Below are 127326 nucleotides of genomic sequence, written 5' to 3' on the forward strand. Positions count from 1 at the left end.
CTGACGTCCGGACGGTTGCACATCTTCTGCACAACTTGCTTTATCAAGGATAGCTTCCGGACAGAATAGCCACGTCGTCCGGACGGTTGCAGCTATCTTCTCATATCTGTGTTTTGAAAAGAAATCTTTTAATTTGTCGAACACTAAAAGGTGTCCGGACGTGTTGCTGAGACGCCCGGACGGATGCAACCGAGAGCAGTTAGAAGCTTCTGGACACAGAGGGACATCCGGACGGAAAGATCTCGTCGTCCACACGAATGATGCTTTGACAGATGAGCTTCCGAATAGAAAACCACATCGTCCGGACGAATGCAAGGGAGCTGAACTACACTGTTTAGAATCTTGCACAGAGTCTTCTTAAAGCTCATAACTGAAGTGTAGACTCTGAATAAAACAACATCCCTGTATAAAAAGCATCATTACATAGAAGTGATTTTGTCCAACATAATGTAGCCAATCATAAACTAACAAACTTCTAATTTGGCCATTTTGGGACAAAAATCACTTGACCGATTAGAAATACAATCCCGGTACAAATAAAATATATTCCCCATTTTTGTCTCAAAATGACAAAAGGTAAGACAGAGTATAAGAAAAACCACAAAATAATTACTCCCCTTCAATGTCTCAGTAAGACAAGGGTAAACAGAGTAAAAATAATCCAAGATTTAAAAATTGTTTACAAAATATCCAAAACATTAAGATAAAATGTCTCAAAATAAATAAAAACAAAGCACCACATAAAATCAATCATCCTCAGCCATGGGTGCATCATCCTAATCATCACTGCTAGATGGATGATGATGCTTGAGACACTCATGGATGTCCAACTAGCTCTGCTTCACACGAAGGTTAATAGAGTGAACCTCCTGCTGCATAGAAGAAATAGCCAGTTGCATAGAGCTCATGCCCCCCTGTAGAGACGCCAATGCCGCTAAAATCTGAGCAGAAACGGCATCCTGTTGTGGAGGCGGCAGAGCAGTCTAAGATGAAGAAGCTATGTTCGGCATCTCAACATGAATAAGAGGCGACAGAGGGGCTTTATCCTGATCTTCACGCCTCAACTGTGCATTGAACTTCATCAGGGTCTGTTTGCTGAGGGAATCTTGAATCTTCATTTTGGGGTCTCCAGCAACATCAATGCCAACCGAAAGGGAAGTTGGTATTACTCTCATCTCGGGCCTCCAGCATAATACCAAGGATATGCTTGCATAGGCAAAACGACAATCGCAGGCAGATGGCATACATGATTTGAGCCCTCTTCAGTATCAGATCACTCCTCCGAACAATAGGCCAGAGATTGTGCTGGATGATCTTTGCAAGCATGCGGTGTGGGGGAGACAAAGCACCAATCCTGATGGTAGAAGCTCGCTCCTTACCTTGAGGGACAGCATGAAAGAACTCCCTAAGTTCATCCAAGGAAGGAGCCAACACCACTTCATTGAAGGGACTGGCAGAAATCTGGAGCATGAGCACCCCAATAATCTGGCTGATGACCTGAGGATCAACCATAATAACATGCCCTGCAATAGAAGATTCTAGGACAACCCCATTATCATCATTCTACATCACCTCAAGATGAGCATAAAATTCTCGAACCAGTCTGATGAGCACAATGCAGGCGCAGTTGTGGAGGTAGCCCCAGTGATAGGTCTAGATAATCTGATGGATATCATCCAGGGGAGCGACCATAATATCAGCTCGAACAACATTCCTCTCTGGAATGACTGCCCTATTCATTATATTGGCTCTTGAAGTTGCCACATCTTCCTCTGTCCTTTGACGAACTTCACGCTATGAACTGCTAGCAAACATGGTTCTGCAAATAATAACCAATAAGATATGCCAAAAATATTCTCAAAGAAATTAGGTTCTGGTAGTTTCAAAAAAAATCAGCATTATAACGGCAGAAAAATGAACTTTTCCAAAAATTACAACCAGCAATATAATCCAATAAAGTCCAAATGAATGCCATGATAAATATTCTAATCCCAACAGCAGAGAAAATACTCACAATAGACATCATTTATCTCAAAACACAATCTAGAATAAAATATATATATATATATATATTAAACAGTTAATTACAACTGAAAATAATGCAAAAGAAGAGAAGAAAATACCTGGAAATGAGATAAAGGAGCACAAAAGGACAAAAGAAGTCGAAAATAAACGAGAACCCACGAAAAAAAACTGCAACAAAACAACAAAAAAATAAGAGAAAAACGAGAAAAAGTGAGGAGATGTGGCGGCTAAGGCTGAAACTCGAAAATTTAACCCTGTGGGGTCCCTGTTAGGACAGATCAATAACCTGTTTGGACGCGCGTTGCCACATAAGCATGTGACAAGGCCGCATGCGTCCGAACGTGTCACCTGACTGTCTAAGCCGCACCCGTCTGGATGCAAGAGGAGACCGTCCGGACTATTCACATTGAAAAACGGAGACTGAAGGAAAATTTGCAGAAAAAAATATTTTCCCTAAAATTAGCTTCAGAACACACATGTATAAACAACTGGTATAGCAATCAAACAGCATCTCAAAAATACGCAAAGATATAAAAGAGAGTTAAGAGTTCAATTAGCACAAAAATTCCTTGTAGATAGAAATTTTAAATAGATTACTCAACTCATGCAATACATGTGTGCGAAAACTTTCTCAATAAGGTATGAAGTTCATTGATATGACGTTAAAGCAACTGAATTTTCTAAACAAGAGAGAAAATTAATGAAGATCAGTCAAAAGTTAAACCTTATATTACTAGAGCTTAACAACCCTCATCTGATACACTCCCCCTAAGATGCAGCACCTAATTATTTTACTTGCACCATGAATGACAAGATATGAAGCTGTTTTAGAACAGAAGCAGTGAATTTAAGCATGTAACAATGAACTCAGAAATATAACTTCTTGTTTCTTTTTGATGCTACAACCTAGAGAGAATGTTAAAATTTTTAAGTTCTAGGTTCAAATAGTATGTTGATCAATTTGACCATCTTACAAAAAAAATCTCTCTCATAAGAATCTTCAAAAGCAAAAAAGTCAGAGAAAAGGAAAAAAAATGTACCTTAGGGGAGCCTTGGATAGTGCACATTTTCATCGCATGAGCAAAGTAACTATCTAGCATACATGCACAGAAAAAACTTGGCAGATATTTAGGCAAAAACTCTCAATCGTATATAAGCACATTCAATTAATGCGTAATGAATCGAGATATCAGGCAAAAATACATGTAATTTCTGACATGCTAAGAAAAGGAAAAAATAAAATTTCCTGCATTTTCTCCCCCATTTTTTTTATTTTTATTTTATAATTAAAAACAGTAAAAACATGCTATAAAGATAAATCATCATAAGACTGGCATGTAAGGCAAGATAAAACCTATGAAGGATCAAAATTACCCATACTGAAAAACAGTCGCCCAACATGCTTTTTCTGTCTTCTCCAAATATTACCTGCAAAAAAATGGGCCAGCGGTGGCATGCACCCCCTAACTTCCTATGAGGTGGCGCGCGCCACCCTTGGCTTCATCAGGTGGCCCCCGAGCCACCCAATGGTGGTAGAGGGTGGTGGCGGACCACCCCTAGCCAAGGGGTGGCTGCCAAGCCACTCCTTGGTTTTTTTCTTCTTGTTTTTTTTTTTTTAATTAAAAATTTTCATTCTTTTAAGTTTTTAATTTCTTTAACATTTTAGTTTTATATTATTATTTTTTAATTTTCTTTTTTTTTTTGTTCAAAAATAGCTTTTTTTTTATTAATTTTTAAGAGGATAAGGGTATTATAGGAATATAATAAAAAAAAATGGTCTGTTGTCATTTTATTGATGTTGACATGACAGCACACTAACGGAATCCGTCAAGTGTTTTAACAGAATTTGATTGCAGGCAGTGCTTTAGTTTTATAAATGTATATTTTTAATATATTGATATGATTTTTAGTAAGAATAACACATGTCATCATTTTATTGCTGTTGAAGTTGACACTAACATAATCTGTCAAGTATTTTGACGGAATTTTATTACAATGACTAAATTGTTATATTCTGTCTACCTTGAAGACCTTTGAATTATTTTTTATTCCGCAGTGAACAATTTGTAATTTAGACCAACCATAGGGATTGATTTGGCATTTATCCTCTTTTTTCTTTTCTTTTGGTTTTTTTTTTTCAAAAAAAAAAAAAAAGGTTTAGTTTAGTTTTTGTTTTTTGTTTTTAAGGGAATAGGGGTATTATAGGAATATAATAAAAAGTGGCATTTTTGACACACTTTCGAAGTTTGATAGGTTACTTTAGCACACTTAGAAATTCATGGGCTATTTTAAAATCGGTTGTTAGTTCATGAATTTTTTATTATTTTTTTTTAGTATTTTTTATATATATTTTTCTCTTTCTTCTAATAGAATTTTACCAATTCGTATTGAGTAAAAGTTATTTTTCTATTGAATAGAATCGTCGTTTGATTCTACAAAGACGCTTATTTTATCGGGAATTTTCTCTTCATCTTTTGTTGAAGATGGAACTACAATCTCATAAAATTGAATTATCCCAATAGCCTTTGAAAGATGTGTTTTCATTTAAGTGGCCTTTCAATAGGATCTTCACATGTTCATACGAACAACAACCTTTTGTGTTCTAGTGACTTTTTTTTTTTTATATATACAATTTACTTACTAATTAAATAATTAATTTTTCGAAAGCTCATAAACTAAAGCATGAGACAATATTGATTTTTTCTTTTGTCTTTTTTCCTTTTAAGAAAAGGGCCACATAACTTATGATTCCTATAGTGACTTTTCTTTTAAATAAATGAAAAGTATAATGATCGCATTCTTAATATTCTAATACGCACATCATGCTTTTCAAATCAATATTTTTTTTAAACATTTTGAATAGGTGTCTTAACGTAATATATCATGACTTTGGAATAATCTCTTTCACTACTATACATGTTTTGCTAAAAACCATAAGTTAACACAATATATATATATTTCAAAAAAGGCTTTGAAGTCCTAGCAGAAAGATATTACTTAATTAAAGTTACTTAGCTATAGAATGATCATAGTTCCAAAAGTCACAATTGTTAAACAATACTTATTTGAATCAAATTACTTTAAGAAAAAAATTAATTTTTTAGAATATATAAGGGCCAAGCCTTAATCATCATTTTGATTAGACATAAAAATAAAAAGTTTCTAAATTTGAAGAAAATCCATGGCTTCCAAATGTATTAGAAAACTTACACTAGTGATGATGGAATTTTTTATCCTTGTTCTCCTAAACGTTCAGGCTATTGACCTTTCCCCTACGTCTTTTTCTCCCTCTGGATTGCCCATCTTATATTCTCACTCTGAACTTGATGAAGTTAAAGCAACAATACATACATGCTTTGCAGATGGGATTAAAGATTGTGAAAAAACACGGTCACTTCCCAAATTGTCTATACCTCCCTTGTCGGGTTTTGAATCTTGTCTCATTAAAGTTCATGCGTTATGCTGGGCGAAACAACATGGCGAAGAGGAGATGAGTAGCGAGCATTTCATATGCATATTTAGATGCATAACACATCAAAGCGATATTGGGTCCTGTTTCACAAAATGTTATGAAAAACATGTTGAGAACCACGCAGATGTCATTTATAAGCAGAATCCATAGCGTAAGGTCTAGTAAAAAAGTTCTTAACTACTCTCTACTCTCTCTCTCTCTCTCTCTCTCTCTCTCTCTCTCTCTCTCTCCAGCCATTTTTTGGTCTCCAAATTGACTATCTATAATGCAAAGATGGAAGCTATGTTGCAGCTAGTTTATTAGAATACTTATTAATTTTCATTTATAGGGCAAAGATGAAAGTTTTGTTGAACTTTGTTTCTTCTAATTAAATCGTTGCTTGTACTAAAAGTTGACATTTATACATATTTCTAACTTATGTACCATTTAATAATTAGGGGTAAATACATTTTTGACAAAATATTCCATTTTTAGACCCCAAATCTTGTTAAAGGACATAAATACCCTCAAATAAAAAAAATAAACATTAAAAACTTAGAAAAAAAATACAAAATAAAAACTTAAGAACTAGATAATAACAAAACATAAACTTAATAGATTTTTTTTAAAAAAAAGAAAAGAAAAGAAAAGAAAGTGTGGTTGAACAACCCCCATGAATGGTGGATCAGCCACCCAAATGAAGGAGGAGTGGGTGGCTGAACCACTTCAAAAAATTTCTTGGGGATGGATAGGTCACCCTTCAAGCCAATAGGGGGGTGGTCGAGCCATCCCCAACTATTTCGGCCATGCCAAACCACTTAGGGGTGGTCGATCCACCCCCCATGGGTTGGTTTGGCCACCCATTAGTTTTTTTTTTTTTTTTAATTTTTTTTTGGTATTTTGATAGGTTTTTACTTTTTTACTATCTTAATTTTAAGGTATTTTATGTAAATTTTGTTTTTCAATTTAGGGTATTTTCGTTATTTCAAGTTTTTTAACGAGGTTCATTAACGAAATGGGTTTTGGTAAGTAAATAGTAGTCCAATGCGGCGGAAAGTCAAAAGTGTTAGTTCATTGGGCCATGATGAAAAGGCATGGTAGTTCATGGAAAAAAAATGATAATTACCCCTAATAATTAGCTTCAATGAAAGAAATCTAAAACCTAAAAGAAATAAAAGGCGGAATAATAAAATAAGAGAGACAAGAGATTTTACGTGGTTCGGTCTATCACCTACCTCCACAGAGTAAAGCCCAAAGGGCTACATTGTTGCTCTTATTGCTTGGTTAATTTACAATACAAATGATCTCTATTTATAGGGATATAGAGAAAATACAAAATGGTATGTAGAGAGAATATAATCAAATCAGAATTAAATGTATTCAAATCTGATTTGATTATAATCAATTACAATTAATGAGGATTAAATCAAATCCTCCAATATATGAAGAGTACCGTAATATACGGTATCAATATATTCTCTAACATTCCCATGCAAACTCAAGGTGGAAGATTCTGAAATCTTGAGTCTTTTTTTTTTTTTTTTTTAATTTTTTATGTTGGGTCGAATATAACATAGTTTGGAGAACATCTTGCTTTTTCTTCTTCTTCTTCTTCATCTTCCTTCTTTTGCTTCTTCTTCATCTTCCTCCTTCTTCTTCTTCGAGCCAACTGGGGGCTAAATGGGCATGGGCTTAAAATAAGACCACAAATGCCAAAATATAAATAATGGGCTAATTATGGGCCAAATATAAAAGCCAACAATGAGCTGAAATGGACCTGAGTTTGAAACAATACCACAGGAACCAAAAATATATGGGGCCAACTATGGGCTAAAATAAACATGGTTTTGAAACAATACCACATGCCAAAAGATGGGTCAATGACCAAAATAAGGAGCCAACAAAGGGCCAGAATAATATGGGCAACTTGGCCTCTTTTAATGATTTTTTTTTTCTTTCCTGTAAATCGATTTTTTTTTTTCTTTCTTTCTTTTTCTTTTTCTTTTTCTTTTTTTTTTCAAACATTTTCATCTTCACGAGAGTATACATGAATCCCATGTACCATAAAATAACCAAACCTTCCTCTCTCTAATTTTTTTTTTCCTCATACCTTGCATCTGACCTACACAAACTGTCTCCCTCTCATCATTTTTTTTTTTTTTTTGGCCCTTCAACATAAGAACACCAGACTGCCGCACGGCTCGCACCCCTTTACTGAAAAAAAAAAAAAAAAAATCAATACCAGAGATTGCAAGAGCTTGAGAACTTCCGCCGGACTCACCAAAACCACCCGATCATACCAGACCACCTGGAAATTGCCAACAATCACCAGAATCTCCAAACTCGCACCAGAAAAACAGCCCAAAGTATTTTCAAGGCACCAAACCAGATCAAATCGTACACCACATCTCAACGAACTGCACAGAACACCAGAACCGGATTTGTAGAAGAGGACGGCAGCCGTAGAAATGAATGATAGTAAGAACTCATTTGGATCGTTGATTGAATCCAAATCCGTGCGTGAAAACGCATGAGAAATCCATTTGAAAATTGGTTTGTTTTGTTTCCAAAGGAGACAGGGCAAGCACAGGAATTTTTTTTTTTTTTTTTTTTAACAAACCAAAAGAATAAAAAAGAACAGCAATACAAAAAGAAAAGACATCTGCGGGGAAAGGGGATTTTTTTATTTTTTTTTTTGTCAATAATACGCAAAATCTATGGTGAGGAGATCTGCAAAATAATGACTATCAAGAGAAAAATGAAATACAAGAAAACAAAAAATTCCACAGGACCATTGGATCAAACACTGGCGTTAGCCTATAACTCTGTTACCATGAAAGAAATCTAAAACCTAAAAGAAATAAAATGCAGAATAATAAAATAAGAGAGACAAGAGATTTTACGTGGTTCGGTCTATTACCTACATCCACAGAGTAAAGCCCAAAGGGCTACATTGTTGCTCTTATTGCTTGGTTAATTTACAATACAAATGATCTCTATTTATAGGGATATAGAGAAAATACAAAATGGTATATAGAGAGAATATAATCAAATCAGAATTAAATGTATTCAAATCTAATTTGATTATAATCAATTACAATTAATGAGGATTAAATCAAATCCTCCAATACATGGAGAGTACCGTAATATACGGTATCAATATATTCTCTAACATTTAGTACCTAAAGTTATGTCAAACAATATTTTATCATTACCATAACCATTGATTGTCACTCTTTTTCTTTTTCTTTTTCTTTTTTGTTTCTATTAACCAAAAAAATGGATTAGGAATGAAAAATCATGAAATTATAGATCTACAGTTTAAATGGATGGGTGAGATGATGATTACTTGATTGCTTTGGCTATTCTACTTTATGTTTTTGTCCATTAAGAAGAATTTTTCAAATTTTTCTGTTTTTTCTTCCAACTTATAGCCAAGCCTAGTGGTAACAAGCTTTTATGTTTTCTTTTCTTTTCTTGTCATTTGTGCATTAAGCATAATTTTTATCAAATTGACTATTCTACTTAACTTGGTGCATATTTTTCCATATTCTTAACTACTCACTTTATTTATTAAGATGCATTTCACATATAATGCAAGCTATGCTTACAGATTCATATGGAGGCTTTCTCAGGAAATGTGGGAGAGCAAGACTTGCTAGATAGCATTTCCTAGTTGTCCCTCGTTTCAAATAATATTGTTTTGAGTTGTAAAATAATGATAATTCAGGATGTTGTTGTACTTGATTTAATACCGTTGTGTTTTTAATTTTTAAGTTGGTCTATTTTGGACCCAAAACTATGCCATTTGGGAGTTGAATTTTACATGGAATCTGTTGATCTTGTTTTCTTTTTGGAGATTTAAATTTGTCTGTGGTGTATTGAGACCATAAAAATAATATAATGTTCATATAAGATAATATATAAATACTTGTTATTATTATTAAATCCTATTTTTGTTATATATGAATCAATATTTTTATGTAATACTATTATTTAATTACATGTTTTCTCCATTCCATAATTTCCATATTAAAAATAATATAATTTCAATGAATAAATAGTGTGCCCATTGAGGTTAGGTTCAATAGAACTCAATGTTCAACATCCCTCACTCACAAATAATAGGCAAAGTGTAACCTTGTATCCTCTCATCAAATTAATGAATGGCTCTATTCATATAGGTTATATACCATGCGAGCTACCAATGCACTTATGTAATAATAATAATAATAAGGTTTTCAAGAGAACTATTCCAAATTCCATCTACACCAGCTTAACACAACTTCATTGAAAAAATGTCCCATAATGCCCAATAATCATTGGACGACATTGGGCTAAACATTTTTAACGCCTCATAAGTTTCAACTCAAAGCTATGCTCGATACCAAAATAGTAATGTAGCCATGATTATATCACACATTCCAAGAAGTGACATGTAGTACCGCAAATAATTATCAAATGATAATTAGGTCCTAATTAGGAAATTAGGATTTTTTAACTTTTCTTGAGTTGACCGAATCAAGAATGTTCACAGTTCCCACCAGGAACGTTCGTGGTTTCCACTAAGAACATTCGTAGTTTTCCCACCACGAACGATCGTTGACATGTTGTATGTGTGTCGAAAATAGGGCTGGCAAAACGGGTACCCGACACGACCCGTGAAGACCCGCGACCCGTTTAAGCTAGACCCAAACACGACCCGTTTATCTTAACGGGTCGGAGCTCCAGACACGACACGACACGACAATTTCACGGGTCACCCGACACGACCCGTGAAACCCATTTAGCATAATGGGTCATAACGGGTCGGCACGACCCGTTTGACCCGTTTAGACTTCTAACCCTCAAATGAACTACAAACTTCATCATTCATGGCAAAAAAAGAAAGCTAGACTACCTTTTGCAAAGAACAGGCTGCAAATGAGAGTAATATTGCACTAGAGAGAGAAAAAAGAAAATAAGGAAATACAAAATCTTCCATGAAATGACAAAAAAAATGAAGTATTCTTCACAAAAAACTACTAAATTAAAAACAAAAATATCAAATCTGCAATAACGAAAATTAATAAGAAAATATTGTCATTGTAAAAGAAAAAATTAAAAAAATAAAATAGATTTACATAGACTGGCTATCGGAGACAAGAGGGCTTTAACCAGCTTTGACCTCTTCTTTCTTGATCTCTGCTGAAAACCCATACTCTTCTCTTCTTCTTCTAATTTTTGCATCTCACACAGAGTCACGAATCAGCTCTCTCTCTCTCTCACAGATCTGTTCTCTTCTCTCTCACTCAATCTGCTGTGCGACAGGAGAACGAAGGACAGAAGGAGATAAGAAGAAGAAACAAAAAAAAAGGAAAAAAGAAAAAAGAAATAAAAGGAAAAGGGGACAGAAGGAGAACGGAGAAGCTAAAACAATTTTGGCCAAAAAAATCCACAGCCACGTGTGTGGCTGTGGATAAGAGTCATAAGACCAAGTAAGTCTTATTTTATTATTAACTCTACTCTCTTGTAAATTACAATTTTGCCATATTTTATTTTATCTTAATACAATTTTATATTTATTCTCTTTTCTTTTTCTTTTTTTTTTTAAAAACAAAAAATGTTAATCGTGTCTGCGGGTGACCCACCACCCGACCCGCCAGACATAGTTAAACGGGTCATAAACGGGTAGACCCGTTTATGACCCAAACCCATTTAAGGTAGACCCAAACCCGCTAATTTTGTGTCGTGTTCATGTCGGATTGTCGGGTCGTGTCAAAATTGCCAGCCCTAGTCGAAAAGTACATCCCACGCCTTCAACGTGTGTGCTAGATCGTACCATGAACAATCGCGGTCGTACGTCAAATGATCATCTAACCCTAGGTTTTCACAAACGATTGCAATATGTTTGCTAAACGTTCGCAAAAAGCCAAATCATTTGATTCTCATCCACTTAGACCTCCTCACCTATAAATACCCCCTACCCTTGCCCTCTTCACCTCATTTTCGCCCATTTCTATTAGTAAACCCTTGAGTGAGAGTGAGAGGGTGCTTTTGTGAAATTTTGGAGAGAGAGAAGAAGCTCTCTTGGTTTTCATCTTCAAGAGAGGTAACCTCTTTAACCTAACTCGTTTCTTAAGTAATTCTTGCTTTGTTTAGTTAATTTCCGTAGCCTAGTTTACTGTTTTGGTAATATCTTTAGCTGGTTTTACATCTTTGCTTAGTTTTGGTTTTAATTCTAGATTATTGTTTGATTAGTAGATTTTACGTACCTAGTATTGCATGGAGATGTTATTAAGGTTAGGACTCTGCTAGAGATCATGTTAAGACCTTAGGACTTGCTTAGAACCAGTTGTATGGCTTTATGTTGGAATTTGGGATTTTGCCCAAGCGCCAAACGTTTGCCACTCATTGGACAAACGAACGGCGTTTGAGACTAACGTTCGCCATTCCTTAGATGAACAGTCTTTAGACGGACAAAAAGCCTAATTTGAGTTGTTCAAGGTTTAAGGCTTGTTTTAGCTCGAGTTTAAGGCTAATGTTAGGTTTTTCTCAGATTTCGAGGTTGTAGAGCCTGGAGGACATTTGTTGGAGGATCTGTGCGATACAAGTGAGTAAAACTCACATGGATACTTGTTATTGTTATTTTTCTGCATAGCATGAATGTCAACTCACATGAAATGCCATTTCATTACTGTGAATTCTATTTTGGCGAAAATATGTGATTAATAGGAAGATAACGAAATGATGAATTTATGAAAGCATGCATGTAAAATATGGTGAAGATTAAATTGCATCGTATGACATGGTACACCGTTTCATGCGAAAAAACAGCAATAGGCTTATTGTAACAACAATGTATTAAATTCTATCTAGCTAGTAATTAGAAATTATACCACGAAAGCTTCACTTATGACCTATTCGAACTTTTAGATAAAGAAAACAATTCCACCTCACTCCGACCCTCAAAAGCTCTTACTTATGCACTCAAGAATCTTTACAATAGATTTAGAGAGAGAGAGAGAGAGAGCTAGTTGCTAGAGTAATAAAAATTGAATTTGAGGTGGGCCTATTTATAGGAATTCCACTCTCCGTCGATCGAGCCTACATTGAAGTCAATCAATCCGAGCCTGCCTCGTATCCCATGTCAGCCCTATCCATTTTCTAGTTGCCCAACCGTTGCCCACATGTCCTTCCATGTGTCCCGTCCACTCACATTGGTATTTTTAATTGCCACATCAACAATTAGCTGCCCATGTGCAACACTCTACACCTTGGTCGACCTAGCGTGCTTTGGCAGAATACCAATTTCTGTACTCGGTCCGATCTCGACCTATTTTCATGTCCTGTTCACTTTCATTTTTCTAGGGTATTGTCATACCTTATATTTATGTATTTTCATGAGTTACTTTATGTGTTTTGATAACTTTTTTCTATTCTTTTATGTTACTCAATTTTCAGGCATTATAAATAGTTCCCTAGCATATCTACATCTCTCTTTATCAGTCTCCTTGCAACAGGGATAAAGATGCCTCTCCCTCGCTCTAATATGAGTTATCTAATTCTTTGCAAGTGTGACAAAGCTGAGGTAGAACTCATTTTTGAAAATCGATTTGTAAGGAAAGAGAGCCCAAGAGCTTATATGCATATGATTAAGATTACACTTAATCAATGTCGGGTACTTAGGATCGTAACATACCACCACGTTTTGTAGCGATGTTTCGAGAGAGCCCATAAGCTTATATACACATTTAATCAATGTAGGGCACTTAGGATGGTAACATTCCACCACGTTCCGTAGCTGGTGTCCCAACAGCCCATTATTCCTTGTTGGGTGACTTAGCAAATCTTGTGTTCTACAATTAGCAGCCCCATTCATTATACAATCATCAAGGAATATGCATTTGATAATAGAATGTTGTAACGTATCGAGAAATTAATTAATTGGTAATTAACTTCACGATACGCCTCCCTGTCTCACTTACCAAAAATAGGTAAATAAATAAGACTAGAGAATCTTAAAGCCCTCACTAGAGAGTCTACAATGGAAGAATATATCACCCCCGAAGAAATCCCAAAAACCAATTATGAAGTGGATTATCGAAATCAAGCCACAAATCTCCACTCAGGAGAGGGTCAAACTCCTCCAAAATCAATCTAAAGAGGCTCTCCAAAGCTAGCCTCCTACCTTGAGTCCAAAACATCAATCCTTTAAAGAATCAACAACTATAAAAAACGAACGTTTTAAAATTAGAAAAGATATAAGTGTAAATCCACGACTTAGAAAGTAAGCATACACAAGGCAATCATGTTATCATAAGGTAAACTCAATTATTTAGCAAAAATGTTTATAAATCACAGACATTAATATAGAATGAAGTCCTCTGTTAAATGACAAGAATATCAAGATGATGCATTATAGATGTAATGTATTATATGCCTTCCACATGCACGCATTGTTTATTCGGATGAACACTTCACTTGTTTGGAAGGTATATTTCATTCTCTAACATTTTCTTCTAAGCATGCATACTCGTCAGTAATTTGGACATAACTTTTGCTACGAATGTGGAAATTGTGTAAAAGACCCCAATTTAGAAAGCTTTTCCCGGGGCGCACACCATGGTCACTCAAGTAAAGTTTTGTGAAGTTTTTGAGCTCAAAATCCATCATTTTCACGGCAAAACCCCCATTTTAAATTATCCTCTACCATTTTTTGGAAATATTTATTTCTTTTAGGAACAAGAGGGATTTCTCCTTCCCCAATTCATGGTTGCTTTTTCACTTCTCCTAAGTCTCTTTTTACCATAACTTCTAAGCTCTGACATTCTAACCTATGTTTTTTCAGAATGCTTTCAGCGTTACTTAGAGTTTATATGTACTTTTTCCAATTCCTTATTTTCCTTTTAGTCTATATTTTTTGGGGCGCTACACACATGATTAGATTATCAAAATTGCGAGTATGTTGATTCATATGGTAATTCCTTGTATTTTTGTTATTTTATATCATAAGCAATTAAGCATGTCACTCCTCATAAAATTGTTTGAAAACTTTTCTTTTGATGCAAGCATATTATTTGTAGTCAAAAATAGAATTTCATCTATATGTCATGAACAATGTTTTTTTTGTTCGTCCGATGTTATATTTCATAATGATATTGTTCAACTACAGTTTTATTCTAGGGTAAAAACATTAAAAAAAAAAAAAAAAAAAAAAAGAAAAGAAAAGAAAAGAAATGAAAAAAAAAAAAAGCCCCCTAGTTGATTTTAAAATAGCCCCCTGAATTTTCAAGTGTGCTATTGTGATCTATCAAACTCCCAAAGTGTGCCAAAAATACAACTTTTTTATTATATTCCTATAATACCCTTATCTTGTTAAAACTAATAAAAAACAATTTTTTAAACAAAAAAGAATAAACAAATTTAAAAAATAATATAAAACTAAAATGTTAAAGAAATTTAAAACTCAAAAGAATTAAATTTTTTATTACAAAAAGAAAAAAGAAAAAACAACAACAAAAAAAACCAAGGAGTGGCTCGATAGCCACCCTTTGGCTGGGGCTGGTCCGCCGCCACCCCCGGCCACCTTTGGGGTGGCTTACGGCCACTTCGGCTTCCTTTGGTTTGGCTTTTGGGCCACCCCAAATCCACCATTGGGGTGGCTCAAAGGCCACCCCCGCCTCGGGTGGCTGGCGAGGTACCCCAAAGGTGGCCGAGGTTGGCACGCATCACCCCTTGGTTTTTTCTTCTTCTTCTTCTTTTCAATTAAATAGTTTTAATATCTTTAGCTTTTTAGTTTTATGTTATATTATATATATATTATATTTATTTTATTAATAGTGATACGTGTCGTCATTTTATTAATGCTGATGTGCCGGCACACTAAAGGAATCTGTCAAGTGTTTTGACGGAATTTGATTACAAGCAGTGCTTGAGTTTTATAAATGTATATTTTTAACATATATTGATACGTTTTTTAGTAAGAGTGATGCATGTCATTATTTTATTGGTATTAACGTTGACACTAACATAATCTGTCAAGTATTTTGACGAAATTTGACTACAATGATTAAATTGTTATTTTTTGCCTACCTTGAAGACCTTTGAATTATTTTTTATTCCACAGTGAGCGATTTGTATTTTAGACCAATCATAGGGATTAATTTTGCATTTATCCTCTTTTTTCTTTTTTTCTTTTTTTTTTTTTTTTTTTTTTTTTTTTGTTTTAAAAAAAATAGCTTAGTTTAGTTTTTTCTTCAACAAAAGGTGAAGAGAAAATTCTCAATAAAAGAAGCATCTCTGTAGAATCAAAAGGCGATTGTATTCAATTTAAAATAACTTTTAGTCAATACGAATTGGTAAAAATTCTATTAGAATAAAGAGAAATATATATATATATATATATAACAAGCCTCCTCAACTAACAACTTTTAAAATAGTCCATGAATTTCTAAGTGTGCTAACGTGACCCATCAAACTACCAAAATGTGTCAAAAATGCCACTTTTTATTATATTCCTATAATACCCATATTCTTTTAAAAACAAAAAACAAAAAACAAAAACTAAACTAAACTAAAGTATTTTTTTAAAAAAAAAAAAAAGAAAAAAAAGGATAAATGCAAAATTAATTCCTATGATTGGTCTAAAATACAAATCACTCACTGTAGAATAAAAAATAATTCAAATGTCTTCAAGGTATGCAAAAAATAACAATTTAATCATTGTAGTTAAATTTCGTCAAAATACTTGACGGATTATGTTAGTGTCAACGTTAATACTAATATATATATATATATATATATATATATATATATATATATTCTTTTTATTCTAATATAATTTTACCATTTTGTATTGAGTAAAAGTTATTTTCTATTGAATACAATCGCCTTTTGATTCTACAGAGATATTTCTTTTATCAGGAATTTTCTCTTCACTTTTTGTTGAAGATGGAACTACAATATCATAAAATGGAATTATCCCTACATCCTTTGGAAGATGTATTTTCATTTAAGAGGCCTTTCAATAGGATCTTCACATGTTCATACGAACAACAACTGTTGGTTTTTATTTATTGGCTAAATTCTGTCGATAAACACGTTACCATATCAGGGACTCCATATTTCTAGAATACTTTCAGAATAATATTGCAAGAATATTAATCAAGAAAGGAAATGACCGAACAAGGGAAGATTTGCAATATATTTCTTAAGAAAGGAAAGAATTTGTTGAAGAAGATTTTCTGAATGCTTTAAAGACTTCGAAAATTCGGTTTCCCTACAGAGCGTCCGGATGGCCAAGATCATTGTCCAAACGGAAGCCACAGATAGTTCATGTTCGCTACATGTTTGGACGACCCATCAGATGCAAGCACAAAGAGTTCATGTTCGCTACATGTTTGGATGGCCCAGCAAATGCGAGCCACAGAGACTCCCTGTCTGCAAGGATGTTCAGACACAAAAGTGAAGACTGCAGACAGAGAAGCTTTTCCATGCAGATGTCCGGACGCTAGGTCAACCTGTTCGAACGTGCTTTTACAAAATATGAAATTGCTAATACTTGTTCGGATGCCGTAGACTAGAAATTCGTTCCTGACTTGTTTTAGGGTTTCTAGAGCCTATTTAAAAGGGCTTGTAGTCAGTGTTATTGTAAGAATTCCTGTAGAGAATTTCATTGTGCTAAGAGAAGGTTTATTAGGCAAAAACGTTATATGTATCTCTCTTAGAGTTTATTTTGTGTTGTAACCGCTCAACCGTTGAAGTCTATCCGGAGAGGAGTTACAGTGAAGGAAGTCAATTGAAGAACTCTCAAGACGGGTGTGGGAGAGAAGTAGACAAGTAGCCACTTGTTAGAGTTCAAGAAAGTGACTACTGCAAAGGGTTGTAAGTACGAACTTCTTATAACTAGTTATTTCTTCTGTTAATTGATTTCCTGGGTTTTGTTGCCTTGGAGTGGTTTTTCTCTTTGGTCCAAAGAGTGTCCACTTCGTAACTAAATATCTATGTTATTTCTCTTTACTACTTTTTATATTTGGTTATCTATTTGGTTGGGGTAATTTAGAAGTCTAAATATACTTTCATTTGGTATTAGAGCAAGTTCACTCATTTTGGATTAATTTCCTGAGTGTAATCCTAGACTCCTCTTTTTTATGTCTCTTCCCCTTAATTCTATTACTTCCTTTGATGGATCAAATTATGGCTATTGGAAAACACGAATGAGATTTTTTCTAAAATCAATAGATGTTTGGTCTATTGTCGAAACTGGATGGACTCCACTAGTGACCAATAGCTGAATGGGCTTTTCCTAAAAAATATACTCGTGTTGTGAATAACAAAGCCATAAATGCTATATGCCAAGCGTTTTCACCATCAAAATTCTCACAAATTTCTCATTGTGAAACTGCTAATGGTGTGTTTGGCAAATGAATTTTGGAAACAAAACATGATTTTGATTATACTTTTTTCCAAAATAAATCATATTTTGTTCAACTTTTTTCAAAAACAAATTATATTTTATTCAACTTTTTCTAAAAAGTCAAACCTCAAAATTCGCAAACAGAATAAAATTCAATTCTGATTTCAAAAATTCAACACCCAAACACATCATAAGGAAGCATAGGTGGTCCTAGAAACCACATATGAAGGTACTCAACTTATAAAATCTGCAAAACTTCAAATGTTGGTTTCTCAATTTCAGGGAATTAAGATGTTGGAAGAAGAGTCTTTTAATGAGTTTTATACCAAGATAAGTGATTTGCAAAATTCTATGATAAATCTTGGAAAGAAAATTTCTGATGCTAAAATCATTAAGAAAATTTTGAGATCTTTGCCTGAAAGATTTAAAATTAAAGTTACCACTATTAAGGAAAGCAAAAATCTTGATGATATGAAAATTGAAGAACTTGTTGGATCTCTTCAAACTTATGAATTCTCCTTGCCTCCCCTTAAGAAAATTAAGTCCATTGCTCTTAAAGCTGCTAAAGAAAAAGCAAATAATTCTTCTGATGAGGAATTTGATAATGAGGATAGATTAGCTATGTTTGCTAGAAATTTTAGAAAGTTGTTGAATTCTAAAAAATTTAGGAACAAAAATGCTAAATTTTCTAAAAATTCTAAAAGGGGACTCCAAAGGAGCTGATCAAGAAAAATTTGAATCTGACAAAAAGGATCCACGTGGTCCTAAGTATTTTAATGTTCAGGTTTTGGCCTATTCGTGCTAATTGTGAAAATTTGAAGCAGTCCAAAGGTAAGGCTTACAATACCACTTTGAGTGATGATTTTGACAATGATGAGACTCCAGATAAGGACTAATTATTTAGTTTTTACTGCTTCATATGATAGTCCTCATGAGTCTAATGATTACTACTTTGAAAAATAGTGGTTTAGAAGATGAGCAAAATGAGCTTTAAAGGGTTTACAATAAGTTGTATGTAAAATTTATTGAGTTAAGAGAAGATGAGTAATGAACATTTCATATGCATATTTAGATGCATTACACATCAAAGCAATATTGGGTCCTGTTTCAAAAAATGTTATGAAAAACATGTTGAGAACCACGTAGATGTCATTTATAAGCAGAATCCGCAGCGTTAGGTCTGGTAAAAAATTCTTAACTATTCTCTCTCTCTCTCTCTCTCTCTCTCCAGCCATTTTTTGGTCTCCAAATTAACTGTCTATAATGCAAAGATGGAAGCTATGTTGCAGCTAGTTTATTAGAATCCTTCTTAATTTTCATATCTACGGTAAAGATGGAATTTATGATGAAAATTGTTTCTTCTACTTGAATCATTGCTCGTACTAAAAGTTGACATTTATACATATTTCTAACTTATGGACCATTTAATAATTAGGGGTAATTACATTTTTGGCAACATATTCCATTTTTAGACCCTAAATCATGTTAAAAGATATAAATACCCACAAATAAAATAAATATAAACATTAAAAACTAAGGGAAAAAAAAAATGCAAAATTAAAACTTAAGAACTAAATAAAAACAAAACATAAACTTAATAGTTTTTTTAAAAAAAGAAAAGAAAAGTGTGGTTGAACAACCCCCATGAATGGTGGATCAACCACCCAAATGAAGGAGGAGTGGGTGGCTGGACCACCCCAAAAAATTTCTTGGGGATGGATAGGTTACTCTTCAAGCTGATAGGGGGTGGTCGAGCTATCCTCAAGTGTTTCGGCCATGACAAACCACTTAGGGGTGGCCGATCCACCCCTCATGGGGTGGTTCGGCTACCCATTAGTTTTTTTTTAATTTTTTTTTTTTTTTGGTATTCTGATAGGTTTTTACTTTTTAATTTTAAATTTAGGGTATTTTTTTTCATTATTTTAAGTTTTCTAACGAGCTTGATTAACAAAATGGGTTTTGGTAAGTAAATGGTAGTTCAATGCGGTGAAAAGTCAAAAGTGTCAGTTTAATGGGCCATGATGAAAATGCATGGTTGTTCATGGGGAGATAAATGATAATTACCCCTAGTCATTAGCTTCAGTACCTAAAGTTATGTCAAACAAAATTTTATCATTACGATAACCATTGATTGTCACTCTTTTTTTTCTTTTCTTTTTTCAATTCTATTAACCAAAAAAAATGGATTAGGAATGAAAAATCATGAAATTATAGATCTAACGGTTTAAATGGATGGGTGAGATGATGATTGATGGCTTTGGCTATTCTACTTTATGTTTTTGTCCATTACGAATAATTTTTCATATTTTAATGTTTTGTCATCCAACTCCTAGCCAAGCTTAGTGATAACGAGCTTTTATGTTTTTCTTTTCTTTTCTTGTCATTTGTGCATCAAGCATAATTTTTTTTCGAATTGACTATTCTACTTAACTTGATGCATGTTTTTCCATGTTCTTAACTACTCACTTTATTTATTAAGATGCATTTCACATATAAAGCACGCTATGATTACAGATTCATATGGAGGCTTCTCAGGAAATATGCGAGAGCAAGAGTTGCTAGATAGCAGATCCTAGTAGTCCCTCGTTTCAAATAATATTGTTTTGAGTTGTAAAGTAATGTTAATTCAAGATGTTGTAGTACTTGATCTAATATCGTTGTGTTTTTTAACTTTTAAGTTGGTCTATTCTGAACCCAAAACTATGCCATTTGGGAGTTGAATTTTACATGGGATTTGTTGATCTTGTTTTCTTTTTGGAGATTTTAGAGTTGTCTATGGTGTATTGAGACCTTAAAAATAATATAATATTCATATAAGCTAAATATAAATACTCGTTATTAGTATTAAATCACATGTTGTTATATATGAATTAATATGTTTATGTAATATTATATTTAATTTCATATTTTCTCCATCCCATAATTTTCATTTTAAAAATAGGGTAAATGTCTAATAAATCCCTGAGTCAGAATGCCATTTGAATTCAATCCCTCACTTTTTGAAAGTAAGTATTTGGTGCTTAACTTTTTCGCGAATTTGAAAATGATCCTTTCGTCATTTTTCCCATTTTTCTAACTTTCGTCTGGGTGAGTCAGCATTTGTCCACGTAGGTGCATACAACTCATAGTAAAAACGATGCCGTTTTGATTTTCGACTTTACACGTCATACCTAATACGTGCGACAAGATAATGGGCGGCATTTTGAAATTTTTCATGAATACCGAGGGAGGAAATAGAGAAGACAGTGAAAACGTAGGGACCTGTCACTTCTATTCATCCAAAAACAAAGACCGCGCCAGTCGTCTCCGTCTATCGTCCCTAGCGTTGCTGTGGAAAATCTCTTCGTAGCCATTCCTTTCGTGGTCATTGTCTCCGTCATCCTTGTGTTGAAGGTAACATCTCGAGCTTTCTATAAATTTAAATTTTAGGGTTTCCCCAATTTAGGGTTTTGGGTTATTTTGTCCAGATTTTAAGAAATGATATTGTTATCACCGATGTGGATATGATTTTATATAAATTTTAGTTTGGAATTTGTTATTGTTGAGTTGTCGGCTTCAATGTCGATATTTGTCTAGATGTTGCAAACTTTGGGACATGTGGGTTAGATGTTGATGTTGTGATGGCTTGTGAAACAGGTGGTAGGAACAATAAATTAGGATTATGTGTTTATTGGTAAGGGTCGTTGAGAATAAATTAAGCATTTCACATGTGGGGCAGTGGGGTCATTATCGTCCCTAAGTATGTGTTTCAGAATAAAGTAAGCAGTGAGTATGTGTTTGACATTATGGTCCCTGAGTTTCTCGTTTTCAAACCATTTCTTAAATTCTTACCATTAGACGTGCAGTTGACATGTGGTCCCTGGGTTTGTCGACTAAAATCATTTCTTACATAGTTTATCCACTTTATGTTGCTGCATGTTAGTAATAGTTAGACAAACTTTATTCTGAAACGTTGGCAACGTACTCTAAACCTTGCATGCAAACTTTTCATCTAAACCATACATCATATTTTATATTCAGCAATTAGAATTCTAGCAACAAAAAATTCTTTGACTCTCATTCATTTACAACTCCATCTGCAGATATGTTACTGGATATGACCATTCACCATGGTGGAGTAGTGCAACACAATCCTGGCTTTCAGTATGTTGGGGGGCTGACGGATGAAATCAAAAACTATGATGTTGATTTCCTTTCAGCATGGGAAATTGAGGACGTTGTTAGGGATCTTGGGTATGTGACTGACCTAAGATACAGGTTTCAATATGGATGATAATGATGTGGAGGAATTGGGAAAGTCGTTGACAAATGATGAACAGGTAGTGGATTTTCTCAACATTGTAGAAGTATATGAATTGAAGAGTGTTCACATATATGTCGAACATTAGGTTGATGAACCAGATATTGTTGGGGAAGTACTGTTTTTGCCACTGCCAGAGAGTGATGATGAGGGGGATGCTGGCTTGGTGAATGCTGAGGGGGATGTTGGCTTGGGGAATGCCAAAGGGGATTCTGGTTTGGGGAATGTTGAGGGGGATGCTAAGGGGAATAATGGACATATGGCTGATGCATAAAATATTGAGGGGAATGTCGATGGTGATGCTGCAGCAAAGCCTTCAAAAAAGAAAAAATGGGTTTCACAGAAAAATGGAAACAAACCTAAGGGTGGGAGGAAAAAAATGGGTGGCGCCACTGGTAGAAAGGGTGCCCGAGTGTCTGCTAGAAGGAAAAAACCACTCCGGGGCAGTCAAACCCAGGATATCCACTATTCAGAAGACAAGACTAGATACAAATCAGTAACACTCACATACCCCTGATGCAGTGGTCGTACCTTGCTCTCTAACGTGTAACCCAACACGAATGCCTCCCAACCAGGTCTCCTACCTAAAGGGGTCTTCAATGGAATCCTTTACCTTAGGGCCAACCCCTAAGATAGACTTCAAGTTAAGCGCAGCAACAGCACACACAACAACGACTTCAGAGAGATCAACTTAGCTCAATAAACTCACAATATAGCTCTCTAAGCACTAGTGGAATTCAATACCGAATTTTATTGTTCTCAAGCCTAGGGGCCTCTATTTATAGGCTGACAGTTCAAATGAGCGTCTGGCTTGATAAAACTGGACGCCGTCCGGACGGTGGTCATAAGTCGTACGTACGGACAACTGTACGACCGAAATTTTGAAAATTTCGCTGAAGATTTTTCCTATTTGAGAGCCGCGTCCGAATGGTGATGCCATGTCGTCCGGACAATTGCACGTCCGTTGCAAGTAATTTCCATATAGAGGCTTCGCGCGTTCGGACGGCTGATCTGATGCACGCAATTTTCATATTTGATATACACACGTTCGGACCATGCTGACTGGCGTCCGGACATCTGGATTTGAATTGCGATACTTGCCTTATGGATGAGCGTGTCCGGACGGGAATCCACGTCGTCTGGATGGTTGCAGCAATCTTCCCATATCTATGTTTTGGAAAGAAATCCTGAGGCTTGATCGAACACTGGGGATCGCACGGACGAGCTACTGAATCTTCAGGACAGATGGAAGCTAGAGCAGTTCGAAGTTTCTCGACATAGAGGAAGGTTCGGACGGGAATCCACGTCGTCCGGAAGGATGATGCTTTAGTCTGATGTGCGTCCGAACGGTTTGACAAGTTGTCGGAACGGCTGATGCATTGGACAGCTGGGCGTCCGAACGGGATGAAACGTCGTCCGGACGGCTGGAAGGGAACCGAAATTTCTGACTTGCAAACTGTGCAAAATCTTCAGGAGACACTTCTAAATAGCGGAATCCCTGATAAAAAGCATCTTTACAAAAAAGTGATTTTGTCCAACAGAATGTGGCCAATTACAAACTAACAAACTCCCCATTTGGCCATAATGGGACAAAAATTACTTAACCGGTTAAAAATACAATCCCGGTCCAAAACTAAAAATTACTCCACATTTTTGTCACAAAGGGACAAAGGGTAAAACAGAGTAATAAAAATCAGCTACAATAAAAATTACTCCCCCTAAAGGTCTCAGAAGGACCAAGGTAAACAGAGTAATAGAATCCAGGAGTTTAACAAAAGTAGAAAAATATAACACAAATGTCTCAAAAGAAAATAAGACAACTACAAAACAAAAAGAAACTCAAGCATCCTTGGCCATCGGCGCATCATCCTCGTCATCACTGCTAGATGGGTGGTGGAACTTGAGGCACTCTTGAAGGTCCAGCTAGTTTTGCTATACCCGGAGGTTGATGGAGTGAACCTCTTGCTGCATGGTAGAGATGGACTGCTGCATGGATGACATAGATAGCTGCATGGAACTCATGCCCCCTTGGATAGCTGCTAGAGCCTCCATAATCTGAGAATAGCTGACATCCGGCTGTGTTGGTGGGGCAGTCTGGGAAAAGGAAGCTACACTTGGTATGCCGATAGGAATTGGAGGAGGCGGGGGCAGATCATCATCATCCGGATCATCTCTCCGCAGCTGAGCATTTGACTTCATCAACTTCTGCTTGCAAGAAGCCGAAAGGAAGACCGGTATTGCTCTCATCACGGGCCCCCAGAATAACGTCCAAAATGTGCTTGTACAGGCAGAAGGGCAAGCGAAGATGAATGGCGTAGACAAACTGAGCCCTTTTTAAAATCAGGTCACTACGCCTGACAACTGGCCATAGATTGTGCTGAACAATCTTGGCCAACATGTGGTGAGGGGCGGATAAGGCACCGATCCTGATGGTGATGGCTTGCTCCTTTCCCTGTGGAACTACGTGGAAGAACTCAGAGATCTTCCATAGATGGAGGCAGTACCACCTCATTGTAAGGGGTCGCAGACAATTGGAGAACATGAACTCCAATGAACTGACTGATGATCTAGGGATCAATAGTGATAGTATGCCCAAGAACAATGGACTAAAGCACCAGCCCGCGGTCATCGTCTTGTACCACCTTGAGGTTGGCATAGAAAAGTCTAACCAGCCTGGTGTACACCACACAGGCGCAACTGTAAAGATACCCCCAATGATAGGTCTGGATAGTGTCATGGATACTATCTAGAGGAGCCATCATAATATTAGAACGGACCACATTCCGCTCGGCAATGACTAGGCGGTCCATAATTTTAGCTCTGAGAGTTGCCCTATCTCCCTCTGTCCTCTGGCGAACTCTCCGTTGTGGGCTGCCTGCGGACCTGATTCTGCAAAAGAGACCAACAAGATTTGCCAAATAATCCAAAAGAAATGATCTTGTTAGTGCACAAAGAAAATTCGGCATTATAACGGCAGAAAATACGGCCCACAAGAAAAATACCAAACGAAGGATCCCAACACAATAGATGTCACAACTATGCATGTTATAATCTCAACAACATTCCAAAAATAATCAAAATTCTATCAGTTTAAAAAAATAAACTGAAAAGAAAACGGCTAAAAAATACCTGGAATGAGAGATTAATGCACAAAAGACAAGAAAGGGCAAGATAAAGCCAAAAACTCGCGAGAAATCACTCACTAGAAGCCAAAAGAGAGATTTTTGGTGGGGTAGGGTGAGAATGCGGTAGACAAAGGCTTTTATAGAGCCTGTGGGGTCCCTGTCCGAACGGCTTATTAACACCATCCGGACGCGCGCTGCCTCGGAAACATGCGGACAGGTCGCACGCGTCCGGACGTTTAACCTTACCGTCCGACCGTCTGAGCCGCGCCCGTCCGGACGTACAGGAGTACCGGCCGACCGTTTAATTTGCACCCATCCGGACGTAAAAAGAGGCCATCCGAACGCTTCACACTGAAAATGTAGAAAACTTAAGGAAAATTTGCAAAAATTAATTTTCCTAAGGTCAGCTGCAGAACACACATGTATAATCAACTGATAACACAATCAAATAGCATCTCAAAACTAAGTAGAGATATAAGAGAGAGTTCAGATTTCAATCAACACAAAGATTTTCCCATAGACAGAAAATTTAAGTAGGCAACTCAACTCATGCAATGTGTGTGTGTGTGAAGACTTTTCCCATAAGGTATGACTATCACTGATATGACAAAGAGCAACCAGATTTTCTAAACAAGAGAGAAAATCAGTGAAAGATTAGTTAAAAGTCAAAATTACTAGGACCTAGCCACCCTCATCTGATACACTCCCCCTAAGATGCAGCATCCAATTGTTTTACTTGTACCATGAAGGACAAGGTAAATATTTTACTTGCACCATGAAGGGCAAGGGAATTTAGCACATAAGCAGAAAATATGCATATATAATAAAGAATTCATGATGGTACCTGCTTGATTCTTTTATGCTATAACCTAGAGAGAATGCTAGAATTTTTAGGTTCTAGGTTCAACTAGCATTTGGTCAATTTGGTCATCTTATCAAAAACCTTTTCTCTTATCCAGAATCTCTAGAAACAAAAAGTCAGAGAAGGAGAGATGTACCTTTAGGGGAGTCTTGGACAGTGTACATTTTCATCGCATGAGAAAATAAGCTATCCAACTATTGCATATACAGGAAAATCACTTGGCAGATATAGTCATAAACTCTCAATCATATCTAAGTAAAGTAGATTAATGCATAATGAATTGAGATATCAAGTGAAAACACATGCAATATCTGATATGCCAAGAAAGAAAAATTTCCTGCTATTTCTCCCCATTTTTTTATTTATTTTTTTTATTTTAAAAACTGCAGTATGGAAATAACATCATATGCAAGGCAAGATCAAATCTATGTAAACTCGATGATGCCAATACAGAAAAAGCAGTCGCTCGACCTGCTTTTTCTGTCTTCCCCAACAAGTACCTGCAATGCTCTATCAAGAGAAATAGGGGGCAAAACAAATCTGGTTCCTAGATTGCATACCAAATATAACAAGTCAAAGTCAAGCAATCAAACCTGATGCCTTAGGATTAGGAACCAAATCCTAGGCATGAACACCTTCTCCTGCTAGGTGCGTCCATTCCCCCTCATGGGGTTATTCTTCTTCTTGACCCAAGCCTGCCTTCCAGTGGGTGGTTGCTGGTAGGACTTCATCTGCTGACCCATCCACTCCATCATGCTCTACATCCAAATAGGTGGCTCACTGTAGTATTGATCTTTTACCACCTTCTGCGACCTTTTAAATTGCTTGGATTTGCCACTGTGATTGCCAGGTACAAATCGCTGCTAAGGTCGCTGATGCTGAGATGCCTGGTGCCAAGTTGCATGAAACCAAGAAGCTTGATGCCTTGGTGCTTGTCTCCATGGAGCTTGGTGAGGTGCCTGATACCATGGAGTTTGATGCTGGGTCAAAGGTCTAATGCCATGATTAGCCGGTTTGGGCACTTCTTTCTTGGCCTTTGCTTTTTGTGTTTTAAGGAGGGAGCACTGGGGTCGGACATGCCCACTCAGACCGCAGTTGTGGCATATAGGAGATCTTCTGATGGAATGAGGCTTGGTGTGCTGTCGCAGGCACCCAAAAATAAAACCTTACTTGTGAAAATATATATATAGCAGTGGAAGTAAGGGTCGATCCCACGGAGAGTAATTAGCCGAGTTTTATGCTACGTGAACAAGGATGGGGGGGGGTTTGAGTATAAAAATAATTTTAAGAAAAATAACTAAGAAACAATTCAAATTAAAATATTAATCAAGTAAAGAAACATTGGTCTAAGTCAACTTCCACCATCGGAATCTGGCAACTGATCATCGATGCAAATATATATCAATTCATGCTTGAATATTCACCGTTGGAACTATTTTCCTATCTCTCCTTAGTCGTAGTTAATTAGTAGACAAGCGCTCTAATTAACCCTAACTACTAAACAACCTAAGACAAGCGCTATAGGTTTAATCTAGTAGCAGCCTTAAGAATTAGAGAGATCGATGAAGCGAAACAACACAAGCACAAGCGGTTGCATTTAATTTCGTCGGATGTTCTTCCTAAGATTTAATAATCACTGAGAAGCAGCAAATCATTAAATCTTAGTTGCTTCACAGATTGGAGGGATCAAACAATTACGGATTTGATATCCAACCTAGCAATAGATTGCAACGAATAATAAACTAGTAGTACTCCTAGCAATTAAACGAGACAATCATGAAAATAAGTATAGAAGAACATCTGATACTCAAAGCATAAATCGAACAATAAAAACAAATTAGATCTCACAGTTTTATTGATTCTGAGGCTTCTGTTTCCTTCGACCAATTATGAAAGTTTAGCCACGCAGGGCCATGACTAAAACTCAAGGAAGTTAGAGAAGAGGGGAGAAGATGGAAGATAGATGATGTGTGTTAGAAGGTGTGTGGTGTGTGTAATGGTTCCCCCCTTTTATACATGTTTCATCCCATATGCTAGAAACCTAGGAAATCTCCTAAAGAAAGATATTGTAAATACTATCCTAAAATAACAATACACAAATCTACTAATTAAGGAAAATATTAAACATAAAATAAAGGCTAGGATAACTAGGAAGGTGATGTTTTCAATGGGGACTTTTGTTGCCATATGCTTTCTCGATTCTTTCTTTGTTTAAGTCCCCACAAATCAGCCAAGTATGGAGAGAAAATCAATTTCCTTTGTCATGGAAAGAGATGCTCCTTTCATGTTGTCTTCTTCCACGTGGTCCCCACAAATCTCTTCTTTATTTTCTTGATCCTCTACACATCTTTTCCTTCCTTTTCTTCCTTTTGCTTGACTTTGTATTTATTGCTTGGCTTGGCTGGAATTGATTGGATGATTATGAAAAGTCTCAAAGTAAAGAAATTTCCATATCTGAAAACTTCCGCAATTAAACCGCATCAGAACGTCAACTTCAAGCCCGATTTCTACCTTGATTCATCCGGTATCTCTCAAAACGCAAAACATAAAGGTTGTAGATCTTTTTCTTGGTGTTCCACAGCATCTTGAATCATCTCAATCGGAGATTTTATGAGAGAGTTATGACCAGATTACGAATTGATATTGAAACTGTCCAAAATCGCCCAATTTGCTTTGTTTTGCATTTAATGCCTCAATTTGTATCCTAAATCAAAATATAAGAATAATGAGTACATTTAGGCATTAAATAAGTATAAGAGATTAAATATTAAGGGAAAAAATACGACATTTTACATTCTTATCAAGGCTTTTGAGTGCCTGGAGCATCATCATTAATCTTGTCCTTCCCTTTATCTTCAGCAATGGGGGGAGGCTCTGGGACTGCAGGTTTGACAAATACAGTCTTGGAAGTAGAAGAAGTGTCAGTGGGAGGAGCTACATACCCGAGACCAATCTTGTTGGCTGGGCTCTTCTGAATGGACAGCATGTGAGTCAGCTTTTCATCTGTGATTCTTTCTAATTGGAGCTACGTCTCTAGTAGCTTTTCCTCGAGCTCTTGAATTCTGAGCAGCAATGAACTTTTCTCAGTCTGCAAGCTGTTCAGATCATGAAGGTGCTGCTTATGTCCTTCCCTCAGCTTTTCATACATAGAGAGTTTTGTATGCCTCCTTGAATTGAGTCGCGTTTGGACGGTGTTGCTCTGTCGTCCGGACAGTCGCACTTTAGCTGCACACAATTTTCATATTAAGGCTTGGCGCGCTCAGACCATAGGATATGTTGTCCAGACTGTTGATCTGATGCACGCAATTTTCATTTATGAAGCTCGTGAGTCCGGATCATCAATACCGTCATCTGGACGTTTAAATTTTGAATGCGCGACTTGCCTTATGGATGAGCACGTCCGAACGGAAATCCACATCATCCGGACGGTTGCAGTTGTCTTCTCATATATGTGTTTTGGAAAGAAATATCATAGCTGATCGAACACTGAGTGGCGTCCGGACGGGCTACTAAAACGTCTGGGCAGATGCAAGTTGGAATAGTTCGAAGCTTCTCAACACAGAGGAAGGTTCGGACGGAAAGTTCTAGTCATCCGAATGGATGATGCTTTGGACTGTTGGGCGTCCGGATGGTATATCACGTCGTCCGGACGGTTGCAAGGGATCCGATTTCTCTGACTAGTAGACTGTGCAAAATCTTCTAGAAGAACTCTGAATAGCTGAATCCCTGTTTAAAAGCATCATTACATTAAAGTGATTTTGTCCAACAGAATGTAGCCAATTACAAACTAATATGCATCATACATGGAACACCCAAAGAAGTGCATCCCAGGATTTGCTGTTGTCTAAGAGGTTCTTAATGGAGATCGAAGGCCGCATTTGCACGTCGATGCATCCACACCCAAATCAGCTTTCACAGACGACATTGAAAAAGACAACCATGTCAGTGATTGCAAACCCTAAACAGTCGGATTTGGAGAACTTTTAGTAAGAAACAAGATCTGAAACTAAGGTGTAGAAAAATTACAGTTACTTAACCTTATTTGCATGGGTTTGATCAGATTTGGCTTCCATTCCACCAGCAACTTCTCCTTCTTCCAAGAGTTGACGACGGTCTTCAATCCTCAGCTTTATGCTTAAAACTCTTGTCGCACATGTTGGGGATGATGAGTAAAGTTGAAAATCAAAATAGCATCGTTTTTACTATGAGTTGTATGCACATACTTGGACAAATGCTGACTCACCCAGACGAATGTTAAAAAAATGGATGGAAAATGACGGAATGATCATTTTCAAATTCACGAAAAAGTTAAGCACCAAATACTTACTTTCAAAAAGTGAGGAATCGAATTCAAATGGCGTACTGACTTAGGAATTTATTAGACATTTACTCTTAAAAGTAATATAATTTCAACGAATAAACTAAATGGGCACACTATGGATGCCCATTGAGGTTAGGTCCATTAGATCTCAATGTTCAACATCTCTCACTCACAACTAATAGGCATAGTGTAACCTTGCATCCTCTCATCAAATTAATGAATGGCTTTATTTATATATGTTGATATACCTTGAGAGCTACTAGTACGCTTATGTAATAATAATAATAATAATTGAAAATAATTATTGACTTTTAATTTAAACCAAGTGTGTGTGTTTATGTGCAAACAAATATCTTAAATGTGGAATTTAAATAAGACAAGATATTTGTTACGAAGTGGAAACTCTATAAAGAGAAAAACCACTCCGGGGCAGCCAAACCCAGAAAATCCACTATCCAAAATCAAAGCTAGTTACAAGACACTCGTACTCACATAACCCCATGCAGTAGTCATACCTTTAACTCTGACACGAAGCCCATCGTGAACGCTTCCCAACTAGATCTTCCACCTGAAAGGGGTTTTTGATGGATTCCTTTACCTTAGGGCCAACCCCTAAGATAGACTTCACACGAACTGTTGAGCACACACTGGCAACGGCTTGAGAGTTAGCGGATCTTCGATTCTCCCTAAACACCCTCTCTAAGCACTATGGAATTCACCGTCGAATTCTGTACAAAACACAAGCCTAAGGCCCTCTATTTATAGGCTTATAGGAAACCTAAAACTGCTGAGATTCGGGCTCTAGCTGGCGAGCGTCTGGACATAAGTTAGCCTCGTCCAAACGGTTTTCTGCGATATCCTTTCAGAAACAGTGCAATTCTATCTTTATCAAGTTTACATCCGGACTTCTTGACTGAGCGTCTGGAGGATCTTCGCTAAAATCCTTTCCGCGTTGGAAAGGAACTCTGGAATATTCTGAAATACTGGACATCGTCTAGACGTGTTTCCATGTTGTCTGGACGGCTTGCAGAGACTTCCCAAACAGTGTCAATTTCTGAATTCCAACTCCTTGTTGAATACTGATTGACCTAGCGTCCAGACGGTGTTGCTCTGACGTCCGGACGTCTTCATCGTTATCTGCTGGACACTGAGGGGCGTCCGGACGCCTTCAAAGGCCCGTCCAGACGGTTGCATAGGAACCGGTTGTTTTTGTCTTAGATTTTGCAAGGACTCTTCATGGACATCTTTAAGAAGCTTGTGATCAATTATTGTTTTTGGTTTGATCATTGTCTGAATACATGAAGATTCTAAATTGAAAACCGACCATCCTGTTAAAACGCAACCATTACTTAAAGTATTTTTGTTTTATCCAGAATGTAGCCAATTAAAAAATTAACAAACTCCCCCTTTGGCCATTCTGGGACAAAAACACTTGACCGGTTTGAAAAAACATTTTCGGTCTAAATACCAAATAAACCAAACCAAAAAATACTTCCCTTTTTTGTCACACAATGACAAAGGGTAAACAGAGTATTAATTAAACCATAAGTGTTTAATAATTACAGAAAATGTCAGCACAAATTTAAAATTGTTCGATAACCAAAACAAGATTGAACATAACATAAAAAAAAAAAATAACTCAATCATCATCGTCATGCGGCTTTGGATGATGATATTTCAACTCCCTTATGTCAATCTGGCTCTACTCGACACGCTCTCCTATTAGATTGACTTCCCGTTGGAGAGCTGACATAGAAGTCATAAGCTGTGGAAAAGCAGCTTCAATGTCAAAAGAGGGAGGCACAGCCTGAGATGATGATGCAACTACTGTGGGGAGATCTGGTGGAGGCTGAGGAACAACACCTTGAGCCTCATGCCACAACTGGGTATTAGACTTCATGAGAGTCTGTATGCCAAGGGGATCTGGAATCCGTGAGCGGGGCTTCGAGCTGAAATATCTGTCACGACCTGAAGGTAGATTTGAGTGATCAAACACCTAGAAGATAAACTCGTGTTCTTCTCATCTCGAACCTCGAGCATAGTGTGCAAGATGTGCTTGCACAGGCAAAAACGAGTCTGCATCACGATGGCATAGAGAAAGGTGGCCTTCTTGAGGGTAAGCTCACTCCAACGAGCTTGAGGCCAAAGGTTAGTCACCACAATCTTTGCTAAAAATCGATGCATAAGAGCAAAAGCACCGATGTTAATCTGAGAGTAGGACTTGTCTTCTCTCTGGGGTCTTGTCCCAAAGAAGTTATGCAAGAAATCAATGCTGGGAGCCTCATCAGGAAAAGGAACTCCGGAGACTGGTAACACAGGCACTCCGATCACAGCACTGATAAGCTGTGGATCAATCTGTATCTGTTGTCCTCTAACCATGGTCTGCATAATGAGTCCTATATCATCTTCCTGGACGATGATCATGTTGCCATAGAACTCCCGTACCAGTTTGGGAAAGGTCAGGCAAGCACAATTGTACAAGTACTCCTAGTGGTTCTCCATTAGCATCTGAGAGATGGAGAGTAGAACTGGATCTCTCAGATCTGCGCGAAAAAGATTGCTCTCTGAGAGGACCTGTCGTGATCGCATGCGATGCAGTTTGTCAGCAACTGACTCTTTAGTTCTTTGTCTGACACGGGGAGGAGAGTCATCGGAAGACATAATTCCTGGACTAAAAGAAATCACAGACAAAAATTCATGAAAGCATTAATTCCTATTAGTCCAAAAAAAAATTTGGGCATTATAATGGCTGTAAAATGGACTATCCAGAAATTACAACATCAAGAAAAACACAACCCAAACAATATGGAGAACCAAATATGCATAATCTCAACCCAAATAATAACATATTTTAAGGAATAATACATATTAAACTCAAAATAATAGAAACCCAAAAACAACCTATTTTAAGCATAGAAACTTAAAATAAATTAGTAAAAGAGTATTAAAAATATACCTGGGGTGGAGATAAATTGTAAGGATGACACGTGCACTTGAGAATTTGGCATAAAAAGCACAGAATAAATGCACAGCACGACAAAAAGAACCAAAAGGGGCGAATGAGAAGGCTGCGGCGTGGGTAGAATGCGATTTAACCCTATAGGGCTCACCATCCAAACAGAACTTAAGTGACATCCAGACGTAGTGCCACATAGAGATCACAAAAACACGCTCGTCCGGACTAGAAGAATTGACGTGCTGATGAATCAACCATATCGTCCGGACAACCAGAATCACTATCCGGACATACAAGAGCACCGTTCAGACGACCCAAAACACACCGTCCGAACGATTCACACAAAAAAATTTGAAAAAGAGAGGAAAAAGAGCAGAAAAATATTTCCCAAGTAATTTCCAGAGCATGCATGTATATAATACTGATATCTCAGTTCAATTAGCATTTCAAAAATATGTCAAGATATAATTGAGAGTTAAGTTTTAATAAGCACAAGAATTTCCCTGCAGAAAGACATTTTTCAATAGAAAACTTAACTCAAGCAATGCGTGTGTGTGTGAAGGCTTTCTCAATAAGGTATGAAGTTCACTAATATGACTTAAATCACTTGGATTTTTCAAAGAAGAAAGAAAATCAATGTTAGATCAGTCAAAAGTCAAACCTTATTATGCTAGGGCCTAGTTACCTTCATCTGATACACTCTCCCTAAGCTGCAACATTTTTATTTTACTATGTCCTTTAGTGACCGTCTATTTCCGGAATGATGTGGTCACTGACTATTTCTTTAAGGACAAGATCAAGAACAGATTTATAGTATAAGCAGTGGATTTTTTTATTTATCCATTTTTATTCAGTTTTAAATGCCTTTTATCACTTGGTGCTATAACCTAGAAAGAATGCCAAAATTTATGGTTTCTAGGCTCAACTAGTGAGTTGGTCAATTTGATCATCTTAGCACAAAAAATTTCTCTAAAAAAATTCAAAAGTTAAAAGTCAGAGAAGGGACAAAAATACCTTAGGAGAGCCTTGGATAGTGCATATTTTTCATCGCAAGAGAAAATCATTTATCTAGTATGGATGCCACTGGGAAACTTCGCAGATATCAAGGAAAAACTCTCAGTTATATAAAGACAAATGAATAAATGCATCAGAAACTGAGACACCAATTAAACATACATAAGATATCTGGAAACTCATATAATGGAACAACAAAGCTCTGCATCTTCATACCATCTCCCTTTTTTTTCTTTTTTTCTTTTTAAAAAAAGATAAACAACAAACATGCTTTATAATAAAAAGGATAGTATTGACCAAGCATGTAAGGTAGAAACAAACCTGACCTCAGGGAGAGCGGTTTGAGAGTAACAAGATAGAAAAGCAGCCGCTTGACATGCTTTTACTATCATCCCTATTTAATACCTGCAGAATTTTCTCAAGACAACCCAAGAGGGAATATAAGTATAAAAATGATGGTTCCAAAACAACATACAAAGTTTTTATAAGATGATACGATAAAATAAACTATGCAAGTGTACCTGTCATGCTCTAGGATTTAGGAACCAAAATCCTAGGCATGTGTGACCTTACCTACTAGGTAGGTCTGCTCCCCCTCGGGGAGTGGGTGTCCTCATCTTTGTCCTGTCATTCCTTCTTTAGCTGTAGTGTTAGAAATCTTACCAGATCTTGCATGAAACAACTGGCAGGAGAATTTCCATCATAACAAATTTTGCTTTCTATAGTCTTCTGTTTTTCCAAATACAGCTTTTTGGGAACCCAAGTCTTTTTTGCTTGAATAGGTTTCTGCAGTTGCTGATGCCTTGGAGTACACTTAGGCCTGACATGACTGGTAACTCCACATTGGTGACACATGAGAGTTTTAGGAGCCTGTCACTTTTTCTTCCTTTGAATTTGCCAATGTGGGCAGTTAGGTCTGATGTGCCCTGGCTCGCCATAGTGATGGCATGTGAGAGTCTTTCTTCTGATAGGAAGCTTGGCCGAAGGCTGAGGGATGATAGGAACTTCCCCTTCCATAATAGCTTTTCCCTTATCCACTCTTGAGGGTGGAGATTCGGGAATAACTGGCTTCACGAAAAATGGTCTTGGAGGTAGAAGGAGTATCATAAATCGAAGGAGGAACATACTCGAGTCCGGTCTTGTCAGTTGGGTACTTCTGAATGGAGAGCATGTGAGTGAACTTCTCGTTTGAAACTCTCTCTAGTTGCAACTGTGTCTCCAGTAGCCTATCTTCTAAATCATTGATCTTTATGAGCATAGAGGTCTTCTCTGTCCTGAGGTTGTTAAGCTCTAATACCTGTTGTTTGTATTTCTCCCTTAGCTTTAGAAATTCAACATATTGAAGTTGATAGGCTAACTGCATATCTTCTTCTTCTTCACTATTCTCAGAGTAGTAGGATTGAGAATCCTCATTATCTTCATGTGAGGCTACGAGCCAGGAATTTTTCTTCCTCAGGAGTTTCTTCTTCCTTCTCAGACTCATTGCTGAGAGTTGCATTAAAGGCTTTCCCTCTTTGTTTCTTCAGATTTGCACATTCAGTCTTGGTGTGCCCAAAGGCTAAACATTCGAAGCATTGGGGACCCCTTAGATCTTTCTTCACTGCTTCTTCTGTATCAGTTGTGTGGGGAGCCTTCCTTAGTCTGTCAGAGAACTTATTCTTGAATTTATTATTCTTCAATGCTCGAAGTTCTTGGCTAGCATTGCCACTGCATCTTCATCAATATCGGAGTCTTCGTCATATGAGACTCTTGATTTCTTCTTGGATGCCTTAGATGCCTTGAGGGCAATTGTCTTTACCTTTCTGACTGGGGGTAAGGAGTATTCATATGTTTGAAGAGATCCTACTAGCTCTTCAATCTTCAGCTCCTCCAGATTTTTGCTTTCTTTTATTGTTGTCACGTTAATCCTGAAACGCTCAGGCAAAGATCTTAGTATCTTTTGGATGAGTTTTACATCCGAGATTTGCTTCCCAAGACTCACCATGAAGTTTCTTAGGTCGCTAATCTTAGTGTAGAACTCTCCGAAGGTCTCTTCTTCTAGCATCTTAATTTCTTCAAATTTAGAAATCAACATTTGAAGTTTGGCAGATTTTACTAGTTTTGTGCCTTCATATGTTGTTTCTAGAATTTGCCATGCATCTTTAGCAATTTCACAATTTGAAATTCTTGTGAATTCAGATGGTGAAAGTGCTTGACATAGTGCATGGAGCCATGGAGGGCTTTATCATTGGAAAGCCTTGCGCTTGTTTGAATAACAGTAATTTCGTATGTTTCTTTTGGCTTAATCCAACTAGTTTCAACAATTTTTTAGATGTCAATAGATTTTAAAAAGAAGCACATTCGGGCTTTCCAATAGCCATAGTTCGTCCCATCAAAGGGCGGAACAGAATTAAGATTTTGAGACATAAAAAAAACAGAAGTCAAAATGATACACTCAAGAAATAAATCTAAAAACAGAGTGTACCAAGCTCTGATACCAATTGAAAATAATTATTGATTTCTAATTTAAACCAAGTGTGTGTGTTTGTGTGCAAACAAATATCTTAAATGCGAAATTTAAATAAGATAAGATATTTGTTACGAAGTGAAAACTCTGTGAAGAGAAAAACCACTCCAGGGCAGCCAAACCCAGAAAATCCACTATCCAAAAACAAAGCTAGTTACAAGACACTTATACTCACATAACCCTATGCAGTAGTCATACCTTTAACTCTGACACGAAACCCATCGTGAACGCTTCTCAACCAGATCTTCCACCTGAAAGGGGTTTTTGATGGATTCCTTTACCTTAAGGCCGACCCCTAAGATAGACTTCACACGAACTGTTGAGCACACACCGGCAACGGCTTGAGAGTTAATGGATCTTCGATTCTCCCTAAACACCCTCTCTAAGCACTATGGAATTCACCGTCGAATTCTGTACAAAACACAAGCCTATGGCCCTCTATTTATAAGCTTACAGGAAACCTAAAACTGCTGAGATTCGGGCTCTAGCTGGCGAGCGTCTTGAAGGAAGTTAGCTTCGTCCGAACGGTTTTCTGCGATATCCTTTCAGAAACAGTGCAATTCTATCTTTATCAAGTTTACTTCCGGACAGCTTGACCGAGCGTCCGGAGGATCTTCGCTAAAATCCTTTCCGAATTCGAAAGGAACTCTGGAATATTCTGAAATACTGGACATCGTTTGGACGTGTTTCCATGTCGTCCGGATGGCTTGTAGAGACTTCCCAAACAGTGTCGACTTCTGAATTCCAACTCCTTGTTGAATACTGATTGACCTAGCGTCCGGACGGTGTTGCTCTAACGTCCGGACGTCTTCATCGTTATATGCTGGACATTGAGGGGCGTCCGGACGCCTTCAAAGGCCCGTCCGGACGGTTGCACAGGAACCAGTTGTTTTTGTCTTGAATTTTGCAAGGACTCTTCATGGACATCTTTAAGAAGCTTGTGATCAGTTATTATCTTTGATTTGATCATTGTCTAAATACATGAAGATTCTGAATTGAAAACCGACCATCCTGTTAAAACACAACCATTATATAAAGTGTTTTTGTTTTATTCAGAATGTAGCCAATTAAAAAACTAACAACAACAACAACAATAATAATAAAGTTTTCAAGAGAACTATAAATTCCATTTACACCAGCATAACACAGCTTGGTGGAAAAAATGTCTCATAATGCTCTATAATCATTTGACGACATTGTCTAAACATTTTTAACCCCTCATAAGTTTCAACTCAAAGCTATGCTCAATATCAAATAGTAATGTAGCCATGATTATATCACACATTACAAGAAGTGACATGTAATACCCCAAATAATTATCAAAGGATAATTAGGTCCTAAATAGGAAATTATGATCTTTTGACTTTTCTTGAGTTGACCGAACCAAGAACATTCACGGTTCACACTAGTGACGTTCGTGGTTTTCCCACCATGAACGATTGTTGACGTGTTGTATTGTATGTCGAAAAGTACATCCCACACCTTCAACGTGTGTGTTATACTGTACTATGAACGATTGCGGCCGTACGTCGAACGATCATCTAACCCTAGGTTTTCATGAACTATTGTGATACGTTTGCTAAGCATTCGTGAAAAGCCAAATAATTTGATTCTTATCCACTTAGACCTCTTCACCTATAAGTACCCCCTACCCTTGCCCTTTTCACCTTATTTCGCCCATTTCAATTAGTATACGATTGAGTGAGAGTGAGAGAGTGCTTTGGAGGAATTTTGAAGAAAGAGAAGCTCTCTTAGTTTTCATCTTCAAGAGAGGTAACCTCCTTAACCTAACTCATTTCTTAAGGAATTCTTGCTTTGGTTAGTTAATTTTCGTCGCCTAATTTATTGTTTTGGTAATATCTCTAGCTAGTTTTACATCTTCACTTAGTTTTGATTTTAATTCTAGATTAGTGTTTGATTAGTAGATTTTACGTACCTAGTACTGCATGGAGATGTTATTAAGGTTAGGACTCTACTAGAAATCATGTTAAGACCTTAAGACTTACTTAAAACCAATTATATGGCTTCAAGTTCAAATTTCAGATTCTGCCCAATCGTTGAACGTTTGCCATTCACTGGACTAACGGACGGCGTTTGAGACATTTGTTGGACGAACAATCTTCAGAGAGACAAAAAGCCTTATTTGAGCTGTTTAGGATTTGAATTGGGGCTCGTAGCGTCTCTAATGCCGTTTGACGGAGGCAAAAACCCTTACTTAATCAAGGTCCAAAACGCTCATTATCTCGTGAGGAGTGATTGGTGCACAACAATTGTGCAACTGTTGTGCATCACTCTAGAGATATGGGATGGGTCCCACCACATGGGATCCACCCATATCTCTAAGATCTTGCACATCAGTTGTGCAAAAGTTATTTTCCTTACCTCGTATACAGACAGCGAATAATAATTGTAATAGAAGCATAAATGCATATAATAATAACAGTGGAAGAAACCAACCACCCAGTCCCAGACTGCTGGTGCTCGAGAGTCAAGATCTCCCCCTCGAAGCGGCCCTCTCCTGTGTCCCGATAAAAGAAACCAAAAGCATTTCTGAAACCGAAAACAACCCGCGAAATGGCGTCACCAGCATCACCACTCCAAAAATCCTCTTCCCCTCTCCAACTCCTCTCCACCCTCAACAACCCCACCACTACCGCCACATCCGCTCTCGAGTCCCTCGCCTCCGACCCCATCCTCTCCGCCTTCCTCTCTGCTTCCTTCTCCACCACCTCCTTCTCCTCCGCCGCTCTTTCCTCCGGCTCGCCCGCCTCCACCGCCGAGAAGCTCCACGCTGCCATCCGCCTCCTCGACTCCCAGCTCCGCCACGAGGTGCTTTCCCGCCACGACGACCTCCTCTCCCAGCTCTCGTCCCTCCACCACGCCGAGCTCGCCCTCTCCACCCTCCGCTCCTCCGTCTCCTCCCTCCACTCCTCCCTCCGCAAGGCCCGCTCCGACCTCTCCGACCCCCTCCGCTCCATCCGCTCCAAAACCCTCCAGCTCTCCAATCTCCACTCCGCCTCCGACCTCCTCAACCACTCCGTCCGCGCCCTCCGCCTTTCTCGCAAGCTCCGCGACCTCGCGCCCCTCCACGACCCCGAAAAGCTCGATCTCGCTAAGGCCGCCCAGCTCCACGCCGAGATCTTGACCCTTTGCCAAGAGTACGACCTCTCCGGCATCCACGTCGTTGACGAGGAGCTCCGATTCGTCAAGGAGGCCGGGGAAAAACTCCGATCTGAAGCAATGAAGGTACTCGAAAGAGGAATGGAGGGCTTGAACCAAGCCGAGGTGGGGACCGGCTTACAGGTTTTCTACAACTTGGGCGAGCTGAGAGGGACCGTGGAGCAGTTGGTGAATAGGTACAAGGGGATGGCGGTGAAGAGCATTGGCGTGGCGTTGGATATGAAGGCGATCACGGCAGGCTCGGGCGGGGCGTTCGGGCCGGGAGGGGTGAGGGGGAGCGGGACGCCTCAGATAGGCGGAGGGGCGAAGGCGAGGGAGGCGCTGTGGCAGAGGATGGGCAGTTGCATGGATCAATTGCATTCCATCGTGGTGGCGGTCTGGCACTTGCAGAGGGTCTTGTCCAAGAAACGAGATCCCTTTACGCACGTTTTGCTGCTGGATGAGGTTCTTCAGGTGAGAGAGGATTAGGAATTTTTGTGGGTGCATTTCGTTAATTGGGTTGTGTTTTTGCCTGTTTGTTTTGCATATATTCTGAGTAATGCCAGGACTCGAGAAGAAACTGAGAATAAAATTCCTATTTTTCTTCTTTGTTCATTTAGTATCAGTTTTCTTTGGGGATAATTAAATTCTGTAATTTCAATTGGTCGATGCCCGTCTTATAGTTTCAATATCGTTGCAGTCTACGCACTTACTGAGTTTTAAAATCCTGCATATCTGGAATCTGGAGCAAACTTTATTTGTTTTAAATGATTGGAGTGTTGATCTGCTGAGTAGGGGATTCAGTTGATCGGGATAAAGCTTCCAGGTTTGAATGGGATTTCAGAAATTCAGGAAATGGTTGCAGAACTGTTAGGAAAGTTTTATGGTAGGGAAGTTTAATATTGGACTAATGAGAGAAGAGTAAAGGAGAGCATGAGTATGCTTTCTTTTTGGTTTGGCAGTTAGTGGTGTTTATAAAATTTTAGCCAAGGGAATTCTCAACAAACTACTAATTGGTTTTGACTGAGGTGGTCTCCCCAGTGGTTTCTTTGGCAATGCAAGTTCTATGTGATATCTTCATTGCTAAAGAGTTCATAGATTCCTAAAAGTGTAGTGGGGTCTCTTGTTAATTTTGAAAGTTGATCCATATTATTTTGCGTACATAATGGGCATGGTGGGGCTCAGGATAAGGTGAGTTGAGTGACTTAAGTGTTGTATATTTCCTTAATGTTTTTTTTTTTTTTTTTGTTGGGCTTGTAACTGGCGTGTTGTTGGAATCTTTTAGAGTTCAAGTGGCATTATGCGAGGGGATCCTTTATCATTCATTAGTTGGACTTATTGGCAAGGCATTAAGCCAGACTCTTCCCAGGGTGAAATCAGTTCAGGGGAAGGTGGTTGTGTGTGTTTGTTTGTCTGTATATTTCTCCTTTCCCTTTAGTTTAGTTTGGCTTCCTAGCCGTCAAGGAATTAAGTACTCACAGTGGTAGAGCAGGATTTAATTTGAGAGTGGGAAATTAAGAAATCTTTGAAAGATATGATTAAATTTTTTTTATTGTAGTAACACTATAATTGTTTCTCAAATATCATTTTTTTAAAAAATAAAAAAATAAAATAAATAACAATACTCTATAATCAATTTAGTGATTTTAGATATTTGGAAGCATGATAACTAATGTTGCAAAGTTAATTTGACTCACATGTGAAATTTATGATATAATGCATATTTTCATCAAAGAAATTAATTTAGCTATTAATTACCGTAGAAGAAATTTTCTAAGAAATCAATTCCACTTTATCATACCATAAATAGTAATTTTAATGCATTAAAAATAATCAAATCCTAAACTACAGAACAACTCCCATTGCATATAAAAGCCAAGCATTTGACACAATTCATATACAAGTCTTTGACAAACTATTCAATTGATTTTATAGTTTGATTAATTGGAGATAAAAAAAAATATGAAAAGAAAGTTATTGGACTCTTCAATTAATTACAATATTAAGTTTTATGTAAATGAAAAAAAAAATAAAATTCTTGATATCTTATCTTAGTGGGTACAATTAGATAAATACCCAAAATTTTCAAAAATTTTCAACTAACCTAGGTTTTTCTAATATGTCAGTGGTGGCAATTGCCTCCACTCAAATTTATATGGCTCTGCCCCTGATTACTCTTTGGAAAGGTGAAGCTGGAAGATGTTTGTGTGTAGCTAATTGATGGCCATCAGCGACCTTAATTCTTGCAGCTACTTTATAAAGGCAATTTATGTTCTAACACATCCAAATGGAATATAACTGCTGGTGTGCCAGTTGCTCGTCCTAATTAGATCAAGGATGTGGAAGTAATTATGGTAAAAGAGAAGATACTGGAATTAGTGTCATCGACAATGGGGTCTAAGTCCATTCAGTGTGCTCTTCCATCTTAGAACTCATTGAGGAGCTGTCTTTCTTTGCATCTACTCTCAGGTTCTTCATGTAAAGGAGAATAATGTGGGGCTAGTAGACGTTTTGACCGTTTGAAGGAATCTTGGACATGAAAATTTTCTTGGCAGGAGATCCTTCTTGGAATTAATTAACATTTGGATTTGCAGGAATTAGTGTCAAATATGGGCTCCGGGTCTGTATTTTTCAAGGAGCCTTTTGGGACTGTCTTCTAGAAGCTGTTTTTAAATTTCATGCAAGGTGTCAAAAGGTTATAATTCAGGAAGAAAAACTATTTAGGATAAATTTCCAATGTGGAGTGCATGAAAGATTGCCAGACAATTAGTTGTGTAACCTCTTTGTAGCCACTCTTATTTTACATTTTTTGTTTCTTTTTTGGGTGTTTGGCAAAAGTTTGCAGCATATTAATGTTTGTTTGTTTGTTTTTATGGCTTTCAAGCACATTTTGGTAGTATTTCTTTTATTCTTATTTTTCATTTACGTTTTGTAAGTCTATCACTGTACAGTGCTTCTCTTTACATTCCTGTTAGCTTCCTGCTTATCACATTATATATCCCATGCTTCTGTTTTAAGCTTCTTGCAAGCCCTCCTTTATTATTATTATTATTATTATTGTTCCCCCCTGTTTTTTTGCTAACTGTTATGGGTTAGTTAGCAAAAAGCTGTGTCGAGCTTGTTTTTTTTTCAACTTTGTCTGGCATTATATTGGCAATGTTATTAAAGTTACAATCTCATATGACAGTGTATCTGTTTCACATGGTGCATAAATGTCAAGGTTCATGAAGTTCTTGTGTCAATATGACAAGAGATTTGGTGTCCTTTTTGTATACTTCATGTATGCTTAGGGGCGCCTTTACGCTTTTTAATGCAATTTGTTTACCTATCAAAAAAAATATGACAAGAGAAGGGTATGGTTATTGGATAGGTTTCTAGCATACATACAGCTTGAGTTTATATGCAGCAAATGCGTCCAGCAATGGAATAATGAAAAAAGTACCTAGCATGATAAGTTGTCTCAGATAATCACCTAATCTCTCTCTATTTTGCGTTTATATTAGGGTCAGTAGGAATTCTTGTTTGACATGCTACTGTCTTTTCCATTAATGTTTATGGGAGGGGAAAAAACGACAGTTAAATGGTAAATGTATCATTTATCCTTGGTTGGGGAATTAGACAATTTAGACACTTAGGGATGCATTTTGTTTACTAATTTATCTTGTGTATGTCTGTAAATGGAATGGATATAAACTCAATCAGGATATACTGCAACCTGTTCTAAACATGTTTACCAACAAGCAGTGTTCATTCTTTCAATTCCATTATGTTTCATGATGATATTCAGTTAGACAATCGAGTAATACCTGTATCTTGCAGAAAATCAAAACTAAAATAAATTTAAACCTAGTCATGGCACAAAACCTATTTATTTATTTTTTTTAAAAAAATGATTTGTTGAACTAGGAACACATCTTGTTGAAGAAAATTTTCGCAGGCCGGACCGGTTGACGGTCTCCTGCAAAACAAGAAGAAAGTATTTTAGAGTGACGATGGTCCGGAGGGGAGCCTCCGATGCTTAAGTAAAGTATTTTGAGAGAAAAATGAAATGGAGAGAGTTTTTACGGTTGTATAGGAATACCTATTTTCTGGGGATGATTTTTAATGTGAGGCTTCTAGAGGTGGTCCCTGGTGGAGTGCTTGATTGCTTGCCACGTGGTGGGCTTGCAGCTGCGCCATAACTGTCTTAGGGCAGGCGAGTCTTAAAAGTTTACACCTTTCTAGTGAGTGTGCCTTTATGTTAATTGGGCCCTATGCTATTTATTCCCTGTTCACATCTCATTAAGAATTATTAACTAATCACACATGAAACAATAATCTGAATTACACCCCACAACTCTGAAAATATATCTAAGCAAAAAGAATTAGATATCATGAAATGTTACTTATGTGGGGTGAGAAAGGAGAGTTTCATATACTTATCAAAAAAAGAAAGGAGAGTTTCATGTAAAAGGGATGCAGAAAATGGACGACAAGGAATGAAAAGAGAATAAAACATCAAAAGATTAAGGCTTCTAAATTGCATGATCCATGACAATCGTTGGATATGGTTTGGAAGTAGCAGAGTAGTTTGAGCAAGGTGCAGTAGAACCGAATCAGCAGCTCCTGCTGGATTTTTGGAAGATTTTGAAGTCCTAACTGCAGTTATACCGGTGATTTGTACTGTTACACCATCAATGGTGTAACTTTTGACATAATACGTTTTTGTATTGTTTATATATATATATGATAAGTAAGAATCCAATCTTATTGAATAAGAGTGTAAAGCGCTCCTTAGTACACTGAGAGTATACAAGGAAAACACATAGTTAGAAAGAGAAAAGTGAGCGAGAAAGTCGGGAAAAGAAAAAGACAAAGAGTGGACATCCGTAGTCCAAAAATACAAAGAATGGTAGAACGAGGAAATAATCTCTTCAAAGGTACTTTCCAAGTCTTTAAAGTTCCTATTGTTTCTTTCCCCCCATAAGCACCAAAAGAGGCAAATAGACGCCATTTTCCAAACTGCAGCGCTCCTTGACCTTCCATAGGACCACCAACACGCAAGCAAGTCGATAACCCGTCTAGGCATAACCTAAGACATACCGAAGCGACTGAAGAGAGAGCTCCACAAAGCAGAAGTCACATCGCAGTGAAGAAGGAGATGATTCATGGATTCCCCAGTCCTTTTACACATATAGCATCTGTTTATCACGATAACATGCCGTTTCTTGAGGTTGTCTAGGGTGAGAATCTTGCTAGGAGCCGCGGTCCACACAAAGAAGGCAGCCCTTGAGGGAGCTTGAGTATGCCAAACACTTTTCCAGGGAAAGCGGCTACTTCCAGAGCAAGCTAAGGACTAAAAGGACTTGACTTTGAACACTCATTTTTTGGAGGAGACCCACCACAACTTGTCTTCACTGTCTCTGTTCATTTTAGCTAAGTGCAACACTTGGAAGAAAGAAGCAAAAACATCCACCTCCCAATTGTGGGCCTCCCTAGTGAATTCCATTGGAAAATGCTCCAAACTATCTGCAACAGCGGCATCCTTTACACGAGCAATACCAAATAAAGTGGAAAAAGCTACTTTGAGAGCCGTGTCCTCACACCACAAATCATGCCAAAAGCTGATCTTGGAACCATCCCCCACGACAAATCTAGTGAATCAAGAGAACGAATCCCAACCTTTTCTAATGTTCTTCCACACCCCCACCCGAAAAGCACCTGTTGGCTTGAGTAAACACCACCCGCCCCATAGGCTGCTGTATTTAGAATCCCCTACGACTCTCCGCCACGCATCTCTCTTAGACCCAAAGCGCCATAGCCATGTGCCTAGCAGGGCGCGATTGAAAGCTCTCATATTTCTAATCTCTAGCCCTCCCTCGGAGATCGGAGAGCATACCTTGTCCCATCTAACCAAGTGATGTTTAATTTCATCGCCTATCCCACCCCATAGAAAGTCTCTTTGGAGCTTCTCAATGCGATTGGCCACACGAATAGGAATGGGAAAGAGAGATAAGAAGTACGTAGAGAGATTGGAGATGGTACTCTTGATGAGGGTAACCCTGCCTTCCTTGGACAAATACAACATTTTTCAACTGGCCAAGCGACGCTCCATCTTAAACACGATATCATTCCAGATAGACGTAGCCTTGTTACTCACCCCAAGTGGCATACCAAGGTGCTTCATGGTCAGAGAGGAAGTCCCATTATATTTTTGTACTGCTACCATATCAGTTTGGTTAATTTTTCGTTTTCAGTTTGTTGATCTATGGACCTATGAAAATTCTCTACCATATTTAGGTCATGTAGTGGTTATTATACTAGTTGGATGGTGTTGAATGTGTAAATCAAATGGGGAGTTGGTTGACCACTTGCCGCTTCATTGTGCTATTGCAAGAGAGTTTTGGTCTTTTGTCTTATTTTTATTTGGGATTCAGTGTTTGATGCCTAGAAAGGTTCTTAATTTATACTTCTGTCGGAAAGGTATGTCCTAAAAGGTTGTTGATTTGTACTTCTGTGGAAAGGGTATGCTCAGGCAGAATAAGAGTACTATGATTTGAACACAGTCCCTCATTGTCTTATGTGGACTATAAATCCCATCCATCAAGATCTTAAACCCTCTCGTCTCCCTCTCAGTAAAAACACCCTTAGGTCTCTTCTTTGATAATGTCTAGTGAGGAGGGAGGAGAGGCTCTCCTCCCTCCCTCGTCATCCGGTTCCCATCCAGTCTAGTTCCTCTAGTAGTTTTTCTTGTTCCTTTTGGTCTTTTAGTTTTGGGTTTCTCTGCATCTTGGGAGTAGATCTACGCTTGTTCAGTCATCTTCTGTGCACACGAGCCCCGCCCGAGGCCTCATCGGCTTGTTCTGGTCTTAACTGTCGATGTCGTTTTTGTGGAGGGCCTCCGTGCTGGTGTGTGTGGCTGATTGGTTCTTTTGCATATTGGGATGTAGATCTACGGTGTTTGGGACCTCCTCCCCGTGCACGTGCCTCACCGGGGGACTCTACTTCGTGTTCTGGTTCTACCCCACCGTCGGCGCAGCTGCGAGTGGTTGCCTTGCGCCATTCCGGCGGGTGTGGCTGAGGGAGTTCCTGAAGCTTGGAAGTTAGATTTACGGTATTTGGGACTTTTTCACCACGCACGCTCCTCTCTAATGGCTTCTTCGGTAGATTCCACTCTTCGATGGCTTCTCCAGCAATTTCCACTTTGCTCCAGGGTGTGTGGCGCCATGTGCCACTGCCATTGCATTTTTTTTTTTCTCCCGTAGCTCTGGCTTTTCCTTTGTTTTTGGGTTTGCTTTTTTATTTTAGCTTCTGTCGGCTTGGGTTTTTGGGTGTCTCACGTAGGGGTGGGCACAGGGTGGATCGGGATGGTTTTTTGCCCTTTTTGAACCCGCCCCGCACCCCTACGGGTTTGGGAAATTGGACCCGTGAACCGCTAAAAAGTAGTGAAATCCGTGCGGTGCGGGTATGGGCGGGGCGGGTACGTGCAGGCCTGGGGGCGCGGGTTTGTGGGGTGGGGCGGGTTCAGCTGTGTTGTTCACTCAAATCCCTGAAGGCTGAAGCAAGCGAGCCAGCGTCAGTCTTCACTCTTTAAATGCGATATTTGCAAGGCAAGCATGAAGCCCGGGCATGATTGTCTACCGGACCCAAATAGCGTGAACTTAATACAGTGAAGGTTGAAGCAATCGATATTTGCATGGCTCGTCAGAAACCTCTCCGGCAAAAACTCTTCCAGGACCGGCCAAACCCTTGAGTCTTGATGCAACATCTATACATTGATGAACACACGGGTTCCCTTCAGAACGTCATACCCACGACAGCGAAGATCAGCATCGGCACAGTGTGAAGAGGAGAAAAAGGGACTAGGGAGGGCCGGGAGGCTGTGCGGCGTAGAGGTGGAAGTGTGGAACTCTCTGGAACTTGGAACTTGGAAGAAAAGAGAAAAGAAAATCAAGAGGGGGGTGGCGCTAGGGTTAAAAAGTAAGAACTTTAGGGTTTTTTTTAAAATATTTATACGGTTGCGGGGTGGGGTGGGTCGGGTCCTTGATATTTTTCGAAATGTCGACCCGCAAACCGCACCGCACCGTGCGGATTGTGGGAAACAGGAATGAGAACCAGATTGAAAGTACGGTTTGTGTGTTTTTGCGGGGCGGGTAACAAGGCCGGCTGTTATCTTACGGTGGCTGACTATGCGGAGGGTGGTCGTAAAGGGGTTATTTGGATCCCTGAAGGCTGTAAAGGTTGGGGATGGTCTCGGGTGGTGGGTGAGTTGTGGCAGTTGCTGAAGTTTATTGAAGCAAAGGGTGAGTCGCTGGTTTCTGAGGCGCATTCCTCGAAGGGAAAATAGAAGGGGGGTATTTCGCTGATTGTTTTGGTGGGGCTTCTCCGTCCTTCGCGGAGGTGGTTTGTGGAGTGGTTGTCAAGCCTCCAGTGTCGCTGGTTCCGAAGGTAGAGTTTTTTGGTTTGGATCTGTTGCTGGCGGTGGGGTGTAGGGATGTGGTAGACTGGAGAATGGTGGTGAACTGCTTTGTTTTGGAGGAGCAGATGTCTGGGTCATTGGAGAAGAAGAGGAAGCAAGTCTGCTTGCTTAGTGACAGTGAGTCTAGAAGAAGAAGTTAGGGCTTCTTCGTTCGTGGAAGAAGGTTCTAGAGTGGCTTCGAATCACTTTGGAGTGGGCTTCAGCTTTCAGGTTCAAGCATGTTGGGCTAGGTCTAAAGCCCAAGCGCAGCAGATGGGCTAGGCTTAAGTCCACGAGGGTGAGGCTGGATCTAGGTTCTCTATGTGTTGGATCAGGTTCAAATCCAGATTCAGATCTTTTGCAACCTGAAATCGTTTTCAGCGGCTGGTTCTAGGGCAGATCTGGGTCTATTGTCTTCTGGGAGTTCTGCAGATTGGCAGCCCTTCGCTAGTGGGTGTGTTTCCGATCCAGTGGCCGATTCTCCTTCTGTCGAGTTGGCTGTGTCGGAGGTTGCGGTTCAGTTTTCACGGGAGCTTGAGAATCCGGCAGTCTCATGGCTTGACTTTCCCCCCTTGTTGCATCGGCGATTTTGTCTTCGGTGTCTCTGGTTCCTTCTCCGGCACCGATAAGCACTGTTGTTGGGTTTGGTTCGCTCGATACCTCTTCTCCATTTCATAGCAGTTTCGATGGTGCTTGTTTGGCCCCTCAGCTCAGACCTAAGGGGTCTTCTCAGCCCATCTTCCCCCCTTCACAGGGGTGGCTGAGTTGGGAGAGAGGCTCTGTTCTTCTGCTTCAGTGTCGTTGCTTTCTAAGCCTTTCCAAAAGTACTACCGGAATGCAAGGGAAGGCAAATCAGGGCATTTGGATGAGAATTTAGCTACAGAGTCTATGGCAGCAATGAGGTTGCTTGTCAGTTTTTCTGCCAAGGAAGTAGTTGCAGTGCTTCCTGTGATGGACCCTGCGGGAGTGACAGATTCCGTGAAGGGTTTTGTTAAGCCATCTACTTTGATGCTTCCTTCGGCTGGGGTTTCTCAACCCGAGCCTGGTTGTGAAAACTTTAACTCCTCATACCTTGCATTCATCATCGACTCCGGAAGTGAAGGAAGTAGGGTTGGTAGGGATTCCCTCCCCCTTAGGTGGTGGTGTCACTCCAACTGTTGGAAAGGGTGATGATTTCAGGGTGAATGGTTTGTCCCAATCTTAGAGGTGGCCAGTAGGTTTTGGTCCATCTGGGGAGGTGGTTGTGTGGAAGTAGGGTGATGAGATATGGAATGGGGAAGATGGAGAGTTCCCTTTTCCTTTGGGTGTACTTCCTCCCAACTTGGCTTTGGATTGGGAGATGGATCGTGTTGAGGATGAGGATCCGTCCTTGGCGATTATGGATGCCTTTGAAGAGGACTTTCTTCAGAAAGTGAAGGTTGCACGGTTGAAGACCAAAGGTAGAAGGGAGATTTTGAATTTGGTAAGCTCCATTAATTATGGTGATGCAAGCGCGTCCTCTTGGCATAGGAAAGGCAATGCTCACATGTTGTCGAAGGGTGTGCTTTGGTTTTTGAGGGTTTGTTGGATTTCTTTTTGTGGGCTGCCATGTTTTTCGCTTTCTAGTTAGGTGCTCTCTCTTATATATTTTCGGTGTACTTAGGGGCGCCTTACACTTTTAATAGGACCAGTTTAGTACTTATAAATATATATATATATATATATATATTTGGATTTGGTTTCTGAAAATATGATATGATCTTTTGCATGCCTGAGTTGTGTTCCTTTTTGACTTGCGTTAAGATCTTCCATAAGAAATGTAATTTGACTTAATGTGTTAATGTGCTTGGTAGTCCTTTGTTTGCTATTAATTTTCTATAATTCCAGGATGATTACCTTTTTCCTTTTGCTTAGATTAGCTGTTACTTGTGTAGGAAGGCGATTCCATGTTAACGGATCGAGTCTGGGAGGCAATTGTTAAAGCTTTTGCAAGCCAAATGAAATCTGCTTTCACTGCATCAAGTTTTGTGAAAGAGATATTTACAATGGGGTACCCCAAACTCTTCTCCATTATAGAGAACCTTCTTGAAAGAATTTCGCATGATACTGACGTCAAAGGGGTTTTACCAGCTATCAGTTCAGAGGGCAGAGTTCAAATGGTTGCAGCAGTTGAAATATTCCAGACAGCATTCTTGGCTCTTTGCTTGAGTCGCCTGTCAGATCTTGTGAATTCCATATTTCCTGTGTCCAGCCGTGGAAGTGTTCCCTCCAAAGAACATATCTCAAAGATTATATCACGCATTCAGGAAGAGATCGAAGCTGTTCAGCTGGACGGGCATTTGACCCTTCTTGTCTTGCGTGAAATTGGCAAGGCTTTGATCCTGCTTGCACAACGTGCTGAGTACCAGGTAGTTCTTTTGTTTACTTGTGGAAAACAGATATTTCTAATGGAAGTAGATGTTTTCCTAATGACTAGGATGCCTAATGTTTCATTTTCGTTTGGGGAATTCATCAAGGATAGGAGCCACTAAATATTTGGATTTGTGTGGGTGTTGGAAAGAGAAGTATGGTTGGCATAATCGTGTTGATAGTTAGATGGTTGTTCTGTTGTGCCTTACCTGGACTACTTGGAAATAGGGCAGTAGTTGGACTTTTGAGGGGATGGACCATATGGTTTTATTTCTTAAAAACTGTTTTGAGAGGACTGCATGGTGGGGTGTCTGCTCTTCATACTACTTTGTCTTCTAATTCTTTTTTGATTTCATTGATTGTTTGAATTTCAGATTGTTGTTTGTGTGAACAATACATAGGAGTACAATTTTATTTTAGAAGTACAATTTTTTAGGTGTACAATTTCATAGGAGTACAGTTTTATTTTTGTTTGCGTGAACAATACATGAAAATTTTACTTTTTATGGTAAATTTTAGAAATTTATGCAGAATATCTTGGTGTATAAGTCAACTTCAATAATGTCTGAATTTTGTTCATAAATGAATACATTCCAATGACAGATATCCACTGGTCCTGAAGCGCGCCAAGTAAGTGGTCCAGCAACTGCCGCGCAACTGAAGAACTTCACATTATGTCAACATCTACAAGAAATTCATACACGCATATCTTCAATGATTACTGGACTTCCCAGCATTGCTGCAGATGTGTTGTCTCCCTCGTTAGGTGCAGTATATGGGGTTGCCTGTGACTCAGTGACCTCCTTATTCCAGGCAATGCTTGAGCGCCTTGAGTCTTGCATCTTGCAAATTCATGACCAAAAATTTGGTGCGCTTGGTATGGATGCTGCAATGGACAACAACGCATCACCTTACATGGAGGAGTTGCAGAAGTGCATTCTTCACTTCCGTAGTGAGTTCCTATCTAGGCTGCTGCCTTCTGCAACAAATGCTACCGCTGGAGGGGCGGAAACCATATGCACTAGGCTTGTTAGGAACATGGCTTCACGGGTTCTAATATTCTTTATCAGGCATGCTTCTCTCGTTAGACCCCTTTCAGAATCGGGCAAGCTTAGGATGGCCAGAGACATGGCTGAGCTGGAGTTAGCTGTGGGTCAGAATTTGTTCCCAGTAGAGCAACTTGGTGCACCATACCGAGCCCTTCGAGCATTCCGACCTCTTATTTTCTTAGAAACATCTCAACTGGGAGATTCTCCCCTTCTTCAAGATTTGCCACTAAGTGTAATTCTTCACCATCTTTACTCCAGAGGCCCTGAAGCATTGCAGTCACCGCTGCAAAGAAACAAACTTACACCTCTGCAGTATTCCTTGTGGCTAGATTCTCAAGGTGAGGATCAGATCTGGAAAGGTATCAAGGCAACTCTGGATGATTATGCTGCAAATGTTAGGGTCAGAGGAGACAAGGAGTTTAGCCCTGTATATCCTCTTATGCTTCGATTAGGATCGTCCTTGACAGGGAATACTCCAGCATCCCAAAAGCCTTGATAATTTAGTATACCTCTTTTAAAATCATTCTCAAACCAGAATGGTGTTCACCAGGTTTTTGCCTTTAGGTAGATGTTGCAGGTGGAACTTGGAAATAGTTGCCGAAACTTCACAAAAGACCATACTGGTTCAAGTGGCAACTTTGAGGTATACAAAATTTTAAACAACCCCCCTTTTCTCTCTTATTTTGATTTCTTTTACAGCATAACTTACACTCTGTTTTGTCTTTATTAATTAAGTTTTTTTTTTTAATTTATTTCCTTTTTAGTAGGTTCATACTTGATGGCTGGATCCGCAGAATGGCTGCATCGATTTCATTTGTATCTAGTCTAGAATATTTTTCGAGTTTGGTTATTGTATCCATTGTTTCACCCACTTGTCGTCCTTTCATTTGTAGTCATAATATTCCCTAATTCTTGTGTAAAATATAAAAATGTTCGACAGATCTCATGTAATAGTTACACTGATAAGGAAATTCTGTTTTAAAAAAAAAAAAAAAAAAGAACATCTTCAACATTCGGATTGTGGGATGTTGCATCTTTAATTAATTCTTGTATCAGTTCTCTTTATATTTTCCCTTATCCTTTGACAGCAGCTCGTAGATAGGTTAATGGAAGATTGAAGCTTATTACTATTGCCAAGTTTAAGAAGTTGACTTACTATGTTAAAGAAGCTCGATAAATAAGATAATATGGAGAAGTATTTTCCATTAAAAGAAAAAAAAAAAAATCCGTTTCTTTTGAACAAATGGTGATTTAGTAAAGCACTACTAGCGTTTCTTTGAGGTTTCGCTGGTTGGCCGTGATTTACAGCCATGAACAAAGAGAAAGTCAAGAACTTCCGTTTCCCTTTCAGTGGTGAATTTCAGTGTTGTATGCTTGAATAAGAAATGTTTTAGGGAGTGAGGAACGTTCAGCTGTATTCAGGGACTTCTGGTTATATATATCCATTATAGCTAGTAGTGATGCCAGAGTTTTTAATTGATGATTGGTGGGATTCATTTTGGTATTAGGAATCAACGCCTAGCGGTAGAGCTATATACGAACAAAGCCGCTCAAGAACAGGGTCAGACTCGGTTTGGATGTGAGCGGCCTCATTTGCTTCTCTTCTGATATGATTACCTTGCCACTCTTGCATATTATTCCTAACATGATTAGCTTGCAATTCTTTGTAAATTATTCAAGACAACTCTTGCATGACCATACCTGCTCTAGTTCCTTCCCTCCATTATAAGTGCCTGTACAATTTAGAGAGTATAGCCATTAAGAACAACCTTCAACAATCCCAAATTTCTAGAAAAATAATAATAAAAAATAGCAACCAGAGCACTCATGGTCACTAACACCTTTACCTCTTCGCATATGTAGTAATCTGCCCATCTTCTCCCTCTTCTCTCATTCCCCTAGAAGCATTTTTAAAATCAACATGAGACTCTGGTGCCATCTTTACCAAATTATCAATAAATTCCTATGGAACCAAAAGTTTCCTTGCCACAACAGACATTTGCTCAAGCTCATCATCATCATCCAGTATGTACACTGCAATTCCTCAACAATTAATGTATATAAACTTTTCCCCTTCACAATAGCTTTTTCGAATCTTCCTGCTATGACTTTGATTCTAGAATAGTACCATTTGGATAATACTTCTTCTTGCAAAGGGAATCGAGTTCTCAAAGTAGTTTCCAACGCTACTTTGCCAACAAAACTTTGTTAAAATTAAAGCATTCTAAATCTCGAAATCCCAATCCGCCCTAAGACTTTGAGAACCCCATTTTAGACCAGCTCATCAAATGAATCTTCGACTCTTGCTTCTGATGTCCCCGGCCACTAAAATTTCTTCATCATGAAATTTATGCCCCGACGCAATGCCTTGGGTAGCTGAAAAACAATCATATTGTACCTAGTAATTAACTTATATAAATATAGAGCATCACATATAAGTAAAACCTAGTTAATATGCTTACATATTCACTATAGTTACATACTAGTTAATTAGTTATTTCTAAGTTATAAACGTAACTAAGTACCTAGCTATATAAATATATAACATATGGCTACTTATAGATTGTAGTTATATAATATATTATATAACATGCTTACATTGACATATTATATACTTACACTATAGTCATACATAGTAACGTATTAATAAAGTTCAATAACAAAGTGATTAGTCAACAATATGTTAAAGTATTTTCAAAATTAATATGTATATATATTTATTTTGTGTCTTGGGAATGATTTAAAAGAAAGGTGTTAAAGAACATTAAATGAAGATAGTCTCACATGAGAAAAAGAGAAATTGAAGTTGACATTTATGAGGACCAACACACTTTAAGCATTTAAAGTAATGCTTGGGTGTATACTCTAGTACGGTGCGAAGCACCGGACGCACGCGCGCGCGTGGCAGTGGCAGTGGGCTGTAGGGCGCTTTGATGGCGCACTTGGCACGAAGCATCAGAGCTTGGAGCGATCTAATCATGACCTTTCGATTTTGGATGGTCCTGATCAATCGATTTAGTGGTTTAATCTAAACCATATGATGCTTCTTAGGTAAATCCAGTGGTTGGATTTACTGGACAATCAAATAAATAAACTGTAAGGTTAAATCACATTTGATCTAATGGTTGAGATTAATTAATAACTATCTAATGGTTATTATTAATCAATCATAGACATTTATTTGATCTGATGGTCAGATTTAAGTGTCTGTTAAAACAGCAGTTTATGACTGTTACTTGAGCAGTTATGGACGGTTGGATTAGCAGTTATTTCAATATTATACAGAAGTAACTGCTGTCCAGTTATCAAAAATATACAGAAATAACTGTTGTACAGTGTTTTAATAAAAGAAATAACAAATTTCTTTTATCTTCAATGCTTTTTCTGATACCTTTTGTATTTAAAAATTAAAAAAGTCTCTGTCTGTCTCTTGCTATAATAGAAAAATCTGAAAGTGTTCGGGTTTAATCTTTCGTTAGTGCAAAACGTAATTAAACAAACAGAGGATTCTGGGCTCCATTGTATCCTGGAGAAATATTTGCTGTAACCTTTTTGCATACCTTTTTGGTGGGGGCAAATAATTTCTTAAAGAAAGCGACGTTATAACGCGTCTTAGAAGCATTTCGTTTTTCTACTTTCGTTTATCTTTTCTAACACAATATTTGGGCTAATATATATATATATATATATATATATATATATATATATATATATATCATCATAGGCTATATATTCAACCAATTATTTGCAAGCCAAAACCAAGAATCAATATATAGGAGTCCAATTAGTTAAGAAAATATTCTAAAGACCGAAACTCTTGCTGCTCAAATTTGTCGCAGCCCGTTGAAGTTGTGTATATATCCCTTGAACCAATTAATCTGAAGACTGAAGTTGTGTATCCCCTGAAACCAATCTACCTTAATTCAGTAATTATTGAGCATTAAGCTATATACAATTAATCTCTGCCAAAATTACTTTAATTTTGCCCCACTTAGCCACCAGATTACCCAAATCATAGTGTCCCACGTGGCACACTATGATTTGGAAGAGGGTATCCTAATATGTCATATTTGACAAGCAAAATCGACGGCCAGCGCCAAAATTCTATATTTTGATGTGACAATTAATAACACGTCAACATGGCTGCTACCGGATTCATACTGCCTTGTGTGATTGATGGACTCCATCTCTTTATATATATATATATATATATCCTTTTCAGACTAATTAATTAATTAATTAATTAGTTAAACAAACAATTACTACTAATGTTTTTCTTTTCAGTCTAATCGCAAGCCTACAAAGAGGCCGGGAGCTAGGTGCAATCATATGTATATAATCCGGCCTTTTGCACAACTTTCACACAACTAAGATATATTGGTGGCATTCATATTCATGGGTCCCACTAATGTGTCTGGAACTGAATCCTCTCCAATTGAGAGGAACTAGAGATGAGCTAGTTAGTTATACAGGAGGGTATTTTTGTAATTTCACACATGTATAAATAACTGGCTCTTCTCCAGTTGAGTTTCAACTGGAGAGAATCCTGTTGCAATGTGTCTTAGTTGTGTGGAAGTTGTGTAAAAAGGTTGTGAAATAGTCATTTTTCTATGAATTATTTACCTTAATTATGGGAGATTCTTCTTGACGTGCATCCATGATAATATTCATTAGGGCATGCACCTATACGTGTGTGGATATATATATATATATATATATAGAACTAGTGACATCCGCTTCATTTCGCACATTAATATTTCATATCTTCACATTTTTTAGGTTTGTAGAAATTTATGGGGAATATAAAATATGAGAATTATAGTAGAAACAAAAAGAGACAAAAGACAAATAATTTTGAGGTGGTTCGATGTTAAACACCTAGGTCAACTGCTGTAAATATAAATGTCCCTAATAATAGGACAACTGTGATAGGTGACATAATACAAGTGTGGTAATAAAATCTCTTACAATCAATCCTAAATGCTTAATATTCTTACAAGGAAACATAATCAACCTCTTATGGAAACATATGTTCTAACAAGGTTAAATAATATTAAAGGAGTAATTATATTTAGTAAACTCATGTATAACTGTTATACAACCAGATGATGTGGTACGCGGTAGTAAAAATTAACCATTCAATCAGCACTTGGTTTTTATTTTTTAGTTTTTATTGACATGCTAGACATCCATTTCATACCCATCTTATTTTTAAATTCACTATTAAATTTGTGGAACCTACATTGTATGCCACAAATCTTACTACCACGTCATCGAGTCGTATGACAGTTATACATGAATCTACTAAATACTAAATAGCATTACTGATATTATAGGCATATATCACAGAAGACCCTCAAAAGTCATACATACATACTAGCAAGGAGGTCAAAATGCAGGGTGGAGATGCACATATATACAGAGTGAGAGCTTATTGCTTGCATGCATGCATGGGGGTGTACTTTAGCTTGCTGCTCCTTTTGTTTTAAACATCCTTTCATTGTCAACATGCATGTCACTGTAGGAAGGAGAAGAAGCAATTGTTTTACATTATTTTAAGTTACTTGAATAGTTAGCTAGCTGCGTGCCCTCAATGCCCTTCTACATCCTCTTGAATTGACCAACATCTACATATATCTTCCATGTAAATACAAACCTTAGAATTTCCCTTGAGAGGGAGAGAGAGAGATTGGTAGCTAGGTGTGTATGCATGGATTCCTATATATTGATAATGCTTTTTTAATTTGCACGATCAACATCATTTTCAGCATCTTTATGTCTTTTGATTTGTTCTGTTCCCAAAAAACTCAAACATATCTACTTCATTACAGTAGATATATAAATATATATATAGGAGCTCTTTGAATCCTCCGCTACAGCAAAAGAAGGTGGGGGTTGATTCCTAGGCGCCTGCCAGTTGTACTAGTTTGAAATTATGGGGAAGAAAATAAGTCAATCACCAGTAAAAATATGTAGAAATCATGAGAAGCAACTCCACAGCTTGATACAGGTGTTAAGGCCCAAGGTCTACATAACTGACACCTCAAGCTTCAAGAGGCTTGTTCAACAACTAACTGGCAATATCAGCTGCTCATCAAACGCTTCCTCATCACCACCTCCTACGAAACCTGATCATCATGTGGTTGAGAATGTTTCAATCATAGATCACACCAAGGAAAGCAGCATGGAAGCAGCATCCTTTGCATCTCTTGATCATGATTCTTCTGAATTATGTCATCAAATAACTACTTTGGAAGATTCAACGACAGTGAACCCAGCTGATGATCATGATCATCAAGTGGATATGTTAGCTTATGGGGATCTTGAGTCGTGGCTTTTAGAAATAGATCAACCATTTCCTTTCTACCACGATTATGCTCAGATTGAGAAGGAGGTCAGCATATATGACTATGAGTTATCCGGCCTAATATGAGAGACATGATTGTTACCTAATCCAAATATATATAGTATTAGTATTCTTCCTTCTCATACCTAAGAATATATAGAAATTCCTATAAAAATGCTTATTTACTCCTTGTATATATATTCTGTACGTGTGTAAATTGTATGCTCTTTGAAATCCATGCCTGAAATGGTATGACATGCAGAATCATGTTTTGGAATTCGATCTGTGTGCATGCTTGCCATGAGTTCATTTTTCACTAAGAAATGTATGGGTCAAGGAAGTAGTCATGTTGTGCTGCTCCTGAAGAAAGAAACTGACATGATGAATCAGATTATAATTTCTATTGACAGTACTGTTAGAGTTTCAAAGTCTATAGCAAACGCTTGTATGGGAACAAGAACAATTTGATATTAGAATTTGCCTAGGCCATGCAATTATTAAGGAGAAGTAAATCTCAAAGTCTAATAAGTAATTAATCAACTTCAATCTCAATTCACTGCCATTGGAATTTGTTCAGTGAGGTAGATCTCCTAAATAGCTAAGTTGCAATTGGGTGGGGATAGGTCTTAAGTTGGAATTCTTGGTTGGTTGTTATAAGGACACTATAGCCCGTTCGGTAAGTTTTTTTTTTTCGTTTGTTTTGACAAAAATTAAGTCACGTGTATTGCACTGACCTTTTTTCTCCGAAACTCCCAAAAATGCCATGAGGTAAATGGTTAAAAAAAAAAAAGAAAAAAAAAGGGTTAACTACAAAAGTAAAAAATAAAAAATAAAAAAGGCAATTAATGACCATGGGGTGTATGTGATTTGGAGAGAAAGAAGTATGAAAACCTTTAGGACCAGTCTCAGAATATTATTTATAACATAATACATGACATATTTTGGATTAGGACTAATTAATTTATACCTTTCATGATCTATCATATGAGCTCCTTGGATTGAGATAATCTCAACTAGCTTGTTTTGACACATAAATTGACATAATTTCCATCCCAGTTTGGGTATAGTTAGTGTTATAATCTGTCTAGATTATAACTCGGTAGACGACGGTGACCGAAGGATGGCAAGGGCTAGTGGACGACGATTACCGCATGAGTGCTTCAGTTGGCTGGTGATTAGTGAACGGCGATTGTGGTGGCCGGTAGATTGGCAGTTGTCGAAGGATATCGATGAGGCTAAGGAGTGCCGGCAATGATGGGCCATGGACTGCTGAATGGGCCGGGTTGGGCCGTGAATACTTAAACTTGTAAAGTTCTTAAATTCCCGACCATTGTTTTTCAAATTAAATGGTTTGAGAAACTTTTCCATCTCAAAACTTACTACATTTGCCAACTCAAATTTACTATGAATAAAAGAATTAAAAAGAATAAATGCTGATGTGAGAAAAATCCTATCAATTTAATTTTAGAATAATGGTTGCGATTGAATGTTTTGATTAATTAGCATTTAGCCGTTATAAGGAAATTCAAGAATGGCTTTTTTTTATACATCCAAGAGAGACAGTAAACATTTTTGGTCAACACAGAGGAACAATAAAAGCCAATGTGAAAAGTAAATCAGGACAAACAAAGTTCACACACCCGAACGTAGTTTTCCGAATTGAAAATGAGTTATTTGTCGAAATGAAAATGTTTACTTTCTGATGTGACAGTGAATCACCATTGATATATCATATACAGATTAACTCGTCCAAAATCAAATGGTGAATTTCATTACCACATCAAAGAAAGAATAGCACTTGAGAGTATATGTAGCATTTCTCTCTAGCAAATGATAGTGGCCACCCCTAACTATCGAGGGTTTCCCTGTGGTTGCTGTGATGCTGGAAAGGTGTACAAGGATTTCAGCTGCCTGCTTATAAGCTTGCTATTATGGACAGCCAGTTGAAGTTCCAAGTCGTCAGACCACCATTGCTCTAACCCATGAGCCTCAAGAAACTTCTGGCTCCCCTTGGACTTCACAAACAGCTTTGCTGCAACTTGGCCCCCAGTTGTAGGGCCAGTATTCTCCTTGCCGGCATTGTTTCCTTCTGTGCCATCAGGGTCAGTGTAAGAGCAACAGATGTAGTCACTATTGTTTACATACAAATGAGGTACCCATTTTCCCAACCCCACACCAGAATTCTTCAATCCATATAATTGAGGTACCCAATTCTTCAATCCTACACCGAAAGCCTTTTCGGCCTCATCGCTGCTAACCGGAGTTTCACTACTTGTAGGAAGCATTGATTTAAATCTCTTCCAAACAAATCCAGCCTTTTCTCCAAAGTTTCTGAAGCTCATAGCTAGTGAAACAGAAGGTGGATTGAATAAATGGGTTTCCACATATATCCCTTCTTTGGCTAATGCTTTTCCCACTTGGAGAGCAAACCCAGCCCCCAAGGAATGCCCTGCAATACATACATTGCTGCTTCCATACCTATCAGCAACCGATTGCAGTGCCTCCAAAGCTACTTTAAACCTGACAGAGCCCTTCAAGCTCTCCCAAGCCAGAAACCGGAGGTCGTCTTCAATGTCCCTTCGGATTGTTGGGCTTTTAAGCAATGTTCCTCTAAGTACCAAAACAGCCCTTGGAGCACCACTAGGTCTCATAAGTACTAAGTCAGCCAATGCTGCAGATCTATCCCATTCTAATATTGCACCAAAGATGGATCCATCTCTTTCATCAATTAAGGTTTGTGCTAGCTTGTACTTGAAAGGCAGCCACCACTTTGGAGCAAGAGCATTTTCTTCAGTTCTGTTCTCTTGTCTATCAAGTTCAAGCAAGTAAACCGCTTGTATGAAACAAGCAATTACAGTTCTTTTGTAATTCGTATCCTTCCTGTACACAATACTCGGTCATCAGAAATGGACATCCATATATTGATTAAAACATAGTAAAGTGACAAAAAAATTCAAAGGCATTTCTGTGTTGAAATTGCAGATACTCAGTCAATGATAATCAAATAGAAAGATTTTTACAATGAATTACACACAGTTCTCAACAAAAAATAATTAGGAACAAAAATCGAAATTCCAATACAATTGCTAGTCTGATAAAAAGTTAGAAAATAAATTAAAGTGGAAAGAGCATTTTTCATCAACCACATTCCCAAAGTCCACATTTTTTTTAGTTTACCTTAGCTCAATTACCAACAAACAAAGCAGAGGAATAAGGCAGTTATTAACTACTACTTTCCAACACTATATAACAGTGCAAAGGTGAATATTCAGTTAATCATAATGGAGGATAGAGTCAATGCCTAAACAGATCGAAGAACTAGCAACAACCTCCCAAAATGATGACATAAAGTCTTCTTCCTACTCCAAAACTATCAGAACAGTACACCTTCTTCCAGTCACCAGCAGCAGCAAGCAGTATCATGCCTCTAATGGTGGTTGTGTCATATCAAAAACAGAAAAATATCAAACTCTCTTCTTGAACCCTTTTCGTTTACACTTTTTTTTCTTTTCATCTCAAATAAAACTTCAAAAACACGATGTGGACTGTGTTGTGGTAGATGACTAAGACGCAGAATGAACAGAGAGAAGAAGAGCTAAATTAATAGTCTCTATAAATTTGACTTTAAAGGCCCACAAATGGCTATACTCCAAATTAGAAGCACTACAAACTCTAAATTATATACTCAATTCAGTTGCTAAGAAGATGGAAAAAAAGAGAAAAATTGATAAGTCTTTCAACCACTAATCCAAACGCAACTGCTTGTAAGATCCTGAATTTTCATATTTTTCTTCCAATCTTAAGCTACTAGACGGAGTAACAAATTAAAGATATTATACAAAATTGACTAATGATTTTTTAGATCTGTAAATGTCTGACTATGTGTGGATGTATAGAATTAGGTTCAAGTGACACCTGGTATATCTTTTGCACCACTCAATAACTTTTGAACAATAATATTTTCTTAAATCCACTGTTGGATTAAATGTCTTTCCTATAACCATCATGCTTATTGCTTACCAAAAGTCAACATGATCAAATAGTAAGACCTATCTACTCTTTAAAGTATTCAAAATTACTTTTTTTTTTTTTTAATTTTTAATTTTATATTGTATCCCTAAATATACGAAAAAATAAATCTATGAAACTGATATTACATAGATTGCCGTCAAATTTGTTGTCCTTTACAAGCCTATGACGGCATTTACTCTAACCAATGGGTTCCATAAAAGATTGTTTTAATAAAAAATTATTGGATGGTGTGACTTTTATTAAGTTATAGTTACACTAGGTGTAATTTGCACCCCACCTATACTATATATATATATATAAGTGTGTGTGTGTGTGTGACAACATTCATTAATTATTTCCAAAATCAAAATCCCAAAATCAGAATCCTCTTTATTGAAGTCACTTCAAACAAATCCAATTGCAAACGTTTCTAATTTGAGCGAACAGATCAAATACTTATCTAGATACTTAGTGGGATTAGATTGGAGCTTCAAGTAATATTTATTCCAATTGGATAAATTACCAAAAATACATTCAAAATGACTACATCCTAACGAATCACAACGGGCCATGTCATGACAGAACCCTGAGCCGAGCTTCCATACCAAAATCGCTAGCCTCTGATGGGCCACCAGATACCCATAAAAATCCACCAACATTTCTATAAGGAAAGTTTTACCAAAAAATTTCCCAAAGCTAAATCCTTTTTGATACAGACGGCACCTGACATGGGTATGGATTAAACCCAGCTGCTAATTTCCGTTACTTCCCCTGTGTTTGTGAGAAATTCCTTTGTTTCTACCAAAATTCCACAAAAAATCCAAGCACCGGTTTCGACATTTTTGCAATTCGGGACAAACCCATTCTGCGAAAATTTTCAAAACCACCGAAAACTCTGGAATTTCAAATACTCCCTTAGATTTCGAGAAGGCTACTCTATCACTTCATTTTTGGAATTCGTGACTAACATTTTGCGAATATCAGCCACCTAGTCTAACATCAGACATCAAGAACTTGTTAAACGGAGGACCGAAACAGAAAAATATGTTGACAAATAATAGAAGTGGATCAAGAATCGAAATGGGTACTGACCAACTAGAACTGATGAGATCTCTCCAATTAGGAGAGGACACATTGCGAGGTCCAGAGACATGGAAAGCGTAGGGATGCGCCTCTTCTTGCTGAACCACCTCCGTTGTTATGATCTCCTTTGCTGTCTCCTCCGCTCCAAACTTTTCCATTAATCCACCAATGAACCCACCTCTTCTCCTCCTTCTTCTTCTCTTTTTGGGTTTCTTTGTATGTGAGAGAGAGAGCGAGAGAGAGAGAGAGAGAGCGAGAGAGTTTTCCTGTATGGGAAAGGTTGTCGCTTTCGTTGTGTGAAAGTGAAACCTTTTACTTGGTATCTGATTCCAATCGGTGCTTGGGAATTTTATTGCTTTTTTGAATAGAATAATGATTTTGAAAACGCTTGGTGCCGCAGGTCTCAACGGTCATATTTCTGTCATGTCGGCGGTTCTGAAAGTCCAATGACTGAAATACCTTAACAGGACGTTTGGATTGGAAAATCCTTAAAAAGATTTTTCTTATTCAGTTGCACTTATGGAATCTAAGTACCCAATGTAATCTAGATTTCCTTCCAACCTCATTTTATTAGGAGCTTAGGTCCCTTTTAAAGATTTTCTACCCCACACACACACAAAAAAAAAAAAAAAAAAAAAAAAAAAAAAAAAAAAAAAAAAGGGTCCCCTTTTAAAGAAGTGGGATTGAATCCCCGCCCCTTTGGCCAAGAGAATATGCTATATACCATATTAATATTTCACAAGCATTCTATTATACTGATGTGGTAATTTCAATCTAGTTTTGAATCAACTTTTGTTAAATAAATAAATAATGAAGAATTTACACTTTCACATTAATAAAATAAGATATTTGTGTGGTATATATTATTACTATTCTTTTAAATGATAAGAATGACCACATATCATATGTTTATTAATTAATAAGACGCTAAACCTTTCTCTTGCGTGCCCTTTTATCAATAAGCGCAAAGTATGATTATTCAATTTGTTTTTTTTAAAAAAATAAATTAAAATTGTTGACCCTTTCAAATTGCCAATACTTGTACAAATAATTTGAAGCAGAAGTGTCACTTTTTTTTTTTTTTTTTTTTTTTTTTAATTTGTGAGTGAATAATTCTATTTTCTAATAGTTAGATTGACGTTTAGGTAGACGGATTAATTTTCCATGGGCTTTACCATACATAAGTACTTATTGTAGATGACTCGATAGGTGGTCTAGACGTGTTTTTTTTTTTTTTTAGGAAAAAGTAACATAATCTCTTTAAATTATTATTTTATTGTCAATATCCCTCTAATGACAAAAATACACTTCATAAAATTATTAAAATAAAATAAAAACTAAAAAAATTATTAAAAAAAAAAATGACAAATTTATACACCAAAAAAAAAAAAAAAAAAAAAAAAAGATTTTTCCTCTTTTTTTTTTTAAATGTTTTTGTAATTTTCTGTTATTTTTTAGTTTTTTTTTTTATTATTTTGAAAAAAAATTGTTCTTTTTTGTTTTTTTATTTTTCATTTTTTTGTTTACTTTTTTTCTTTAATTTTTTTTAAAAGTAATTTTTTTTTTAGTTTATTTTTTATTTTTTAGTTTAAGTTTTTTTTTTTAAAAAAAAAAATTATAAGGACATTTTTTGTCTTATTCAAAAATAAATTATGGTCATTTCTGTCTTTTTGTTGATCTTAAGGGACATTGACATTTTTTGGTAGTTTGAGGGGGGACAATGACACAATTGGTAGTTTGAGAGGGACATTGATAATTGAGTGGTAGTTTGAGGGGATAGGTATATTGTTCCCTTCTTTTTATTAGTAGTAAAAGTGCCAATTATATAGATAATAAGGAAAAAAAACATAGATAAGAAAAACGTAGATAATGATATTTTGGGAAGAATAAATCATTCATATGATGCTTAGGAGTAAACTAATTAAACATGAGAATATCATATTTTTAGAAATCATATCAGATTCTTAATCATTTTTGAAAAATAAACTATGTAACTCCTAATTTAAGGGTGTGTGCGATCAACAATTCACCAAAATATAAATGTGGAAAAGTAAATGAGACAGATATTTTTGTGGCGAAGTGGAAACTCTTTACCAACAAAGAGAAAAATCACTCCGGGGCAGCCAAACCCAGGAAATCCACTATTCAGAAGACAAAGATAATTACAAAGCACTCATACTCACATATCTCTGATGTAGTAGTTATACATTTAACTCTGACATATATCTATACATGAATGCTTCCCAAACAAACCTCCTGTCTAAAGGAGTCTTCAATGGACTCATTTAATTTAGATCTCCTCTCTAAGCTAGACTTCAATGGGTTGATCAAATCACACAAATAAAACTCTAAGAGAGCTAACAAATCTAACAATCTCTACTTAAACACATTCTCTTAGCACAATGAAATTCAGTACCGAATTCTTAAAGAATACATGCTTGGGTATAATGTTTCTCCATGTTTACAGGTCTCACTGCTGTTCTCTGTCTCTCTCCGCCGTCGTTCTTCTCTATCGGTGCTGTCTCCACCTTCGATGACTCTTTCTTTCTCTGAAATTATTGTTTGAAAATACTGATTCGGTTTGAGGGGGGAAAAAAATTTGGTCTTTTGTTTGTTGTTGGATGTTGTAACTGGTGTTAATGATTTTGCTGGTTTTGATTGTTGAATGGTATTGGTGATTTTGCTTGGTTCTGATTCGGTTTTAGGTGGGGGGGGGGGGACAACAAAAAAAACAAACAAACAAAACTAAGATTTGTTTTGGTACAATAGGTCTTTTACTACATGTTGCAAGGATTTTGAGGGGGTTTTACTTTGTAGGTCGTTGAAGATCTGGGTATTTTAGGTGAATTTTGAGTGATTTTGTTTTGTTCCTCGTGGTTTTCTTGTTGGATTACTTCGTCATTAATTTTTTTTTTTTTGGTTGGGTCTCTGTGTCTCTATATGTGAATGATTTTTTAATTTTGAGTTTTGTCTCAAATTGTTCAGATTTGTGCAAATTCTTAATGTATGGTGGGTGATAGGCTTCTGGGTTTCCTCAAAATTTAGATTATATTGTCAAATTATATGTTTTTAAGGTTACCAGCTTAGCTTTTATGTAGTTTAGTTTCACGTGCAGTCTGGATGCAAAACTTTATGTAGGTAAAATAAATAACTTGAAGGATTTGAGGTGTATTTCAGCTTTCAAAGTGATGGAATCTATATGTAATTTTTCACTTTTTTCATTAATTTGTTTGGGGAAAAGATGCACTAAGGGGTAAAGATTCCATCACTTTGAAAGATGAAATACATGTAGTATCTGTTCTTTGAGAAGAGCAACACATTGTAGTATGTCTGTTTATTGCCTCTCCTTTCAACTACAAGGTATGAGATCTTAGGATCTATTTCTTGTTAGTTTTGTTCTTGAGGCATAAATTGAATTTCGTCGAAGTCTTGGGGTTAATTTTTGTCCAAATATAATTGGAATTGCATATCATTGGGACGGTTTTGTTCAAGGTTCTATATTTATTCCCTACACTTTGTTGTCAGTCTGTCCGTGTTTCTAAATTATTCTATACCTTGTTGTCTATGAGCCAAAGTTCTATTGTTAACTGTCGATTTTGTAGTCTCACATCCATTGGAAGGCAAAATGATGAAAAATTTCTTATCCTACACGCTAAACTAAATGTAGACTACATCTTTGCTTATTATTTGATGCCTTCCTTTTCTTGATCTGAGTTCTTTTCTTGTCTTTTTTTGTATTTTTAATGTTTTCATTTCGTAATTCTACTCTTTTTGTTGTTCTTATTCTTTGTTGTCCCTTTGTGGTTTTTACATGTAATAGTTTTTTTTTTTTTTTTTTTTACAGATTAGGCGTAGGTGTTGTAGAAAAAATTACATTATAGGTGTTGTAGTTTTTTCAATTGTCAAGATCTAATTTTATGCTTTAGTTTTTTTTACAGTGCCTAAGCCTAATCCTTTTTTTACATGTGCTTTTATTTTGAAAATTAACATAATGGTTGAGGTACAAAAATTGTGTTTAAGAGCGTGTTAAATACTAGATTTTCTTTTTTAACCTTTGGAACCTTTACATTTTGAATCGTTTGTGTTTTATATTTAGGCTGGTGAAGTTGCAAAAAGGAATATAGAAGTTTCTATGACAACTCTGATGCATGGGCTGAAGCTACTTGAGCAAGAGAAAAAGAGAGCAGGTGGAATTTTATATAGTTATATTCATTTCACTAAACGTAGTTGTAGTTCATTCAACTACTAGTCCATTCCTTTGGTTATGCTTATTTTTCAACGTAGGCTGTTTTCTCTATGTTTATCAATAATGGACTGATGCCTATATATTGTAACTAAACCTTTGATTTTATGAAATATTTGATTATCTTCTAATTACCTAAAAGAGGAGATGAGACTTCTCAATGTGATGAATTAACCACCTTATTGATTCCTTTGTAATGATCCAATCCTTGCTCTTTTATAGTAATACCATATTTTCCATTGCTTTGTCTAGTGGATTCCTTTGTAATGATCTGAACTGAAGCTTGGTGAACATATGGCATGTTAAATAGTCTGCCAATATGGCAGCTCATATCTTGGTAAAAATGGCCATTTCTCAGTTGTTAGATTGTGCTTGGTTAGGAGTTTGTCCTCCTTTTATTCAGTCTTTTGTAATGGCTAATCAAGCCTCGTCTTTATGATTCAATGTGAATTCTTATTCTTATTCAAAAAAAAAAGATCCGAACTGAAGCTTGTGCTAGACTTTTCAGTGCATATAAATAGTAAAAGAAGGGCAAACATTGATTCATGGACAACTATGATAACTTTATATCGACCATACACGAAGCAAAATGACGGCATCATTAGAACAAAAATATAATATACAAGAGAAGTTGCTTGTTTGTAATACTTAAAATTATAACTTTAATTTCTTGCAAGTCACAAGCACCCAAATACAAGGAATAAGTTGCAAGCATTGCAATTACAAGAATTGAAATTATAATACCATAAACTAATAACAGGACAGGCGCAAAAACAAAAACTACAGAATTTCTCCATCTTTGTATCCTCCAACCAAATGGCACAAGTTTCTTTAGCATGACAATCCTTGGAACGTGCAGAACTGAACACCAAGGAAGGTGGGCTTCCACCATCTCAGTATTAACACTTTGTGAATACAACAAGCGTCTGGAGGTAGGGAAGACTAACACAACAATAGCATCTATGACAAATACCAAATAATCTTATACAAGAAATTACAAAAGAAGCAATAAAAAGAGGTTTAAACCAAATAATCTTTCAATAACAAGTAATGTACTAAATAAATGGTGATCCAAGAAATTACAAAGGAAGCAATAAAATGAGGTTTAAAGGGGCAATGAGACACTATAAACCAAATTTGCCATTGTATTGAACACCAATTTGTCGTGAAGAGCATGCGTCTAAAGGTCAAGCATTCTTGTGCTTACTAAACTTCAGATTAACAAAGGACAGAAATAATGCATCTTATGGGTGATATAGCTTAGATTCTGAATTAAAGTATTGAAATAAAATGACTGTCTTCAAATCCATATCAAAATTCGAAATACCTGCCAATATAGCTGTTACTTAAACGAAGCAAAAGATATTGACAAACTTCTAAAAGAACCGAGTTGAAATCACATCATTAATCATACAAAGGAATTGCTAAATACTAAAAAAACTTCAATTTGTGATGGAAAACTACCTTGGTACCGGCTGGCGTGTCACTCAAATCATAATTACAAAAGAAAGTGTGGATAGGTGTCTTTTCTGGATTGCTGAGAACCTACAATAAGCAATTCACTTTGCTAATAATTTCAAAGAATTGACAATAACCAAAACAAAATGAAACTATGAAACAACCATAATGTTGAGTTTGAAACAAGAGCAACTTCATCATAGCAACCAGAAAAGGGTTACATGACCAAGAAACAACCATTATGTTAATTTTAAAATAAAAGCACATGTAAAAAAAAAAAAAAAAAAAAAACAACTATTACATTTAAAAATCACAAAGGGGCAACAATGAATAAGAACACCAACAACAACTAATACATCTATGCTGCTAGTCTGCACTTGGAGGATATGAAAATGGCTCCCTTCATTATTTGGTGGAACTTAGCATAGTGTGGAAGCTAGAGCTAAAGCGAGGTACAAAGCTACAACTAGCAAGTTTTGGTAGTACTAGAATTGAAAAAGGCAAATATGACATATATGGTTGGCAATTTTTGACACGACCCGCGAACTCGATACGAAAATACAGGGTTTGGGTTTAGGGTAATTCGGTTCGGGTCATAATCAGGTCAAACCATTTATAATCATGTCTGGCGGGTCAAAGACAGACCCGATTATAACACGGTTAGATATTAAAAAAAAAAAAAAAAATTACAGAAACTTCAGGAAACCGAGCAGGCCTTTTCTTCTTTTCACTTTCACTCGTTTCATTTTCATTTTCACTCCACACCGGCCCTTTGGAAGAGCTTATTCTCATCTCCGGCGGTTGACTCCTTTGTGTCGTCAGGCGAAACAACGCCATCTGCGCTTGGCTTCGGCCCCTTCTTCTTAGCCCGCTTGGACGAATCCTTGCTATCGGTCTCAGAAATTGGCCGCTTGGTCACCGCCGACGATCTCGCGGCCAACGAGGCTGGCTTGGATCTGGGCTTGGTGGCGGACTTCAGGGCCGAGTCTTCCAAGGGCTTGGATGCGATGGGCTTCACGCTTGTGCTCGGGGCAGAGGGTTTTGGAAACTAGGGTTTGTTCACAGAGAGACAGTGAGCGAGGATTGTGATTTGTGTGCGGTTTAGCTATGATTTGGAAATGCAATGGAAACGGGATTGTGTTCTTTAGAGAGAGACAGAAAAAGCTCTTCCATAGCCTCCGGATTGCTTCTCTCGCAGGATTAAGTTGTTTGCTTCTCTCGACTGGACGATCCTTCATCAGTTCATCCTTCTTCTTCTTCTTCTTTGGGCGATTGTCACACCGGGTTATTCGGGTCGTATTCGGGTAATACGATTGGCAAGTGGGTCGTGTTCGGGTTCCATAACTCAACCCGATTAATAATCAGGTCAGGTTCGTGTTGAACCCGAATATGTAATCGGGTTAGTCGAGTCGACACGAACTCGACCCGCTGACCCGAATTGCCAAGTCTAATGACATAGTATCAAACTAATGCAAAATCGAACATTCAAATTGGAGTTTTTATCCCTTCTTGCATCTTTTTCCCAAACAAATTAATGAAAAAAGTGAAATTACATAATGATTCCATCACTTTGAAAGCTGAATTAAACCTCAAATCCTTCAAGTTATTTATTTTACCTACATAAGGCTTTGCATCCAGACTCCACACGAAAACTAAACTACATAAAGGTTAAGCTAATAACCTTAAAAGCATTTAATTTGACAATATAATCCAAATTTTGAGGAATACCAGAAGCCTATAACCCACAATATATTAAGAATTTGCACAAATTTGAACCATTTGAGACAAAACCCAAAATTAAAAAATCATTCACATATAGAGACATAGAGACCCAAAAAAAAAATTAACGAAGAAGTAACTCTAACAAGAAAACCATGAGGAATGAAACAAAACCACTCAAAATCCACCTGAAATACCCAGATCTTCAACGACCCACAAAGTAAAACCCCCTCAAAATCCTTGCAACATGTAGCAAAAGACTTACTGTACCAAAACAAATCTTAGTTTTTTTTTTTTTTTTACTCCTAAAACCGAATCAGAACCAGCAAAATCACTAACACCAGTTACAGCATCCAACAACAACCAAAAGACCAAATTTTTTCCCCTCAAACCGAATCAGTATTTTCAAACAATAATTTCAGAGAGAGAAAGAGAGTCACCGGAGGTGGAAACAACACCGGTAGAGAAGAACAATGACGGAGAGAAATAGAGAACGACAGTGAGATCTGTAAACATGGAGAAACATTTACCCACAAAAATGTTAGCTCAATAGGGAAACGAAGAGAGAGAGAGAGTGCATTTTTTTTATTTTGCCGAAGACAGATCTGGCTGCCAAATCCGCCAGAGAAACGAAACAGTCGGCCAGAGAGAAAGAAGGACGACCGTTTCACAGAGAGAGAGAGAGAGAGAGAGAGAGAGAGAGAGAGAGAGAGAGAGCGTGTGCGCCGGAGACAGATCCAGTCGCCAAATCTACCAGAGAAACAAAACGGCCGACCAGAGAGAGAAGGATGGCCGTTTCACAGAGAGAGAGAACGTGTGCACCGGAGACACAGAGAGAGCCATTTCAAAGAGAGAGCATTTCCCCTCCAACCAGTTTTCAGATCCAAAATAAAAGAAAAAAAGATATTAAAAAGAGAAATGATTAAAACACTCACACTACACAACAATGACACAATACGAAGGCACAATGGAGTGGAACCCATACATAGGCCCCACTCCATTATGCTTTAATATTGTGTCATTGTTGTGCATTATGAGTATAAGGATTACTCCTCTATTAAAAATAGTTTACACTCAGCTTGATGTGCCGATGTTGTGTTAAGGTAGTGATCATTTCTCTTTTAAAGAAACCTGCTGTATAACTGTTGCCTATCGGGGATGGTGCCTTATTGCAGTTCATTGAATACATGGTTTTCTTTCTCACCTCCGCAGACATATTTAACCATGGGACCCTGGTGCCTGATTTTTGAAAGCTTTCCTTTTTCTTTTTCTTTTTTTTCCTTCTGTAATTTATTGGCCATCTTATATACAAAGTTTTGCAAAGGTCAAAGACACCTGAGACACAGAGATGTCCAAATCCGATACTATCCTTAAACTCTTGCAAGGCTGCAACAGTCTCAGAAGGCTTCAAAAAATCCATTCACACGTCGTCACCAACGGATTCCAACACCACCCCGCCATTTCCACCAAACTCCTCAACTTCTGTGCTGTCTCAGTCTCTGGCTCCTTGGCCTACGCTGAGCTTCTCTTCCGCCACATTGAGAACCCAGAAACGCAAGCTTGGAATTCCATTATCAGAGGCTTTGCCAATAGCCCTTCTCCTCTCCAAGCCATTCTTTATTACAATGACATGCTTTCTGCTTTGGTTGCTCGTCCCGACACCTTCACTTTCTCATTTGTTCTGAAGGCCTGCGAGAGAGTTAAGGCGGAGAGCAAGTGCAGAGAGGTTCATGGGACTATAATACGATGTGGGTATGAGAGGGACGTTGTTGTTTGTACCAATCTTATAAGGTCGTATGTGGTAAATGGGTTAATTGGACTTGCCCAAACGATGTTTGATAATATGTCTGATAGAGACTTGGTCTCTTGGAATTCAATGATTTCTTGCTACTCTCAGGCGGGTTTTCATCAAGAGGCGTTGAAGGTGTACGATAGGATGAAGAATGAGAATGTGGGTCTCGATGGGTTTACGCTTGTAGGCTTGCTCTCGTCTTGTGCTCACGTGGGCGCAATGAATATTGGGGTTCATTTGCATAGGGTTGCTTCTGAAGAGGGGTTTGTGGAGAATGTTTTTGTTGGAAATGCACTTATAGATATGTATGCCAAATGTGGAAGTTTGGATGATGCTCTCCGTGTCTTTGATAGCATGCAGAGACGGGATATTTTTACTTGGAACTCAATGATTGTTGGGTATGGAGTGCACGGTCGTGGGGATGGAGCAATCTCTTTCTTTACGCAGATGTTGATGGCAGGACTTAAACCAAATTCCATAACATTCCTTGGTTTGTTGTGTGGATGTAGTCACCAAGGATTGGTTGAGGAGGGTGTAGAGTATTTCCACATGATGAGCTCGAAGTTCAATTTGAAGCCTGGAATTAAGCATTACGGGTGCATGGTGGATTTATTTGGACGAGCTGGGAAGCTTGAGAAGGCACTTGAAACGATAGGGACTTCTCCTTCACAAGATGATCCAGTCCTATGGAGAACTTTGCTTGGTTCTTGCAAGATTCACAAAAATGTGAAAATAGGAGAAATCGCCATGAGGAATCTAATTCAGCTCGGGGCATCAAATGCAGGGGACTGTGTTCTTCTAGCTACAATATACGCTGGAGCCAAAAATACTGATGGTGTTTCAAAGATGAGAAAAATGATTAATAGCCAGGGAATTAAGACCACACCGGGTTGGAGCTGGATTGAAGTTGGTAATAATATTCATAAATTTGTTGTTGATGACAAGTCACATCCTGATTCCAGTGAAATTTATTGCAAACTGAGAGAAGTAATCTGCCAGGCTACCCTGCTTGGTTACGTGCCAGAGCAGTCTTTTATCACTGTGGCTGGATTGATTACCAAAGAGTGTCTGGAAACTTGCACATCATGTCATAGCGAGAAGTTGGCAATTGCTTTTGGTTTGGCAAGAACTTCAAAAGGAACACCTATACGAATAGTAAAGAATTTAAGAGTTTGTAGAGATTGTCATTCGTTTACAAAATATGTTTCAAAAGCATATAATCGAGAAATAATTGTTAGGGACCGAGTTCGGTTCCATCACTTCAAGGACGGATTTTGTTCCTGCAAAGACTACTGGTGATGACTGATGATAGTTATTGATATTTCCTCATGAAAGTAAATCCATGTAGGCTCTCAAAATCTATGTCATCCACAGAGACATATGTTCCTCAGTTATTGAGCTTTCCAGTCCAGGTACTGTAGAGTATTAAGATTGCAGTACACGCTCAGTGAAGGCTGTATCACCATATGAGTTCAAGAGAATATCAATGTGTGAAACTACCAAAAAAGCATGGGATATTCTAGAAATCACTCATGAAAGAACAAAAGCAGTTAAAAATTCTAAACTTCAGATGTTGACTTCTAGATTTAAAGAGATTAGAATGAAAGATGATGAAACTTTTGATGAATTCTATATGCTTCGATATTAGGGACTTCACTAGATTGGTGAATGTTGCCTCTATTGGGGAGAAGTAGTTGTGGAAGCTGTTGTTGCTTTCGATCAGAGAAAGCAACCGATGCCTCAAGCATGTTATCCTGCAAAGAGACCTACTGTTGGTAGCAGTTCTGGACAAAAGACGGGAAGGAATTTCCTTGCATTTCAAGGAGGTCAAAGGCCAGGCCTCAATGTGCTAAGTGCAAGAGATCCTATGTTGGAGAATAAAATTAAATTTAGAATATTGAAAAAATTACCGCCCATATACTGTAGTTTCTTTTAAGCACTTAAGCCAAATCCAATTTTCCTAACCCTTTTTTTTTTTTTTGTTTTCTTAAACTAATCTCATATTTACTACATTATCCTTAAGTTTATTTTCTTTGTTCCTAACTAATTAATCAACCAACTTTAACCACCAACTAACTAACTAACTTTTTAACTCTAACCAACTAACTATTTTTTTTTTTATCTTAACTAAATTAACTAGTCTCTCCATACTTAAAACTGAAAAGTATTTTAATTTTTGACACTTCTTAATGTTGGGTGTTATAGGATTCACACGATTAATTAAATTGGTAGCGTTTGTGTCGACCCATATAATCATATATCTATAATCCTACATGACCTAAACTCAACCTATGAACCTGAATTACCACTATTTTGAAAAGGCTAAGACCCTAAAAGGAAAAATAAAGAAAAAAAGGAAGAAAAAAAAAATGAAAAAAGTATGTTTACACATGGGCGACTTCGATTGGCTTGATTTGATACCATCACCACCTCTCCTCTACAAGCCCTTAAGCAAATAAACGAGTGGAGGAGCTCTTTCTGGGCCAAATAATAATAAAAATAAAATAAAATGAGGTGGAGTATAATATTCCAGAAACAGCTCTTTTGAAAACCAAAACCAACCGAACGACAACCTCAGAGTCAAGAGACAATGGGAAGCAACACCTCACACTTGGTTCAACTCTCACAAAGGACTCCATGGCCTTGAATTTTGTTGTCGCTTCTCTTCACCCAAAACCTTCTAGTCCCCCTCCTCCTCTTCTGTTCCCCAAACACAAGCACCTCCTCAAGCTTCACCAGTACCACTCTTCTTCTTCTTCTTCTTTTAGAACATTTTCTCAGTCAGAGGGAACTGAAGGAGGAGTTACAGAGCAGGATCCCACTGTTTCTTTCTCTGGTACGCAATTGTTAGATTCTTTCACAACTTGTTTTTTATCAGCTTCTTCTTATTGGACTTGAAAAGCTTTCACTCTCTTATTTTGCTACCTGTTATATATATTGATGCGAACCAACTAGTACAAAACACAGGAAAAGATAATTGGCTTTTTTGGTGTGAGCCAAGAACTCCCAAATACAGAGAACTGTACTAGACTTAATAATATTCAACGTGTATACTTCTTCATAATAATTTCCATTTAAATAGAGGAACAATACTGATCAGTTACAAAATTAATTACTAATCAAAATAGGACTCTAACTCTCTTAAGAAATAATTAGACTAGGACTCTATTAAGAATCTGACTCAATCTTAGACTGGAAGATTTAACTCCTTATCCTATAACTCTATAAGGATTTTGAACTTGGGTGTGACAAGAATTTACAGTTTTTTCTTATGGTTTCAGTTAGAGCTCACCCTAGTATTGTATCTAGAATATGACTTGGTCTCCTCCTCTTTTTCTTTTGTTCTTTTGAATAAAAACTATTTTTTGCTGTGAAATTGAGGTGACAGTCTGACACCTTCAATTGGTGATTTTTATGTGATATTGGCCTATTGTAATGTCACAGGCAGAAGAATTACTGCACTAAAAATCTATCAGATCCTAATTTGAACACCTAACGGCTAAACACTCAAGAAAATGGAACAAATTCTCCAAGAATCATTGGACACTTCACCTTCCCAATCGACCCCAAACAACACCTAGAGGAGGTGAACTGAGCTCCTTGACCGAGCTTCTCGAGGGCTCTTAAAAAATCACTCTTCCAGACCACCATTGACTGAGGCTCCGAATGAGCTTCTCAGTTCTTCAATAATAGTCAACCTTTTGATTTCTAGCCTAAGTACCAACTTACCTTAACTAAATTCGACTTGGATCAAATTGTTTTGGACACTGAATTGGCCAATATAAAACCTAACGGAGACCACGTTACTTTGCATGTTGTGCATCCTGCTGAGATGCAAGGCCTGTCATGTGAAATAACACCTAATTTAAAGGTCCCCATTGTATAATATTTATTAGGTTAAAAAAAAGAAAGCAAGCAGTGGTTTTTATATATACTGCTTGTAAATATTTTTTGATAATTGGTCTTCTAGCTTTTATGAACAAATTCGTGCCAATTTTTTCTTCTAAAAGAATTGAAGTGCTTCTTTTATGCCCACAGATCATATCCCAAAATGATTTCAGTGCAATTTACTTGGAAGAGTACACTCATTTGGTTGGTTCATTTAATAGCTCTTAAGCTGTTTTAAGTCCTTTATGGTTAATGCATGCTTCTGTGATTGTCAGCTAATATGTAGCATGTACTTTTTTTATTTAATATTTCTAAGTAAATCATGATTGATGATATTCTTCCAATTCAAGTAAGGTCCTGCAGCTTCTTAATATAGAGCTAAGATTAGCCATGCATGTCTGCTTGAAGATTGAGCAACTTCTAAAGAATCTGAACAAGATATATTGAGCTCAAGTCTTCAAGTTGTTAGATAACAACATACCTTGACATTAACAGGAAAACGAAATCAAAGAAAGGATTTAGCAGACTACAAGTAGCCTGTTAGTTTCTATGTAGTTAATGTTTTCTAACTAGCTCTCATCAGTTCTCTAGTTCAAACTGCTTGAAGCTTTCTCCTTCTGTTACCACAAATTTTCTGGTCCCTGTTCCCTCAGAAGGTAGCAGATTGTATCTGGAAGGTTATTACAATTGTTCAGTGATGCAAGATCCTAACTTTAAACCTTTTAAAATTTTGAATTGCAAAAAATTGATATTGATGCTGATGCGCTTTTGATCTTAAAAGGGTCTTTATCTGCTACTCGCACACAGCTGGATCTGTTGGAGCAACTCACTTCCACTAGCTCAGCTGTTGATGGTATGTGAATTCATCCAACATTGGAACACTCATACTCTGATTCTCTCTCAACAAAAAGAACACAATGAGAAAAGGGGGAACCATTTTATGCAAAAGAAATGCTATATGAACTCACTCTTTTACACTCCCAAGTGCTTACTCCCTAACATGGCAGTGGCAAACTCCTGTGTGTAACTCTTTCTGCAACTGCCACGTTATGGAGTAAGCACTTGGGAGTGAAAAAGGAGGAGTTCGTGTAACATTTTTCTTTATAGAAGGCTCACTTAGGTTCAACTTAAGATTTACTTATGGTCTTAAATCATCTTCAGGTTATGAGAGTGATGGCAGCTCTCAGAGAAGTACAATCCGTGAGCAGCTAGCACAGTTGGTTGGAGACAGAGATGAGGATTTCAGCATTCCCTTGGGTAAAGATTTAAAGAAGGTTAGTGCCAAGTTCTTAACCATCTCACAGAAGAGAAATATCAGAAGACAAGCATACCTGGATGAAGTGTCTCAGAGGAATGATACGGCTTTCTTTGCCACCATTGGAGCTTTTGTAATTCTTCCACCCTTTATAATATTAGGAATTGCTATAATAACTGGTTATGTACAGCTTTTTCCATGACATAAATGACGTTTGATTACTAGAGTGACAATATGATTCTCTATCATTGATTTTTGTGCTTTAATATTCCAAGTGAGTTCATTGTATACAGGGGATTGTTTTATAGGGCAAGTGGGTTTAATTAAAACACTACCAGAGAGGGCAGCGATTGAACGTGAGTAAGTGTTATTCAAACGTTATCTAGGGTTTCTAGGTTTATCCCATACAGCGTTCAAACATTCCTCGAGCGTCGTTGCGGTTTGAAGTTTTTGCCTGAATTATTGAACAATACGTTCGAACATTATTTGAACGTCACTAGGAGCGAAAGGTTATGTGAGGCACTTGAGGTATTGAAGTTCAAACTTTCTTCCAATGCAATTGTGAACAACTTCCTCTAGAACATTATTTTTTTAGTCCTAGATTCCCGCGTTTGAACTTTCTTTGAACGCCATTACCAACGAGGCATACTACGTAGAATTTTGAAGTTGTAGAGCTGCCACATTAGAACATCCTTGGAAGGTTGTTGCGAATGAAGTATTCTATCTTGCACTCTATTTGAAGTTTTTCAAACCATCAACTCAAGACCTCAAGATCTACTCAACCACTAACCCTAGAATTACAACCAGCCCAGTTTTGACAATGAATATGCCAACACAAATCCTAACAGTTTCTATTGATGAAGTCAAATGAAAAACAATAAACATCTGTACTTATTCATCTTATAAGATGTATCCATCCCAACACTAAACACCTTATGTATTCTTAACTAATAAACACCAAGTAGTCCACTGTAGAGAAAACCAGAGAGAAAATGGGATGACAAGGGTAAAAAGAAAATTCCTTGTTAGTAAAATTAAGGCCTTAGTTCATTTTCTTCCTCAACAAGACTTGACCACCAATTCCTTTTGTGTGTCGCTTGGAGATGTGTGTTGATCAATAGGCCTTTTTGGTTCGTCGCCCAAAATCACTCCTTGCTTCTTTGTATACACCCATTTGTCTTGCAACAGGTAGAAGAAGGCTATGAAGGACATCTCAGCGGTGAAAATGATGGTCCAAAGCCTTATACTTCTTGATGTCTTTTCATGATAGGCTTGTAAACCTGTATATATGTTCAGAACTCCAAGTAGGGATACTGAAGTTCCAAGTAGCCAATGGGCAAAAAACCATACACTTCTTGCTTTAGACCCCCTGCAGGGAACAAAAAAAGGGTGCAAACTCAACAACAGAACTTATATTTACTAGTATTTTGCTCTGCATACTTTTTTTACAAGATTCAGACAGCAAGCAGAAATTTACAGTTCTGCTCTTTTTTTAACTGTCTGCTCAGTTACCAAATGGAGCTTGATACTAGAAATTATTGAATAGAGACTATAGTGCCTAATTAAAGTGGGCCAAAAAATTCCATAATTTAGTCAATATTCAATTAAATAACCATGTTGGTGTAAAGATATTAAATGGTTGCAAATTACCTCTTCGGCCTTACAAAACCAACTAGGGCTTGCAACCATATGATGGCATATAGGGCTACCCCTATCCTTTGGTGATAATTGTTGAAGGAGTTGTTGAAGTTTTTGATGGACATTACTGCTCCTGCCGTCGCAAGAAGTACCATAAGTGTCTGTTCAACACAAAATACTTTCAATCTATAAATCACAGCAAATATAGAAGTCATTAGGCAAATAAATACATTAAAATGATGACTAGTATATTTTAGGAAAACTTCACTTGGCCCCCGATTTGTTATTGGTTTTGTAATGTTAACCTCGAATTATCAAAAGTTGCAATGTTGGTATCCTATTTTTCAGCTCTTTTTAATTTCAGAGTAATGTTACGTACCATTCTTTTAAATGTATCTTATACTCCTGTAAAATTTATAAAAATACAAATTTACCCTTAATTTTTTTTTTTAAAAAAAAGAAGTAAAATAGAAAAGAATAGAAAAAGTAAAAAACCCAAAACGAGATCCACAACGTAGTTGCGAGTTAGTCCAGAGAAACTTTTACTTGTTATTTTTTAAAATTTTAAAAACGGAGTATTTTGGGTATTTTGATATCATCTATTAAGATTTAACAAAAAATCTTAACGGATGGGTAAAATTAAAAGGGGATGAAAAATGGTATATATACTGACATTGCAATTCTTTTGATAATTCAAGGTTAATTAACGTTGCAAAACCCGTGACACATTGGAGGGGCTATGTAAAAAGTTTCCCCTGTATATTATTTGTCTGCTCTGTTACTTGTGATTGGGCTAATGCCACACCTAACGTGATAATTAAATGTGTTCCATGCACATGTTAAATTCCAAATAAGATTGGAAAGCCATGGATTTTTAATCAGCAAGAATATTTTAACTGCCTTTCGTGCCCTTTAAGCATTCATGATAGTCCTTAAACTTTGAGGAGCAATGAAGTTTACTTGGTGTTCGTTATTAAGAAACTGTGGGCTATATTAAATAATCACAAATCAAGAATGTTTATTAATTACTTTAAAGTACTTTTCCCCATCATTACAAGCCTTAAGAGTGGGGCATGCCTCTGTAGAGATATTGTTTTATCAAGTGAATGAACAGAGAAAAAAATAAAGAATTTTAAAACTAATAATATGAAGTTAATCTCATTGTTAATGCAACAGGAGAAACAGAGTGAAACTAGCCTGTAAAATTGCATGAACGTAGAAAAGAATTTTGAGCCTTCGTCCACATTCCTCTCTGTTTGACATTCTGATAACGAGTATCCCAACAGGCATCAAGAACCCCAGTGAGGCCCAGAGGAGAAATCCATGGAGTGTAATCTCGAACAGCAGTTTCTGACTCTGCTGTTATCATGACATACAGTGTTAGAAACAAGAATTTGCAAGAGATCAAACGGAAGGAGAAGAAGATCGTCAAAAACCTTATGACTGTGGTAGTCTTTATTGCCTGCGTGAGTTGTAGCTTTTGAGTGCTCTTGAGATGAGCTGACAAGTGGTAGAAAAAGAACAAGAACAAAAACACTTGCATGAATGGTGAAAGAAACCAAATTCTGCAGAAGAAGTTGGATTCTCATCTCTTCTCTGAAAATGATGGGCAGTGGCCACTCCTTTAAAGATGTAGAAACCACCAGTAGATTAATATATACATAAAAGAAAAAAAAAGGAGACAGGTTGAGGTACTTGATGATCCCCAGAAACAGAAACAGCCACTTGATTATCTCTCTCTCACTCTTCCACTCTCTTTTTGAGAATCAAAGCATTAAACCCACTTGAACAATGTATATAAATATATACACTATGAAGACAATAATAATTTTATTTGATCTTCGACGATAGTTGTTTGGTTTTATAGAAGCGGAAGGGTGATGGATGAGTGACGATCATTTGAGGAAGAAAAGAAAGTGGAGATTTCAACCATGTGGGGTTCACTTATGACAGCCTTTTTGGGATGATGGAGGAGAATGTGGAGTTTTAGAGCAAAAGGAATGGCCATATTTCAAAGGAGGTACAAATTTGAGGAGAGATTGTTTAAAGTGGATATTGGTAGGTTTTAATGGTATACATTATCTTCTGCCTCCCACTACAATTGTAGTATGCTGTATGCTTGAACTGATTCAACACTACCCACAAAAGGCAAGTCAGGCAAAATACACTACAATATATTTTTTCCTAGTTTTTCCTTTTCCTAAATTTAATTTCATTCTGCCTCTTTTTCATAGAAAAATTTGAAATTAAATCTGGACCTTTAAAAAAATTAAAGGAGATCTTCTTTTATTTATTTTTTTTACAACATCTAAGCCACAATGGGAAAGGAAATTGTGGGATCAAAGGTCATTCACCTTATCATCTTTGCCCAAATCAACTATCCCCCTTTGTAACCCTTGTATGGAAGAATAGAAGAAAACCATGTCACTAAGATCATTATAATTCCTTGAAAAATTACACTTAATCCCTTTAAATGGATATCTCAGTTGCAAAGGCTCCTCTAAACTTTAATTCATGACATTTGACCTCTTCAAATTACCATTTAGTTACAACTTACACCTTCTACTAGATTCAAGCATTAAGACTCCGTTAATTTCGGCGTAAAATAATTTCAAAAAAAAATATTTTTGGTATTTTTAGTATTTGGTGCGATGAAAAAATAAGAGTTAATCAAAAACATTTTCACTTGGTGTTTACAAAGGGGAGTCAGTTTGGGAGGGTTGACAATGATTTTTCTTAATTAATAAAATTAATCAAGTATGGTTTGGTGGAATGTCATTTATTGATGTGGCTGTTCTACGTAGGCTGAGCTTGGAGAGACAAGGCTTCAAGAAATTGATAAGATACTACCAACGAGAAGAGAAGCAATGAAGCATACACGGTGGATGTGGACAAAAAACGAAATAGTAGAATTCACGTGAAATGGGGACACTAGTCTTCTCATAAAGAAATAGAAAAGCCAAAGAAAGAGAGAAAACAGAGACAAATGGATACATATGTTCATCATTAAAGAACAACTCTAAAGGTTATGTTAGAAGAGGATAATTCAGTTTCTGAGAGAAAATTATGTCTAATGCGCAATAAAGAAGTTTAGGGTTTATACTTGGTATAAGGACCTATTTATAGGCTTAGAGGTAGAATCAAATCTGGATTAAGCTTTCTACTCCAATTTAACTTAGAAGTGCTGTGAGTTTGATTTGGATCAGGAGTCCTATCGCAATTCAACTAGGAGTAGGATTGCTAATCGGATTCTTTAAGGAGTCTTAATTAGACCCGGGTTGTGACTCCTACCCTCAAATTCAACTTGGAGTAGGGTGTTAATCTGAATTTTATGGGATGAGACCTAGTCCCGAAATTTCAGGGGTTGAGACGTGGTTGTATCCTTTTGTGAATCAAGGAGTGAACATCATTGACATCTTCTGTGATGAGACCGATACATGAGTTCTCGGGACATGTTTGTCTCGAACCTTGGCTGAAGAAGTTGAATCTTGGTATCAGGAAGTATCCATTCTCAGGACTTCATCTGAATGAGCTGCCTATCATTTATTCTAAGAAATAGCATTTTCTGAGGGCAACTAGTTTGAATGTCTATCTCTCAGGATAAGTCTACCCAGAAGTCTTGCTGTCTTGACTTGATGCCCACGATTCTTTGAGGGTCGGTATTGGGCTTGAGACCCATGATTATACAAATCAGCCTATTTGAGTGAGATTATACTCGGCATCTTATATCTTGCTCTCATTGTTTGATAAGTTTTACAATACAAACTACTGTTTTTTATAAGAGAATTGAAATGATGGAAGATATGAATATAATTTGGTAAAATATAAAATAGAATAGAGAAGAAGAAAGAGTAATGAATATATGAGATTAATACAAAACATGTGGGGGCAGGAGAAGTTAGCTCAATAAAGTCTTGGTTGTGGGAAATGTAACAGTGTGATTGGACAAAAGCTGAATGGGGTCCGCCCTTTATGAAATACTTGACTTGTTTCGTTGGGCTTCATGATGATTAATTTGGAAGCTATACCTGTTGTGATTAATATGTTTCTAGAGAAACAAAAGGTTATACAACTCTACTCTCTTCAGTCTTCGTCATGACCAGTACTACTCCATGAAAGAATCTGTACCTTTTCATCTATGGTCGACCCACGTACTCCATCTACAATACTTTCTTACTCAAATTCACTCCCTACTTTTTGCTACCAAAACAGTAAAACCAAACCCATTAAACCTGAACACAAAAAAAATCTTTCTCTATGGGGTTCTTAGGTGCTATCTGATATTGAAACGCAAAGAATCGGTTAATCAAAAACCGTATTCCAAGCACATGAAAACAAGCATGTGGGTAACCCTAAGGGGGTTGGCATGAACTCTAAGGTCTCAAGTTCGAATTCATTCAGGTACAAACAATTTCTTGAGCCAGCCACCCCAGTTGTGTGGGGGGGGTCTTCGGACCTCTGACCATCTGCTGGTGATTTAAGGTCCAATGCCTGGTGTGGTATCGGACATTGAGCCGATGATTAGTCATTGGTTCTTGGCAAACAGTTTCTACCCTCTTAAGGTTTGACTACCACCTTGGTGGGCCAGTCGTTCAACAAACGAGATACATTGCAGCTATAAAGACCAGGGGATACCTCGTATCAAAAAACAAAAAAAAAAAAGCATGTGTGACCTCGTTGGGTGTGCTTGTGAATGAACACTCTAAAATGCCTAAGTTAATGTTTTCATAGTGAAGAAGGGAAGGAAATTCAAAAAGCTTTTGGGGGAGAAAACGGTACCTACTCATAAATGAACCATTTCCCTTCCTTTTATGGAGTGTTTCTCTCGTGATGGTTGTTTCGAAGGAAAGAGGGTCCAAAAATAACTGATTTGATTTCCTGACCCTCACTTTAATTGTTAAGCGATTGCTCCCTCGTGTCCCGATTATAATTTTATGTAAACATTGTTAATTTTCCTAAAAGTGATAAACCCATTGTCCAAAGGCTTAATCGAGCTTGACTTGCTTATAAAATGGGTCCTATCAGGGCTAACCCATGCCTCTAAGCCTATATTACCTACGGGATTATCGTTGAGTACACCAAAAAGTAATATTGATGACACATTTTGAGATAGTTTGTAAGGATATGCAAGATATATATATAATATATACCAATACAATAGTGGTTGATATTGGTAATGATCTGATTACGCCACTAAAAGTAACCGTTATTGCTCGTTCACGTGTTGAGGATGAAAATGCAAGTTAATTAATTACTGAAGGTGGGGGCCTCAAATTAAGTTACTTAGATTAATCCAGATAAAGTTGAAGCCGCTGGTTCGCTACGCTTTGTTTTAGGCTTAAAATATATTTTTCTTGCCAAATCCGTCCACGTCATCCGAACTTTACACTTGAACTGATCATACCATTTTCTAACGTCTGTTGACACGTCACGGACTCACATGTGCTTCCAACTGTATTGACCACCACATAATCATCAGCTTCAAAAATATGATTAAGGGTCCAGAAATTCTAAAACTTACGTTTTTATCTCATGTTTCTCTTTTAATATTGATTAAGTACTTCTAGACAACTCTTGAATCGGTCCTTTATCTTAAAAAAAAAAATTAAAGATTTGTTCGGACTGTTACGTTAGTTTTGTAGAATGATTATGGAATAAAAATGTAAGTTCTAGCATTACTCTTTAGTTAAAACCCTTAAGGCTAATGTTATTGGCTAGGATTGACACGTCAGCAATATGAGTTTACTATGCGATAAGAATGTGTGTTGAGTTTCCAATATGGTGTGAACGGCGAATTCTTCACGCTCCCATGATCTAAAACAAATAAAATTAAAAGACCCTTATAGAAATTTCACCATGATGCCTAAGTAAGTATATTCAATGCATCAAATATTCAGTTTGTAGTTTTTACTCGGAGTATGGGCTTATTTATAGGCAAAGAGGTGGAGTCAAACATGAATTAGGTTTTCTACCCCCACTTAAACTAGGAGTGCTTGGAGTTTGATTTGGTATGAGAGTCATATCTACATTCAACTGGGAGTTAGATTGTTGACTAGATTCTTCATTAAATCTTTATTAGACCCGGATTAGGACTATTACCCCAATTCAACCTGAAGTATAATTATTTCCAACAATATAATTTCTAGCATTACTCTTCAACTAATATTAGCGAGCACTTTTGGCCAAAAAAAGTTGTATTAAAGATACTTTAAATAAGTGCGTTTGGCAAAGATTTCTCCTCCTTTCTCCTAAAAAAGTCAACCTCATTTCTTTACATTAACAAACAACGTTCTTTACTTTTTTTCTCACAAAAAATTCAAAACTCATTTCTACTTTATATCACATCAATCAATACATTCACAGTTTCTCCTCTCAAAACTCTTTGCCCTCGTCTTGCTTTAATTCTATGTTTGGTTACGTAGAAAAGCTTCTTTGTTTTTTTCTATTCTGTTTTATTAGGGAGGAAAAATCAAAATCCTCTCCTTGTTAAAGCATTTCATTGACAAATTGCCCTTGATTGATGTCTAATCTAGTGGGTTTTCATTGGAAAAAGCTCTGCTGATTGGAACTCACTAACAACCTCTATTTTTCAATAAGGAAATGCCTTGATTGAAAGTGTGAGACATCATTTTACTCTTGAGTCTCTGACCAGGGGATGCATGGACATTCCCCCCCAATTAGGTTGAATAATGACACTAGTACAAGAAAAGTGTGTTTAAAAAAGTGATAATTGCTGTGCTTAATTATGATTCCTTGATTAAGTGAGCAATTAAGTGTATCACACTCTTCCTCTGAGAATCTTGTCACCATTGGTCACGGGAGGGAGCCAACTGAACAACCATAAGCTAGCAAGTATCTTTAAGATCTACTTTTTGCAAACAAATTTTTGGATATTGGGTAATGTTAAAAATTACATTTTTATCCTACAACTACCTCACAATGTTAACGTGAGAGTTCTGACTAACCATTGACTTTAGTTTTTGTTAAAAAATAAAAATAATTAAGATTGCCATGTCAGCATTACGAAATTATTATAAAATAAAAATATGGTATATAGCCTTCCTCTTATTAGTTCTTAGTATACTACGGTAACATGAACACTTGTGTGTCTTATGGGGGAAAATAAATTATGGAAGAGTTTTTTATTTATACATATCATGACATATATATATATATACTTTTCACAATCATAGCCGATTGCCAAGGCCTCCAACTCCCTCCCCCTCCACAGGAGGCTTTTTTTTTTTTTTTTTTGGTAATTTTTACTATTTTTTAGGACATAATTATAATCTCAGGATGAATGATGAGTATGGCATGTCATACTTTATTATGTGGTTATGACTCAGGTGACTTAGCAACTAACATAATAAAAACTCCATCGGAAAAATGACTAAATAAGTTATTTTTAAAGTAATTAAAACCTAGGGTTTAATGATTTTATTTTTTTATTTTTTATTTTTAAAACAAAGGATATATATTTGAATTATCCTTTTCGACCGGAGTTATTAATGATTCAATTGATCGCACAATCAACACAATGAAAAGAGAATCAGATCAAAGACTTGTCGGGATTTTCAGTGAAAAACAATTCCGATGCTTAAGTTAGCAAAAGAATAATTCTGATGATAAAGTTAATAAAAGAATAATTCCTTCAGTTAACAAAAAAAAAAAAAAAAAAAACTGAAAACTGACCAGAGTTTTAGACCAAACAACCCACCGGATAATCTGACTGTTTCAGAAATAATTGTGAAGATTGAGTTGTAGTTAAGAAAGACCTATTCACCATCTCTCCTCTCCCTCAGGTCTAGTAAATCATTAGGCTATTTTTTTCAAACACAAAGGAGAGTATAGGCAATTCTGAGAACAACACTAAGAGTATGCTGCACTGATATCATAGTTTGATATCTCATCTTACATTACTGATTATCCTAAAAAATTTAATTTTTTAAGTTAAATATTGTTTAACCCCCTAAACTAACTGACATTTTTTATAAAGCACCACAAATTAACAAGTGTCATGATTTGGCTTTATAAATTGTCAATTTTTTATTATTTAGCCTCATCCGTCAGTCTTGATCGTTATGTTGGATAAAAAATCAAATCTGACCAAAATGTTCCAAAAGAAACCTTATTTTGACAATTGAAAAATCAAAATTACCCTTTCTTTTTTTTCTTTTTTTTTTTAAAAAAAAAAAATATAATAATTTGTTTAGGGTAATTTTTTTTCTACTAAATTTTTTTTATAAGTAAACGAGGAGTACAACACGAGGACTTCCCAGGAGGTCACCTATCCTAGTACTACTCTCGCCCAAAAAAAAAATTCTACTAATTAATAAATACAAAGGGTAAATTTGATTTTCCAATGGTCAAAATAAGAATATTTTTGAAACATTTTGGTCGAATGTGATTTTTCATCCAACATAACAGTTAAGACGGATGAGGCTAAATAATAACAGATTGGCAGTTTGAAAAGCCAAATCATGACACTTGTTAATTTGTGGTACTTCATAAAAAAATGACAGTTGGTTGAGAGGGATAAATAATATTTAACCCTAATTTTTTAAATAGTGATTATTTAACATAATATGAGAAAGGTAGTTTTGAGTTTGAGTATCCACACTTTACCTTCTATTTTGATTGAGTATTCAACATATTGTACCTCACTTATCGAGAGAGTGAGTTTGAATTGCTTGATCACCCACCATATAAGAAAAAGTATTAGTATATTAACTAAATGATTAAATCTATTCGTTACCATTAACTTTATCAGTAACTATATAATTCCTACTGCTTCTTTTTTGTTTTAATTTCATTGCATTATTTTGAAACCATGATAAAAGGCAGTCATCTTTGGCTAAGCTTGTGAGTTCTCTCATAAAGACTATTTTATTTCTTTTCCTTTTTTTTTTTTTTTCTTTTTTTGAAACAAAAGACTATTTTTATTTCAAGAAGAAACATCAGGCAGAGTAACACACAAAAATCAGCAAGGTGACATACACCATAGCACTAAGGGCCTGACATTTGAGTTTGACAACAATTGAAGGAACATGAAGCTGCTGACCAGAAATCTATTTTGCTTAAGCTGTCAACGCTGAAGTTGCATAGGGTGTAGTCTCATATTTACCATGCCACCTGTAATTTAGTTTGGATAAATAAGATCAATAAATAATTCTTCATTTCCCTGATACTATATAAAGCTGATTCACTGACACAAATATTATCTAGTGTGGGTATAAAAACCTGTTGTCTTCCTTCTCTGCAATCTGGAGCTCCAAATCCTCTTTGAATGGCTGAAATACCAGGCCTACCTTCTCATCATCCACTTTATCGTGAGATGGTGGGTTCCACTGCCAGACTTAATATTTTAGATAGATTCACAGGGAGAGAAACACTGCTAGCAGTAACTAATAATAAAAAGAGTAATTTTCTTTAAGGGAGAATTGCAGAATCACTCCCTGTAGTTACACTGATTTGCAAAGAGAGAGAGAGAGAGAGAGAGTACCTTTGGAGCATTATCCTTATCAATGGTGAGAGCTCTTATACCCTTTTGTCAAAAATATAACAAGGAGAGACAAAAATTAATTTAAGAAGTGAGGGAAGAAATATTGTATTTCCAAACTTGGATTGTAAGTTTTCACAAGTGATATAACTGCAACAATCACCTCGTAGACATCCTCAGAGATTGTGGTTCGTAGTATATTCATTGTTAGTCTAAATTCCTTTTTCAGATTTTCAAGCAGTGTTTGCTTTCTCCCTTCGCGAATCTGGATATGTTTGACAAAAATTTGAGGCATCATATGCAAGAAAAACCCACAAGGAAACTAATTCTGCTTCTTATGCTGATGTTTTAGTTAATAATCATTTTAGTCACAAAAGGCAAGAGGTTTTTTTTCACAAGATGTCACTATCCTGAGCATCATTACACTAAGTATCACAATTCAACATCAGAGGCATCTTGAAGGAATAGAGCATTTTTATGTTTGCACCTTAAACTTTGTGTTGATGAGTAAGTCCAACATATCTTTTATAAACCATTGATGTTACACAATTCCCATCAACAATTATATTATGTCTATTATTCCTTTTGAAGCATTCATTGTAAGCCAGAAATTTATTATAACATCCGTTACTAATCAAATTGCAAAAAACCATTACCGATCTTAGTGTTATTTTCAATCCAGCAGGGGAAGATCTCTTTAACCCCTTAAGCACTGCACCTATCCATCCGTTTCCTTCTTTGCTTGCCTCAGCTTCCTGAACAGCAGAATTCATGCAGACGACATGGCTTAGAAAAGATATTAAATTTGCAATACTATGATGAACTTCTCCATGGAAACTGCAAAAAAATAAATAAATAAATAGATACTTACAAATGATTTTATAATCTCTTCCACAGTATCCTTGGAAAAGCACTCATCAATTATTGATTTCCTGAAAGGTCACCAAAGCTTATTGTTAGCAATATCGCAGAGCTGATAATATTTGGGATCCTATTGGCAATAGCAACTATGCATCCCTAGCACCAATGATCTATGGACCGTGTCACATCTCTCCCCCATAAGCAAGGGGTGGAGGATGAACTCACAGGTTTAATCTCGTAGTTGTATTTATCTATCAAATCTCTGTGTGTGTGTGTGTGTGTGAATATATATCACTTGTTAAAATATATTACTTGTTCAAGACACTCTCTTCATCAAGTTGAACTTCCACCGAGAACTCTTCAATTGCAGATTTTACTGCATTCTTGTTGCCAGAGTTCAAACTTATCAGACGCTTCTCTAGCTCGGGCAGTTTCTGATATACAGCAAAAATAGTAAGAGTAGAGAAATTTAATCTCAATTAAACTGATTCTATATTACTGATAACTCCAAAGTCAGTGGAAAACCGGTCACAGTGCAGCTTTTGAATCAATTCTAGCTTCAATACGTTATCAGATAGGAATATGCATATACCGTCAAGATGTGTGGCATTAGCATTTCTTAACAGAATGACAAACTAAATCAAGCTTAATTAGATAGACAAGCTATCGAGATTGGGATATGGTCATCAACAACACAGCTAATTGAGGATGAAGGAATAAATTATCTGAGATCATGTTTACAACTCTGTAAATTATAACTACTCCCTTGAATTTTAAAAGAGCATCGGGAATGAATTCCATAACATTTGGTGTAAATTTAATTTCACAGCATCTAGAAATAGTTTCTGGGATAATGAAATAATGTCATTTTTTCTAATCTAATTTTGACATTTAGAAAGGGCTATGGTAACCCTTTGGGGTATACCTAGCACTTGAGAAATCCATTCAATGTAGTCTGGTTTTGGATTCAAAAATATTACTTGATTAATAGCATGAAATGGTCTAAAGCCAATTGGGCACCACTTAGGCTTGTTTTAGTAATTACTTTGAAAGCTAGTTGTGCTACACTATAGTCCTTTCTCCCATCCTTCTTGTAATTGCTCTGTACAATAAGCCAAAAATTCAAGTCCGCCACAAAGAGCTCATACTTAAAAGGGTTCAAAAGACCATTTAATATACCCACGTCTGAATGTAAGAACCCCAAAACCATTTATAACACTAACTCATTACCACAATCCATGGCTCCATTTTCAGCAGTGATTCCATTATATCTGATAATCATTTTATTAGCGCTGACATAGCACACTAACGAATTATTGCATTTGGTAACCCTCTTCTTATCAATGTGGGGATACTACACTATTGCACTATTTTTCTTATTAGGTTTAGGAGCTTCTAGATTTTTAGGATAACTTCATGACTGAAATTCTTCAAGTTCTAATAATTTTTATTTACATAATTTAGATTTTGTCATTTCGACATACAACTTGGTAAGATATAATAAATGAAGAAGACTTGGGGATTTTTGGGAGGTGATAACTGCTCGAGTGATAAAATTTCAATTATTTCAACTAAAATAAATAGTAAGGATTTTAAGGATTTTACTATGGATTTATGATATTCTCGGTGACACAGATCCTTCTTATTAATAGGTTGGATCTTGAATCTAGTAAAACTTGACCTTCAGCCCATGAGAAAGCGTATTCACTACTGGTACCTTTTGGGCATCTCTTTGCACCCCTTTATGCTTGAACTTTTTAGTTTCCTAAAAAAGTAATTGTTCCCTTTTCTAGCTTAAATGTTTCATTTTCAACCAACAATATGGTTGTTTTCTCCTCAGCGAGAAATCAAGGGATTGAGATCGGGTGAAATTAACTCTCCATATTGCAAACTATACAATGTAGCTAATTGCACAAGATCCAAATCCCCCACCCACCCCACTTATCCCACAAGCCACCCCTTACTATAAGGGGGATCTATGGCCTTTGTGTACGTTTCCCCAATTTCTTCCTCTTTTGCTTTGCGTCCTTTAAGTAAGTGCCTTCCCTTTTGGTATTGGAGGCTTCATGCTCTGATGTTCACTTGTGGGAATAAATTCTAACTCATTAGTGTGTCATGTCAGAGCCAATAAAATGATGATACATAGTATATATATATATATATATATATAACTAAAAAATTAAAGAAATTAAAAAACTAAGAATTATTTTTTTCAAATTTTTTACTAAAAAGAAAAAAAGAAAAGGGGTGGCTGGGGGTAGCTCGAAGGCCACCCTAGAGGTAGTTGGTGGTGACTCACAGCCACCCCCATGGGCCGGCGATGACTCTGAGGTGGCGCGCGTCACCCTTGGCTTCCTCTGGGGTGGCAGGCAGTCACCCCCATGGGTTGGTGGTGGCTCTGGGGTGGCGCTCGCCTACCCCAACTTCTTCTGGGGTGGCTCGAAGACCGCACCAACCTCAGCCACCCCCTTTCTTTTTTTCTATTTTTTTTTAAACATAATTCTTTAAGTTTTTAATTTTTTTAATTTTTTTAATATATATATAAATTACAAGTGGCACGTGTCATCATGTTATTGGCACTTACGGAATCCGTCAAGTGTTTTAATTGAATTTGACGCAAGGAGTGATTTTTTTTTGACATACCCCAAAGACCTCTGAGTTTATTTTGATACTACAGGAAGCTAATTATAAATGAGGTAAACCACAGGGACTGATTTTTACATTTTTCTCTAATATCATTTATTAGCTATCAGTGATATACTTGTAATTATTAACCATTAAGAGAATTAACAAGGAACTATGAGTTGTAATAATGAGAATATTGTCCATTGTGGAAGGTTTTGCATTCATTCTCTAGAAATTCACAAGCCAGAAAATATATAAGGCTACACTATATGATTTATATCACATAAAAGTGGTCATAGATTAATCCAACAAGAACAGGAACCAGCAGAGTACCAAAAAGAAAGCGAAAAAAGGTGTGGGAAAGACATCATTTATATCATGTAAACAGCACATGGCCCTAGATAAACTAAAAAGATGAGAATAAATTCATTATCTGATTATACTGGTAGAAATCCAGATCTTCGATTATACTAAATTTATCAGAATACTAATTTTCCATCATAAAGGGAAGCTCCTCAATCATCTACTGGTCATCATGTACGATTAACCTCATTGCTCATAAGTCTTAAGCTAGTCATTGCATTTTTCCTTTAATCACAATGAATTCTCCAAACACTGTTTGACACTATTTAATCATGTAAGGAATAGACATAAATTAATGAAGTTAACAATGCTTTTACTGATATTTCTAATCAAAACAAAAAATGATAATAGGAAGTGGACAAATATGTTCACACCTATCCAAATAAAAGTGGGAATTTATTGCTTTATTATTTTCCTTTTCCATTTCAGACAACACTTGTTTGTATATTGTAACAACTCATCAGTTTATTGGAGGTTTTGACCAATCCACCACATACCTGTGATGGACAACAAGATATTGTTTTAGACAAGCTCTAAAACGCACCTCAGATGGGACAAAATGAGTTGCCAGTCCAGCTGCAACCAATTCTTTACCATTAAGTCTAGCTCCTGTTAAGGCCAAGAATTCCCCTGCATATGTAACAATGATGGAACTAATCATTTAACCAATAAATTTGGGAAACAACTTTTCCTTTATAATTTCCTATTTCTTATTTTGCAGACAACTTTTCCTTTTTTCATAACACAATATGTATATGTTGTCACAGCAGAACAGTTCCCTCTTGAATAGGAATAAAATGGAAAACACTTCAAACTAATCCAAAAGGAGAGAGAGAGAGAGAGAGAGAGAGAGAGAGAGAGAGAGAGAGAGAATTATTTTCAATCTCCTCTTGTTAAGTTTATGCTTACCTAAACCACCAGGGAGATGAGAGAGGATGTGTGAAAAGCCACAGTCAGTGTGGAACCCAATGCTTGCTTCTGGCGTGGCAAATACCTTTGTTATAGCATTCATGAAATACACCACAAAGTAATTAGGTGTTAAAATACAGAATTTGAAACCAAGCCCATAAAACCAAAACCAAAGAAGATTTTTATCCGGAAGCATCTAAGTAGGATCAAACACCCACAGTTTTTTTTTTTTTTTGATAAGTATATAAATAAGATTAAACTGCTGTAGGAACATCTGAAAGCTTGAGCCTTATTGGAAAAAAATAAGGCAAATGCAAGAATCTCAACACCCACAGTTTTTTCTGTGACAACTGAGAACTTCATTGGGACCATCAAAGATGCACCTCCACCCATTGAAATTCCATTCACAAGAGCAACCTGTTGATAGCATTAAAACTTGAGTAGCACATCTCAGTCATAGACTAGGAAAAACTATAGGGCACATTTATTTCCTTTACACAATCATTGTATGGGATTACGATGTCAAAACAGTACCTGAGTTATCTTATAGGTATGAATGTGATAACAAAGCCAATACATTCTATAGACCACTTCAAGGCAAGAGTCCTCTGCCAAAATGAAATTCATAAATCATAATCAACTTGAGTGTGCATGTTGTGGCATAAAGAACCATAAAGGAAAAAGGAAGCAACAAAACTATTTTAGGGGTAGTGTATTTACTCGAGTTTCTGCCATCATAGAACATTTTCAGATCCCCACCAGCAGAAAAAGCTCGACCAGCACCCTGGGTAAGATACAAGACGACCAACATAACAAGCTTTAGTGAAGGAAAATCAATAGTTCATGGAGTTAGAGTCCAAAATTAAGTGTATAATCACACACACACACACACACACATATATATATATATATATATAAGTGATTTAACCAAATAGCACAATCTAAGTAAAAAACAAATAGATTACCCATGATAGGTCAGATATTCAGGATGAAATAGAACTAACCTTGATTATTACAAGTTCTGCTTTATCGTCCTTCTCCCATTTTTCCAAGTATTCTGCCAGCAGAGAAACCTGTTTGCAGCAAAAGAAACAACACTCAGAGAAGCCTGGTTGCTTTAGAAGAAAAACGATTCCAAGAACTGAATGAAGTCGATGTGGGTCAAATTTATTGAACATACCACTTTAGAAGAGATGACATTCAGTTGACGAGGCCGGTTTAAGGTGATCAACCTCACATGGTCTATTTCTTCTCCAAGAACAACCTAAGAGTCATAATTTTCGCTTTAGCAATCCATGTAGAGATTATAGATATAAACATAGAGGGAACAAATTATAATGATAAACAGTTGCATGAATTTCTATAGAAAAGGAAATAAAATTATTTCATGAAGATTACCTGCTCATCTGGGTTTACAACTTGTTGTGCCATTTAACTGATTGAATAATTTACGGACTCGATGCCGACTTCTGCAAAAAAAATACACAAAATCATAAGAAAATGCCAAAAAAAGAGATAAAAATGATTGAACCCAGAAATGAATTGGTGTGAGTGAAGAATTGACGAAATTGTAAAACTGGGATAAGCGACAATGTTGAAATTTTGAAAAGTTTCTAACATGAAGCTGACACTGAAGCAATGAGAAGTCGAGTTTAGTGTTATGAGAGAAGCAAAAGAATGGCCGAAAACAAGTGGGTATATGAAGAGGAAGATTGTAAAGCAGTTGCTTAGGTTGGTAGCCACCTACCTCGCAATAGAGACCGCATTTGGTCTTCTTCTCTTTTCCAGACGCCGAAGGAAGAAGTAGCTGTGGGTGTGATTGCCACCAACCCCAACATTGTTTTTTTTTATTATTATTATTATTTTATTTTGCGTTTCAACAAACTTCTTAATCAAGGGGAATGGCTTCTGTGCTAGGTACTAGTCAATGATCTTTGAACTTCATGGCATCTACCCCTTCATGTGTAGGATGGATGGGTTCGAACGAGCGGAAAATATATATATATATATATATATATATATATATATATATATATATATATATATATATATATATATATATATATCTTTTTTTAATTCATGGATAGTTTTGTTTAGCGTTAAGGTTGTGTTAAGATTGTTTTCAGTACTGTAGCAGAAGCTTCTATAAAATTTTTGTTTCACTCATGTAAAATAATAAATATTAGTAAAGACGATGGGTGTCGGTCAGTCTCACTCCAATATTTAAGTCAATCTTTTGGAAGAATTTAGATCAAATCTTTATAATTAATAATTCAATTCAAGAATATTTGGTGGTGTGTATCTAGTTATAGGTGAGAGACTTCAATTGTTTAATCTGGATAAAGTAGGAATTGATTTTTTGATTCCGAGATTTTTTTTCAGACTTCTCGAGAATCAGATGATCCAAGAATCTCAAGATTTGATCCTTCCCGTATATTTTTAACTTTTTGTGAAATTCTTAGGTGGGCCTTTGCCTTTGCCTCTTGATGTAGCTTGACGGATTACCCATTGAGAATATTTTTCGATGTGAGACGTCACCTTCTCTCTCGCACAATAAAGATATATCTATTGCTGGCAATTTTTTCCTCTGACTGCAGAAACCTTGTGAGAGAGGGTTAATGGGGGAGGGAAGCCCCCTCCTTCCCAGTTCTTTTGGTGTTTAAGTCTGTATATAAATAATTGTTCCTTTCTTTTTTTCGGCGTCGTCGGCTCCATAGAGGTGAAGGGTTTGTTTGTTTTCTTGTGGCTTTCTTTCAATTAGTTCGATGTAATGGTGGGCGTTTCCTCATATTTCCAAGATTGGGGCTTCTTTCATGGATTTTTCGGTCTTTCGTGGTGCCTAGTACTAAAATTGCTTGGGAAATTTTGCTATGCCGCTGATGGTCTAGATGCCCACGCCGGAGACGATACTTGCTCAGGGTCTGTCCGTGGTTGCTAGTAGCGGAGGCGGCCAGGGTTCTTTTACTGGAACGGTGGTCTCGAGCGCAAAGGGGGACGGCGGTTCTAGCAGTTTGGATTCACCGGTTTTTTCGCCATAGGGGCGACATGCGGCTCAAAATCCGGACCTGCAATGTTTTGTTTGAGGGCTATTTTTGGGTGCAAATAAGGGGCGGTTTTCATAGAAGGAATCCGGATTTTTCTAGAGTCTCATTATGTGTATCCAACGGTTTCTTGGGTGCGATTTAGGAGCGATTTTCATGGAACGTTTTCAAAATTTTCTGGAGTCTCAGGTGTATCCCACCGGTTGCGCAAAATGGGGAAGTGGGGGAAATGGTCCAGCCATTGCATTTGCAATTGTTTTTATTTTTTGTTTGTGTCTTGTTGATTTTCCCCTTAGTCTTTTGAGCTAATGGTGGAGTTGTTGTCCCCTCGGTGTTGATCCGAACGGGTTGGTTTGTTGGTGTTTGGTTTTTTTGGCAGTGTGCTATGTGCTATCAACTTAATCTTTGCCTTTTGCACTGGATGTGTGACTGACTCCCTCTAAAGATAAGGATCATGTCACCGTAGAGGCATCATTCTGTTTGGATAGGTTTTATTATTTGTAACATTTTTGTCTGTAATGGTCTGAGTCTTTTGGCTCAAGTAGAGTATTCACCTGATTGAGGTGTCTTGTGTACACCTTTATGATGAATTTGTTATGTACCATTCTTTGATCAATGAAAGATTTTATCTTTCCTTAAAAAAAAAAAAAAAAAAAAAAAAAAAAAAAAAAAAAAAAAAAAAAAAATTCCGACATTTCGTTTCATTACTCAAATGAGAAATGGAAATAAGGTAATATAAATGTGTTGCTATTATGAGAGTTTAGGTCACAATTTCAAGAAAGTGATTGGTACACGTACATCCAATTCAAAACAGGGGGCCTAATGCCAAGTTGCCAACCAATGAAACTTGTACCAGTTACACCAGCTTTCCTCGTGTCAAGCACCAATCAATCAATTGTGCTTGCAAAAGAGAAAGAAATAAATCCGAAATTTAAATAAGCAAGATATTTGGAGAAAAGAAGTAATAAATTTATTAGATACAGAAATTTTGAGCGAATGATAAAAGTCTCTTTTACCTAAATTTGAATTACCTTTTTTTTTTTCTTTTTTTTCTTTTTTTTTTGAAACAAATAGCATGTGCTATTTCAAGTCTAAAATGCCCGAAGGCTACATCGTGAGCAATGAGGGACATACCCCCACACACTCTTAAGTCAGAAGGATCTGACTTAAAAAACAATTACATATGTAGAATCCCAAATTTTACTAAAATTACAATCAGCCCCTAACAAAGAAAATTCTAGTAAAACCTGAGCCACACATAGGCAATTGTACCTAGAAACAAGAGAATACACAAACACATCTAGCAAAAATTCAACCCAACACGTCGGAGGATAACACTGTCTTCGCCGGAGACCGGCGCGTGTACGACACGCGCCTCCCCCGAAACCGCCAACCAACAGATCAGTTCCCCAGAGCCCCGCCACCGCCTTTGCCCGGCGAAAAAACGCCGGAGCGAGACCTCCACGCGCCCGACGAAGAGAAAACTTCACTGGCGCGTGACGATCACGCGCCGGCCACCAATGATCCCGACGACCAGAACAAACAGCAGCGGAACAAGGCAACGCCGGTGAACCCATCTGAGCGGCGCGTGTCTCTAGAAAGCCGATGACTAAGCGTAGATCTTACATCCAAAGAAAGACAGATTAGGCACAAAACGCCCTCCACCGGCGAGACAAAAACGAAATCAAGTGCACCCCGCCGGACGCCTCAGGAAGAAACTTCCTGCCAGAGAAGACGAAAAGAAAGAAGAAAACAAAACAACTAAACACGAAACTCCAGAGTCTGGAGGACTCGGAGAAACATCAACTCCACAGCCTAAACGGCTGAGAGAACAAACACCCAACCCCATGGAATATACCACGGGGGAAGCAAAAAACACCACCGGGGAAGGGAGGCGAACAAACCCCCCTTCCCGGCGAACAGCAGACGTCAAAGCTTGTGATCAGAACAGGCGCACTCGAGAGAGTCTCAGAGGGTAGTTCAAATAAGCCTCTAATTTATCACTTAATTTGAATTACCTTTTTATAATGACTTGTTTGCAACTGCTTTTCGCCGGTTTCTTATCACCATTCATTCAGTTTAGTGTATATTTGAGGTTAAAGCTTCATAATTAAATCATAAATCTTGGCTAAAGTGACAGCTAAGTGGCCATGTGATATGATTGCGGTGTGGGAATTGATTTGATTCCATGCTATGTGACGGTAAAAATGTTTAAATTTGGGGAGGCCATTTGATTTCAAAATATTGGCTATATGCATTTGGCACAATTAGAAAACTGCATCAAGGGGGCAACGGACCTATAAAAAATCTCCAGCACTATTATCTATCGAGTAATGTTAAAAATTACATTTAGCTTTTGTTGATTGGATTAATTAAGGCTTTACTTCAGCCTCATTTTCCTCTTGGCATCTAGATCGACGAAAGATGTTCGTAGTTTTCAAATTTCTACTTTGGTGCTAATGGATCAAATTTGTTTTGCTAGGAATAAACTTATTCATGAGGCCATTACTCTTATACCTCTCAACACTCTTAAATGTATCAAGAATACCACTCAATATCACTTGTTGGCTTGGCAAAATAGTAACTTGACTAATTGGGATCCTCCTCCATTAGGTTTTTTTAAAGTCAATTTTGATGTTGTCATCCATCCTACTTTTGCAGTTGCTGTTGAAGTTCTCCGTGATCACTCTGAAAAATTCCTGGCATTCAATACTCTGAAGCAGCCTTATTGGCCACCAGATTGGCTGTCTCAATGGGCTGCTCCGCCCTGATCATTGAAGAAGACTCTCTCTTCATTGTTCTGGCTTTGAAAGATCCTTTGCTTTTCTCAAACTAGATCTCTGCACTAGTAATTTTTTATTCTCTTGTTCAATTACATTCCATAAATGCTTGGAATACTCTTAAGATATCTAGATGTGCTAATGTTGATGCACACCTTGTAGTTGGATGGGTCACTTTTCACCTTATGTTCGGAAGCATTCCCACTATTTCACCTTTCATTTCCTCTATTAGATTAAGGAGTATAAAAGATCCTCCTTTGTAATTTTCTTCTTTCTCCCTTTTCTCCATATTTGAATAGAAAAAAAAAATGTTAAAATTACATTTTTATCCCACAATGCTTAGGAGTCTATTTATAGAAACTAATCGGATCTTAGTCTCTTAGTCTAAGTAAGAGATTGAAACTTAAATTCAAGTAGGAAAATGATTTAAAATTCGTCTAGATTTCCAAATTCGTCTTGATCAAGGTAGATCATTGAAGTTCAATGTGTAACAACCTTTCGCAAATGGAATGCCCAATTTCATTACCGATTACGAACTATCTCATAATTTAGAAATACAAGGATTATGGATTATAACCATGTGTGATAACCCTATTACTCACACCCATAGACTATATTCAATACAATCCAAAGACCTTTCGCATACAAAGCATATATACTTTGTAATAAACATGTAAATGATACTTTATGACATATGCTCAAATAATTTAATCAGTGATTAATAACTTATATTCATTACAAACTTTGAATGTCAACATAGATGTAAAATCATTAGGGCATAATCCCCCAAAAAAAAATACTTCCCATCTTCTGGGGCCCACGAAGGCCTCTTTTCTCCAAGACCAGTTAGGCCCGCCTACACCAGTGCTGCCTGTCGAGAACGGAGCTCTAATAAATGAACCCCCGAGGATTTGATGGATCAAGGGCCACTAGAAACTCAAGGGACTGACGGACCCCAGTCAGAGGGTCCCCTGTAAGGGAACATATCCCCTTGGGTAACCTCGTGTAGGTCCACCCTTGCAAATCGAGGGGGACAATTCGAGAGCCCCAGCCAAGGGGCCTCTAACACACCCCCCGCCCCTCCTATTCAGTACCAAGGATTCCAAGAGAGACTATCAAACCTATAAGGAAACGAGACCAGGCACCCCTCTCTAATACTTGCCAGATTCAACCTAAACCTAATTTCCTTATGGAATATAGCTCTATAAAAGAAGATCAAACCCTAAGCATAAGGTACACTATCAATGCCCTTTCATCTTTTTAGAGCATTCACAACAGCTTCTCTATAATCCCTTCCCTTTCCTACATATAGGGAAAATATATATATATATATATATATATATATATATATATATATATAAAAAAGTACAAAAAATCACCCACAACAGATACCTTATCAGTTCCCTAAGCATTGGAATGCTACAGTTCTACACAATGTACGTTTAGGAAACCAAAAAAGTTTTCATATCCATTATTTTATTACAAAATATTTTTCTTTCCTCTTTCATATCTCAACTTTTTGCTTTTTTTATTTATTTATTTATTTATTTATTGGAGATTGTGTTGAAATTTTGTGAAAAATGTGAGGGTAGGTACAAACTTATATTTGTAAAAAAATAATATTTAATTAATATAAGAAAAAATAAGGAAAGTTATTAAGAAATGTAATTGAATATGAAAGCAAAAAATAGTTTTATTTTTTAAATTTAAGAAAAATCAAAGCAAAGCTGCTGTAAATGCTCTTAGCCTATTACCTTCACAAAACTATCCCGCTGACTTAGGCCTCAGAGTGCCCACCACCGGCTTCCCCCACAACGAGTCACCCGTGTCTCTTCTTGTTGTCTTTGCCGGTATAGTGGGCGGGGCTTTCATGGTATGGTCAACTATATCAACATCTACTAACCTTGGAGAGTTTGTATTCTATATGTAATTGATTATTACAACAGCGTGACAAAGTTGGTATATCAAAAGGATTAAACCAAAGAGTTCGTATACATCATGACTTCTCCTGAGTTGAAACTTGAGTAGATATCGATCTTATATATATATATATATATATATATCATTATGATTGGCAGAGGATAGATTCCTTTCTTGACTAGGAGATTTGGTTTGTTACTGCATTTCTTCATCAATATCCTTAACAAAGAGAAAGAAGGTGAAGACGACGACGACGACGAATAGGAAGAAGTAAAAGCTGTTCACAGCAACAGGTGGTAGTTAGCGATGAAGGAATTAAGTGGGCAATAAATTGACCTTTGTATTCATTTTGCTACACCATTTGAAAGCGATGAGAAAAGCTTTCAAATAACAGTCCATTTATGTACCCAACCTTAGCAAACAGCGTTTTAAAGATGGTATTAACCAGTCATGCACAGATGTCTTAATGGTCAGCAAAAACTGCACAAGCACAAGTAGAGTTGTGAACGTGAACTTCAACAGCGAAGTTTGAGTCACAACATCACATCGAGATAGTAATATTTATATATTATATGAAGCTAGACTGAAGTCCAAATAGTTAAAATATATCAGTAATAGTCAATAATATTGCATGGTCTTTCAATGAAGCTGATCAATTTCAGCAAGCAAATAGCAAGGTCCCTCATTTTGAAATATATACCATAGGGTAGAGCATTTAATTTTCATCTTGCTAGCCAAATGTTAGGAGCAAAAGGAATTGTATCCGGCTTAGCAATTTGGTGAGCTGCTACAGTACTCACCAAAGTGTACAGTCGCTCGCTAAATGTAAAAACAAAGCATTTTTTAATCTCTAACCTTCTTTCTAATTTCAATAAATAAAAGTAGGTAACTAAAATAAAAAATAAATTTGCTAAGACGAACGTGAATGGTGGTCATCATAAAACTCCTTCCTTCTTTTAAGCTTTGTTGAGTGAGCTAGAGCATTCACATTGAACTAGGATCCTAGCAAAAAAGATGAAGAGCAGTTGACCCGTTCATTATATACAACTCTTTGTCGAATGTAAGTACTAATCTAAAAGATTTATAATCCAAAAAACAAAAGCATGATCCAAGAGAAAGTTGAATGCAGGAATTCCTATGGAGAATCTCGAACAGTTGAGATAAGGTCTTCTTCAGTCGAGAATCTATGGTGAGAGTGTACAAGTGTTTGATTTCAAGTTATAGTGGTCATGAGCATCACTGGACACTGATCCCTTAATAAAACAACTATTTCAAATCAAAATAAATAACCAACTTTAAACAAGGAAGCAATTGATATATATAAGAATAATGCAATGATACATGACCCAGTTTCTATAATCCCTTGACCTTAAAAGATTGAAAGAAACCAAAAAAAAAAAAAAAAGAATCTAATTTCTTGTATGTTACCATTTATGAAAAGAAAACCCAAAATTCTCCCTTTGAATCCCTCCCTCTTTACAGTTATTTTCTCCTACCATGTAAACCTTCTAACAATATGTCAAACATCAGCACAGCTCATTGGTGCATATCCCAGCCTGGAGTTCTTGATGTCATACAAGATATGAAAATTCTGCTGCTGGTAGTTTCCAATTATTGAAAGAGCAGAATGAGGAGTCCCTAAGAATGCCAAGCAGACAACATCCTCTGGTTCAAGCCGGATGAAGTAATTCTCAACTGGGAAATTCCACACAGCTCCATCGGCAAAATGAATTGCAAATTCAGGCAGCTCCATCTTCTCAACTCCAGAAACATTGTAGCAAGGCTCCAGAATAGGAAAATCTTTTACCACCGGATAGCCCTGAACCTTCTTCACAAATGCCTCCTTTATAATCTGATAAGCAGGCTCTGCAAAATAACTTAAGGTAGTACCAGAATCGATAATTGTACCACCGGCACCTTCCGCTGTCAAAAGCCATGTCTTCTCCGGTATGTCAAGAACCTCTCCTCCGACAACCATTGACTTGATCTGGACATAGTAGAAAGTATCAACTGGGTTTTCTTTGCCGCCAATCAATGAAGTAAAATTCAGATTTGGGTGTCTCAGAAGATCCTTGTCCTCTCCAAAAATCAGCTTGCTGCTGACACTCGTGTCGCTGTTTCTATCCACAAGACAATATGAGAAAGAGTGGCCGTAAAGAGACTGGAGCTGGGAGGAAAATGACAGAGGCCCTCTCCCAAGACCCAACAACCCCGCAGCCCCATGGAAAAGGCCTCTGTTCCAATGACCGCAGCCAAACATCACATTCTCAACGCGCTTGATTTCTGACTTCCCGGAAGGTGCTGTGAGATTGACCGTGAATGTTTCAAGCGAAAAATCTCCGGTCGTGTTTGAACTGTCCCCATACCAGTAAAAGTATGGACATGTTTGATTCTCTGCCTTGCAAGGACTGGGAGGATCCGGCGATGAAACCAGCTGACATCGAGGATCATGGCAGCTTATATTCCTAAAAGAGCTTGAATCTTTAGGATCATAATGGGGTCCGTCTTGTTCAAAACAATCATAGCAAGGAACGCATTGAATCCAATTGAGGTCGCTACCAGTATCCAAAATCAAAGAGAAGTGTTTAGGAGGAGTACCCACAAACACATCCATGAAGTATTCTCCAGAGCCGAGACTCACACCAGATTCCAAAGTCGCCATCAGCAGCTGACCCAGATTGCCGCCGGCGTCAGATTCCGGCGATGGAGCCGGAGCAACCACCGACTTCTCTTTCTTTAGCCTTGAAATGGTATTTTGGTTCTTCTTCTCTGTAATCCTCGTATGGAGAGTCTGAATTCTGGTCAAGTCCTTGAGTGTGAACTCAACCGCAGAATTTTTCGAATCGGTTTGTTGGCGAAGTGGGTTGTGCTTAAGATGGAGCTTCACAGATTGCTTGAGCGGTTCCGCTGAAACAACAGCGTCTCCATCTTCATCATCGCTATCATATTCTTCTTCTTTTGCTGCTTCATTTGTTATCGCTTGCATCGTTGATTCTGATTGCTCGGATTTCTTGGTGGTTGAGAGGCCACAACCGGTACTCGCCGAAGACGAGACGGCATTGAAGCTCAGGTGATCATGGAATTCGATACCGGCGAGAGTAGAGCCGTTAGGACTGTGTTTTCTGTGATGATGAATTCCAGCAAGCGCTTGGAAAGCGCCAGAGAAGACTAAGAAGACAAACAGAACGGGAAAAACCTTTTGATCCATGGTAGAGAAAAACCTACAGCAAATTCAACTTCAGAAAATTCAGGAGCAAATGAGAGAAATTAACAAAACCCAGAAAGAGGAAGACTTGGCTCAAAAATTCAAAGCTTTGTATGGGAAAAAAGGAAATCAGAATTTTCTTCCGATTCCGAAAAGAAAAGGGTGAAGAGAAAGACCCAGATGAAACTGAATATTCAGTGGAACATGGAGAAAAGAAGGGGAATATTTATGAAAAAGAAACCCAGAAACAGAAAGCTTGATTGAAGGTTAGAGGCCTGGAATAGCTCTGGGAAAATGAAATTAAAATGGAAAATCAGATTAAGTTTTATATATATGAAAAATGTCTCCCTCTCTCTCTCTCTCTCTCTGTCCGTCTCCAACAAGGAAAGAACGAATAGAAAGACTTTGAATCGATGGTTTTCAGTAAGTCATATCTGTTCAACTACGCGCTTTGATTTAGATATATTTTTTTTTTTTTTCTTCGAAGGAAAAGAAAAAAAGAAAAAGAAAGTCTGAAGTGTGTTTAACCTGGTCGTCGTTTTTGAGGGGATTCTTCCTCTCTCCTTCCTGCTTCAAAATCCTACGCTTCTCTTCACACTTCACAGCCCTTTCTAAGAAAATTAACGGCTGCAGATTCCTCTGTAACTCCACAAAAGTCAAAGCAAAGCTAGTGGTCTCTCTCTCGGTTCTTACACTTTGGCTTTACCTCGGTCGGAGTTTGACCTTGTCTATTCAATAAAATAGAACACGAAATCAACCTCTCTGACCAAATGCTAATGTTTTCACCGTCATTCAGTTTGGGATAAAATAGTTATTAATTTATTTTAAACAAGTAATAAACTTTTACTGTTGTAATTATATGATAATTATATAACAATTTATTAAATACTATTAATCTCTACCAAAATATAAAAAAAGGTAAAATAACGAGGAAATCTAGAGTTACAAATTACAAGAAGATATAAATTTTTTATAAATTAATTCTTAAAAGTTTCGTATGTTCTTTAAACATTATTCGAAAAACACATGCTAAGAAGACACATGGCAAGTTGAAGAAATTTTCTTACGATCCAATTTATAGGAAATTAAAAAGAAAAAATAAAAGTAGAAAGACTAGCACCGATATGAGTATATGATATTAGAGTGGATAAAAAAAATTATAAAAAAAAAAAAAAAAAAAATGGGGAGACAACGGTATCTATTTGAATATAATAAAAATTATATCCGAATATAATCAAATTTGACTGCTAAACAGTAAGAGACTAGATTCATATTTAAAAATATAATAAAATTTGATGATATATTCTAAGGTATGAATGTCGGTTCCTTCTTTTTATTTGGAATGCTTTTATTTTCTATTTTTCTTTATTTGTTCAAACATATTTTTCTTTATTATATGTTTTGTGGGGAGCATATATACCAGCTCAGCACACGGTCAGTTTGGGTTTATTTGTTATTTATTACAGAAGACTGGGTCAGTTTACAATTTTATTTTTTTATTTTTTGGGGGAACTGTGAATTCGAACAAATTGTTTTTCCTGAGTACGTGTCCGCTGTGCTATATGTTTAGTCTGGTCATAATGAACAATACATGTTTTGTTACATTATTTCATTAAATAAATAAAGGAATATCCACATACCCCTCCGATTAAATAAATAAATAAGGGAACAATACAGATATTTCTTTTTAATTTTTTGTAGTTTTATTTTTTAATTTTCAAATAATTATTATAATTATTATTTATTTTAGTAAGGGTACTTTTATCATCGGAGAAATATTGACAATTCTTTTGTAGTTTTTGGAGCACATTGTCCAAATTAAAAGTTTAGGGGAAACATTATCAATTGGGTGGTAGTTTGAGAGAGATATGCAGACTTTACCCAATAAATAAATTAGTTAAATTATTTATTTTTCGATAATTTAAAAAACTATAAAATATATTTTCTATCCAACTAAGGGTGCATTTGGGATTGTGATTTTGTAAACAAAAGTGTAATTTTAAACCGAATTGCAGAAAATGAATCATTTGGGAATTTAATTTTTTAAAAATTGCGATTGGAAAACGTAGAAAATTGTTTTTTCAAATCGCAGGAATGAGGGTGTTTTTTTGAAAACGCAAAATTTTAAAGGTCAATCTCTGATTTTAATTGTCAAACTACGATTTTCCAAACGTTTAACTGCGTTTTTAAAAATCATTTTATCAAATCGTACATTTTAAAATCGCTATTTTTAAAACTCACATTTTGAAATCACAAACCCAAACGAACCCTAAGTATTAAGTGCATTAATTTGAAAGATCTACATTATTTAAGTTGATCCAACATTTTGAAGAGTATGAAGGAAAGATTGTCCCACTCTAGCTAGAGATAATGAAGTCAATCACTCTATAAGGTATTCGTCATGCTTTAATTATAACTTGAATGGGGGAAAAGATAGCTAATTGCTTGCGTTACGTACGCAACACGCGCACGGGCTAAAGCAATGAGCTTTGGGTACTATGAGACACACTTTGCATTTCTCATGTATGCATCGGAGCTTAAGAACCTCGATAAATGCCTCGGTTGAATCTCAATCGAGTTTAAGGCGATTATTCAATGATAATCTAGTTGTTTATTGCCATTTGAAAGGGATTAAAACATCATTTAAGGTGTCTACTAAGTAGGATATAGTGGTTTTGATTTTGATCATTGGATTGAACCATTTTAGACCGTTTAGATAGTCCAAAATCACTATAGTCAATTAGGCGCCATTTTTCACTTCTCATGCAATCCTTTTGTATTAAATGATCATTTAAGTTGTCTATTAAGTAGGATATAGTGGTTTTGATGTTGACCATTCGATTGAACCATTTTAGACCGTTTAGATAGTCCAAAATCACTATAAATGTGATCATTTTGTCATTTTTGAAGTCACAACACAATAGCCAATTAGCCTTTTTTTCTCTTCTCTTGCAATCCTTTGTATTATTCTCATTTTAAGGGTGTTTTAGGTTACTCTAAAAAGTGTTATTTTATAGTAACTTTTTTGGTTTCATTATATCCTATGAACGACCTCGTTTATTCTTATTAACGCTTTAGAAAATTGGACAAAATACGTTCTAAAGTAATTATCATTGTAACCGAGCCTTGAAATCTTTATATTTTTCCTTTTTTCATACATATTTTCCAATATATTTAAATCCTTTTTTGCCTACCCGAAAGAAAAATAAAATAAAATAAAATATGCATGTTATGTAATTTGATTATGTAACTTTTATAATTTCTGAAACTAGAACTTAATTGGTTAAAGAGTTTGATTATTTTAAGAAAAAATATTTTGAAAAGCAAATACACCCATGACTAGACACATACATATATTGGGTCCACATCTTCGAAAGCATTGTCCCTACGTACTTACTTTCATATGATTTTATTTGTGTCTTTTGGGTTGCCCAGCCTTAGATGATGTAATCTAGTTTATATAATTTCTTTTTCAAGTAAAAAAAAAAAAAAAAAAGGTTAAGAAAGGAGCCGGAAAAGAACCAAGGAAACAATAAAGAAATATGAACATACAAAAAAAAAAAAAAAAAAAAAAAAAAAAAAAAAAAAAAGGAGGAGGAAAGCACACACATGACACATGGTTGTTGGTTTAGACGGAGCATTGGACTTTCAAAAGTAAAGCCCAATCAAGTGCGCGCTTGGACACTGGGAAAATTGGTGCATTAACTTTCCCACCTAATCAATCTTCCTACCCATGTGACGCTGACTTTGAAATATCCAACTTTCACCCCCACCCCCACCCGGCCACCCCCACCCCCCTTCAAACTCTACCCATTATTATTATCTCTTCATTTTTTATTTTATTTTTAAGAAATTTAGGTTGGGAGAGATACGACTTGGAATACCCTCCTCCACGTCTTATCTATGATGTTTCGTACACGTACTGCCGCCTTGGCCAAATCGGACTTGTTTGGTAAAGGAAGGAGAATTGGTAGTGGGAGTTAGAATTGATAAATGTAATAGAAAGTAAAAAGAATTTATATAGAAAAAGTGAAAAAAAAATTTATATTATTTTATTTAAATATTAATAAAAAATTATTAATGTGATATAAAGTTAGAATGTTTTGAAGTTAGTTATTTTTGGAATAAGTGAGACCCCTTCCTTTACCAAACAAGCCCATCATGTATGGACCGTAGAATTGCATTCTCGTTTGACATGACCAATTTGCTGCTAGCTGGACATCCAGTTAAGTCTTTCTTGGGAGTTAAATTAATATATATTTAAATAACAATGTTATTTGAGAAATTGTAAATGTATTAAATCTTTTATCAAGAGATAAGTATCAAGATGATGTGTAGGTTATTCATTGGTACCCGTAGTATTTCTTTTTATTAATTGTTTTGATCATCTCTAATGAATAAGCTCCACATCATTTTGGTACCCATCTCTTGGTAAAAAAATTGGTACCTCCAACATTTCTCTTTTCTTTTTAATTAAGATTTATTTAAAGATGGATTGACAATGTCACGTTAATAAAGAATGATAAGTGAATGACAAAAGAATGTCAAGCAACATATCTCATGTTTAAAATATATAAATTTTTTTAAAAAAGATAAAAAAGAAATATATATATATATATATATATATATATGGGAATCACATATATTTTGGGCACACGACAGTTTAATAGGTCCAGATAAAGAAAATTTCTCAAACCCAGTTTGAAGGAAACCTTTATCCAAAAAATATTTAATAAAGGACAAAAAATTTTCATAACTGGATTGGAGGAAATTTATTAAACTCAATTTTCTTTTTCTTTTTCTTTTTTTCTTTATATATATATATATATATTAAGAACAACTCAGTCTATTAAATTGACATATGTCTTTAAAACACGAAAAACGTGCTCTAAGGACATATGCTAGTTTATATTAAGAGTACGTTTGAAATTGTAATTTTACATGTTTTTTTATTAATGTTATTAAAAAAGCATGTGAGAAGCACATGTTATTAAAAAAAAAATATGTGATTTTTACATACCAATGGATACATGTCACTTTTATATGTGAGTCGTAGAAAATTTCTTACCAACCGATTTGTAGAAAATTAATGTCAGAATCCCAAAACAAGATTGCGTGTGACATAAGATTGAGTATTGCGACTTTTTTTTTTTTTTTTTTTTTTTTTAATTTTTTTTTTCACATGATAAAGAATTCAAGGTATCTGTTTAATTCATTCAACTTCACCAGCAATGAATATGAAAATTCAACCCTTTGTGTCAACAACGTATGCACGTGATTAATTATTATTTTTTTTCCGGAATGCGTACATGTTGGAAAGGGATTTGATTCATACACAACACCATCATGTGAGGGGTTGTTGTGTGGTTGTTGTGTTGGTGTTGTAAATTTAACATTTTCCTGTTGGAAAATATGTTTGGAAAATGAAAACTAAAATATAAAGACATAATTAGGAATTTAACTCTAGATGGACTAGACTACATTGCATTTTTTATTTTTATTACTTTTTTAAAGAAGGTCGTTATAATAATAAGGATAACTTCACTTAAAAGTACCGACCTTTCACTATTTTTGAAAAAAGATATATAAACTTTAAAACGTCTCAATTTCAGATATCCATTTTTTCGGAAACTCTCAATTAAGGGTCATCCGTTAGGATTTTCGTTAAATTCTATCAAAATTTTCAAAATATCCCTATATTTATTTTTTTAAAAAAAAAATTATAAAATTTTATATATTTTTGCAAATTCTGTTAAGTTCTAACCAACAAATAATTCCCCCCCACCCCTTTTTTTTTTTTTTTTAAAAAAAAAGGTGGTATTTTTGGGAATTTTAATAGGATTTAATGAAAAATCTTAACGGATGACTCATAATTAAGAGTTTCTGAAAAATGGATACTCTAAACTGAGACATTTTGAAGTTCAGGTATATTCTTTCAAAAAATGTAAAAGTTTGGTACCCTTAAGTAAAGTTCTCTCTAACAATAAAGTAAAAATAAATAAATAAATAGACCCTATACAATGACGATTTCTCTAAAACATATTTTGTTCTTTTTCTAAAATGCTAATAGGGTTGGACAAATCCATTCCAGAATACAATGAAACTCAAAATGTTGCTCTAAACTTTCTAGAGTAACCTAAAACACCATTAGAATTGAATAAGAATAGCACAAAAGAATTTTAGAACATAGGAAAATGGCTATTGTGTTGTGTGTCTTTGGAGATGACCATATACTCGTATAGTCATATTTATAGTGATTTTGTACTCATCACAATGGTCCAAAATGATTCAATCGAACGGCCACGATTCACAACAATTATACCTACTTACTAAACACCTTAAACATCATTTTAATCATTTTAAAGGGCTAGATACCGCTAGATTTCCATTGAATAATCGTCTGAAATGCCCATCTCGAACAATCGTGCCTCATAGTACCCATTGCCCAAACCCGTGCGCGGCTTCGCATATTGCGTGCCGCGTTACAGCCACTAAGCCGCTAGCTCTCTTGGCTATTACTCAAGTCATGGTTAAAATGAGGAGGATAGTCTATAAAGTGATTGACATAAATGATGTAAATATTTCAAATCAAGGCACTTAATATTTTGTATAGAATATCTTCTGCAACTTGACCACTAATGAATATACTCGATTTAATCATCAAATATATATATATATATATTCTCGATTTAGACGATCGTTGTTGAGTAACTTCCCAAACATTTGATGGTTAGGAGATTGTGGAAGCCAGACATATCTCTTCTATGACTGTACCATTCATACAATACAATATTATATATTATTATTATTATATGTGTTGTAGAAATTGTGGTATATATGTAGGCAGATAGGACAAGATAAACGTGGACTGGTGGAAGAATTTTAGTTTGACACACAAAAGAAGGTGAAACTGTGGGATTCCCAACACGCAAGCATGTTAGGTTTGCCTCTACATTCATCTTTTAACCAATTTAAGCTCATATACATGCATGCTTTGTTTCTTGGAAGAAGTAAATGGATGTTGAAGAATGGGAAAATCTATACCAAATATATATTAATGAGAGATCGATCTGTCTGTCTGTTCTTTTCTCTTCAATCGCCCTGTTTCAACTCTCAATTGGACTTTGGATGCATGCTTTGCTTAGATTGACTAAACTCTTTTACCATTTTCATTTCTTGTAAAAATCAATTCAACCTTTTGAAATCAAGATAAGACTCAATTTCCTAACGTTTAAATTTAAGTATTTATTGAGTTGAATTTCAAAGAAAATACAATTTAAAGTATTGTTTTATAGGGTTTGACAATTTTTTACACGATTCGTAAATTCGATATGAACTCAACATGAAATTTACGGGTTAATGTTGAAAGGTCTGACCCATTTAATAAAATGGGTAGAATTACAGTTGATGTACAAATAGCCTTATACTATGTCTCGACACGACACGACGTAAACCCGACAAACGAATACAAATTGCCACCCATACTATTTAATTTGGTTTGTAAAATAGCTATGGTATACCATAGAGAGCTATCAAGCAATTACATCTAATGAATCGATCTTTCCAAACAATAAAATGAAGCCGACGTGAGGTTTTAATGATTATTCATTCGCCTTAGTGAAATTAAATATCCGGAGTACTAAGCCTATCGTCTTTTATTGGAATATGATCCTCAAAATGAAATATTGGAGACTATTTATTTCAAATGAAAGATCAATATTTAAAGTTAGTAAATTTAATAGTATATATGAAGTCAATATTAACACGTCTTTTAAAAATTTAACTAATGTGAATTCAAATACACCATAAAATGGATAATATCAATTTCATTTGAAATAGAGAGGATCATATTCCATCATTATTTAGTAGCCAGCCACCTCAGGAATTGTCTTAAGAGCGGTAAAAAATCAACAGTTTATATTTAATTAAAAAAAATTCATTAGAAAAAGAAAGAGAGTTAGTCAAACTAATCTTCACGGTTAAAAAAATTATGGGAGAAATTGAGAAAAATTGGGAAAATTACATCTGACTTGACTCTTGGTAAGCAAAGTCTAATGTGATAAACGTGCATGTTAGTCCACGAGGATGACGAAGTCATTACTCGTTCACGTGAATATAATAATGAGACAGATTAATATTTTTTGAATATTTCCTATATATATATATATTACATGATTTACTTTTCTTCTAGATTTATCATTCATTCTCTTGCTTACTTAGTATAGATTACCATATTTATCTGCCACATTTTTTTTTTTTAATAAATAGCAATGCCTTTTGTGTAAGTATTACGTATTACACATCAATATTTATTCAAGATGTAGCCTTAACGGTCTTCGTCGGTCTTATTCTCTCCGCTTCCGCTCACTTTTCTTACCCTTTCGTATATCCTATTATATATCTTTATAAATATGTGAAGAACTTTACAAGGGTGAAATGGCTGTTCAGAGTACACAGATCGAAGAGTCATAACGCAAGTAATTTTTGGTTTCGTACGTTTAGTGTCGAATATCCCTCAAAAGAAAAGCGATTGACATTAATTGTTGATTCATCCCAGAAAAAAAAGAGGAAATATAACATGTTTACAAGGGAATTAAGATTATTGTTGATTAATAGAGTAGATCGAGCATATTTTCAACCAAAGGTTTTCAGATGATCGAAAAGTCAAGAAGCTAGCTAGACAACATAAATTTGTAAACTACAACATTCTTGTAATTTGTAAAGGTGGAAGGAGACCAAACTCCGACAAGATATATATATATATATATAAGCCTATTTAAGACGGTTTGAAAACAATGCATCCTTAACTAGTAATTATGTGCAAGAGTATAGACGAATGTGAAAGGAAATAAATGCCAAACTATATATGTAGATTGGGATGGTCTACTACAAGAATTTTGTCCACAAATTTCTGATAAAGCTAGCCACCCTTAAGGAATAAGGACCACCAATTGTCCCAAAACAAGTGGCCGGCCACCCCGGGAATATACATCCACACACACTCACCTACCCACACAAAAACACAACATCAAATACGCAAAAGATAATAGTGTTGGTTTTCACAAATTTTTGCTGACAAACCTCTAGCTGCTTTCTATATTTGATTTTAAAAATTGAGTGAGTATATAACAACTTCAATATATAACAGGGTAACTCTAATATCCAAGATGTTAATTAAGTGTTAAAAGTATAAATTAGACTAATTAAGTTAATTATTAGATAAAATGAGAAGAAGAAAAAAAACACTTAAAAAATATTTAGAATTGAGTTTTTGAGTTGTGTCCGGACGGACTGATTCTGTGTCCAGACAGGTTAGTCAATAAATTCATTTCTCGGCACCTATCCAGACGGGCTTGGCAAAAAGTTCTTTCTTTAGTGCGTATTCAGATAGCCCACTAACGTGTTCGGACATGCCTTAGTAGAAAATGGGTTGAGCAAATTTTCAGCTCACTCTTCTCTATTTTCTTTCGAAAATTCTCCATCCTCTCTCCTAGGGTTTGGTCTTAAACCATAGATTTCTGTAGATTGAAGCTTCTAAACCAAATCCAACATCGAAAACGTAATCATTGCTACACGATCTATGTTTTCACTGATCATTTTGAGGTAAATTTGAAAATCCTAGTTCCTTTAGATTTTGTGTTGATTTTTGAAAGTTTGAGTTTGATCTCTCAATTTTCTTTAGGTATTCTGTATTTTGAAGTGTTTTAAGTCATCTTCAAGTGTTGGATTTCACTTTTGATGAGAAATGAAGGTAAGACTCAAAACTCTAAATTTTTACAAAATATTATAAATTAGCAATTTGTGTGTCTAACCCTAAGATAATCTTATGGGATTTTTTTTTGTCAACGGGTTGTCAAATTGAACCCTAGAAATTCTAGAAATTTTTCATGGGTTTTAGTTCTTGAACAATTCAAGAGTTAAGTGGGAATTTAGAGTTAAAATGTTATGTGTTAATATTAATATGTCATTGCAATGTATTGTATAATGATACATTGCGTGGCTTACCAGGAGGATTAATTCCTTCATAGCCAATTGTCAAGCAGCCTTTGTGAATAGTTTACTCACTCAGAAAAGATATTAAGTTTTGTGGTTTTAATGATGTTATAATTGTCTTAATTCAAGCCGATGATATTTTGTGATAATATATACTTTTATAAATGTATATATTAAAAAAAAAAAATTGATTTGGATGTGGGTCAAAAGGACAGCCAACCACTCTAAAGATGATGGGGCACAAAATTCACTTGAGAGAGTGACCGAACTACTTCAAAAAATTTTAGGAATGGTTGATCACCCTTAAAATAGGTCAACGGATGTAAAATTATTTAAGGGTAAAATTAAAACTTTGGTAAGACTGTCGAAAAAAAAAATGACCAAAATTGATAGGAATGAATTATTTCATTATAACTACATACTTCACGAATTTACAAACTCATTTTAAAATTATGAAAAATTATTTTATTACAAGGTCGATGACATGGACTAATTTAACAGTTGTATTCAATATGTACGACTAACATGCCTGGAAACATGGCACAAATGCTTTATTGATTTGTGCTTTTTTTACTATATCTAATACACTAAACGCCAATACATATATATTAAGAAGAGAGAGAGAGAGAAGAGTAATACTTAGTTGAAACACTGACCAAATTAAATTACTAATATCATAATAGTTGGCAGGTAAAAGTCCACAATTGGACTGCTGATTATCCTCTCTCTCTCTCTCTCTCTCTCTCTCTCTGAGGAATCAATTCTAATTTCTAAACTTGTTTTTAGTGAAGAAATGTAACTTTAAAGACGAATTATTCTATGATTTACAATGTACTTGAAGGGAAGTTTTGCTTTCTTTAAACAAACCACCCCACCCACAACATAAATCTTTTTTTTTTTTTTTTTTTCATTCTCGAAGAGCCTTTTCACTATAAAGAATACAAGAGTCTTACCTCAAAAAAATAAATAAAAGAAAAGAAAAAAAAAAAGTCTACACCCAATAGAACACAGAGTAAGACGACTATGATCAGTAGCATGCTCAATGTCCAATACAAAACAAGTACTTTATATTAAATTCAATTTTCAAAACCTCATAAAGACAACGGTTAGGTAACGTATTAAATTACCTTAAACATAATCTCACTCATACTTTTTTAAGAAATGCTTACTCTCTCTCAACTTCACATTCTTAAGGGCATATTTTTTAAAAATCACCCTTAAATTTTAGATTTATTACTATTAGACCGTAGATCCAATAGTAAATTGTATTGCTACGTCAAAAAGTCTACTTTAAAGTGTAGAATTATGAGCGCGTGTAACATCTCTCTACTTTTTTGCTTTTTTTTTTTTTTTTTGAGCAAATTCTTTTCATACTTAACAACAGATGTATCACTGTCCCCACTAAGTAGAATACTAGTAACCATTCCTTTATAATACTAAGACTGGAGTTAATAATTATCAAATAATCGATAAAATGGATAAGAAATGTCCTTTCTATCTAAGGATTATCAGGATCAAGAAATTCACCAATTCAGTTTAGAAAGGAAAAAAAATATATAAAAAAAAAAAATCAAATTGAGTCCTTAAGTTTTTATTAGTCCCTAAGTTTTCAACTTGAACAATTAGATCCTTAGGGTTTTCTCCGATTTCAAATAAGTCCCTCCGTCAATATGTTGTCCAATCAATTAACAATATATCACGTCAAACCAACCAATTAATGTCATTTAGCTCTCGTTTGATATGTCACATGCAAAATATACGACAAGTTCTTTAAATTACAAATATACCTAAATAAAAATACATAAATAAATAAATAAAAAAACAGAATATATAATATTGATTATCATCCCATAAAACCAAACTGAAAGAGATGGTCAAACTTGTACCACAGAATATGTCAACATACATTTTCATCTGCTTCCTTTTTTATTATAAAACAAGTAAGAGAAATAGAAAGGGGTAGGGGGTGTGGGGTAGGGTTTTGCAGTGGGTCATATTCACAAGACAAGGGAAAGCATTAGGGTTGGCAAATTTCAAGGACTTAGGATCTGTTTAGGTTTACAATTTTAAAAGTTGTGATTTTAAAATAGCAATTTTAAAATGTGTGATTTTAAAAAGTCATTTTTAAAAACGTAATTAAGCGTTTGGCAAAATCACAGCTTAGCCTTTAAAATCGCCGGTTAGCCTTTTAAAATTCTGCGTTTTCAAAAAAGTATCTCATTGCCTGTGATTTGAAAATGCAGTTTTCTGTTTTTTCAAATCGCAATTTTTTAAAAATGTAGTTTCCAAACACTTTATTTTCTCCGATTTGATTTAAAAACACATTTTTTCTTTACGAAATCGCAATCCTAAATGCACCTTTATTCCCGCATTATATAGAGCTCAATATTATTTTAAGCTGACACTCCTTTAACCAAGCAAATTAAACTATATTTAGAGTTCAACGGTCGGAGGAAGTAGGTGGACATTCATATTATTCCAATCTGTAAACGACAAGGAAAAGCCTCAGTAAATTGTAAAGTCACTTACATTACCTGTACGATGGTTACTTCTCACATCCCTTTGCCTTGAATCCAATCCTCAGTAAATCGCTAAATCCCTTGTGTTCTTAATACACATAAGAAAATAGCTTTCCTGGTCTTTTGAATGCAAAGCCCTATGAATGTTGTGATCTTAGGCTGAGTGGATGGATCCTTTGCTCCAAACAAGCTCTTCTTTTCTGCAAATAAAGATCACAGCCATTAGATGAAGATCCACACTGCTAAAATTGGGACAATGTCTAAGAGAAAATATACTAGCAAATAGTCACTGATCATAAGGGAGCTTTTAATAGCATAAGTAAACTCGATCTGAATGTTCAAGGGAAATCTTCTAGAGTACATTTCTAAACAATGCTTTTAAACCGGCTCAAATGGCCAAATTCACAAACTAAAGCGTATGACAATTTTCCCAGGCGAAGAACAAATTATACATGCACAAAAAGGGACAATACATTTCGAGTCAATAACCAATACTTTAACCTTGAATTGTAGCATAAGCGTAAATGCATGCAAACGGCCGAATCCCAAAACAAGAATGTGTCACTACAAAAAACCTTCGTTTTTAGCTACATGTAGTTAGCCATGTGGATGACCCTACAATTAGCCACGTGGATGAGGGTCATCCACGTGCCTAACTGCTAGCCACGTGCAGTTAGTTACGTGAATTCCGCGTGGTGAATCCGGTTATTGCTAAAAGTACATTTAGAGACGTGGCATTTTATATATGTGGTTATTTAGCCACGTGCGTTTAGCCACATGTCACCCCAAGGTGGCTAAATGCAACTTTATTTTTTTAAAAAATGGGCACTTTTAGCCACGTGTAATTAAAGCCACGCTGCTAAAATTCTTTATTTTATTTTTTTTTTTTAAAAAAAGAACAGAATATCTATTCTTTCTTTTTTTTTCCTCCCAATATTGTATATATACGATATTTTCAGCGTACATCCAAGCTAGGATTGGCAATCGCCCAGTCGCCAGATTCGAACCCATCAAACCAAAAATACAAAAACCCAAAATGAAAAAAACCTAATCACATTAGATTCAAAAAACCAAAACAACAAAAACCCAGTCGCCGGAAATCAAACCAAAACACACACAAAAAAAAAAAAAAAAAAAAAAAACCAATTCGCCGGCCATCAAACCTAAACAACAAAAACCTAGTCGCCCAATCGCCGGAAATCATCAAACCAAAACAACAAAAACCCAAAATCAAATTCAAAATCTGGCCAGTCCTTCGATCCCTGCATCACCGAAACATCAAGGGATAAGAGAGAGAGATCAGCACAAGAGAGAGAGAGAGTGAGAGATAGATAGAGAGAGAGTACTTGTGGTCGACGGAGATCAGCGGCCGACGAGCGTGAGTCAGCCGGATCTCCTCCATCTCTGAGAGTCTGTCAATCTCGATCTCTACCTTTCTGCGTCGCCCTATCTCCTTGGGTGGTGGCATGCTGCCGAGCCGGTGGGGGTGAGTGGTCGGCGAGAGTGAGAGTGAGACGGAGTATCAAAGATCGACAAGAGAGAAGAGAGTTTTGGGTAGTTTTGGGGTGAGTAGTCGACGAGAGAGAGAAGAGAGTGAGAGTGAAGAGAGGAGAGAGAGAGATAGCATTAAATGTGAGGCGGGCTTGGGGAAGAAAACAACAATTGAAAAAATTAATAGCAAAGTCAAATCTGAAATCAAAATATTAGTGCGAGTGGGACATTGAAAATTTTGTGTCCCGCGCATTCACACCAGTTTTTTAATTAATTTTTTTAATCTATATAAGCAAATAGAGACGTGGGTTATTTGCCATGTGACTAATTGGCCACGTGGCAAATAACCCACGTGGCTAAAATTTTAATTTGTCAAAAAAAAAAAAAAATTTAATAAATTAGCCACGTGGTATATATTCCACGTGGCCAATTACACCACGTGGCTAATTTATTAAAAAAAATTTAAAAAAAAATTGAAAAAATATGAATATTCATAAGTTACATGGCTAATTGGCGACGTGAAAATGATCCACGTGGCTAATTGGCATCGTGGAAAAAATCCACGTGACTAATTACCTGTGCAAACATTTCACTACGTGGTGGTTTACCCAAGTGGCAAAATCGTGACGTGAGTAATCTACTACATAGTGAAATCGCCACGTGGCTACAATACCGGGTACTGTAGCCACGTGGCTAAACTGCAATTTTTTTGTAGTGATCGATGTGTAACATAAGATTGATTATTGCGTTTTTTATTTATTTATTTATTTTTGTTTTCACATGATATAGATTTCAAGACATCTGTTTAATTCATTCAACTTCACCAGCTGCATGTGTATATGAAAATTCAACCCTTGTATCAACAACGCATGAATGTGATTAATTATTCTTTTTTTCCGGAACAAGTACATGTTGGAAAATATGTTTGGAAAATGAAAACAAAAATATAAAGATATAATTTGGAATTTAACTCTAGGTGGACTAGACTACATCGATTTTTTTTTTTTTTTTAAGAAGGCCATTATAATAAAGTAAAAATAAATAAATACGCCCTGTACAATAAAGATTTCTCTAAAACGTATTTTGTTCTCTTTCTAAAATGCTAATAGGGTTGGACAAATTGTTCCCATAATACAATGAAAATCAAAAAGTTACTCCGGACTTTCTAGGGTAACCTAAAACACCATTAGAATGCAAATAGCACTAAAGAATTGTAAAACATAGGAAAATGGCTATTGTGTTGTGTGTCTTTGGAGATGACCATATACCAATAGTCTAATATAGTCATATTTATAGTGATTTTGTACTCATCACAATGGTCCAAAGTGATTCAATCGAACGGCCACGAATCATAACAACTATACCTTAAATATCATTTTAATCATTTTAAAGGGCTAGAAACTACTAGATTTTTATTGAATACTCGTCTGAAATACCTAACTCGATCTATCGTGCCTTATAGTGCCCATTGCCCAAACCCGTGTGCGTATTAGGGCAGCGTTAGTGGCCGCTAGCTCTCTTGTCTATTACTAAAGTTATGGTTAAAATGAGGAGGATACTTTATAAATTAAGTGATTGACATATATAAATGATGTAAATATATATTTCAAATCAATGACTTAATATTTTGGATAGAATATATGTATTTTGTAATTATTTGAAATACTTAAAATAAATAAATAAAATAAAACAATCTAACAGTATATATAGGTTAAGGTACAAATCATCTTCTGCAACTTGACCACTGAATATATATACTCGATTTAGACCATCGTTGTTGAGTAACTTCCCAAACATTTGATGTACGTATATATATCTATTCTATGACTGTTCCATTCATACAATACAATATTATATACTATATAGGTAGATAGGACAAGATAAACGTGGAATGGTGGAAGAATTTTAGTTTGACACACAAAAGAAGGTGAAACTGTGGGATTCCCAACACGCAAGCATGTTAGGTTTGCCTCTACATTCATCTTTTAACCAATTTAAGCTCATATACATACATGCTTTGTTTCTTGGAAGAAGTAAATGGATGTTGAAGAATGGGAAAATCTATACCAAATATATATTAATGAGAGATCGATCTGTCTGTCTGTTCTTTTCTCTTCAATCGCCCCGTTTCGATCAACTCTCAATTGGACTTTGGATGCGTGCTTTGCTTAGATTGACCAAACTCTTTTACTATTTTCATTTCTTGCAAAAATCAATTCAACCTTTTGAAAATCCCTTGTCAAGATAAGACTCAATTTCCTAACGTTTAAATTTTAAGTATTACCAAAACTTCAATATATGGTAACGTAATGACCAGGTATATATGATTGAGTTGAATTTCAAAGAAAATACAATTTAAAATATTGTTTTATAGGATTAACAATTTTTTACATTATCCGCGAAACTGATATAAAAGCAACGGTTTAGAATTAAAGGTTCTAACTTGTTTAATTAAATAAGTAGAGTCATAATTGATCTATATATAGCCGTATACCATATCTCGACACGACACGACACGACGTAATCCCAACAAATGAATACAAATTGCCTCTCCATACTGTTTATTTGGTTTGTAAAGTACCTATGGTATACCATAGAGAGCTATCAAGCAATTACATCTAATTAATCCATCTTTCCAAACAATAAAATGAGGTCAACGTCAAGTTTTAATGATATTTATTCATTCGCCTTAGCGAAATTAAATATCCGAAGTACTAAGCCTATCGTCTTTTATCGGAATAGGATCCTCTAAATGAAATGGAGACTATCTATTTCAAATGAAAGATCAAGATTTAAAATTGGTAAATTTAACGGTGTATATGAAGTCAATGTTGACAGGTCTTGTAAAAATTTAACTAATGTGAATTCATATACACCATAAAATGAATATATAGAATCAATTTCATTTAAAATGGAGAAGATCCTATTCCGTCATTATCTAGTAGCCAGCTAGCCACCTCAAGATCTGGCTTAAGATCGAGGAATAAAAAAATTTACTAAAATTTTTTTAATAATTTTTTCAGCCGTTTATATTTAATTTTAAATTTTTCATGATAAAAAGAAAGAGAGAGTCAAACTAATCTTAACGGTTAAGAAAACTATGGGAGAAATGGAGAAAATTTGGGAAAATTACATCTGACTTGATTCTTGGTAAGCAAAGCCTAATGTGATAAACGTGTGAGTGCACCAGGATGACAAAGTCATTACTCTCGTTCACGTCAATATAATAATGAGACAGATTAATATTGTTTGAATATTTCCTATTTATCTGCCACATTTTTTTTTTTTTTTATAAATAGCAACGCCTTTTAATTATGTGCGTATAATTAACGTATAACACATCAATATTTATTTAAGATGTAGCCCTAACGGTTTTCGTCAGTCTTATTCTCTCTCTACTTCCGATCCGCTCACTTTTCTTACTCTTTCGTAATATCCTATTTTATAATTCTATAAATATGTAAAGAACTTGACAAATGAAGGTGAAATGGTTGTTCACTTGAGTGCTCAAAAGAGGCATCATGCAAGTGATTTTTGGTTTCTTTTAGTCTCGATCAATATCCCTCAAAAGAAAAGCGATTGACAACATTGTTGATTCATCCCAGGAATAAAAGATTTCAACCAAAGGTTTTCAGATATGATAGATCGAAAAGTCAAGAAGCTAGACAGACAACATAAATTTGTAAACTACAACATTCTTGTAATATGTAAAGGTAGAAGGAGACCAAACTCCGACAAGATGTATAAGACAATTTAAGATGGTTTGAAATGAAAACAAAGCATCCTTAACAACTAGTAATTATGTGCAAGAAAATAAATTAATGTCAAACTATATATGTAGATTGGGATGGATTTTGTCCACAAATTTCTGATAAAGCTAGCCACCCTTAAGGAATAAGGACCACCAATTGTCCCAAAACAAGTGGCCGGCCACCCCGGGAATATACATCCACACACACTCACCTACCCACACAAAAACACAACCATCAAATACACATAAGATAATAGTGTTAGTTTTCACAAATTTTTGCTTACCAACTAATTCTCATAGTATTGATCATGATTTATGAGATTTAAATCATTATTTTGGATTAAAAAAAAAAAAAAAGACAGTTGTGGTCATAAATTAAACTCAAATAAATCTCATAGTATTGATAATGATTTATGAGATTTAAAGTATGATTATGAAAATAATAATTGAAATATGATTTGATGATGTGTTATGAGCTTTAAAGTATAATTTATAGAAATGAGAAAGAGATACGATTGATTAATGAGATTTATGATGAGTAAATTAAGCTTGATCCATAATATATCATGCCCCAATGTAGATCCACTCAAACTCTATTTAATGATATCTTTCTCTATTTTTCACATGATGCAGAAAATGTTTTCAATTTTTTTTTTTTTTTTTTTTTCACTTTGTCCAACAGTCGAATTAGATGATAGGCCAAATTTATGCCTTCAAATAAACCTCCTAAGTCAAGAAAATATTAATATTGAAAGTTCGTGTTGTTAGATAGGAAAAATTGCTAATTGACTTGGTCCATGTAGTTTCAAAATAGGCTAAAAAAATCCTTGTAGTATGCTTTTGTAGCAAAATGATCCCTCTATATAAATTTCGCCCAATTTTTTTAATAGAGCCTTACAAAATTATATTTTTACTCTCCAATAAAGAATTTTATATATATATATATATAAAATAAAATAAAATGGTTTGGGTATGGCTCAAAGGGATAGCCAACCACCCCAAGGATGATGGGGATGATTGAACCACCCCGTGTGGTGGGGGTGATTCTGTCACCTACAAAATTCGTTAGAGAGAGTGACCAAACTACTCCCAAAAATTCTTGAGGTGATTGATTACCCTTAGAATAGGAAACAGATCCTCTCCGTTTCAAAGGAAATGGAGAGGAGCCGGTTATTGCATTTAGAAGAGTAAAGTGGTTATATAATTGTTTTTGGATCACTTTACCCTCTAAATACTCTAATCGACTGCTCTCCATTTCAAAGGAAATGGAGAGGATCCTTCTACCTTAGAATAGACCAAAAGAGGTAAAATTATTTAAGGGTAAAATTAAAGCTTCATAAGACTTGTCCAAAAAATGACCAAAATTTATAGGAAGGAACTATTTCATTATAGCTACATACTTCATGAATTTACAAACTCATTTGAAAATTATAATAAAAAAATTATTTTATTACAAGGTCGATGACATGGAGTTGTATTCAATATGTATGACAAACATGCTTGGAAACATGCAACTAGGTATTACTAGCTCAATCGGCTGGAGACCACGCCTCATGAAGCGGAGGTCACTAGTTCGAATCCCCCCTCCCCCTCTTGTGTGGACATGTCAAAAAAAAAAAAAAAGTATTACTCTTCTCTCTCTCTTCTTAATATATATGTATTGGCGTTTAGTGTATTAGATTTAGTAAAAAAAGCACAAACTAAATTACTAATATCATAATAGTTGGCAGGTAAAAGTCCACAATTGGACTGCTGATTATCCTCTCTCTCTCTCTCTCTCTGAGAAATCAATTCTAATTTCTAAACTTGTTTTTAGTGAAGAAATGTAACTTTAAAGATGAATTATTCTATGATTTACAATGTACTTGAAGGGAAGTTTTGCTTTCTTTAAACAAACCACCCCACCCACAACATAAATCTTTTTTTTTTTCAATCTAGAAGAGCCTTTTCACTATAGAGAATACAAGGGTCTTACCTCAAAAAAATAAATAAAAGAAAAAAAGTCTACACCCAATAGAACACAAAGTAAGACGACTATGATCAGTAGCATGCTCAATGTCCAATACAAAACAAGTACTTTATATTAAATTCAATTTTCAAAACCTCATAAAGACAGCGGTTAGGTAACGTATTAAATTACCTTAAACATAATCTCACTCATACTTTTTTAAGAAATGCTTACACTCTCTCAACTTCACATTCTTAAGAGCATATTTTTTAAAAATCATCCTTAAATCTTAGATTTATTACTATTAGATTGTGAATCCAATAATAAATTTTACTGCCATGTTAAAGACCGTACCTACGAGTGTAGAATTAGGAGCGTGTGTAACATCTCTCCACTTTTTTTTCTTTTTTCTTTTTTTGAGCAAATTCCTCTCATACTAAACAACGGATGTATCACTGTCCCCACTAAGTAGGATATTAGTAACCAAGACTAGAGTCAATAATTATCAAATAATCAATGAAATTGATAAGAAATGCCCTTTTTATCTATGGATTTATCAAGAATTCACCCATTCAGTTTAAAAAGAAAAAAAAAAATCAAATTGAGTCCTTAAGTTTTTATTAGTCCCTAAGTTTTCAACTTGAACAGTTTGATCCTTAGGGTTTTCTTTGATTTCAAATAGGTCTCTTTGTCAATATGTTGTCCAATCAATTAACAATATGTCACGTCAGACCAATTAATTAATGCCATGTAGCTCTCGTTTGATATGCCATATGCAAAATGTACGGCAAGTACTTTAAATTACAAATATATCTTAAATAAAAAACAGAATATATAATATTGATTATCATCCCATAAAACCAAACTGAAAGAGACGGTCAAACTTGTACAACAGAATATGTCAACATACATTTTCATCTGCCTCCTTTTTTTTTCTTTTTTTTTCTTTTTTATTATTATTATTATAAAACAAGCAAGAGAAATAGAAAGGGGTAGGGGGTGTGGGGTAGGGTTTTGTAGCGGGTCATATTCACAAGACAATGGAAAGCATTAGGGTTAGCAAATATCAACGACTTGGTCACACATTATATAGAGCTCAATATTATTTTAAGCTAGCACCCTTTTAACCAAGCAAATTAAACTATATTTAGAGTTCAAAGGTTGGAGGGAAGTAGGTGGACATTCCATATTATTCCAACCTGTAAACGACAAGGAAAAGCCTCAGTAAATTGTAAAGTCACTTACATTACCTGTACGATGATTACTTCTCACATCCCTTTGCCTTGAATCCAATCCTCTTTCTTCCTTTCTTCTTTTCAGAAACCAAACTATTTGTTTTTTATTTTGTTTTTAACACTCGTGAGCAAGATTCAATAGAGAACCTGCCTTATGTTGGATTCTTAATACACATAAGAAAATAGCTTTCCTGGTCTGTTGAATGCAAAGCCCTACGAATGTTGTGATCTTAGGCTGATCAGTGGATGGATCCTTTGCTCCAAACAAGCTCTTCTTTTCTGCACATAAAGATCACAGCCATTAGATAAAGATCCACACTGCTAAAATTGGGACAATGTCTAGGAGATAATACTAGCAAATAGTCACTGATAAGGGAGCTTTTAATAGCATAAGTAAACTCTGAATGTGAACAGAAATGACATAACCAATATTGTTCAGGAAGAAAACGAAGCAGCTACTTCTAAACTTGCTTAAGATAACCAATTGTTCTGTCGAGGGAAATCTTCTAGAGTACATTTCTAAACAATGCTTCTAGACTGGCTCAAATAGTCAAATTCACAAACTAAAGCGTATGACAATTGTCCCAGTCGAAGAAGAAATTATATGTGCACAAGAAGGGACCATGCGTTTCAAGTGACAAGGTTAGAATAGTACACCCAAAAGAAAGTGTTTTGAAAGGAATAAACTAATTCTTGAGAGTGGAATCCATGGCTCTTTACAAATGGAGACCATGGCATGTAGAAACCTGTTAATCTAACCGGCCAGAACATGGCATCCATACGAGTTGGTTCACAACTGTCTTTTTTGGAATAAGATCACAAATAGAGTTTCCAATTTAATTTTTTTAAAGGGAAATTTTTATATCATAAATGGTAAAATGAACAATCCCATACAATCAACTCAAATCTAAAAAAAATGAGATCAGTCATGGACCATCATCGACCAACCTGGGTCAGCCAACATATCAAACAGCAATCCATACTTGCTTCTGTAAAGCCAACATTAGTCCACCTAAATTAATTCCCGACAATAAAGTGGCAAGATAAGGCAGCTATATGACTGCATGGAGAAAAGCTTCCTATAGATAAGTCCTTTCTAAATGCTCATGAAGTATATTTTCACTTTGTGCATTATTCAGTTATTGTTGGGTCCTGCCTATTAAATTTTAATTATGTCTCCTAAAAGGAAAGATTTTCTGCAGAAAATGCTCTTCAAGTCATCTATTAGCTGTTTGTGCATTTCATAAATTTGATTTTGCTATTTATTAAGAAGCCTTGATAAAGCAGCAGAGTTCAATTGAAGGGCTTAAACATCAACACTGTGAGGCAACAGATTAAGCAAACAATTTTACGGTATAGGAGGTCTGCTTCATGATTTCCTATCACTTTCAAAAGATTTTCTAATATGACCATTCATTAAAAAAAGATTTTCTAATATCACGAATGGAATTCAATATGAATCACTCCTAAACCTAGCAATGGGCATCCATATATTCAAAAGATGAAGCTTTTCTATGGGGAACCCAAAATCAAGTATGTAACTTCAATTTTGCAGATAGAAATAAATTTTTACTAAAAGCAGTGGCTTTTCATCACAGAATAGAAGACATTACATAGAAAACACAATCACTAAGCTGAAAAAAATAACAGGCATTTTCTCCAAAACAAGGCTGCCCTTTAAGCCAACAAGTTAGATGACCAAGACACTCCCTGCGGGAAAAAAGATTTTTTAACCACCTGATTAAAAGATGTTGAAGAGTCAC

General features: G+C 36.2%; 7 protein-coding genes, 1 long non-coding RNA gene and 1 other non-coding gene across 13 annotated transcripts; 5 read left to right on the forward strand and 4 right to left on the reverse strand.

Moving 5' to 3' along the window:
* Positions 1–5168: 5168 nt before the first annotated feature.
* LOC133861850 (uncharacterized) lies at positions 5169–9324 on the forward strand. Its single transcript, XR_009899083.1, has 2 exons — positions 5169–5653; positions 9090–9324. It is a non-coding gene; the product is annotated as an uncharacterized LOC133861850 (long non-coding RNA).
* A 30094-nt stretch (positions 9325–39418) lies between these two features.
* On the forward strand, positions 39419–53034 carry LOC133861454 (conserved oligomeric Golgi complex subunit 5). Of its 3 annotated transcripts, none has more exons than XR_009899017.1 (4): positions 39419–40590; positions 50467–50940; positions 51545–52633; positions 52755–53034. XR_009899017.1 is itself a non-coding variant. In XM_062297247.1 (3 exons), exons 1-3 carry the CDS (start codon positions 39532–39534, stop codon positions 52484–52486), a joined length of 2475 nt encoding a protein of 824 aa, XP_062153231.1. In that variant the 5' UTR covers positions 39419–39531; the 3' UTR covers positions 52487–52634. The 3 variants fall into 3 exon arrangements, 1 of the variants encoding a protein (XP_062153231.1); XR_009899016.1 differs by having other exon boundaries at positions 52758–53034; XM_062297247.1 differs by lacking the exon at positions 52755–53034 and having other exon boundaries at positions 51545–52634.
* Positions 53035–59892: 6858 nt separating this feature from the next.
* Positions 59893–63937, reverse strand: LOC133859555 (GDSL esterase/lipase At4g10955). The gene is made up of 2 exons (XM_062294985.1): positions 63440–63937; positions 59893–61216 (listed from the first exon to the last, which is right to left on the reverse strand). The coding sequence occupies exons 1-2, from the start codon at positions 63586–63588 to the stop codon at positions 60187–60189; spliced, it is 1179 nt and encodes a 392-aa protein (XP_062150969.1). The 5' UTR covers positions 63589–63937; the 3' UTR covers positions 59893–60186.
* Positions 63938–67046: 3109 nt separating this feature from the next.
* LOC133862126 (small nucleolar RNA R16) lies at positions 67047–67128 on the forward strand. The gene has a single exon (XR_009899149.1). It is a non-coding gene; the product is annotated as a small nucleolar RNA R16 (small nucleolar RNA).
* Positions 67129–72002: 4874 nt separating this feature from the next.
* LOC133861573 (pentatricopeptide repeat-containing protein At3g56550) lies at positions 72003–74206 on the forward strand. The gene has a single exon (XM_062297364.1). The coding sequence runs from the start codon at positions 72199–72201 to the stop codon at positions 73939–73941; it is 1743 nt and encodes a 580-aa protein (XP_062153348.1). The 5' UTR covers positions 72003–72198; the 3' UTR covers positions 73942–74206.
* Positions 74207–75184: 978 nt separating this feature from the next.
* Positions 75185–78018, forward strand: LOC133861973 (uncharacterized). The gene is made up of 3 exons (XM_062297806.1): positions 75185–75478; positions 77312–77383; positions 77692–78018. Exons 1-3 carry the CDS (start codon positions 75280–75282, stop codon positions 77985–77987), a joined length of 567 nt encoding a protein of 188 aa, XP_062153790.1. The 5' UTR covers positions 75185–75279; the 3' UTR covers positions 77988–78018.
* Positions 78019–78486: 468 nt separating this feature from the next.
* LOC133861972 (cytochrome b561 domain-containing protein At2g30890-like) lies at positions 78487–81473 on the reverse strand. 2 transcript variants are annotated; one of them, XM_062297805.1, is made up of 4 exons: positions 80860–81473; positions 80621–80779; positions 79436–79584; positions 78487–79154 (listed from the first exon to the last, which is right to left on the reverse strand). In XM_062297805.1, exons 1-4 carry the CDS (start codon positions 81010–81012, stop codon positions 78845–78847), a joined length of 771 nt encoding a protein of 256 aa, XP_062153789.1. In that variant the 5' UTR covers positions 81013–81473; the 3' UTR covers positions 78487–78844. The 2 variants fall into 2 exon arrangements, with proteins under 2 accessions (XP_062153789.1, XP_062153788.1); XM_062297804.1 differs by having other exon boundaries at positions 80621–80782; positions 80860–81458.
* Positions 81474–88290: 6817 nt separating this feature from the next.
* LOC133861883 (3-hydroxyisobutyryl-CoA hydrolase-like protein 5) lies at positions 88291–95507 on the reverse strand. 2 transcript variants are annotated; one of them, XM_062297702.1, is made up of 16 exons: positions 95428–95507; positions 95079–95149; positions 94861–94944; positions 94685–94753; positions 94401–94464; positions 94215–94288; positions 94014–94097; positions 93681–93765; positions 93316–93401; positions 90096–90217; positions 89794–89854; positions 89579–89677; positions 89086–89187; positions 88926–88967; positions 88664–88770; positions 88291–88555 (listed from the first exon to the last, which is right to left on the reverse strand). In XM_062297702.1, the coding sequence occupies exons 2-16, from the start codon at positions 95109–95111 to the stop codon at positions 88501–88503; spliced, it is 1167 nt and encodes a 388-aa protein (XP_062153686.1). In that variant the 5' UTR covers positions 95112–95149; positions 95428–95507; the 3' UTR covers positions 88291–88500. The 2 variants fall into 2 exon arrangements, with proteins under 2 accessions (XP_062153686.1, XP_062153685.1); XM_062297701.1 differs by lacking the exon at positions 95428–95507 and adding an exon at positions 95299–95423.
* Positions 95508–102715: 7208 nt separating this feature from the next.
* Positions 102716–105026, reverse strand: LOC133861458 (aspartyl protease family protein 2-like). The gene has a single exon (XM_062297252.1). It carries the CDS (start codon positions 104627–104629, stop codon positions 102941–102943), a length of 1689 nt encoding a protein of 562 aa, XP_062153236.1. The 5' UTR covers positions 104630–105026; the 3' UTR covers positions 102716–102940.
* Between the last annotated feature and the right edge of the window lie 22300 nt (positions 105027–127326).

The sequence above is a fragment of the Alnus glutinosa genome, chromosome 2, assembly GCF_958979055.1.
Source record: "Alnus glutinosa chromosome 2, dhAlnGlut1.1, whole genome shotgun sequence".
In the NCBI taxonomy this organism is placed as follows: Eukaryota; Viridiplantae; Streptophyta; class Magnoliopsida; order Fagales; family Betulaceae; genus Alnus; species Alnus glutinosa.

Excerpts from the sequence above, each read along its gene's own strand:
- LOC133861454 (XM_062297247.1), top strand. The coding sequence starts at position 39,532 with ATGGCGTCACCAGCATCACCACTCCAAAAATCCTCTTCCCCTCTCCAA. Across the intron at positions 40,591-50,466 it reads TGCTGGATGAGGTTCTTCAG|GAAGGCGATTCCATGTTAAC; the intron begins GTGAGAGAGGAT and ends TTACTTGTGTAG. Across the intron at positions 50,941-51,544 it reads CACAACGTGCTGAGTACCAG|ATATCCACTGGTCCTGAAGC; the intron begins GTAGTTCTTTTG and ends TTCCAATGACAG.
- LOC133859555 (XM_062294985.1), bottom strand. The coding sequence starts at position 63,588 with ATGGAAAAGTTTGGAGCGGAGGAGACAGCAAAGGAGATCATAACAACG. Across the intron at positions 61,217-63,439 it reads GATCTCATCAGTTCTAGTTG|GAAGGATACGAATTACAAAA; the intron begins GTCAGTACCCAT and ends TATTGTGTACAG.
- LOC133861573 (XM_062297364.1), top strand. The coding sequence starts at position 72,199 with ATGTCCAAATCCGATACTATCCTTAAACTCTTGCAAGGCTGCAACAGT.
- LOC133861973 (XM_062297806.1), top strand. The coding sequence starts at position 75,280 with ATGGCCTTGAATTTTGTTGTCGCTTCTCTTCACCCAAAACCTTCTAGT. Across the intron at positions 75,479-77,311 it reads TCCCACTGTTTCTTTCTCTG|GGTCTTTATCTGCTACTCGC; the intron begins GTACGCAATTGT and ends TGATCTTAAAAG. Across the intron at positions 77,384-77,691 it reads CACTAGCTCAGCTGTTGATG|GTTATGAGAGTGATGGCAGC; the intron begins GTATGTGAATTC and ends AATCATCTTCAG.
- LOC133861972 (XM_062297804.1), bottom strand. The coding sequence starts at position 81,012 with ATGAGAATCCAACTTCTTCTGCAGAATTTGGTTTCTTTCACCATTCAT. Across the intron at positions 80,783-80,859 it reads AAGACTACCACAGTCATAAG|CAGAGTCAGAAACTGCTGTT; the intron begins GTTTTTGACGAT and ends TCATGATAACAG. Across the intron at positions 79,585-80,620 it reads ACGTTCATGCAATTTTACAG|ACACTTATGGTACTTCTTGC; the intron begins GCTAGTTTCACT and ends TGTGTTGAACAG.
- LOC133861883 (XM_062297702.1), bottom strand. The coding sequence starts at position 95,111 with ATGGCACAACAAGTTGTAAACCCAGATGAGCAG. Across the intron at positions 89,678-89,793 it reads AAGAGATTATAAAATCATTT|GAAGCTGAGGCAAGCAAAGA; the intron begins GTAAGTATCTAT and ends TCTGCTGTTCAG. Across the intron at positions 88,771-88,925 it reads ATAAGGATAATGCTCCAAAG|TGGAACCCACCATCTCACGA; the intron begins GTACTCTCTCTC and ends TAAGTCTGGCAG.
- LOC133861458 (XM_062297252.1), bottom strand. The coding sequence starts at position 104,629 with ATGGATCAAAAGGTTTTTCCCGTTCTGTTTGTCTTCTTAGTCTTCTCT.